Below are 144,179 nucleotides of genomic sequence, written 5' to 3'. Positions count from 1 at the left end.
GACACCTATTTTGTTCCAAAGGAAAGCATGATATATGAATGGGACAAGAGAGTACAGCAGCCTACAGAAATAGTGGATTCATTCCTCACAGCATTGTATGCTCTGTCAGAGAAGCTTGATTATTGAGATCTGCATAATGAACTTTTGAGAGACAAATTAGTAGTGGGCCTTAGAGATTCATCATTGTCAGAGAGGATGCAACTCGATAAAGACCTCACCCTCACAAAAGCTATCACGATGGCTAGACAGTCAGAGGAAATAAATCGGCAACTGACTGACTTGAGAGGAGAAATGAGTGCTAGTAAAGTAACAATGGATACAGTACCTTTGAAGAGTGGGAAACAGCAAATTTGTGGAATAATTTGTGGCATGCTGGGAGCCCTGAAAAAGAACAAAGAGGACATCTGCATTTGTGTGGACTTGACATCCTTAAATGGATCAATGCGGTAGACCAAACCTTAGGCATGCTCACAGGTGCAAAGCCAAGGAACAGACGTGGACAACTAAATTTTAAGATAACAGTGCAGAGCAGGGTGGACCACTAAGCATGTCCCAAATGTGGTAAATCACCTTTCCACTCAGCATTTCAGTGGCCTGCCAAGAATGCAGAATGCCACAACTGAGGTAAACGATGACATTATGGAAAAGTCTGTAGGTCAATCAGCACAGTGAATGAGGTTGAGGAGGATGTGGGTGGACTGTTTCTAGGAGAGGTAGCTTCCAACTGGCTTCAACATAGGAGGCAGTAAGGTTAACTTCAAAATCGACACTGGGTCCATTTCCGAGCAGGTATTTAAAAGAGTCCTATATGGAGAGGGTAAGCTAGATAAAGCTCAGATTGGTTCGGGTGGAATGAAACTGATGATCCTGGGGTCAAACAGAGAGAGGAGCACCACAGAGGAAGTCTTTGTGGTGAGAGATCTACAGGTGGTGATATTGAGCAGACCAGCCTCAGTGAGACTCAATCTAGTAGCCAGAGTTGACGCCATAGACCAAGAGACAGTCAGAAATACATATCCTAAACTCTGTGAGAGACTCGGGCTGGTTCAGAAGCCTTACATCATTAAACTCAAGCCTGACGCAAAGTAATTTTCTCTTAAAGTTTCACAATGGGTCCCATTGCCACTGTGGGCAAAGTGAAGAAGGAGCTAGAGAGAATGGAAAATCTAGGGGTAATCAGCTGCGTGGAGGAACCAACAGATTAGTGTTGTGGCATGCTGGGAGCCCTGAAAAAGAACAAAGAGGACATTTGCATTTGTGTGGACTTGACATCCTTAAATGGATCAATGCGGTAGACCAAACCTTAGGCATGCTCACAGGTGCACAATATTTCACTAAGCAGGATGCGAACATGGGGTTTTGGCAGATTCCCCTGTCTAAAGAATCACCTCTTTATTCTACCTTTATCATGCCATTCGCCTGCCTTTCTGTATCTCCTCTGCCCCAGAACACTTCCAGAACAGGATTGTGACTGAGGTTACTGCAGATTTGGAAGGGGTTGTCTGCCACATGGACAATATCATCATTTTGGGGACCACAAAGGACGAGTATGAGCCTAGGGTCCATGCTGTCCTGGAGTGAGCAGAAAAAGCAGGGGTCACTCTCAACATGTCCAAATGTCAGATTGGGAAAAGAGAGGTTAAGTTTCTTGGATACATCATCTCAGCTGATTGCATGAGGCCAGACCCAGATAAAACAAACGCTGTGCAGGACATGAAAGAGCCAACGAACATAAGTGAGCTCAGGAGCTTCCTTGGTATGGTGAATCAGTTAGGGAAGTTCATACCAAATCTGCCTGAAAAGGACAAACCACTGAAAGGCCTGCTGTCCGAAAATAACATCCTAACAAGCAACTGAGAACATCAGCTAACACCTTATCATATGAGCTCGGACCAGTGATGCTACAAAAGAATGGAAACATTTGGTCACCAGTTGCTTATGCTTCTAGGTCACTGACAGATACAGAGCAGTAATAAGCTCTGGAAAAGGAAGCACTAGCACTGACCTGGGCCTGTGAGAAATTTAGTAATTTCATCATTAGACTATATTTCCATCTGGAAACAGACCACAACCTCTTGTGGGTCTACTAGGTGGACAGGCTTTGGACTCGCTGCCACCTTGGATACAAAGGTTCAGGATGCGCTTGATGAGGTATTCTTACACGATCTCACACATACCTGGAAAAAGCCTCACGACAGCTGACACACTCAAAGAAAGATGGTGCTACATATGCTGACAGTGACCTCACGGAAGATACTAATATCTACATTGAGTTTGTGCTGGACAGTATCTCTCCAGAGAGAGGTACCTGACTGAGGTTCACGAGCAATTGTGTGCCAACAGTGTTTGCACTCAAGTCATAAGATTCTGTGTTGACAGTTGGCCAGAGAGAAACCAGCTACAAGGACCAGTCAAACACTACTGGCATGAGAGGACAGTTCTAAGCATGCATTATGGACTTCTCCTGCGTGGCACAAGGTTAATTATTCCTGCTAAAATGGGAAATGATGTACTTGAGAAAATACACGAGGGCCACCAGGAGGTAATAAAATTCAGGGAACACACCAGACAGACAGTGTGGTGGCCTAGACTAAGCAGTCAGATGAGTGAGATTGTCTTTAAATGCAGAAAATATATTAAGGAAAGGGAAAATTCAAAAGAACCTCAGATGCCAACCAAACTTCCAGACAGGCCCTGGCAAAAACTAGGTGCAGACCTATTCACTCTCAGAGACAGTACCCATTTGCTAGTGGTGGACTATTTCTCCAGATATATAGAAATAGCGCAGCGTAGTCCAACAAGATCCACAGATGTAATTGTTCTTCTGAGATCTATCTTCGCACGACATGGCATTCTAGAGACAATAGCAAATGACAATGACAACTGACAATGGGCCACAATTCTCTGGACACGAAATGAAGGACTTTGCAGCTGATTATGACTTTGAGCATGTAACCAGTAGCCCTAAATATCTCCAGAGTAATGGCGAGGCAGAACGCTCTGCTCAAACTGTTAAAAACTTGCTTAAAAAGGCCAGAGATCCCTATCTTGCCTTATTAGTCCACAGAGCCACACCTCTGAGCAATGTCTACAGCCCTGCCCAATTACTCATGGGTCGTTGCCTTTGCACCACATTACCTACGCTTCCAGAGAGGTTGCAGTTGGCTCACCCAGACTTTCTACAACTCCATCACAAGGAGAGGGAGAAAAGATGGATGGATGCAAAACATTTCAATAAGAGGCACAGAACAAGCAACCTTGCAAAGCTCTCATCTGGAGACCATGTTTGGATCTCAGATGCAAGAGCACAAGGCACAGTGACATCCATGCCCCACAGCCCACGGTCGTACCTGGTCAGCGGACCACAAAGAATGTTGAGGAGGAATCATCACCATCTCATGTCTATACCAGCACCAGAGTCACAGGGCGAGAATATGCAGGAGTTCCTGCCAGAAGGGGACACTCCTGCAGAAGCAGATTCAGGGATTCTGTCATCAGCAACAAAATGCCAGAGTACCCCTGGCATCAAGAGAACGAGGTCAGGTAGAAAAGTTATAAAACCACAGAGATTTAACCTGTGAGAGACAGGGAAAAAAAAGAGTTCAAAGGAAACGTGTATTGCGAATTTCTTTTGTATTAATTGAAGTGAGTAGACCATAGCGAGGATTAACTTTGAACTTAAAGTAAGGGGGATGTAGTGTAATGTTACTAATTTGATATTTGACCTGTTGATGTCACTGGGGCAGGCTTCAGTATTGTGTTTTGCTGGGTCAGATGGGGGCAACGGAGCTGAAGGAGGGACCCTATATGAAAAATGTATTGTGGGGTTGTTCTCAGTAAAGGTTCTGAACACTAAGCTCAAAGTGTATATATATGCGAATGCAACACAACACTGAACAGGCCCCTTCAGCCAGTTGCAGTATAAAGCCCACCACACAGCTCTCTCTCTCTTTTGTTCCTTGAGACATTTCTGAGCCGCACTCCAGTTGGTGGACCATGAATAATGCCGGAAGACTGACTGAGAAGGGTTTGATCCAGGTTGTGGGTGGTGCTAGAGAACCAGTCGTGAAGTGTTTGCCAGTACAGGGTGGGGTTTATTTTTGGCACGCACCTGGGGGAGACTGTAGTGTCTCACCCTTTGTAGATTGTAACCAGATTTGTACCTTTTAGTTACTAGATGTACCATACCAGCTAGTTAGCGAGGGGTGGCGGGTAGTTTCTTTCGTCCTTGCGTTTAGCTGTGGGACCACAATTAGCAGCAATATGCATATTTTACCATGGGAACCACAATAATTAATACTCTCTCAGGAGTAGTGGGAATTGGCGTGTGTGTGTGTGTGTGTGTGTGTGCATGTGCGTATTTCTGCTGCAAATTCCCCTGCGTGTAAATAAAAATAACTGTTCGTTAATAAACCGAGTTCAGGGACTTGTTACTTCTTGAACTCTCCACACTTGTTCTCACCATCACACAGACACTTAATTTAAAAAAAAATTCTATGCCATTTCCTTTATCCTGGATGAAATTTCTCAGTTTCCAATTACCTGTCACTTTATTTCTCCATCCCATTAATATTCTCTCTTTAATTTCCCACACAGATTCAAGAAAGCCAAATGTATGTTCTTAAACAGCACCTCATCCCTTGTTGAAGCATATTGAACCCTTTGAGAATCAATATCAAATCCATCAATTTCAGATTGCTATTTGTGTCCTATCTGATGTAAGATCATCTATCTTTACTGTGTCTTCCTTTCTGCAGAAGCTGTTTCACCTGCTGAGTGATTCCAGCAGTTTCTTTTGCTTCAGATGTCCAATGGCGAGTGGCCTCAACCAGCTCTTCATCCTGAGCGATGCCATATTTAAACAGCTGCTATGAGCAAACCACGACCAAGGCACTCCACTGGCTGAATATTTGCTCCCATCTTCTCCAAAAGTTTATGTGTTACTTCAGAGAACATTTACTTTTATAATTTTAAAATTATGTATTTTACCTTTATTTTATTCTTTTTTAATTTATTTACTTGATTTTTTTTTTGCCAGTTGCTTGAGGCTGCTAGTTGCTTGAATTCTGAATACCAGGGGTTTTACTGTACTTAGTGATTATAAAGAATGGGGGCGTGACAAGATGGTGTAGAGGGAAGACGTGCAGTTCCACCTTGCCCCAGTTAGACTTATAAATACCCGATTTTAAAACCTGGAAAAGCGGTTAAAAATAGTTTTTACAGACTTTGGAATAGTGGAGGATTGAAATGGCTACAAACGTGAAGAAATCAAAAACTCAGTTACAAAAGAAATTACCTTATAAAAATGTTGAAGAATTGAGGCCTACCTACCAAGTTGAAGCCATGGAGTAATTGACTGGAGTTCCCAAGCCTCAAAGGACCACTGCTCGCCTGAGTATTACACCGGCACCAATTGCGCATCCGCAAGATGGCACCAGTTCTGTGATGAGCTCGGCCGGCCCTGACTCGCGCCCCCAAGACCAGGAACAGACTCGCGAACCCGCAGTAATGCCTGGTGGTCTAGGGGTGCGCAGTGTAGCGTCAGAAGACGCAGCTGCATGGTCGGTGACTCTTCCGGGCATGTGCGGTACGTCGTGAGTTCAAGAATTACTAGAGAAGATGTGGGCTGTGGGGGAGCCCGAAAGATGGCGGCTGATGAGGTCGGTGCGCTGTCGACGGGTATCCAGACCCACAGTCGCACTGGAAGAATTGTGCCAGAAGAGGAAGAGAGCCCAGTGCTATTGGAATCAACACAGGAAGAATATATGGGGACTGCGACCAGAGAAGGTAGGCTTCAAGGGGAAGTGATGGAACCTGGACTGGATTCTGTGTTTACCATATTGGAAGGGATTGCTCATCAAATGGAAAACATGTCAATGCAGATGTCTACTCAGATAAATCAAGGATTTATGGAAGTGAAAAATAAAATGAATAATATGTGTGATGAGATTACTTCTATGAAGAAAGATATGACAGTAGTTAAAAGTGATATTTGTAGATGTATAAAAACAGTGAACACTGTACAGGATAATTTTTTAAAAATTGAAGAAGCTTTTTTTGACTGTAAGAATCAAGTGGACCATAATAGAGAAAAAATGGAAAAGGTAGAGGATTCTTTCGTGGACTGGGGGATTCAGAAGAAGGAATTACTGAAAAAGATTGATTCATTAGAGAATCAAGGTTGATGAAATAATGTAAAAATAGTAGGTCTTCCAGAAGATATGGAAAGTTCAGATCCGGTAAAGTTTTTTAAGAAATGGATTCCTGAGGTACTGGGCAATGAATTTTTTTCTGGATGGTTTGGAGCTAGACTGAGAACATAGAGTGTTGAGGAAAAAATCGTTTCCATGTCAACCACCGCAAGCAGTTTTGATTCGTTGTTTGAAATATCAAGATAGAGAAATTATATTATGATTTGCAGTGCAGAAGGCGCGGCAAAATCAGACTCCAATGATGGTTCAAAATAACAGAGTGTTCTTCTATGCTGATTTGAGTCAAGAAATTATTAGAAGATGCTGAGAATTTAATTCAGCTAAAGAAGTATTGTGGCGAAAGAGTTAAAAATTCACTTTTTATTACCCAGATGTATTGAAAGTTTTTTTATGGGAATTTTCAATCTCAATTTTTTGAAAATGTCCATGATGCGTTAATTTTTGCTCATTCGTTGCCAGATATGCGAGGAAGTGGATGGTCACCATTATTGTCGCCTAAAAGGAGGGTAAATGGAAATGGGAATGAGAAGAATGGGAAACACGGGAAGAATGGAAAGAAAGTTGAATTGACATTGATATTGAAGACCCAGAACAATCATTGGGACTGGAATCATTCGGTTGAATATATTTGATTGAATAATTTGTGCAAGTCTGACTGGGGGAGTGGATGACTCGGAGACCTTATACTCATCTGCCACTAGTGGGTTTTACCACATCCAGATTTTTAGGGAGTTACTACATTCTAGTAGTTTATTTGGGGTAGTATATATATTTTTTTTTACTTTGTGGAATTTTTATATAGGGGAAGGTTTAGAATATTAAGGGAATTAGAAAGGGGAGCAATTTTATAGTAGTGTGAAGTTTACTATTAACAAAATGTCTAATTTGAGCTTTGCAACTTTTAATGTTCAGGGATTGAATAATCCAATTAAGCGTAAATGAGTATTGGCTTACATAAAGAAAATGAAAGTTGATATTGCTTTTTTGCAAGAGACACATTTGACTGAAAAAGAACACTTGAAATTGAAGAGGGAGTGGGTTGGTCATGTGTTTTCTTCTTTCTTTAACTTTAAGGCAAGAGGTGTAGCGATTTTAATTCATAAGAAATTACCGTTTGAATTGGAATTATTTGAAGGAAATGCAGGGAGGGTTTTGATGGTGAACTGTGTGGTGATATGTAATTACACCACTAGGTCACCAGGGGTCATTCTGGTGACCTTGTATATAAAGCAGTCCAGAGCTACAGTCTAGCCTTCCAGGTTTGTCTTGCAGAGAGACAAGACCTCTCAGTGTACATATTAGTTTATTAAAGCTGTCTTATACTCGCACTGCTGCTGCGGTTATTGTCAGTACAAACTGTAAAATCTTTGCTGAATCACACACCTAATATAGATGATGAACGGTTCATATCGGAGGCTTTTTTACTGTTAAATCAGGCCAATGAAAATATTTTGATTGGGGGAGATTTTAATTGTGCTTTAGATCCTTTATTAGATAGATCCTTGAAAAGTATAAGGAAATCAAAGATGGCAATACAAATCAGAGCTCTGATGAAAGATTTGAATTTAGTTGATGTTTGGAGGAGAGTAAATCCTACAGAGAAAGATTTTTCTTTTCATTCATCTAGACATGATTCATTTTCTAGAATAGAATTTTTTTTGGTAGCGGCACATTTGCAAGGTAGAATGTGCATTGCAGGCTGAATATAAAAGTCGGGTTGTATCAGATCACTCTATATTGTTTTTTTCCTGTGCAAGTCCAGAAGTGGTGCAATTGTCTTGTAGATGGACATTTAATACAATGCTACTGAGGAAACCAGAGTTTATTACTTTTGTGAAGGAACAGATTGCTTTATTCTTGGCAGAGAATATTCATTCAGTAAGTAGTAATTTTGTATTGTGGAACGCTTTGAAAGCATATTTGCATGGGCAAAGTTACACTACAAAAGTTAAAAAATCATAGGTGGTGGAAAGTTTAACATTGGAGAAACAAATTACTGAATTGGAAAAGGAATTTCAGAAAGATGTTACAGAAGATTAAAAAAAAGCTGCTTTAACAAAGTTGAAACTACATTTTTAATACATTCAAACTTGCCAGTATGAGCGTTTAATTTATTGATCTAAGCAACGTTGTTATGAATTGGGTGAGAGAGCTCATAAGGTATTAGCATGGCAATTAAAAATGGAACAGACATCACAAATTATTAGTGCTGTTAAAAAGAATTCAATAGTTACCTATAAACCTCAGGAAATTAATTATCAGTTTTATTCATTTTATCAAATATTATATACTTCTGAGGGAATGCAGGACGTTGGTTTTATTGAATCTTATTTATCTAAATTAAAATTACCTGTTTTGGGGGAGGAGGAGATTAAGGAATTGAAAGCTCCATTTACAGATTTTGAGATTAAAGAAGCTATACAGGAGATGCCGAATGGAAAGTCACCAAAGGATGACGGATTTTCAGCTGAATTTTATAAAGTATTTTATGAAGATTTATCCTCTGTATTTGGAGATGTATTGCAGCAAATAACTGAGGAACAGTTGTTACCAGAATCTTGTTCAAGTGCTATAATTACTGTGATTCCAAAGAAAAATAGGGATTCACTGAAAATATCTTCATATAGGCCTATTTCTTTATTAAATGTAGATTATAAAATTATAGCAGAAGTGTTAGCGAATAGACTTGCTAAATATTACCTCAGTTGATACATATAGATCAAACAGGCTTTATTAAGAATAGAAACGCATCTGACAATATCCTTAGATTGATAACATTGGTCAATGCATCTGGAAAGCAACCCAACCCAACCAGTAGTTGCACTGGGTGTGGAAAAAGCTTTTCATAGGGTTGAATGGAATTTTTATTTAAGGTGTTAGAGAAGTTTAATTTTGGCCCTTATTTTATTCATTAGATTAAGGCTCTATATTCAAATCCAATTGCTAGGGTGGTGACAAATGGTCAAATTTTTTTACCATTTAAATTAACATGATCGGTCCAGCAAGGTTGTCCATTATCACCAGCCTTGTTTGCATTGACTATTGAACTGTTAGCTCAGACAATACGACAGAATGATGAGATTAAATGGATGAGAATTGCGGATGATAAATATAAGATTAATTTATTTGCAGACTATGTGTTGGTGTATTTGATGGAACCGGAGCAGTCTTTGAAATATTTGCAAGATTGTTTGTTGAAATTTGAAGAGTTACCTGGATATAAGGTAAACTAGGATGAGTGAAATATTGCTAGTCGGGGAAGGAGATTATTCAGAATATGATAATATTATAAAATTAAAATGGTCAGATAGAATTAAATATCTAGGAGTAATAGTAATTGGAGATTATCAATCTTTATATAAATTAAACTATGTTCCTTTATTAAAAAGGATTAAAATGGATTGTTTAAATGGAAAGATTTTCCATTAACATTAATTGGTTGAGTAAATTGTATTAAAATGAATATTTAGAGCAGTGCAGGAATTTTTATGGAAAGGAAAATTAACACAAGTAGCCTTGCACAAACTTACATGGAAATATGCATTAGGTGGACTTCAGTTACCTTATTTTCAAAATTATTATGAAGCAGCTCAGTTGAAATTTGTTAGATTGATGGATGTGGACCAACCCCTGAGTTGGGTGAAGGTGGAAATGGCTTGTATTTCTGAAGTTGAGGTACACCAGTTTATATTTAAGTGGAATATGAATTGATTGAGGGAATGTAATATGCCAGAATTAAAACATTTGTTAAAGATATGGGTTAAAAGAAATATGGTTTTAGGATCGAAGGGTAAATTATCAATTCAAACCCCATTATATCATAATCAGCTTATTTCTTTTTCAATGTTTAATAATCATTTAAAGAGATGGAATTCTCAGGGTATAAAGATAGTTCAGGACTGTTTTGAAAAAGGTCAAATTCTTTCTTTTAATCAATTGAGGGAGAAATTTGATATATCTGTAAATTATTTGTGTATTATCAACTTAGAGATTTGATAAAAGATAATTATGGTAAAGAGATGAATTTACCTATGTTGACGAAATTTGAATCTTTGATTTCCTCTATACCAAAGAAAGGCTATATTTTGGATATGTATCAATTGTTACAAGAAAGTATGGATAAACCGGAATGGGAGAAATCTAGGACTAAATGGGAAAGTGATTTAACTTATATATCCCTCAAGAGAATTGGGAAGTTATGTGTCATGAAACTGTAATTAAACTGACGAATGTAAGATATGGAATGGTTAATTATAATTTTTTTCATCAGTTATATTTTACTCCAGAAAAATTGAAAAAAATATGGGTTTAGACATTTGGACTCTTATTTTCAATGTGGATCATGTATTGGAACTTTTTTACATGCCGTTTTGTCTTGTGTTAAAGTACAACCATCTTGGGAAGGAATTAGGTTGGTTCTGGAAAAATTGTTCAAAATTAAATTACCCATTAGACCCATTGATTTTTTTTGTTGGGCTATATGGTCTCTTTGAAGGGATTGGGGTTGGATAAATTTCAGATTGCATTTGTAGGTTTAGTGTTGTCTGTAGCACGGATGGCAGTCTATTCAATCTGAGGCGCCTGCAAGCTCACACCAAGACACAAGAGAAATTTGTCCGTGAACTACTCTTTGCAGACGATGCCGCTTTAGTTGCCCATTCAGAGCCAGTTCTTCAGCGCTTGACGTCCTGTTTTGCGGAAACTGCCAAAATGTTTGGCCTGGAAGTCAGCCTGAAGAAAACTGAGGTCCTCCATCAGCCAGCTCCCCACCATGACTCCCCCCCCCCCCCACCCCCCACATCTCCATCGGGCACACAAAACTCAAAACGGTCAACCAGTTTACCTATCTCGGCTGCACCATTTCATTGGATGCAAGGATCAACAACGAGATAGACAACAGATTCGCCAAGGCAAATAGCGCCTTTGGAAGACTACACAAAAGAGTCTGGAAAAACAACCAACTGAAAAACCTCACAAAGATTAGCGCATACAGAGCCGTTGTCATACCCACACTCCTGTTCGGCTCTGAATCATGGGTCCTCTACCGGCATCACCTACGGCTCCTAGAACGCTTCCACCAGCATTGTCTCTGCTCCATCCTCAACATTCATTTGAGCGACTTCATCCCTAACGTCGAAGTACTCGAGATGGCAGAGGCCGACAGCATCGAATCCACGCTGCTGAAGATCCAACTGCGCTAGGTAGGTCATGTCTCCAGAATGGAGGACCATCGCCTTCCCAAGATCGTGTTATATGGCGAGCTCTCCACTGGCCACCGTGACAGAGGTGCACCAAAGAAGAGGTACAAGGACTGCCTAAAGAAATCTCTTGGTGCCTGCCACATTGACCACCGCCAGTGGGCTGATATCGCCTCAAACCGTGCATCTTGACGCCTCACAGTTCGGCGGGCAGCATCCTCCTTTGAAGAAGACCGCAGAGCCCACCTCACTGACAAAAGACAAAGGAGGAAAAACCCAACACCCAACCCCAACCAACCAATTTTCCCCTGCAACCGCTGCAACCGTGTCTGCCTGTCCCGCATCGGACTTGTCAGCCACAAATGAGCCTGCAGCTTACGTGGACATTTACCCCTCCATAAATCTTCGTCTGCGAAGCCAAGCCAAAGAAGAGAGTAGCATGAAAATGTGTAGCTAGTATTTGGAAAGATAACATGGAGATGATCACAGCATGTTGGCATAATGAATTGAGAACTTGTATCACTATGGAAAAAAATTACATGTAACTTGAATGATAATTATTCTTTTTTTGTTAAAATGTGGTCTTGTTATACTTTGAAATATTGTATATATTTTGTTTTGTTTTTATATTTGGCTCCCCTTAAGGAAGCTGGCTGAAGAGTTGGGAGGGTGGGGAGGGTTTTTTTATATATATATAAAAATTGATTTTTTTTGTAATTTGATTGTATGCTGTTCAAAAATCTTTTAAATAAAGTTTTTTTTAAAAAATGATTACAAAGTATGTGTTTTAGTGACATTTTATAATAGTGGTGTGTTGATTCAGTCCAGTGATCGCTCAGTTCTAAATCCATTCATGGAATATATACAGATATAACTCAGTTATCATTTGTATTACAAAAAGGATAAAGGATTAACTGAGAAAATGTAGGTAGAGAGCACTCAGAAATATTACTTGTTTAACTGGAGATTCTAAAGTACAAAACAGAACATTCATTGTGCTCTTGTAAAAATGCTGCACAACCTTTAATTTAGAAGTTTGAGGCTAAAGAACAAAGCTCATGTCTGAATCATACTGTTAAAGCCAGTGGTATACAAAGCTGAGATCATGATGTTCTAGTTAAAGCTCATTAACAATGCAGAAAATGATAAAACCATTATGATTTTGATGAAACAACTAACATTTTTTAATTTGATGTTTTCTGTATCTTCAGAACAAATAGCTTGGAGGAACTATGATGAACTGAAGTTGGAATGTCATTTCTGGATAAGTTCTCTTGCACTGCTGTACGTGAATAGAATGTGAAATAAACTTTACGCGGTTAATCTGCAGAACATCTTATTTAATACTGGCCAGTGCAATGCATATGCAACTTGAAATTCTCAAAGCCTCAGCGATGTCAATGTTATATGACGCAGGTAACATGATGGACAGGGTTTGAGTCGTAAATAGGAGACAGAGGTAAAGGTTGTGTGAGCCCAGGCTGATGGTGGCATCCAATACATGACTCTAAAGACCATTTCTCTCTTTCTACTGGGTGCCTCAAAATTAACCTGACTTTTCATGTGAGATCTGAGCCCCACCCACAGGCTCCTGAATAAAGGTGACTGTCCCTCAGCCCCCTTCTCAGTACGGGATAGTTGACCAGCAGGGATGTGTCTTCATTTTATTGTGAATAAAAGCCTACCAGTTTTGCTCAATTTCAGTCTTTTGAGTCATTAATGGTTTGGACGCTAGCAGACATTGAATAAAATGTAGAGTTCTTCAACGTCATTTAAAGATAGGCAATGATTATCAAGCAAAGCTGCCTCAGAGGCCGAACCAGCTGCTAGATCGAGTATCTATTGACAATGGAGTTAAAACTGAAAAGTAAGCTTGTGCAAGGAGGAAATTATTTAAATAAGAAGTACCGGCATTAGAAATGGAGGATGTGAATCTTAATGTGAATCCTCTGGGATTTGAATGTCAATGGTTTATTTGTGGATAGCTGGGTAATGAGATTCAGGGTTGGGCAAGGCCCAGTAATGTAGTCAGCAGCATTCTAAATGGCCTTCACATTATGAGTCAACAAAAGAGAGCCCACAAGGAGAAGATATTGAATCAGAGCACGAAGGTTCAAATCTGAAGGACCTAAAAGAAAAGAATTTGTGTAATGGTCTATTTCTATCCTTTCCAGAAGCTTTTAGATCAGTGGTAATGACAGTTAAGAAATGTGCTTGCATTTTGCAAGTTGGTCATGATTATTAAATGCTGTGATTTTTTTAAAGGGATAGCAATTAATACAATTTACATTCATTATTTTAATTAGCCAGCATGTGCTGACTTTCCATAGGTGAACATTACATAAATGATATTGATGGAGATAATGAAATAACATATCAATGTACCCAGAAAGGGGGAATATTTTCATCAACATAAAGACCATATAGGATTTCTGAGAAATGGGATATATAGATACCTGGACTGTCATCCGCTGATTAAGGACAGTCAGAATAGATTTGTGCTTGGAAGGTTGTGCTTAACAAATCTTGTAGAGTTTTTTGAGGAAGTTATCAAGAAGATTGATGATGGAAAGGCTGATGGAATGTTGTCTATATGAACTTTAGTAAGATCTTTAACAAGGTTCCACATGAGAGGTTGGTTCAGAAGGTTAGGACACTAGGTTTACATAGAGTGGTTGGAAACTAGATTCAAAATTGGTTTGGTGGAAGAAAACAGAGAGTGGTGGTGGATGGTTGCTACTCAGACTGGAGCTCTGTGTTGAGTGGAGTGCCTCAGGAATCTGTGTTGGGACCATTTTTGTTTGTCATCTATATGAATTACCTAGATGATAACGTGATGAATTGGATCAGCAAGTTTATTGATGTCACAAAATTATGAGGTGTTGTGGACTGTGAGGAAGATTAATGGTAGATGGAATTTAATGCCGATAAGTGTGAAGTCTTGCAGTTTGGAAGAGCAAATCGGGGTAGGACATACGCAGTAAATGGTAGGCCATGGAGGAGTGCGGAGGAACAAAGAGATCTGGGAATACATATACATTGTTTCCTGTAGGTGGTGTCTCATGTGGACAGAAAACATTTGGCATCTTTCTCTTTATAAATCAAATTGAGTATAGAAGTTGGAATGTGTTAGGTCTGCTTTGTTCATGAATGAGTGAGTCAGACACCAGACTGAGTCGAAATCAAGGTTCTTTGTTCTTTATTGCCGGATTGTAACACTTGCAACTAACAGTGTTAGTTGGAGAAGGCGCATTCTGCCGTTATCAGCAAGTGGTGTTTTTTTTATACCTCAGGATACGTACTTAGTAAATTATCATACCATGACATTGTCCAATGAATAAACTGTTGCTATCCTTCTCTGTTAATCTGCTGCACGTCATTCTTGTTAGTGCAAAGCTTATCTTGAGTGTACAAGGTCACATCTGCATTCTGTTACTCCTTAGTACTGGGTGACTCCTTCTCCGGTCCCATCTCATGATGTTTTTACCTTACAAATGTTATGTTGAAGTTATTCAAGTCATTGGTGAGACCACACTTAGAACATTTGTGTGCAGTTCTGGTCACCCAGCAGCAGGAAAGATATCAATAAGATTGAAAGAGTACAGAGAAGATTTAGTAAGATGCTGTGTCTTCAGGAGTTGAGTTACCAGGAAAGATTAAACAGGTTAGGACTAAACTCCTTGGAAAGAAGGATGAGAGGAGACTTGATAGAAGTTTATAAGATTATGAGGCGTATAGACAGAGTAGATGTGAGTAGGATGTTTCCACTTAGATTGGGGGAGATAAACACGAGAGGTCATAGATTTAGGCTGAAAGGGGAAAGGTATTGGGGAAAGCTTTTCCCTCAGAGAGTGGTAGGAGTGTGGAATGAACTGCCATCTGATGTAGCGAATGCAGATTCAATCTTGAGTTTTAAAAATAAATTGGATAATACATGGATAGAAGAGGTCTGGAGGGTTATGGAATAAGAGCAAGTCACTGGGACTAATAGTTTTATTGATCGGCACAGACGAGAAGGGTTGAATGGCCTGTTTTTCTGTGATGTAATGTTCTATGGTTCTAAATGTCCAATTTGCCCATAAAGACTACTCGATGGTATCTTAATGTAACTAAGGTGAACCATAACACACAGTTCAGTGGTCACATTCCAACATCCTTCCATCTCCATTCTCCTATAGCCACCTCCAATTAGCTATGCAATTCCTGGAAAGAGCCTAAGAAATTCATGTTCATCTTGGAACTAAGTCTGGAAAAATCCTCTCTTACTCACCAAAGTGTGCAAGCACTTTTCCAGACCATTGAGGCTTAGAATCAAATTCCTCAATAATTGTAAAGACAACAATGTTAATAAATGGGAAAAATGTACACTTCCTTTCCATGGATTTGTACACTGCATGTCAAAAGAAGTACCTGATGATATTGCTATTTTGTAATTTATAAAATGAACACACTTCTAAAAAATATATCCATAAGTGATATTCTAAAAATCAAAAGATTGGGTCCATTGCATTATTGGCATTTTGAGTTAGTTTATTCCTACGTGTGGAGAGGAACACAATATTCATTATAGCAATAGATAGGTTTGGAAATCAAAGATAAAGAACTCAAATAGTCAACGACATTATAACAAGCAAACCCAGAAATTTAGGGTTTATAAATGAAGCAATTTATTTATGTATGCTAACATAAGATTTACTTATGCCTGTCCAATGATAGTAACTAACCTTTTTCACTTAGATCATCTATTTTATGGATGACATTGTCATCTTTCATTATTTTAAAGATTACAATTGAATTATTAGTCTGTGCAGATTCTAAGTTTTGAATCCTTCAATGTAAATGAATATAGCATCCCAAACTGTAAGGAATCACCAGGAGTCAATAAAGAATGTATCTTTGTCTTTACTCCATGCAGATGGTAGCACATATTCAGGAAGTGCATATGCATTTTCTGCCTTTCCTTCAAGAGCACAGTAATCTGTTCTATGCACTGTAACCTCTTTTTATTTGGCTTTTCTCTCCAATCAGCCCTCTGATTTTAGTGTGATTATACCCTGTATTCAGTTTAGAACTTGTGTGAGTAATTGAGGTATGTGCTCAAATCCTGCCATCTATTCCTCCCTATATAGACGAGAAACAATACATTAAAGGATGTTAAAACAGAATTTAAAGCTTAAATATATTGCATAGTATGCCAGAGTTTGTCTAACAATGTTTACACGTGTGTGTATATACACAGTACAGTAAAATCCCCGGCATCTGAATTCAATCAGCCAACAATCCAACCGACCAGCAAAAAAATTCCGAGGAAATAAATAAATAAATAAGATTTAATTAAAATGTAAATAAAAGTTTAAAATTGTAAAAGTAAATGTTTTCCAAAGCAACACGCAACCCCTTGGTGAAGATTGGAGCAAACATTCAGCCAGCGAGTGCACGAGTTGTGCCTTGCCCCCAGCAGCTGTTTGAATAAAGTTGTGCTTGAATAAAATGGTGCACCCAAGATGAAGAACCGGCTGATGCTGCTCACTGCTGAGGTGACTCGCCCAAAGTGTGTCCCTACTCCAGCTTAGTAAGAGTCTTTATCTTTATTAGCATTAAGTATATTAGTAAGGCTTTATCTATAAACTTTGGGGAGGGGGTTTAATTATTGATGCTGGTGCAGTTAGTGCAGCAATTAGTGCAACACTGTTACAATGCCAGTGACAGGGATTCAAATATAAATTTAAATTATGTAAGTTAAAGGAATTACCTGATTACATAAATGAAGGACAACAATGCTGATTTTTTTTTGCAAATCACTTTACATTTTACACTGTCTTTTGTCTTTTAAAATATTTATTCCTTATGCAGATGTATAAGTTAGGCATTGTAAGAGTGAGTCTCAGTCAACTGGAAAATTTGCATAGCTGGTATCCATAATTCTGTTGGTGCCAGGTACTGGGGATTTTACTGAATCTTGCAAATATATTTTGGATTACAACGACTTTTGAGCCCTGCAAATATCACTGACTATTCAATGACTTCACAGTGGCTCCAAATGACTTTATTGTATGTCCTGGGAATATTTGTAAAGGTTACATGAGAAGATAGTTTATAGGCTGTCCCAAAGTGCTCACATTCCCTTGTGTTTCCATGAATGCTTTATAAACACTGCATTGTTAAAAGACATAAGATTCATTTGTTAATTATTTCTGACCTGACCCATTTACTTGTCCCTGAGAACATCTGATTCTACTGTCCATGAAATGATCAAAAATAATATAGATAACTGTCTGTATATTTTAAGACCAAAAGGAGATTGCAAATGTACTGGGTCGCTATGGCAATACTCCTAAATGTGAAAACAATATTTCATCCTGTAATGTTTTTATAGAACATAATTGTGGTATCTTGTGTAAACAAGAAAACTTAGACTTGATGTGTTTATCTTTGACGTGGAAGATAAAAATAGTATTTAGAAATTAAGTTAAGTCATCATATTTTTAAATCAAATGTGTATAAGTTTATCATTTATTTCAAAAAAGCGTAAAGATTTGAACTATTCACATACCAAATTGTTCATAGAGTGTTAGCACACAATATCTTTAGGATCAACTTACTTATATGATCAGATTGCCTGCATGAGATCTCCAAAAGCAAAAGATTGCAGATGCTGAAATTTTGAAATAATTAGTGAAAATGCTGTAAATGGTCAACATCTCTGAAGAGAGAAAAAAAGTTCGCGTCAGCAGTTCCTATTTTTATTTCTGAGATCATAAGTTAAACATATACTCAAATGGAAACCAATCAATTATTGTTCTTTGAAAGCAACCTTGTAGAGTGTACTTAAACCCAATTTATTTCAATTGCATATATTGAATAAGTGGGTAGTTGATGCGGTCTTCAGAAGAATAGTGGTATGCTATCAGATATGCCCCAAAACATTTATGTTGGGATAGTTTAAGGGGTGAAAGTCATAAAAGAAGATATCACACTTGTCTACATTCACACCATATTGGGAGCAATCACATGTTTGTGTCAGTAGATCATGACCGACTCATATTTCTTACCATGTCCTCAAAACAGCAGAATTTCTCATGACTATCTTTTTCTTCCCCTACATAAAATCTGCTGAGCAGTTAACATGGGTGTGATATCCTTTCTATATTTGATTGTTTTCCTCTTTAGATCTTTGCTGTTCAACTCCACGGATTCAATTTTCAGCATGGGAATGAATACACCTCTTTTTTTTTGGATATGGCCCTTTTGTCATGCGATAGGTCTGGGGATATTTTGTTTTTGCAGGATTGCATTGTAGTGGAATATGGTAGTGCAGGTGTGTCGTCGCTAGACTGTATAGGCTGGCCTGCTTCCAACCCTGTAACTCCTCCCCGTAGATTCCCAATAAAGGCTGATAGCCCCAATCTCCTCCCTCCATACCAGCCTTGGATCTGGGCCAGCAGGATGTAGAGACATTCCTGATGTTTCTGGATGTTAAAGCCTATAACCATTTACTTCATGCCTGCTTGTAATTATTGATCATGCCATATATATTATCTCCAGAAGCTCAGAAATATATCATGGGCTAGAATTCCTAGTCAGCAGTGAACAATCCTCTCTTGCCATGACTTCCAAAATAAAGCAAAACTTACTGAAATACTACAGAATTCTTTCCAGTAGAAAGTTAATGGGGAAAGGAGGCTAATTTACTGGATTTAAATTTCTGACATACAAGAAGCATTCATAAACCATTAAAAGATTAGAAACTATAAACTAAAGTAATTAAAAACATCCATAAAAATTTTTTGAAATAAAATAAATTGATATGCACAAGTGCCCTGCCACCAGCTTCACCTGACTACCACTAGTAAATTCCAATGAAATTAATACATCTTGGCATCAGATCCAACCTAGTGCATGATATTATTGCAGTTTCCCACCCTATGTGATGGGAAATCTTCAGAACTTCCCACACTAAGGCCAAACACCAGGAGTGAAGGCAAAACTGCAGGCAACCACTTTGACACTTCATGTTTATGTGCAAAAAATGTGGAAGGTCCAAATTTACAAATATTACCTCCAGGAATTGTGGTTTCACTAATAGTTATTTGCAAAATCCAAGCCAGTTATATATTCCTAAATCAAGCTGTTAAGATATTACACCAATTCAGCATTTTTTTAGATTAATGTGATTTTATGAATAATCTTTTCCAAGAATATGCCATGCGTTTTTTTTTAACTTCTTTGTCATAGGCAATCCCTTGAGATTGAGGATAGCTATTTTTCTCTCTAATTTTGTAAGTTTTGAAGTTGCTAATCAGGCCAATGTGATCACCGCAGTCTCTTCCACTGATTCACAGGAAGTGCCTGAGCTGTGAAGTTAATGAGGTGGTGCTCTGCTTTCTGCTTATGCAAGTGCTCTTGATGCTTAGTTTTGAAGTCTCAATACCATATATATTCTCCTTCTCCACTTTAAGCAGTCATGGGCCACAGTTTCCCAGGAGTCAATAAGGATTTTATATTTCTTCAAGGAAACTTTGAGCATTTTTTTTCTTTCCTAAACCCCTGATTAACTCTTCCCATGAGGATAAAATGTCTCCTTTAGAGTCTGGAGTCAAACAATGAGGTCTGCCAAAAATAAGTAGGACCACACCATGAAGACATTGGCTTGGGAGAATATACTGGCATTGGTTCATTTATCATTTCACTAAATGTGGAGTATTTTATTGAGCACTGCTGGTACCTTTGAGGAGGTCTTTCAAGTGCTTCTTCCAGAGGGCATAAAATACCTCTCTGACCTGGTGCGCTCACCTCCATTCTCGGCTCTCACTGAGGTGGGGCCTTGGGTGTTTGCACCACATATGGCTTTTGGTGGCATTTAAGAGCTTGTGCTGTCACAGCAAATATCATGCTTCCTGCACTCTCTCTCTACAAATCAATCTTTAATCCATGGTATTACTGAGTACACACTATTCCTTTCAGAATTATAAAGATATTATTTTCGTGGCAACATCGCCACAAAATAAAAGTGTGGATTTTTAAAATTTGAATTTATCAACATCCGTTAAAATTGTATCACAATGGCTTGTCATGTAAAAGGTAAGCAGAATCCTCAATCTTCATTTCTCCACTCATCCAATCTGGCTAAATTGTTTGGTTGGAAACCCAAGAAACTGCAGATGCTGGTATCTGGAGAAAAAGAGCAATCTGCTGGTTGAACTCTGCCGGTCAGGCAGCATCAGTTGTGCAGAGGAGAGGGAAGGAATAGTTTATATATAAGGTTAAACCTTTCATAAAAATTAAGTTCCTCCAGAAGAATGTAAATTGTTTGGCCATTGCTCCCTCTTCTGTAGAATAAGGGCACTGATAATGTCATCACTCATATTTTTGCAATGGGCTTTCCAGAATTTGTTTGATCATCTCAATTTCCAGACTACATTGTTGAGCAATTACTGTGGCTGATGATTACAGCATTAGTAGGATGCAAAAATGTGCATTAAGTATGTCAGTACTTTCCCAGACTTTTCCCCAAAATAAACTTTATTCACAACTTTTCTTTAATATCATATTCATACATTTGCATCAGTGTAGATTGTTACCTTCATTCTCTATTTACCATCTTTTCCACCCTGCAGCACTTTGTTCTTACTCCCACCTCTGTTGTTAGAGGGTCTTCCCCTTGGTCTCACATCCTCAAAGCCTGATAATAGTCCTTCCCCACTGCACCCTTCCATTGGCTGCGCCAATGAAGATCCTCAACACATCTTCAGCAGCCTGGAATGTGCCATTTAGCAGCATTCCCTCACTGATGTACTTTCCCAGTTACTCCAGATAACAGTAGCATCTTCATAGGTCATTTTAGCTCTTACTCCTACATCCTAGCTACTTATGACATTCATTAATATATAATGACTTAAATGACAAGAAATGGTAAATTGTTATACTTTTAGCAATTTATGGAAATTATAATCTGTAATAGGAAATATTAGGGAGAAACACGAGAGATGTTCACATTGAGGTAGAAGTTTTTGGACATTTACTTTCATATTGGAAAAATAAAAATATACATTATCATCCAAGATTTACATTGCATGAAATAGTTCCAGAAATACTTGAATAAACCAATTTGTACTCATGTTTGTTTTTGGAAAAATTTGAAGGCATTGAAAAACTTAGATATTCACTCAGAAACAAACACATGCCTCAGATCAAGAAACTGCAGGGGCTGGCAGTTTGGGATAAAATCTAAATATTCTGGATTCATTTTTGATTCATTCTGCAGGTAAGGAAGCGTCTGTGGAAAGGTAAGAAGAATTATTTTTATCGGACTGATGACCTTATCAGATGGCTACTTAAAGACTATTCCATTAAAAAAGTCCTTAAATTTCCTAAAATATAAATCTTCAATAAAAACCTACTTTGGGTTTAAGGCACAGTTCTATTAGTGGCATTCTGACCCCGACATCAGAGGTTGTGAATTTATAAATTCCTTTTCAGACTCCTGAGTACAAAATCAAGCATTCTAGTGGTTGTGCTATTTATTCTTCTGATGTGTTTTTATTCAAAGTTTTTTTTGCTTTTAATTTATTATTGGCAGGAAATATCTTTAAAATGGATAAGGATAATGTATTTGGACTATACAATGAGAGGGACAGTGGAATTCTAAAACAAAACAAAGTGGAGGTATTCAATGTCTTTATAGGTTTGAAGGTGGATTAATCCACAGGATCCGATGAGATTACTACTGTGGGAGGCAAGGGAGGAGATGGTTGGGTCTGAGAAGAATTTTCAAATTTTAATCTAGTCACAGAGAAGGTACCAGATACTGTAAAATTGTAAATGTTGTACCTGTATTCAAGAACGACAGCAGGGATAATTCAGGTAATATTAAGGGGAGTGAGTCCAACATCAGTATTAGGGAAAGTATTCAAAAGAAAACCTGAGGAACAAGACTATCCTGTATTTGGAGAGACAGTGATTAACCAGGATGGATTTGTTAAGGGAAGATCCTGTCTTACTAATTTGATTTAGTTGCACAAAGAGATGTTTGAAGGTGCTGATGAGGCCTGTTGCTGTTGAAGTAATCTACATGGATGGTTCACAAGGTCCTACATGACAGAGACCAAAAGGTAACCCCCACCCCCCCCCCCCCCCATGGAGTCCAAGGCAATTTGGAAATTCAGTCTGATATTGGTTTGGTGATAAGAGACAGAGGGAGATGATCAGGTGTACCATAAGACTTATTGCTCAGACCTTTGCTATACATAATAACAAACAGATTGTGAATGGTTGTTAAATTTGCAAAGGAAAAAAGATTGGTGGTACTAGTAAGGGGGTAGTCTTTGAATATTTTTGGAACTTAACACTCTTTTTATTCACTGTTATCAAGGAAAGCATTTATTGACCGTCCCTTATTGTCCTTGAATTGACTGGCTGGCTGGTCCTTTTCAATATACAGTTAGAAATCAACAAATGTTCTGTGCCAAGACATAAAGATCTGTTCATATAATGGCTAGAGTTTCAAATTTCTGTTTAAAATTAATATTTTGTGTAATTTTCCTTCAGATGTTGATAATTTTTGAGTGATTTTTAGTATTTACTTTATTTTACTTTCTGAACACCATTGTTAGATAAAAGAAGTCCATAAACACCCTAATTATTCACAAGGGTACTGACTATTTGGAGAAAGAGCAGTAAATCATGGATTAAATTTAACTTTATCTACTCCTTAATAAACATAACAATTGTTATTATTGCAATATAGATCAATGAGTTTTCTAATTTGAATTTAGAGTCAAATCTCTGTGAAGTATAGCAATGCTGCCATCAAGTGGTGTTCTTTTGCTTTCTCATTACAATTTTAAATTTAAATTCAATTTGCCAGAACATTTCAACAATAACAATAACTTAAATTTTTATAGCATCTTTAAAGTTACAAAACTTCCCTTGACATCTAAATCACTGAACAAGTAAGCTATGGTTTGGTCAGAGATAGATTCTATTTCCTTATGTACTTATATCTGAATTACTTGAATCAAAACAATCCAAATCCCAGTGATCTGGATGTCATGTTTGGTTTGACAAATTCCAGTATAGCACCATGAAAAGCTTTACTACTTTAAAGAAGCCCAGGAATATATCCACATTTGAAGGCTTTATACAGTCTTGACTGTGGCTAAATACTGCGTTAACTCCATTTACACATTTGCAGATGACACCACTGTTGTAAGCCAGGTTTTGAAAAATGATGAGATGGAAAAAGGAAGGAGATAGAGAGTACAGTAGCCTGGCGTCAGGAAAACAACTTATCCTTCAATGTCAGCAAAATAAAGGAGCAAGCCATTGACTTTAGGAATTTTTGTGGGGGGCGGCGGGTGGTGATCACAACAATTTGTAAGTATCATCAACAATCTGTTCTGGCCAGAGGAGTCACGTGATGGAGTAGTGGCCGGTAGGGGAATACCTGCCCTCTCCAGAAAAGAAGAAATAAAGTGAAGAAAATACAAAGTTCAAGAAATACAAAACATAACAAATAAAAGATAAAGTTGTAGAGAAAAGAAAGAAAATGACACCCAAGAAGGAAAAAGTAAAAACAACGGGAAAAAAGGAAGAAGAAAAGATGCCGGAAGAGAAAGGAGAAGGCCTTACCTGCATGAAGAAACAGGTGGAGAAGAGAGCCCATTCTCCAATGTTGATGACGACCATGCAGAGTTGCGACCCCATGACGACTGAACAGAAAAAATGACTCTTTGAGCCAAACAAAAGTGCACAGTGCGCTTACTAAGGAAAAGGAGAACACCGACGGGAGGGGGGCCCAGCTGAGGAGTGGGAAAACACAACGTGACCAGCTGAGGGATGCCCGACACCAGGGCTCTCAGCTGGAAGAAGAGGAAAGCGACAGGAAAGGGAGTGAAAGGAAAGAAGAGCAGCAGCAGGAGGCCCAACAGATGAGTAGCCCAGAAGAAGAGGACCAACAGCAAGAAGCCAAGCAAGAAGCCCAGCAAAGTGAGACAAGCAACTCATCTGGAAAGTCAGAAGAGACACAGATACAAGGAAGAGAAGAATACACAAATACAGGTGCAGACACAGAAGAAGAGGAAGAAGACCAAGATCTGAACAGAGAAATAGAAGATAAAATAGATGGATAGAATATAGATTTTTAAAAATTTCAAGAACAAATGAGAGCATTAAAAGAATGGTTGACATTAGAATTTAGTGAAATGAAAAAAAAAGAAAAGTACAGAAGGAAAAGTGAATAGAATAGAGCTGGTCATGACAGAAATAGGGAAAAGATTAGAAAATGTGGAAGAACAAGAAATGGCTGTAGAAATGGAAGTGAACGACTTAAGAAGAAAATTGGAAGAAAGTGATAAAAAAGTTAAAGAGTCACAAGAGTTGTTAGCTCAGAAAATTGATATAATGGAAAACTATAGTAGGCGAAACAATATAAAGATAATGGGCCTAAAGGAAGATGAAGAAGGCAAAGATATGAAAAAATTTATAAAAGAATGGATCCCAAAGGTCCTAAGAATGAAAGAAATAAAGGAAATAATGGAAATAGAAAGGGCACACAGAACACTAGCTCCGAAACTACAGACACATCAAAAACCAAGATCCATTTTAGTAAAATTTTTGAGATATGCAACAAGAGAAAATATACTGGAGTGGGCAAGGAATAAAATTAGAGAATACAAAAAACCATTGGAATACAAGGGTGAAAAAATATTTTTTTACCCAAACATAAGCTTAGAACTCTTAAAGAAGAGGAAGGAGTTTAATACAGCAAAATCGATCCTATGGAAAAAAGGTTATAAATTTATGTTAAGATATCCAGCTATGCTTAAAATATTTATCCCTGGGGAGCAAAACAAACTGTTCTTGGATCTGGAGGAAGCATGAGAATTTGCAGAACGCCTGCAGGACAGAAGGAGAGATGAAGAGATGTAACAAGAATGAAGAATGGCGATAAAATATATATAAAGATGTAAAAATAATGTATATGTAAGAACTAAAGAAGGGAAAGAAAAGGGAAGAAAGGAAGTAAGGAAAAAAAAAGAGGGTAAGCTTTGTTATATGTGAAGATAAAAGTCTTTTCTGGAGGGGGTTGGGTGGGAGAGAATAACCGTCACTGCGAAATCAGTTGATGCTTGCGAGCGGGTTCGCAATCCAAATGGAGAGGGGAGTTGTGGTTACCTTGCAAGGGATAAGGGGAAACTCAGAGAAGGGGGGGGGGGACATTTGAGCAGGGAATATTAGATGTGGGAGTTGTTGAAGTATTTTATATTTTAAATGTGTTGTCATACATTGAGTACAAAAAGGGAAAACTGAGAGATGAAAATGGGGAAAAGGGGGATGGTGGTGGTGAGGAAGCAGAAATGAGGTGTAAACAGGATATGAGATGGCCATGTTGAAGTATATGACTATAAATAAATTTAAGAAAGGTCTTAAATGGTAAATGGTATGGCACTAAGGAGTGTGGAGGAACAGAGGGATCTGAGAATACAGAGACATAATTCCCTGAAAGTGATGTCAAAAGGTAGATAGGGTTGTAAAAGAACTTTTGGCATATTGACCTTCATAAATCAAAGTATTGAGCATAAGAGTTAGGATGTTATGGTAAAGTTGTATAACACATTGGTGAGGGCAAATTTGGAATATTGTGTGCAGCTTTGGCCACCTAACAAGAGGAAAGATATCAATAAGATTGAAAGAGTGCAGAGAAGATTTACTAGGATGTTGCCCGGACTTGAGGAACTGAGTTACAAGAAAAGGTTAAACAGACTAGGATTTTTTTTCCTGGAGTGTGGAAAAATGGAGGGACGGGAGGGGGGAGAGATTTGATAGAGGTATTTAAAATTATGAGGGGTATAGATGAAGTAAATGTAGGTAGTTTTTTTTTCCACTGAGGTTAGGTGAGATATGAACTAGAATACAAGATAAAAGGGTAAAAATTTAAGAGGAAGATTGAGGGAAACTTCTTCACACAGAGAGTGGTGGGAGTGTGGAATGATCTGCCAGCTGAAGTGGTAAATGTGGGCTCAATTTAATAATCTAAGAAGAATTTTTACAGGTACATGGATGAGAGAGGTATGGAGAGCTATGGACTAGGCAGAAAAATGGTTTAGCACAGACTAGAAGGGCAGAAGGGATCTGTTTCTGTGCTGTAATATTTTATGGCTCTATGGTTCTAAAAACAGCTTTGGCATTTAACAATCATTGTTGCTTTCTTGTGAGTCATGTGTAAACAATGCATTTTACCTGTCAACCAATTAGCTAAGAAAAGTTTATGATACCCTAGGGGCTTGAGAGCAGCATTTCATCAAAATCTTTTCAAGTTAGATCTTCGGCATCTGCGGATTTTGCCTTCAACTGAGCATCTTCATTCTTTTCACTAATTTAATGAACACTGAGAAATTGATACCACCAACCAACAAAACTGAATTAAAAGTAGCAATGTTACAGCACATTCAAAGTAAATTCATGTACTCTCAGACTCAAACCTTATTGTGGTGATACACCACTAGCCCACTGCAGGGGGTGACCACTGTACAGACAATACCCGGCCAGCTGCCAATCATCCACCCGGGATATAAGCCATATCTGGCCCCTCTCAAGGCCAGTCACTCGGGAGCAGAGCACAGCTAGTGACAGCAAAGACTTTAAGTTGAATAAAGCCTGTTGTTCAGTCTTTGAATCTTGTGTCTGCTTTCTGTCACAACAATGCATCACAATATAAGCTGGAGGCTTTTTGGCCCACTCTGCCTATGCTAACTCTTTGAAAAAGCAGTCTCTTTCCATACAGCCCTGTGATTTTTTTTTTGGTTCTGCTTTTAGTTTAAATTTTAATCTTCATTCAGTCTTCCTGTATGCTCAATCCATATTGTAATGAGTTACTATGTATTCTTGTTAATAATTACATTTCATAATCTCCCAGATAAGGCTTTGTTATAAGAATCAAAAATAGTGATGTTGGAAATCAGAAATAAAAACAGAGAATTCTAGAAACGTTCAGCAGGTTAGGCAGGATCTGTAGAAAAGGATTTAGTAAAAAGTGCCATTTGAGGTGTTGCTGAAAGGACAAAACTGTTGGCTGGAGCTCAAATTTTAGTTCCTGCTTCAGAGCAAGAATATCTGGTGGCTGATTTCTCAGTTTGTTTTCACATTGTGTTCCTCAGATTCCATTGCCTAGAAATACATACATGCAAAGTTTGTTTCCATTTCCGGTGCACGGATATTACATTGTTTTTTATTGTCAGAATAAAGTACACATACCATTTTTTTTAGTCTGAAAAATGTTGACCAGTGACCCTCACATCCACAGTGATGAAGCACATCAGCTCCTCTCTGAGCGGAGACATGGATCTGTTCCAATTTGCCTGCCGCAGCAACTGCTCTGCAGCAGATTCCATCTCGCTGGCTCTATGCAAAACCCTGGAACACCTAGAAAATAAAGATTCACAAAACAGGATTCTCTTCATTGACTACTTTCAGCATTCAATATCATCATCTCCTCAAAACTAATCAGCAAACTAGGCCTCAATATCCCACTGTCCAATTGGATTCTCCAAACCCCAATCAATACAGATGGGCAAGAACATCTACTCCACAATCTCCATCAGTACAAGAGCACTACAGGATTGTGTACTTAGCTCCTTGCTCTACTCAATCACTCTACACCTATAACTAATTGAGTCTCTATCTGCTGCATTTCGCTTGTTACAGCACCACTGGGACTTTGCAACATACATTCATCTGTTTCTGTTCCACTAACCTTTAAGTCAGCTAATGAGGCCTGCAGTGCCGTGATTGTGTACTCTTCTTGCTTGCTAGTTGAAGCTGCTTCTTCTCTGGTGGTTGGCTCCAATCTCCTACCAAGCCTTGTCGGTCCGTCTTGCTGGCTCAACTCACAACCAAACAGTTCTTTGAGAGGAGCTGTTTACCCGAGGTCTTTAGCCTGACAACAACACAATATAGAAATCTGCTGACAATACCACCATAGTTGTCTGTGTAAAATGTTTGTACGAGTCAGCATACAAGGGAAGATTGAAAACTTGGCTGAAAAGTGTACTAAAAACAACCTCACACTCCAAGACCAAGGAGCTGTTTGTAGACTTTAGGAAGGGAAAACCAGAGGTATACGATCCAGTGATGATGGGAGGATTAGATGTGGAGAAGGTGAGCAAATTCACCTATCTCAGAAGATCTTTCCTGGACCAATCATAGTAATGCTATCCTGAAGAAAGGTCGTCAGCACCTCTACTTCCTCGGGTCTGCAGAGGTTTGGTATGTTACCAGAAATCTTGGCAAACTTCGACAGATGTTTAGTGGAAAGTGTGCTGACCAACTGCATCACAGCCTGGTATGGGAGCACCAATACCCCTGAGTGGAATGCCCTGCAAAAGATAGTAGACCCAGCCCAGTACATCATAGGCAAACTCTCCTCATCATTGAGGATATCTACATGGAGCACTGCTGTCGGAGAGCAGCAGCAATCATCAAAGATCCACACTACCCAAGACATGCTCTGTTTTCGCTGCTGCCATGAGGAAAGAGGTGCTACAAGACTTGAACTTCCAGGTTCAGGAATAGCTATTACCCCTCAACCATCAAACTTCTGAACAATAGACTCATTCAGAAACTCAATTAAGTACTCTAAAGTTACTCATCATTTATTACTGAATATTTATTTCTGTATTTGCAGTCAGTTTGTTTACATTAATTTTTGTTTACATTTCTTTCTCCTCGAGTTCAGTTTAGTTACCGGTAATAAGAAAACCTGCCTGGTCTGAAGGAAAAAGAATTTCAGGGCTGCACAGATCCAGATCAGCAAGGACAAGTTCCACTGAAAGTTTGTACTGGCCTCTGTGGGCACAGCACTGCTGGGAGCCAATTTCCTCTAGGCACACAGCCTGTTGATGGACATCAAAGGCAAGTAGTTGGTAAATGCCCGCACGTTCCAATCCATCCACCTCGACGCCACAGACCTGTGCGGCCCAGGGATAGCTTCCATCAGTGCCCCCATGGACAAGAATTCTCACATGCTCGACGAGTTCTCCTCCATCCTGCAGCCGCTATTTACTTCTGCCATGCCCCAACATGGGTTCTGCCACCGCATTTCAACCCAGGGCCCCCCCTCCACGCCAAAGTCAGGCAGTTGCTCGCCAAAAAGCTGCAACTGGCAAAGGAGGAGTTCTCCTGACTGCAGGAGCTGGGGATCATCCACAGATCGGATAGCCCTTGGGCCTCCCCCCTTTACATGGTCCCCAGGGCTTCCAGGGGTTGGCACCCATGCGGGGACTACCATCACCTCAACGATGCGACCACGCTGGACCGATATCCCAACCTGCATGTACAGGACTTTACAGCCAACCTGCACGGTGCCTGGGTTTTCTCAAAGGTCAACCTGGTACCATGATATCACCAAATCCCGGTCCACCCCGACGACATCGGCAAGACTGCAATGGTCACCCCGTTCGGCCTATGCAGATGCCCTTTGGCCTTAAAAACGCAGCCCAGACATTCCAACGCCTGATGGACACAGTGGACAGAGACTTAGACTTTGTGTTTATCTATCTCGACGACATCCTCATCGCCAGTCGGGACCACGACAAACACAAGATCCATCTCCGTCCGCTATTCACCCATTTGGCAGAGTTCAGCGTCATAGTCAACATGGCCAAGTGCCAGTTCGGCAAGCAGTCCCCACAGTTCCTGGGCCATACCATCTTCGCGGGTGGAGCCGCCCCGGCACCTGAGTAGGTCGTAACCTTATGCCAGTTTCTGATGCCCGACAACCTCAAAGGTCTATAGGAATTTGCCAGCATGGTCAACTTTTACCACTGGTTCATCCCAGGGGCAGCTTGCATAATACGACCTTTGTTCACACTGATTGCTGCTAAGAACAAAACCCTGGAATGGGCAGAAGAGGCTGAGAATGCTTTCGTTGTGATGAAAGGTACCCTGGCGAGCACCACCCTACTATCCCACCTGCAGCTGGACACCACACCGCGCTCTCTGTGGTCGTGTCAGCCACAGCTGTCGGGGGCGTCCTGGAGCAATCAGTGTTGGAATATAGGGGTTAATTAATCATAGAAAATATGTAGAATATATGCTTATGTACTATTCATTTTGTATACATGAATCCATTACTATGTAACAATTTAATATTTATCTCATGGTGAAGGGAAAGAATAATGTAAGTAAGGGGCAGCCACAGTATGTAGCAAAGTTGGCTGATTACAGTAGGTTTAGAATTGCCTGCTCCCAAAATACAAAAGAGAGAATATGTCTAAAACAATTTAGTAGGAATGTTAAAGCAAAAGGAGGTGTTGATTAATACAGGAGCCGATGGCCAGACAAGAACAAAAAGAGAATCCTGACAGAGACTGTCAGAAACAAAGAGAATGGAAACTAACTCAGTAAGAAGGCTAAGACAGAAAGAAGTGTTGAGTAGAACAGAAGAATATGGCCAGATGAGAACAAAGAAATAATTAGAAATATCTGGGAATTGATTTCTGATCAACACAACAGGATATTCTGGCCTTGAGGATTAAGATGGGAGCTCTACACCCCAGATATCTGCAGAGCAGGAAATTACTTGTGATAAATCTTGTGCAAGAAATCTAGCAAAGAAAGCCAACTTTTGTTCTGTATGATAATGAGATCTAGCAAAGGAAGCCAACTTTTGTTCTGTATGATAAGGTTGAGCTATATAAACTGTAGAGACTGGACAGTAGAGGTCAGTCTTGGGGAATAGCTCACTGTGCAGGTGACCTATGAACTAACGACTGAACCAGAGCTCTGTTAAGCTTTATTCTTGTGCTATGTAATAAACTGATTGTTGAACAGAATACCTTCTCCTATCACTTCATTCTAAAGAACACGCTGGACTCAGACGACACATAGACTAAATTAAGGGTAGGGTAAAGCCAGAGTCCGACATCAGTCAATGGCCAGTGGTGCCCGCTTGCCTTCTTCAGCAGATACCTCTGCCCCCTGGAACTGAAATACTGTGCCTTTGACAGGGAACTCCTGGCCCTGTACCTGGCCATCAGACAATTCCGGTACTTCCTGGAGGGCAGGCCATCCACTGTGTTCACCATCCACAAACCGCTCACCCAGGCCCTCACAATGTCAAAGGACCCCTGGTCAGCACGCCAGCAGTGGCATCTGTCTTACATATCGGAGTTCACCACTGACATCCGACACCGAGCAGGCAAGGACAATGTCGTGGCAGATGCGCTCTCAAGGCCCACCATCCACAGCCTCGCCCCCGGCCTGGACTACGCCCAGCTAGAGCAGGCACAGAAGGAGGATGAAGACCCACAAACTTTCCACACCGCCATTACGGGTCTCCAGCTCCAGGAACTCAAACTGCCGGACAGCCCCGACACACTGCTCTGTGACGTCTCCATTGGCTCACTGCACCCAGTAGTCCCACGGCAATGGAGGCTGCAGGCCTTCAGCATGGTTCACAATTTGGCCCACCCTTCAGTTTGCATGGAGGTGGAGGGTTTCGTGTGGTATGGCCTCAATAAACAGGTAGCCTAGATGGCGAGAAACTGCATGCAGTGTCTGACCTCCAAGGTCCAGTGCCATGTAAAGGCCTCGGTACAGCAGTTTGACTCCACGGCCAAGAGGTTCAAGCACATACACATTGACATCGTGGGCCCCTGCCGATGTCCAGGGATGCCCGCTATTTGTTGACCATGGTTGACCATTTGACGAGGTGGCCAGGAGCCATCCCACTGAGGGACACTTCCACCAAGACCTGTGCCAGGAACCTACTTGCCCACTGGATCGTTAGGTTCAGGGTCCCGGTGCTCATGACAAGCGACAGGGGTGCCCTGTTCACATCCGCCCTCTGGTCATAGCTGGCAAACCTCTTGGGAATCAAACTCCATCACACCATTGGATACCATCCCCAAGTCAACAGTCTAGTGGAGCTCTTCCACCGGCACCTAAAGTCGGCCCTCATGACTTGCCACACCCGGTCCCAGCTGGATGGACGAATTGCCCTGGGTCCTGCTCAACATCAGAACTGCTCCAAAAGAAGACCTACAGGTATTATCTGCGGAGTTGGTCTACGGCGTGCCACTGTCACTACTTGGGGAGTTCTTCGGCCCGAGCATTGGCTCTGTGACTGAAAGTCGGACCTTGCTGGCAGACTTGTGGGGTAAGCTCGTCTCACTAGTACCCCCACCACTGACCCACCATGGCAGCCACCCGTCCTGCGTCCCCAAGGATCTGGCCACGACCGATTTCATTTTCGTCCAGCGAGGTCCACACACCGCACCCCTGCAGCGCCCCTACGAAAGCCCCTACAAAGTCTTGCAAGGCTCAGGCAAGATGTTCACCCTGGACATCGGGGGCAAGGGGAAGTTATTCACAGTCGACCAACTCAAGGTGGCATACCTGGTCCTTAACCAGCGGTAGTGATGGCCCAGCCGAAACGACAAGGTCAGCCACCCAGATGGCGAGATGCATAAGCCGGTTCTGGGAGGGGTTGTGTGGTGGCGCACATCCTTGTGGCGAACTGGCCCCACTTGAGGAAGGCATGCACCTCGGGCGAGTGTGGTGACATCACCGCCGACACGGGGGCAGAGCTCACGCAGTCCTTAAAGGGATGCGCACGAAGTTTAAATAAACAGTTCATTTGAAACCTCCAACGTGGTCGTGGTGTGTTTCAATCTGTAGTAGTTGTTACAGTATCATAAATGTGCTTTCTACATAAGATGTTCAAAAATTAAAACTTGAGAGATACAGTAATCTACAAAAGTTATACAATGTTATAATTCTGGGAATATTAACATTAAAATTATATCAAATTTGACATTGAATATATCAGAAATTACTTTGACAAGAGCAGGTTTAACAACTTCCAATCAGTTCTCTTCCTGATCAATATCTGGAACAGAACTGTAAGTTACAGATAATTGTTGATGCTAAATGTAAATTGATTTTTTTGTCAATTATTCTGTGGAGAATAACCAGTGATATCTTCCTCAGAGTTCAGCTTCTGTCTGACTTCTATTAAAAACACACTGAAATGCGGGAGGAACTCAGCCAGTCTTGCAGTGTAAGGGATATTGCCAACTTCAACTTTTCGGGCCTGAGCCCCTCACCAAGGAATAAACAAAGAAATTCATTTTGGTGTGATTTTATGAACAACACAGCATCTAAAGACTTTTGTGTTTCACTCTATCTGACTTCTATGTCTGCGACAGAGAAGACTGAGATGAGAATTAAACTGTTGTGGACTCTGCATTTGCAGAGTACTTCTCCAAAAGGATGCACATTCTTAATGAGATTTGTTCCAAGCAGCTGCCTAACAAAGGACTATGCAATCTATCAGCAGTTCCCAGGGACACACACCAACAAATATCAAGTGCTTCTGGAAGAACATAAACTCGAAAGACACACTTTGATCTTGTTAGTTTTCCAAATACAATGAGATATCTAAGTGAATGCTTCTGCCTCCACATTCCAGTCTGCAGAAAGAACTCTGAAAAGAATGAGGTTTTTGCTAAACAAGAAGACTGCAGATGCTGGGGAATGAGTGCGATTCACAAAAGTGATGGAGAAACTCAGCATGTCATGTAGCATCATTGGAAAGCAAGAAGCAGTTGACATTTCAGGCCCTAGCCCTTCTTTAGTTAGGCCAAAAATCAGACAGGAACACCAATAATGAGAATGAGTATATTGTCATACACATTGTTCAATGTACATTTGCTGCAAATGAATGGGTGTTTGTAAATAAATCTATAATAGTGAACTGATTGAATTAAATTAAAAGAGACAATAAATATATGATAGATAATAAATATTTACAGTAATCCTAGTGCAAAAAAAGTGACTTGCAATAGTACAGACAATCCATGATGTTAGGAATTAAAGTACCTTTAAAGAAATTGCTCGAGACAAAAACTGAGAACAAAGAACATTTATTACTACAACAATGCAAAGTTGGGTGCTTCCCCTTACCCTGGGAATACACACACATACTGGGGCTCACCCAACTTTTATACAGTCAATTTCAGTATCAGAATGCCCTCCCCCTTACATTCTTCTGCCCCCTGGATGGGTTTGGCATAGGTAATTCTTCCTGCCTACGTGCAGTTTCAGTACACTTGGAGGACCAGGGGGTATCCTGTGGGTGCCCCATCATGTCATTGTCCTTATTCACACCTTCCTGATTCTCTGGGCTACAGTCTCTTAATATGCAGAGTTGACTCATTCTATCTAGGGTTGGCTAATTTCATATGTATAAATCTGTGTATGGTTAGCTAATTAGAAATGTATGACTTGGTACTTCTGTCCAGGGCTAGGAGACCCTTATCTGATCCAGACTACCTCAACTTCCTACATTCTATTGTACCTTACCATTCCTTATCTTAGTCCTATGGTCTTGTCACAAAGGATAGAAGATTCTTATGTTAATCGTGCTGACTCTGCTTTCCTGCATCCTAAGCCCCAAACTTATCCTGTTTGAACTGGTTTCAGCCATTTTACTGATGAACTTTAGTTTCTTCCATGTTCATAATTTTAGATCAATTTTCCCATCTCTCACAATCCTCACTTTTCTTTTAGATCAGTAATACTGATCTTTCACCATGATCAGTGTTACTGATCTTTGGTTACTAGTGTCAGTGTGACTGATCCCCCCCCCCCCCCTCTCCTCACTTTTCTTTTAGATCAGTAACACTGATCTTTCAAGTGTAAGGTGTAGTTTTACCCAGCTGGTCAATAACCGAATTGTAATGTCTGTGTAAAGTCTTTAGGTAGGGGAGCACCATGAAGGTCAGGGGAGTGAGTCCAGCTGCTTATTAGGGTTTGGAGTATCAGGCTCCAGTTCTCAGTAAAGAGTCTAGTCCATCCCATACGTTGAAATATTGAAGCAGTGTCTTTGAAGCACACGACCTTTGTAAGTGTTGTCCCGACGAAGTCTGTGAGAGGCGCTGCCTTCAGCAGCGAACAAGTAGCAGTCTATGAGAAGCGCTGCCTTCAGCAGCGAACGAGTAGCAGTCTATGAGAAGCGCTGCCTTCAGCAGCGAACGAGTAGCAGTCTATGAGAAGCGCTGCCTTCAGCAGCGAACGAGTAGCAGTCTATGAGAAGCGCTGCCTTCAGCAGCGAACGAGTAGCAGTAGTCAGGCGGTTCCGTTTGATTGTGGCTCATATCTGATGTCCTCTTCAGCCCCGAACCCTAGGGCCACCGATCTCCGAAGGCTGTTTGGAGCCTGATATTAAAGTGTCAAGCAGCTCACGTTGTTGGAAACTGGTGCTCCCTTTCATGGGGTGATGAAAAGTGACCAAGCAGGGGGGGGATTGTTTCTTGTGATTTAACTGTGTGTTGCAGCTTGTCTGCTAACATTAGCATATATATCATTGAACTTGTGAGTTGCAGCCTGTCTGTGTACATTAGCATATGTATTAACTCTCTCTCTCTCTGTTACATGTACAATGCTGACTACCATTCTGTCTGTCTTTGTCCCACCATGTCCTTTGTGCTATCGCTTCAAAACTCCTGTCTTTAATACCTGTGTAGGCTATGATACAAATTAGATGTACTCCACTAAAGCTGTTTAATTCCCCTGGTCCGTATTGGGATCCCTTATATCCCATTATGATTATACATTAAATCTATGCCCTGTCTACATTCTAAAGGAGCTGAATTGTAACCTCTGCTGCCCCTATTCCAGGGGGGCTTAAAACATTAACGAACAATATTCCAAAGAAATTAGTAAACAACAATGAACAATACATGTAAAGCTCATTAAAAACAGCATTAAAATACAATAAGAACTGAATAAAGCACAATAAATGTAAAGCTCATTGAAAACTGCAATAAAATACAATAAGAACTGAATAAAACACAATAAATGTAAAGCTCATTGAAAACTGCAATAAAATACAATAAGAACTGAATAAAACACAATAAATGTAAAGCTCATTGAAAACTGCAATAAAATACAATAAGAACTGAATAAAACCACAATAAATGTCAAGCTCATTGAAAACTGCAATAAAATACAACAATAACTGAATAATCAAAAGACAAGTAAAATACAACAATAACTGAATAAACCATTAAAGAAACGAAAAAAAATGTTAAATTACGGCACTTTGTAACAATCTGACTTTCCTTTGTGTTAGTGTAAAAATTGTAAAATGAAACACAAACCATATTTGCATGGGTTTTGAATATGTTAGACCTTATTAAAATGCAGTTGGAGCTGCTTGTCTGTATGGAGCACAACCCTCCAATTTGTTAGAGTGAGTACATAACAGACATTGCAGCACAAGAGCCCCTGCAAGAGAACTTGAAACATATTCAACCTTTAGTTCTGCCTTAAGTAAAATGCCTTGTGCCACAGCTCACAGGAGCTGGCCTTATTTAAAACAGTCTGTAAAACAGGCACCAAAAAAAAGTTAAAAGATGTTCTTATGAAGATTGCACACACAATAATTTAAGTACAGGCTAGTTTCTATTATATTCCACTTAAAAGTTCTGCTGCATGAATCCTGGAGCTTGTGGAGTCATTATTGAATCAAGAAATATTGGTACCATGCCAATCTCATTCTAACATGCCAATTTCTCCAGTCCTTAAGTCAAGATGTACTGAATAGCATCCGGTACAAGATCTGTGAGTTCTTAATGATATTATTATTCTTATGCACCCAATTGTTCTGAACTATGCCACCAATTTAAATCATATTCCACCTATTGCAGTACTCACACAGCACCATAGACCAGTTCGCAGGTTTATTTTTCCATTAAGCTGAATCCAGTTGCCCAGGGTTTACCTCCGTGATTATTTACAATGTAACTTCCGCACTACCGGATTTAAATATAAACCTGATGAATGGGGGAAAGTTATCATGAATTAAATAACAGCGGCAATACAGAGAAATTGTGCTGAGGCATTAATTTCACTCCAGAGGAAAATGCACCAGAGAAATGAATGATTAAACTTATAGGAATCCCCATAGGAATCCCCAGAGGTATCTTTATTCTCCAGAGGTGGGTGATCTTTAAACTCACGGACCTTGACTGCTGAATGTGTAGAAGAAATGTATTAAATGTGTTGATAGGGCTCCATACCTCTAACTGCAAGACAAGAGCCTGAAGCCTCAATTTCAAGTGCCACAGTGCACTTAAAGGGACATGCACACTCCCCCTTCAACTGGCTGATCCAGCCACTTTACACATCAGATCCTTTCTTTATCTCACATACACTTAAAGTTAAGATGTATAGAACTCACCCTATTTGCGCAAACATTTCTCCCTGCAAATGTTATAACATCACTCAACTCTCAGGTACTCCCTGTGCAAAATCACATTTAAATACAATTTATTTCATAAATTGGAATTAACTGGTAGTTAAATTCGCTAATTCTACAGTATTGAAAAACGATCATTTATGACATTTAATTTTTAGCATGAATTTTAATCAATATTGGTCAGTGACTGAAGTGGGAAGTCGTGATTTATGAAATTATCTCTGGTCTCTACTCTCCCACTCCCTGCACTTCTCCCAACATTCAGGAGCTGGCACACAGTCCCTGCCTTTTTTTTTCATGTTACTCATCTACTATTCCTTTAACTGCTTGCATCAAAATGTTAGCCTTTGCTTTCTGCTTATCCTCAGATGTCTGGACAAATGCTTTTTGTGTGATCTGTAGAAGCTGGGTTATTCCCTGCTCATGCCAATTTTCTGTCTTTTGTAATTTTCTCTTAATGTCTGGGGCTGAGTTGGTAACAAAACCTGTTAGTACCAATTGTTCCCCTGCTGGGGATTCTATGTCGAGACCCCCATATTGTATATATATTTGGTCCCAAAAATTGGTCTAACTGTTCGGCACATCCCTGGGGATCTTCTATCAGGGAGGTCAGTTCTTTCTTAAAGTTACACACTTCAGTACTGGTCAGGGGCACATTTACGAAACCGAGACCCTCTCTCATGGGAACTTCCCGCAGTGGTCTCATCCAATTGGTTTCTGGCTTATTAGGTCTGGGTTCCTGCTCCCTGGGAAATGAATCAAAGGGTTCTGCCCTTTCTTCCTGAAGAGTCTCACGCTGTTCTGAATTAAAGTTACCTCTCTCTCCTGCCAACAGAGGTGGTAATCGAGTGCTTTGTGAGCAAGTTATCATACCACTCCTGCTCTCTTCTCTCTTCTCTAGTGGTGGGGGAGGTGGGGAAGGTGCAGAAGGGTAGGTCATAGGAGGGGAAGGAAAGATAGGAGCTGGCATAGGAGGAACATAGGGTGGAGGGAGGGAATGTAACACATCCCAACCCTGTGATTCAGGGACAAGAGGTTCCTCCTCTCTCTTATCCCTGGATTCTTTCTCATTCAAAACCAGCTGTTCAATGGATCCCTTGAGCCAGCAGGCTGCATATTCCCTGCTCTCAACATTGTCTTTCTGGTTTTGATAGAGCCATAAGTTCAAAGCTTCACACATCCATTCATCCTCGGATCCGAATTTTGGCCAGTACACGGAGCTCCCTTTAACCGGGTATCTCACCCATTCATTACAACAATACCTGACCGTCGTCAGTTTGTCTTTACCGCGGGTCTTTCCTGTGCCCCACTCAGATAACATCATCCCAAGCGGGCTGTACGTAGCTATCTGGTGGTCACGTCCTGTGTCAGGACTCTCATCTCTACTGCCCGCTATTCCCATACTTAGGAACAAGTAAAATACTCTTACCGAGTTCTGGCAGTACTGCTCTAGCGCGCGTCCTTCCGCCGTTTGTTCTCAATGCCTCTTCTCGGATATCACTCGCTTCTTCCACTGACCAGCCACCCGTCGCCCGTGAGTCCAGCTGAATCAGCCGGGGTGCACCTACTCTCGTCGTCGGGGTACTCTGTCAGTGGAGGGAGTGTGATCCCGGACGAGCCCCCATTTGTTAGGAATTAAAGTACCTTTAAAGAAATTGCTCGAGACAAAAACTGAGAACAAAGAACATTTATTACTACAACAATGCAAAGTTGGGTGCTTCCCCTTACCCTGGGAATACACACACATACTGGGGCTCACCCAACTTTTATACAGTCAATTTCAGTATCAGAATGCCCTCCCCCTTACATTCTTCTGCCCCCTGGATGGGTTTGGCATAGGTAATTCTTCCTGCCTACGTGCAGTTTCAGTACACTTGGAGGACCAGGGGGTATCCTGTGGGTGCCCCATCATGTCATTGTCCTTATTCACACCTTCCTGATTCTCTGGGCTACAGTCTCTTAATATGCAGAGTTGACTCATTCTATCTAGGGTTGGCTAATTTCATATGTATAAATCTGTGTATGGTTAGCTAATTAGAAATGTATGACTTGGTACTTCTGTCCAGGGCTAGGAGACCCTTATCTGATCCAGACTACCTCAACTTCCTACATTCTATTGTACCTTACCATTCCTTATCTTAGTCCTATGGTCTTGTCACAAAGGATAGAAGATTCTTATGTTAATCGTGCTGACTCTGCTTTCCTGCATCCTAAGCCCCAAACTTATCCTGTTTGAACTGGTTTCAGCCATTTTACTGATGAACTTTAGTTTCTTCCATGTTCATAATTTTAGATCAATTTTCCCATCTCTCACAATGATTATTGTGCTGGGAGAGGTGCAAAAGACTGATGGCTGTTAGAAAGAAACTCATCTTGAATCAAGATGTGTTAGCTTTCAGGCTTCCACACCTTTTGCCTGAAGGTAGCAGTAGACAGTTTCAGGTGGCTAATTGCCCCGCTTGTAAAGCTGCATATTTTGGCAATATGTGGCTGTTAGGAGGCCACGTGAATGTGCAAGAGGCACTTGCAAGGCGAACTTTGTAACCCTCCTCCAAGAGGGATAATTGCCGCAGCCATCTGAATGCAGCTGCCTAAAAGTGGCTGCATTCAGGATGACAGTCAGCTGGCGAGCACCTGACAGCTCCTCTCCCAGGTGCCCCTTCCCTCAGTGGAGGACGTTGGGGCAGGGGCAGCTGGCTGGGCTGTCAGTACAGGGACTGCGGGGCTGGAGAGGCCGGAGGGGGAGAAGGGGACTGGAGTGGCCGGTGGGGGAAGAAGGTGGCTGGACGAAACAATGCCGGTACCCGACTTGAGTGCCGTACTCACCCACCGGCCGCTCCAGCCCCCTTCTCCCCCGCCGGGGGGGCAGAGCAATCAGTGTGAGGATATTCCACGGGGGATGTCTCTGCGCTGCCCCAGCTGACAGCCAGCCATCCTAACTTGACAGCTCAAGGGACAGGAGCTGGAGTGCGCTCAGATGTGCATCCCAGTGCAGCTGTCCCTTCAGGTGGCCAGTGTTGAGCTTTTAGCACTGCCACCTGAACGGCAAATCAAAGGGCCGCTTTCTCTTCTTTAGGCACATTCTTAGTGGAGAATACACCTGAATAAGCCTAGTGAAAAGAGGTTGTGACCAGGATGATCAGGGTCCTTTACAATGTTGGCTGCCTTCTTGAGGCAATGCCTCACATAGATATCTGTAATGGATGAGAGATCAGAGCCAGTGATAGATCTGGCTATAGGCCATTTCATGTCGGGCCTCTGCCTTGAGACCGGCTACAGGAGCGGATAGAAAAATAGGAACTTACCTTTCTGACAGCAACCCTAAAAGGCTGCTCCGGCGTCCCATTCATATCCAGAGGCGCCTAGTAGTGCCCTCCGGATCCGACGGAGGTGGGGGTGACTGGTGCTGTAGCGCCACCGTCATCAATACATGACAGAACTATGGCCGTCTTCCCTACCCATAATCCCCATGCAGCTGAAACTGCTCTATGGTTCCCAGAACAGTTCCAGCTGTGTCGGGGATTACGGGTAGGGAGGACAGCCATTGCTCTGCCGCATTTTGAGCCGCAGAGAGCAGCCCGGAAGGCTGAAGCAGCCCGGTGTGGCTGTTCCAGCCCCCACTGGCCACCCCTTGATGACTCCGCTGACAGCCCCCACTGTCCCGAGGGCTCCCCGCCACCCCTTACTTGGAGGGAGAGGGGTGAATGAGGAGATGGGACGCGGGCTAACGGCATCATCTGCCCACCCCTAAATAGCTGTACATTCAAATTGATAGGCGGAGGGCTATGCTGCAGAGATTATCCCTCCCGGAGAGGGGTTGGAATATATGGCTCGGAGACTGCCTCCACACATTCAGAAAGGTAGGTGACTATGCATTTTGGCAGAGTTTCTCTACCTTTACATCTCAACTTTTGGGCTATCTGAAATGGCCTTATATTAACTACCTTCTGCATCCCTGGGCACATTATTTTTCTAAACAGGTTGTAATGCAACCAGTTAGTATACCAGTGGAGCATTCTATAGAAGTTTGTTAGAGTATATGATGACATGCCAAATCTGCTCAGACTTCTTTGAAACCAGAGGCACTGATGTGCCTTCTTCACAAATGTATTAAGGGGCTGACTCCAGGAAAGGTCAATGTTCCCTCTGCTTCTCCTTTCTAAAATCAACAAAAGGTTTTGGTGACATAGGGAACATTCTAACCAGGATCTTGATCTCCATCCTGCATTCTGACTCATCATTTCCAGTTATTCTGGTGGTGTCATCAGTGAAATTGTAGATTAGTTGGAGCTGATCTTGGCTAGGAGTCATGGGTATTCAAGGAATTGAGTAGAGAATAAGGTAGGAGGGAGGAAGGGGAAGGAGTATAGCCTAGCAGGTGTTAGGTTGTAGTGTGGATTGTGGAGGGTCATGTAGTTGCTCCATCTAGAACCTGATGAGATTGTGGAGGGGCATGTGACCTCTCCATCTGGCACTTGGTGGTAGTATGGATTGTGGAGGGTCATGTGGCCTCTCTGTCAGGAACCTGGTGGGAATGTGGATTGCAGAGGAGCATGTGACCTCTCCATCTGGAACTTGATCAGAAGTCACCTCATCTGCCAATCAAGGTCAAGCCTTTCCCACAGGTTAGCTGGTCATTAGCCCTTTTAATACCTGGGCTGGACCCTCCAATTGATGACACTATATGGCTTTAGCCCAGCACATGTGAGCCATCTTCCTCTTTCTCTTAAGGGATGAACCCAAGCTCCACTCTAGGTTGGGGACTGTGGGCAACACTGGAGGATTATTGGTAAGGTGTGCACAAAGGGTTGGGAGCTGTAGTATTGTGAGTTTAGTTATCCTAGTTTAGTTAGATGAGAGCTGTGCCTGCCAGGGATATCAAGGAGTGGGGGGTATCATATGTGATAACTTGACTGTCAAGCCTTCTACTCTCTCATGATTGTGAGTGCATTGTTTAATCTGATGATTGTGCATGTTTGTGTGTCTTTTATCCCTGTTGTGACTCCCCTACATGGGTAAATAAAACACCACTCTTCAATCAACTGTGTTCAGACTTGTTACCTTTGGGATCATTGAACCGGTTTCATTCACATAACAATTGACGCTGTGAGCAGGGTCCTTAGAGTTCTGAATGAACACAGCTGCAGGGAGATGTTTTGGAATCTGGGCAGGAGAGCTAATTCAGGCAGCAATGATAGGATCCACGAATGGACCAACGATAGTGCAGGGTGGACCACAACAAGCCAGAAGACTGGTTCAAGCACCTGGGCTCACGTGGTTGGAAAATGGGTCACCACATGATGTCCCTACTCAAGAAGTCGGGGATTCCCAAAAACTAAGGGGAGTCAGAGGGGTGCTTTTTGGCTGACCCTGCCTCTCCTGAGAAACCAATGTGAAATCATAGGAAGGAAAGATTTGGAAAGTGCCCAGAAAAATAAGGAGATAAAGGCAGTCCAGCAATGCTGCTCAACACATAGTTGGGGGAGGGGTGTGTGTGTATGGGCAGTGACAAGAGTGAGGATGATGAAACCTGCCCCACGCCTCCTCCCCCACTTCACACCCAAACACTTGGAGGCTAGGCCAGTGACCACGCTTTCACAGATCTGACACGAGGGCACCCCAGTGACCCTACAGAATGGGGAAACAGCAGAGAACAGGGGATCCTCTGGTGGACATACCTGTGGCCATTGCGAAACCACAGTGACACAGAAATATTCAGCGAAAAAGCTGACCACTCTAGGATTCAGATATCACCACTACCGGGCCAACACCTGGCCGCACGTCACCCAAACGAACACCTGGCCACATGGCTGCTCAGGAACTCCTCTCTTCAGGAAGCAAGCACTTGGGTAGCTTATTGGACCAGCAGACAACTAATAATGCCTTGCGGGCAAGGCCTGAAGGGATCTACGACAGCACCACCCTGTGAGATCGGGTGGTGATACCAGTGCAAGCCTGATGGCCAACTCTGCTAGAATGGGACCTATTATTAAGAAGAGGACTAGGGTCATCAGTGAATGGGCTTTAATTGCAGACATATATGGGGAACTGGCAATTGCCATTTCCTTGAGAGCGCGAGGGTGACTGATGCCCTAGTATCACCACAGCGTGCCCTGGCATAATATCAGTGATCTGCCCTCCGGGATACTGGCAACCGGGAAGACTCTCCGGGAAGCCATCACTCATCTGGCTGAGCATATCTGAGAGTTGGTGGATAAAACTGAAAAATCTAAGGACCATTTCCTTTATCATGACTTCTCTTGGGGAAGCTGGTGGCCCTTTGGAGCGCTGGGGAATTAGTCAGCTATTGGTTCACTCTCGTAGTGTTTGTATTTTGGTTTTTATGTTATCTTTGTAAATTTATCTAGAAGTCTCCTAGTCTGTTTTAATGTATGTAATGATTGTCGAGTGTCATGACTTCCGAGGTGTAGAATGTATTGTGGATTGTGGAGGGTCATGTAACCCCTCTCTTTGGAATCTGGTCGGAACGTGGATTGTGGAGGGGCATGTGACCTCTCCATCTGGAACCTGATCGGAAGTCACCTCACCTGCCAATCAATTTTTTTTAGATATACAGTAACAGGCCATTTCAGCCCATGAGTCCATGCCGCCCAATTTACATCAAATTAACCTACACCCTTAGCATATTTTGAACAGTGGGAGCCCTCAGGGAAAACCCATGCAGAAACAGGGAGAATGTACAAACTCCTCACAGAAAGCTCAGGATTTGAACCCTGGTCCCAATCACTGGTGCTGTAAAGGCGTTGTGAAAACCACTATACCAACTAAGCCATCCAATGCCAACTGTGCCACCCCAAATTTTAAATTTAGACGTACAGCATAGTAACAGGCCACTTCAGTCATAAGTCTGTACCATCCAATTTACACCCAATTAATCCACACCCCAGGTATGTTTCAAATGGTGGGAGGAAAATGGAGCCTCCAGGAAAGCCCATGCTTGGGTGGGGAGAATGTACAAACTGCTTATGTATAGTGTGGGATTCAAATTCCGGTCCCGACTGCTGGCATTGTAAATGTGTTGCGCTAACCACTATGCCAAACATTCCCACACCTGGTCAATGGTCCTTTTAATTGGCTTATCAATACCTGGGATGGACCCTCCAACTGATGACACTATAAAACCCATTGTAGCCATCTTCCTCTTTCTCTTTTAAGATGAACCTGAGCTCTACTCTAGGTTGAGAATCGAGCTCTCCACCTACAACTATGACATCCTATATTGGCCAGGCAAGCTCAATGACCCCCCCCCCCCGACGCCCTATCCCGCGGGACATGTGCCAGCACCCATCTCAGCCATCTTCAGTCCCTCCATGATGACCTTTGCCATCCCGGAATCATGAGATGATTCCACGTTGTGAAAGCCCGGAACCTTCCCTACTCGTTGACCAGACACTGTCAGTTCTGTGTGGAATGCAAACAACAATTCTTCAAGCCCGACAAGTCGCACCTCATAAAGGCCACATACCCCGTTGAATGACTCAACATTGATTTCAAGGGGTCCCTGCCCTTCTCCAACAGGAATGTTTATTTCCTGAACGCCATTGACAAGTACTCCTTTTGTCCCCTGTTCCGACATGATCTCAGCCATTGTCATAAAGCACTCTGCAGCATATTTACCCTCTTTGGGTACCCAAATTATATCCACAGTGATTGGGGGTCCTCTTATGAATGACGAACTGCGGCAGTACCTGTTGCCTAGAGGCATTGCCACTAGTAGAACAACCAGTTACAACCCCCAGGGAGAACGGCCAGGAAGAGAGAGAAAACACCACTGTTTAGAAAACTGTCCTCCTGGCTCTTAAATCAAAAGGCCTGACAATGTCCCATTGGCAGGAAGTCCTTCCGGAAGCACTCCATGCCATCCGATCTCTGTTATGCACCGCTACCAACGTAACCCCACATGAACGCATGTTTTCCTTCCCCAGGAAGTCGGCGACTGGAACCACACTGCCACACTGGCTCTCATCACCAGGATCCATGTGAAGTGATGGGTTGCAAGTTCGATCCATTGGTCGAAGGGTTGTAATTCCTGCATCCCAATCCTCAGTATGTCTACGTGGTGTACCCAGACGACCATGACGACACGGTCCCCGTCCAGGACCTGGCACGTGCCGGAGACCCCTGCCCACTCCCCACCCCCTTCAACCCAGGTCCTACCTAAACCCATACCGCCCACCTCAGGGACTCGATGCAGGTCAGCGACCTGCCCCCACCCACCATGCCATACACCCCAGACCCTGCTCCAGCTGCTCCGATGACCACAACTGCCCCCACATACAATGAAGCCCTACCTCCAAAGGAGCCAGCCCTCCCTTCCCAGCCTTAAGACATGTGACTGACAATGGAGCTGGCCATTATACCACCGGTGGAACTGCGCCGGTCACAGAAGCAAAGGAGACCACCCGACCGGCTGAGCATCTGGCGGGGTTTTTGTTTTAAAAGAGGGAGTGAATGTGCTGGCTGTCAGTGGGTAGCTGGCCAGTCCCCCACTGGTGGCTCACTGCCTGGTAACTCCTCCCCTTGTGACCCTGGAATAAAGGTCAACCTCCCTCTCCCTGTCCTCAGTTAAGCACATGGAATCGTGCCAGCTACAAGTCTAAAGTATAATAAAGCTTCACTCTATGGCTATGGAGTTATTGATAGAGCCTATCAGAGGGTAACTTGGATGTCTCCAGCAGGAGCTCATTGTTGAACTGGAAAGGAGGCTGTGCAACTGCACAGCAGCAGGATTGGAGGAGGCAGTAGCATCAGAGAAGGCAGAGGGATCCACAGACACTCAATAGGCCAAAAGTTGAAATGTAAAGCGGCTGTTTAGGGGTGGGATGATGATGCCATCAGCCCACGACCCATCTCCCCACTTACCTCTCTACCTCCAAGTCAGGAGCGGCGGGGAGCACTCGGGGCAACGGGAGCTGTCAGCAGGGACCTTCGGGGCAGCGGGGACCGGTGGAGCAGCAGGGGCCATCAGGGGGTGGCCGGTGTGGTCTGGGACAGCCACACCAGGCCGCTTCATTTTTCGAGGCTGCTCTCTGCAGCTCAAAACACGGCAGAGCAATGGCCGTCTTCCCTACCCATTATCCCCCATGCAGCTGGAACTGTTCTGCGTGGATAGGAAAAATGACCATTGCTCTGCTGTGTATTGATGATGGGTAGTGCTATGGCACCAGTCACCCCACCTCCGTTGGATCCAGAGGGCGCTACTAGATATGAATGGATGCTGGAGCAGCCTTTTAAGGCTGCTGTCTGAAAGGTATGTTCCCATTTTTCTATCCGCTCCATAACTGGTCTCAAGGTGGAGGCCTGACATGAAATGGCCTAATGATTGTGAAGGGACTAACTTTTGCTTCTATTTCTTGTCTCGATAGTGGCACTGTATTGATAGCACCTGTTTGTGGGGAACCAAACAAAACCCTTTTTAGAGTTAAGAAAATCAGCAGATTCTGGGATTTAGAATCTATGGATGCTGAGTTTCTCCAGCACGTGTATTGCAGAAAACTTTGTCATGTAGTTTGTGTGCACCATAATTAATGGAGTTTTTTTGCACAATCATCCATTTTGCGACCTAATCTCTCGTCTTCTATTCTATCACAAACAACTGTTTATTCCTCTTTCCTTTCTGTCTTTGCAAATTAAAACTTGTTTTACCTGCAGCATTTTCAAGCTCTGTTGAAAGGTCTTTGAAATGTTAATTATTTTACACTCCTCTGAAACTACCCAAACTGCTAAATATTTATTTCAGAAAATAAACTGAACCCAAGCAGGGCTGGCTCTACCATTATGCCAACGGGGCATCTGCCTAGGGTGCACACTTCGGAGAGATGCTGTTGAAGAGAGATTCCAACAGCTGTGGCACCTCTGCATCAGTGGCATAACTTGGGGGGATGCAAGAGGAGCAATTGCTACCCCAAGCCCATTTGTTCAAAACTGGCACCTGTTTTTGAACTGTGAGACTACAGTATCTGCAGCAGATGCCGTTATCTCACAGTTCAAAAACAGGTGGCACTGATCTGCCCTGCCATCTCCTTGCATGTGCTCCATGCTGAATGGGCTATTAACTGGCGTGGACTACATGCCGCACATGTGTGAATTGCTGTGAACACAAGCGTGAATAGAATTTGAGATTTATAGGATTTATCAAGATAAACTGGAGAGGGAGAGCCCAAGAGGTGAGAGCTGTGAGTAAAATGTTTGTTTTATTTAAAAATTGAATTGATTTGCAAATTGTGCCCCCATAGTTCAGGTAGGCCAAGGGAAGGGTTCACAGTTGGCGTCAGGAGCTCCAGTCACTGGAGACACCTGACTCCAAACCCTCCCCTTAGCCTACACTGGAGCTCCCAATGCCTTTCTCAAATCTGAACCCTTCCCTGTTGCCCCAGCCTACCATACATGCACATCAAAGTCCAGTGTGCATATGCAGTAGTAGGCCGAGGGGAGGGTTCAGAGTTAGTGTCAGGAGCTCCGGCACGTGCCTGTAAGCCAACAGCCAAGGGTTCAGTCTTCGGCGTCAGGGGTCGGGAACTCTAATCACTGGAGCCGGGAGTTCCCGACACCTGACTCCAAACCCTCCCTTTGGCCTACACCGGAGCTCCCGTCCAGCCCTGTATCGAGGCAAATCATGGCAGAAGCCATAGGCCAGGTGCTCTGCTCATGCGGAAGCAGGCAGTCCACCGGTCAACCCTCCTGTGCTGCCCAAACAGTGAAGTTAACAGTGCTCCAGCCAGTCGAGAACTGCTAGGAGGATGGGGGCAACAATAAATATAATTTCCAAAGTCGCGATGGGAGGAGAAGAGAACTGAAACCAATACAATCCAAGGGGAGAGATGAGGAGAATGAAGGGAGGGACGTTGTTGAACAATATCCCCAACCATAGACCCTCTCTGAGTCTGGGGATCGATACAGGATGTTCCCATCCAAATTTTAAAAATGGTGCGATCAAATTTCTGAGATGTATTATCCTTAACAAGGGATAGAATCATTTACAAGGGATGTTCAAATGTTATTGGAGATGGTATAAGGTGTACCGTGAAAGAGAGCTGGGGTGCAAGAAGAATGGCGGGAGATTGGGCACACAGTGATAATGGTCAAAGCAATGTGTGAAGATAAATTTGACTCAAGGCGTGGCCCATCAAAATCATGACTTCGTTGAGCACAAAGCACTGAATTCAGGAGAATTTATAACTATGTTTATTTTCAGGTTCCACGATACTCGGGAGTCGTCTGCCAGTATTGATGGTGTTCCCTCAGCAGTACAGACCCTCCTAAACTGCCTGGGCTCATGGGTCGCTCAGGCTACTTTAGCATGGCAACAGCAGGGATTCACTGAAGTGGTTGCTTCCTTTGTTGACAGGGGTTGCTCAACAAAAGATGATTTAGCCATCAGGGGCAGTTTATGTTGCAACAAGATGGTTCCACAAGGCAGGGATGGCCCAGGCCAGGATGAAACATCATGCCAACAATTAAAGCTGCCCCCTTTAATTTAATAACGCATTCCCATCTGTGAGAAGCAGAGGTGACTTCACAGATTTCACTCGAGACAAAAATTGAGAACAAAGAACATTTATTATACTATTACAACAATGCGAAGTTGGGTGGTTCCCCTTACCCTGGGAATACACACAGATACTGAGGCTGACCCAACTTTTATACATTTCATTTCAGTACAGAGATACCTTCCCCCTAACATTCTTCTGCCTCCTGGATTGGTTTAGCATTAGGTAATTCTGCCCACGTGGATTCTAACTTATCAGTTTATGTGCCTTCCTGCAAACTTGTTAGCCAGGAAATATCATGTCTTTGTTCTTTACTCATTAATCAATCCCCGAGACTTGCTAAAGCTATCGACTTGCTCTCCTGTTTTGAAGATCCTTATTTTATTATACTTTTATAACCCTTCCTCCCATTCCAGCATCCCTTCACCCTGATTTAACCCATAATACTTCATTTCTAATGAGCACTTGCTTGACTCCTCACATTCCAGTATCCCTTCACCTTAAGTTGACCCATAATACTTTATTCTTAATTAGCACTTGCTTGACTCCTCACATTCCAGTATCCCTTACAATCCACCCTTTTTCTTTAGCTACGCTTAGTAAATCCCCATTCGGTAGTGTTCTGTTAAGCTTGGTCCTTTTCCCAGCGAGTGAGTAAACGAACTGCAGCCTCAGCATCAACAGACGGAGTTTGGGAAGCATACATCATTTGGGTTGTAGTGACCTGCCGAAGGGCCCGTTGAATTAAACACTGCACACAAGGCATTAGGCAGGGAATTATTATGAGGGCTAAAACAAAAAGCCCAGCTGCTATAAGGGCCGTGTGTATCCAACTCCAGTCACCAGTAAGAAGTTTAGTCCACCACATACCGGACCAAGGATGTCAAGTCTGGACCGGGACATGGGAAAGTTTTCGAATTCCTGTAGAAATATTTTTTACTGCCTGGCCATTGTCATCAATTTTCAAACAACAATTGGTAAGGTTCAATTTTCCACAGACACCGCCTTCAGCAGCCAACAAGTAATCGAGGACCAGTCGATTTTGATAAACTGTAGCACGTATCTGTTGCTGCTCATCAGCCAATAAATCTAAGGCTGTCGCTGTCTGATTAGTAATAATTTCCAAAACTGCCTGGAGTCTGATCAAACGATTTAGCATATAAATGGAGGTTCGATATCCCCATGATCCATCCTGAGCCCAAGTAGCAGGGCCATAATATGAAATAATACATTCCGGGGGCCAGTCATCACCCCAATCTCCAATTCTGAGCTCTCTCTTTGTGCGAGTATCCTGAGGAGATTGTGGAATCAGGCGCATGTATAATTTGGTGGAAAGGTGATGGTCGGCCTGCAAAGGCAGTAAGACAAATTGAGGTTGAATGATTCCAATACAACAAGTGGCGCTCCAATCAGGTTCTAAAAAAGTATAAGCTATATTCCCACAAATTCAATATAAACCCTCTGGTGCATATCCATGTGGGATAGTCTGGCTCCAGATCTGCCGAAGTGAGGGTATGCCCCAGTAAGGATTGTTACCTGAACAGTTCCATATGTCAGTGGTGTCATTCATACTCTCATAAAGCACATAATCTGAATCTCTTCCATAGAGAAATACCAGGTAGGTGTTGCGGGATGCCAAACAGCTGTAGTATTCTTGAGAAGCTTAAGCCATTTACAACTGGAATCCCCCTTATAGTGATGGCCTTTAGGCTTCCGAATGTATTCGTCAGCCAATGGATGATTTGCAAGATGCCAAGTTTGGGGTGGGGGGGGGGGGGGTGGCGTTCAATTTTATTCATTGTACCATTAAAGCTTAGAAGTTCCCATATATCCAAAGGCTCACCTTGCCAGGGCCAGGTACCATCTCTAGTTGGGCCTCCGCAAATCCAACAATTCTTCAACCACAGCAAGTCAGCTGTTTGTTGACTCAAATCTACCCACTTATTGTCACCTAACCTGTGAGTAGCAGCTTGTCTGCAAGCATTAGCATATATATCCCCTTTATTCCTACTCCTGGTATAGCCCTGACTAATATTCTGCTTATAATTCTCCCACCATCTCCTTTGGACCATATTCTTGGTACTTGTCTTTTTAATACCCGTAGAGGCTGGGACGCAAACCCAGTCCACTCCCCTAGGGAAGTTCTGTTTCCCTGGTCCATGTTGGGATCCTAAATTAAACCATACTAAATAAGGTACCCCACTATAAATACACTCTATAACTGTGCCCTGTCTGCATTCTAAAGGTAAACTTGTCAATTTCTCAAAGTAATTATCACCTCTGCTGCCCTATTCCAGGAGGACTTAATACATTGTGTACAATTGGGTGGTTTCCCAAAAATTGGGAACCAGCAGGAAAACAATACCGCAAATAGTAAAAGTAACATTATAACAATTTTTGTCGGCGGAGCGTGACTTTCAGACCAGAAGGATGCGAGACTGCATGCCAGGTGGAGAGGATATTATCAACGTCTTTAGTCTGTGGATTAGCGCGCTTAACGCGTTGCACATGAGTCCATCCCTTTTCTTTTGTTCGTACTGCAGTGTCTGTAATCAAAAGTACACAATAAGGGCCGTCCCATATAGGTTCTAGTTTATGGTCTTGCCACGCTTTTACATATACTCAATCACCAGCTTTAATGGAATGAATGGGATAGTCCAAGGGTGGGGTTTGAGCAAATAATCCCATCTGTTTTAAGTCATACAAAGAAGTGGAAAGCCCCTCTAAATATTTAGATATATATTGGTCATTAGCCTCAGGGGTAGGGGAATCGGTGTGGAAGCCCATGTAGGGAAGACTGAACATCATCTCATATGGTGAGACAGCAGGTCCTTACGATGAGCTGTGCGAATCTTGATTAAAGCTAGGGGTAAGCATTTAATCCAGGAGAGGCCAGTTTCCTCATGAAGTCGAGTGAGTTGATTTTTCAGGGTCTGATTCATCCGCTCGACACGGCCTGAACTCTGGAGGTGCCATGGGGTGTGTAACTGCCAATCTATTCCCACGATTTTACACACCCCCTGGAGTACCTGAGAGGTAAAATGTGTACCTCGATCTGAGTCAATGGTTTGAACAATGCCATAACGCGGAATAATAACCTCTAGTAATATCCAGATAACGGTGCTAGCATGATCATTAGGGGTCAGGAAAGCCTCAACCCATCGAGTAAAATGATCCACCATCACCAGGAGATATTTATAAACCCCTATCTTAGGTAATTCCGTGAAGTCAATCTTTATGCGTTGAAACGGGCGTACGGCTATATCGCGACACCCAGGCATTACTTGGCGCATTACTTTCTTATTTACTCGCTGACAAATTGGACACCCCCGAGTACTTTGTTTGGCTATGGTGTATATCCCAGAACAATTAAAGGACCATACAAAGGCATCAACCAGTGCCTGCGTTCCCCAGTGTGTCTGCTGGTGGAGCTGATCAATAATTTGACGAGCCAAGGCCTTATTCAGGACTTGGCGTCCCTCTGCCGTGTCCACCATAACCCATCTGCAGTTTGACGCATTCCCTGTTCTTTCATATAAACCTCCTCTTCCTGTGAAAAGATGGGAGTCTTTTGAATCTCATGTGGGGTGGGGAGTAACAGTTGCATGTTTATTATTTCTGTGAGTGCAGCCTGTTTAGCAACTTCATCTGCCCGTCTGTTCCCCTGTGCTTCAGGACTGTCAATAATTTGATGGCCCTGTACATGAACTACAGCTATCTCCTCATAAGAGCATCTAAGGATTGAACAATTAAGTTCTCATGGATCAATTTTTGTCCTTTCCCAGTTATCATTCCCCGCTCTTTCCAAATCTTTCCGAAGGTGTATACTACACCAAAAGCATACTTGGAGTCGGTATAGATTGTGCCCACCTTTCCCTCTAGACCCTGAAGAGCTCTACAGAGAGCATACAATTCACAGGATTGGGCTGACCAAGTACCGGGGAGACGACCGGCCACAATCACAACTCCTTCATTCCCGTCCACTACACTATACCCGCTATAACGAATGCCGTCAAGGCAACGGGAAGATCCATCAATAAACCATCTTTCACCCTCTTGTTCATCGCTTAAATCAGCTCTAGTTTTAGTCTGTAAATCTATCACTTCTAAGCTCTAAATTATTGGGGACAGTATCAGAATCTGGAGAAACCAAAAAGACGGCTGGATTCTGATCTTTATTTGTAACCAATGTCAAATCATCCCTATCCATAAGGATTGCTTCATACTTCAAAATCCTGGAATCAGTAACCCACCTTCCGGCACATTGTAAGTGAATGGTGCGGACTGTGTGAGGGGTGTGAACTATCATCGGGGCCCCAAACGTAATTTTTCGTCCTTCCTCTACTAAAATAGCAGTGGCTGCAATTGCTTGCATGCATTCTGGCCAACCACGACAAACAGGATCTAAAACCTTTAATAGAAAAGCAACTGGTTGTCTAAAGCCTGCCCGCTCTTGTGTTAATACTCCCATGGCCACACCGCCTTTCACATTGGTATATAGGTCAAATGGTTTGTTTAAGTCAGGTAAGGCCAAAACTGGGGCACTAACAAGGCGCTGTTTCACTGTAGAAATTAAAGTACTTTTAAAGAAATTGCTCGAGACAAAAATTGAGAACAAAGAACATTTATTACAACAACAATGCAAAGTTGGGTGCTTCCCCTTACCCTGGGAATACACACATACATTGGGGCTCACCCAACTTTTATACAGTAAATTTCAGTATCAGAATACCCTCCCCCTTACATTCTTCTGCCCCCTGGATGGGTTTGGCATAGGTAATCCTTCCTGCCTACGTGCAGTTTCAGTACACTTGGAGGACCAGGGGGTATCCTGTGGGTGTCCCATCATGTCATTGTCCTTATTCACACCTTCCTGATTCTCGGGGCTACAATCTCTTGGTATGTAGAGTTGGCTCATCCTGTCTAGGGTTGGCTAATTTAATATGTATAAATCTGTGTAAGGTTAGCTAATTAGATATGTAGGACTTGGTACTTCTGTCCAGGGCTAGGAGACCCTTATCTGATCCAGACTACCTCAACTTCCTACATTCAATTGTTCCTTACCACTCCTTATCTTATGGTGTTGGCTCTTGTCACAAAGACTAGAAGATTCTTATGTTAATCCTGCTGACTCTGCTTTCCTGCATCCTAACCCCCAAGCTTATCCTGTTTGTACTGGTTACAGCCATTAACTGATGAATTTTAGTTTCTTCCATGTTCATAATTTTAGATCAATTTTCCCATCTCTCACAATCCTCACTTTTCTTTTAGATCAGTAATACTGATCTTTCACCATGATCAGTGTTACTGATCTTTGGTTACTAGTGTCAGTGTGACTGATCCCCCCCCCCCCCACCCTCCTCACTTTTCTTTTAGATCAGTAATACTGATCTTTCAAGTGTAAGATGTTTTACCCAGCTGGTCAATAACCGAATTGTAATACCTGCGTAAAGTCTTTAGGTAGGGGAGCACCATGAAGGTCAGAGTAGCGAGTCCAGCTGCTTATTAGGGTTGCGAGTATCAGGCTCCAGTTCTCAGTAAAGAGTCTAGTCCATCCCACATCAGTCCGAAGTTGCCATGTCTGAATATGGGCATGGGCAGATTCACGTTGAAACATTGAAGCAGTGTCTTTTAACCACCCGACTTTTGTAAGCATTGTCCTGACGAAGTCTGTGAGAGACGCTGCCTTCAGCAGCGAACAAGTAGCAGTCTGTGAGAAACGCTGCCTTCAGCAGCGAACGAGTAGCAGCCTGTGAGAAACGCTGCCTTCAGCAGCGAACGAGTAGCGAGAGTCAGGCAGTTCTGTTGAATTGTGGCTAGTATCTGATGTCCTCTTCAGCCCCGAACCCTAGGGCCACCGATCTCCGAAGGCTGTCTGGAGCCTGATATTAAAGTGTCAAGCAGCTCACGTTGTTGGTAACTGGTCCTCCCCTTCACGGGGTGATGAAAAGAGACCAAGCTGGGGGGGGATTGTTTCTCGTGAATTTCAGCTTGCCTGTGAGTCTCTCCCTGTGTGTGGAATGTACATTGATTAATCACTATGTAGGCTGTTAACTGACTATCGCTACTGTGTTCCCCTGGTCCGTATTAAAATTGTCCTAAATCTATGCCCTGTCTACACTGTAAAGTATCACAATTGTAACCTCTGCTGCCCCTATTCCAGGAGGACTTAAAACATAGCGAGTACTGAAGTGACATATCCATTTAACGAACAATACTCCAATAAATGAATAAACTGTTAAAATACAACAATAAATGTATAAACCATTAAAATACGACAATAAAAAATACAACAATAAATGTATAAACCATTAAAATACGACAATAAAAAATACAACAATAAATGTATAAACCGTTAAAATACGACAATAAAAAATACAACAATAAATGTAACATTACGGCACTCTGTCACGGCGCAGTGTAAGTTTCAGGTCTGAAGGATGAGGAACTGCATGCCAGGTTGAGGGTTGAATCTGTGTGTCGTGATGTTGTGGTTCAGAAGCTGGTTTAATTCTTTGAATGTGGGTCCAGCCTTTCTCTCTTGTTCTTACTGCGGTGCCTGTAATTAAAAGTACACAGAAGGGACCATCCCAGGCAGGTTTTAGTTGATCCTCTTGCCATGCTTTTACATAAACCCAATCACCAGGTTTAATAGAATGTATAGGAAAGTCTAAGGGTGGTGTTTGGGCTAATAGTTCCTTTTGTTTCAAATCTTGGATGGAAGTAGAAAGCCCTCGTAAAAATTTGGAAATGTATTGGTCATTAGCCTCAGGAATGGGAGAATCAGTGTGGAACCCCATAAATGGGAGCCCAAACATCATCTCGTACGGTGAGACTGCAAGATCTTTACGAGGTGCTGTCCGAATTCTAATCAGGGCTAATGGTAACGATTTAATCCAGGAAAGACCAGTCTCTTCATTAAGTCGGGTGAGTTGGAGTTTCAATGTTTGATTCATACGTTCGACTCGACCCGAACTTTGGGGATGCCATGGGGTATGTAGTTGCCAGTCTATTCCTAGGTTCTTGCAGACACCCTGGAGAATCTGAGAGGTGAAATGCGTACCTCTATCTGAATCAATGGTCTGCATCATCCCGTATCGTGGAATGACACATTCAATGAGTATTCTGATAACAGTGCTGGCACGATCATTCGGGGTAGGAAAAGCTTCAACCCATCTTGTAAAATGATCGACCATGACAAGGAGAAATTTGTAAATACCGATCTTAGGAAGTTCAGTAAAGTCTATTTGTATGCGCTGGAACGGGCGAACGGCAATGTCGCGACCGCCAGGTATTACTTGGCGCATTGATTTCTTATTAACCCTCTGACAAATGGGACAAGATCTAGTAGCAAGTTTAGTAATATTGTATATGCCAGGGCAGTGAAGGAAACGTCCAAAGGTATCAACAAGGGACTGGGTTCCCCAATGCGTTTGTTGATGTAACTGATCTATGACTTGGCGGGCTATGGCTTTGTTAAGGACTTGCCGTCCGTCTACTGTCCACCACAATCCGTCGGCAGTCTGGCAAAATCCATTATCTCTCATTGAGACCTCCTCTTCCCGTGAAAAGATGGGGTTCTTTTTAATCTCTATCGGCGTGGGCAGTAGCTGATACATGTGAATCTTTTCTGCTAATGCTGCCTGTTTGGCAGCTGCATGAGCCTGCCTGTTTCCTCTAGCTTCAGGACTGTTACCAGTCTGGTGTCCCCGCACATGTACAATGGCAATTTCGGACGGGAGTGTTAAAGCCTCTAGGGATTGGGTAATTAACTGTTCATGGGCTAACTTTTGTCCTTTGCCAGTTATCATCCCTCTTTCTTTCCATATCTTACCGAAGGTATGGACTACACCAAAAGCATATTTAGAATCAGTGTAGATCGTTCCTACCTTGTTCTCTAGTTCGTGGAGTGCTCTACAGAGGGCATATAGCTCACAGGATTATGCTGACCAATGACCAGGGAGGCGACCAGCTTCGATCACCAGTTCCTGTTTACCGTCCACTATACTATACCCACTATAGCGGGTTCCTGCAATACAACGTGAAGAACCGTCAATAAACAATCTTTCTCCTTCAGTTAAAGGGACATCGGTTAGGTCTTCCCTAATTTTTGTTTGTAAGTCGATAACCTCTGAGCACACATGTTCTAAATCGTTTGAGGGCTGGTCATTAGTTGGAGAGATGAGGAAGCTGCTGGGTTGAGAGTTTTGGTCGTGAGTAAGGTCAAATCATTGCTGTCCATTAGTATCGTTTCATATTTTAAGATTCTCGAATCTGTGAGCCACCTTCCAGCCCGCTGCAATAGAATATTGCGGACTGTATGAGGGGTATGAACTATCATAGGGGCGCCGAAAGTAATCTTTCGTCCTTCTTCAACCAAAATTGCAGTGGCTACTATGGCTTGTATACACTCTGGCCAGCCGCGACAAACGGGGTCTAAAAGCTTTGACAGGAAAGCCACTGATTGTGTATAGCCAGCCCTGCTTTGGGTGAGCACTCCGGTGGCTGCCCCAGCTTTGGTATTAGTGTATAAATCAAAAGGTTTGTTTAGGTCAGGTAGCGCTAAAACTGGGGCACGCGTAAGGCACTGTTTAACAAAGTTAAAATTTTCAATCTCTTCATCCGTCCAGTCAAGGGTTTCGGTTCCTATACTGGGAATCTTATCATAAAGGAATTTGACCAGGTTCGAATAATTTTCTATCCAGATTCTACAGAATCCCACTAACCCAAGGAATTTCCTGAGTTCCTGGGCATTTTTGGGAGGGGGGATCTGTATAATACCAGTTATTCTCTCTGGGCTAATTTTCCTGGTTCCTTGACTAACTAGATGTCCTAAGTATTTGACCTCGGATTGCACAAATTGTAGTTTGGACTCGCTGACTCTCAGACCTTTCTTCTCCAAAAAATTTAAAAGTGCTACCGTAAAATCTTTAGCTAATTCATAAGTTCTTGCTGTAATTTGCAAGTCATCCACGTACTGTATGAGTTGGCAATTTTCTCTCCGAGGAGCTTCATCTAATACCCGCTCTAGGACTTGACCAAATAAATTGGGCGATTTTGTAAAGCCTTGTGGAAGGACAGTCCACCGGTATTGGTTTTTACGGCCAGTAAAGGGGTTCTCCCATTCAAAGGCGAACATGTCTCTGCTCTCTGTGGCTAATGGACAAGTCCAAAATGCATCCTTGAGATCAATGACACTAAACCATTGATTATGGGGGTCAATTTTACTCATGATGGTATAGGGGTTGGGTACAACCGGGTGATGGGCAAGAATGAATTTGTTAAGCTCCCTCAAGTCCTGTACTAGGCGGTAGGTGCCGTCTGGTTTTTGAACAGGTAAAATCGGGGTATTAAAGGGAGACATACAGGGTTCGAGTATACCGTCCTGAATCAACTGGTCAATTACGGGCTGTAAACCTTTTCGGCCAGCCATCGGAATCGGGTACTGTTTTTGTTTAACAATTCGTTGAGTATCTTTTAAAGTGACTTGTAGCGGAGGAATATCGATAATTCCTCTATTTCCCTTTCCTGCCCATACTCTTGGATTTATTAGTTTGCGATCTTCCTCGTTTAAAACATAGAATTGTACTCCAATGCCTGATTGTAGAGGTCGAGTACTGATAGCCAATTGGTCCTGTAAATCCCTTCCTAGCAAGCATACTCCGGCTTGGGGAAGTAATAGAGGATCCTCAATTATGATCTTATCTCCCATTTGAATTCTGACTTCTCGCAATACCGGGACTGGAAAGTCTCGTCCTCCCACCCCAGAAACTGTAACTGTCCCTTCTATTTTCACCCCCTGGGGTTGGTGTAGAACGCTAGATCGGGCGGCTCCAGAATCGACCAAAAATGTCATCTTATCACTGTGGGGTCCTATGCATAAATTAACTAACGGTTCTCCTTGCAGCCCCACGGTGTGAATTAATTGAGAACCGTGACCCCCCTATTCGTGATCAGCTTCCATCAGGGCATAGGAACGTGTGTCCATTGCTCGCAGTGGGCATTCCTTTTTAAAGTGCCCTTCCTTTCAACAATGAAAACAAATAAGGGGTCCTGTTTCCCAATCTTTCCCAAAATTTCTAGGGGGCATACGTCGTCCCCGGAATCCTCCTCTACTCCTCCACCTGCTGGGGTCTCCACCTCCCCACCCGTGGCTCCCCTCACCTCGTACAGAAGTTGGCCAGTAATCCTTATCTTTTTCATGATGGTCAGCTACTATTCCTTTGACTGTTTGTAATAAAATTTTAGCTTTCCCTTTTTGTTTATCCTCTGCCCTCTGGACAAACGCTCTCTGAGCAATCTGCAGTAGCTGGGTAATTCCTTGCTCGTGCCAATTTTCTGTCTTTTGTAGCTTTCTTCTGATGTCTGGGGCTAAGTTGGTAACAAAACCCGTTAGAACCAATTGTTCCCCTGCTGGGGATTCTATGTCGAGACCCCCATATTGTTGAATTGCCGTGCGCAATCTATTGAGAAATGCAGAGGGGGTCTCCTCGGGACCTTGGGGAACCTCAAAGGCTTTTTTGAAGTTCTGTCCTTTGGGGACAGATTCCCTGATTCCTTTGATCAAATTAATCCTGTATTCCTCCATCAGTGTGCAGCCACCACTGGTATTTTTGTCCCAATTAGGTTTGGTGAGGGGGAATTTGACTTCTCCAGGGGTCGCCTCGTGTCCCCCTTGGTGTTCCTTATCCCATACTCTAATGCCTGCCTGTCGGATCATTCCCCGCTCATCTAAGGTAAACAGAGTCTTAAAGATGGATGTTAATTCCTCCCAAGTATACAGATTTGGTCCCAAAAATTGGTCTAACTGTTCGGCACATCCCTGGGGATCTTCTATCAGGGAGATTAATTCTTTCTTAAAATTACGTACTTCAGTGCTGGTCAGGGGCACATTTACGAACCCAAGACCTTCTCCCACAGGAACCTCCCGCAGGGGTCGCATCCAGCTGATTTCTGGTTTCTTAGATTTGTGTTCCTGTTCCCTGAGAAGTGAATCGCAGGGTTCTGCCACTTCTTCCTGAGGGATCTCACGCTGTTCTGAATTACAATGTTCTACCTCTACTGTCAACGGAGGTGGTAATCGAGCGCTTTGTGAGCGAGTCGCCATACCACTCCGGTTCTCCTCTTTCTTCTCTAGTGGTGGGGGAGGAGGGGGAGGTGCAGAAGGGTAGGTCATAGGAGGGGAAGGAAAGATAGGAGCCGGCATAGGAGGAACATAAGGTGGAGGGAGGGAATGTAACACATCCCACCCCTGTGATTCAGGGACAAAAGGTTCCTCCTCTCTCTTATCCCTGAATTCTTTCTTATTCAAAACCAGTTGTTCAATGGGTCCCTTGAGCCAGCAGGCTGCATATTCCCTGCTCTCAACATTGTCTCTCTGGTTTTGATAGAGCCAGATGTTCAAAGCTTGACACATCCATTCATCCTCGGATCCGAACTTTGGCCAGTACACGGAGCTCCCTTTAACCGGGTATTTAACCCATTCAATACAACAATACCTGACCATTGTCAGTTTGTCTTTCCCACAGGTCTTTCCCGTGCCCCACTCAGATAAAATCAACCCAAGCGGGCTGTACGTAGCTATCTGGTGTTCACATCCTGAACCAGTACTCTCTTCCTTGCTACTCATTATTCCCATACTTATAAACAAGTAAAATTACTCTTACCGAGTTCCAGTAGCAATGCTCTAGCACGCTTCCTTCCGTCGTTTGTTCTCAATGCCTCTTCTCGGATATCACTCGCTTCTTCCATTGACCAGCCACCCGTCGCCCGTGAGTCCAGCTGAATCAGCCGGGGTGCACCTACTCTCGTCGTCGGGGCACTCTGTCAGTGGAGGGAGTGTGATCCCGGACGAGCCCCCATTTGTTAGAAATTAAAGTACCTTTAAAGAAATTGCTCGAGACAAAAATTGAGAACAAAGAACATTACAACAACAATGCAAAGTTGGGTGCTTCCCCTTACCCTGGAAATACACACATACACTGGGGCTCACCCAACTTTTATACAGTAAATTTCAGTATCAGAATACCCTCCCCCTTACATTCTTCTGCCCCCTGGATGGGTTTGGCATAGGTAATCCTTCCTGCCTACGTGCAGTTTCAGTACACTTGGAGGACCAGGGGGTATCCTGTGGGTGTCCCATCATGTCATTGTCCTTATTCACACCTTCCTGATTCTCGGGGCTACAATCTCTTGGTATGTAGAGTTGGCTCATCCTGTCTAGGGTTGGCTAATTTAATATGTATAAATCTGTGTAAGGTTAGCTAATTAGATATGTAGGACTTGGTACTTCTGTCCAGGGCTAGGAGACCCTTATCTGATCCAGACTACCTCAACTTCCTACATTCAATTGTTCCTTACCACTCCTTATCTTATGGTGTTGGCTCTTGTCACAAAGACTAGAAGATTCTTATGTTAATCCTGCTGACTCTGCTTTCCTGCATCCTAACCCCCAAGCTTATCCTGTTTGTACTGGTTACAGCCATTAACTGATGAATTTTAGTTTCTTCCATGTTCATAATTTTAGATCAATTTTCCCATCTCTCACATCACCAAGGTAAAATCTTTAATCTCCTCCTCTGCCCAGACAAGTTTCACCCCCTAGAGTCACAAGTTTATCATAAAGAAATTTGACCAGGCTAGAATAATTCTCAATCCAAATTCTACAGTATCCCACCAAACCAAGGAATTTCCTAAGTTCTTGAGCATTCTTTGGAAGCGGGACCTGCAAAATACCGCGTATTCTCTCTGGACTTATTTTCCTAATTCTTTGACTAACCAGATGGCCTAAGTATTTAACTTCACATTGAACAAATTGCAACTTCGATTCACTCACTCTAAGACCCTTATTCTCTAGAAAATTCAATAAATCAACAGTGTATTGTTTAACCGAATCATACATTTCACCCGTGATTAATAAATCATCAACATATTGTAATAATTGACAATCCTCTCTTCAAGGGGCCTCATCTAGTACCTGTTCCAAAACTTGGCCAAACAATTTGGTGATTCCGTAAAACCCTGGGGAAGGATCATCCAGCGGTATTGATTTTTCCGTCCTGTAAAAGGATTTTCCCACTCAAATGCAAACATGTCCCTACTGCCTATTGCCAAAGGGCAGGTCCAGAAGGCATCTTTGAGATCAATTACACTGAACCACTTACTATGGGGATCAATCTTACCCATCAACGTATAAGGGTTAGGTACAACTGGGTAACGGGTGAGAATAATTTTGTTTAACTCTCTCAAATCTTGTACTTATCAGTATGTACCGTCTGGTTTTTGGATAGGTAAAATTGGAGTATTAAAAGGTGACATACAGGGTTCGAGTATACCTTCTTTCACTAATTGGTCAATTACTGGCTGCAGCCCCTTTCGGCCAGCCATAGGAATCGGATACTGTTTTCGTCGAACTACCTGGTCGGGGTCCTTTAGAGTAACTTGCAGGGGAGGAACATCTAACCCTCCTCTATTTCCTTTTTTCACCCATACTCTAGGATTTATTATTTTCCGATCCTCCTCTGTCAGCACATAAAATTGAACCCCGATACCTGATCCCTGTGGTCTGGTACCGATAGCCAATTGGTCCTGTAAATCATGTCCCATCAAGCAAACCCCAGCTTGGGGAATTAATAAAATATCCTCGGTTACAATTTTTCCTCCCATTTGTATCTTTACATTCTTTAATTTAGGGACCGCAAAATCTCTCCCCCCCATCCCCGAAATCATCACCGTCCCTTCTGTAGTAACACCCTCTGGCCATCGTACAATGTTAGACCGGGCTGCCCCGGTGTCTACTAGGAAAGTCATTTTGTCACCGTGGGGTCCTACACTTAAATTTACCAATGGTTCTCTGTGCAGCCCCACAGTGTGCATTGACTGAGAACCGTGACCCCCCTATTCATGATCTGCCTCCATCAATACGTAAGATCGCGTCTCCCTGACCCGCATCGGGCATTCCCTCTTAAAGTGTCCCTCCTTTTTACAATAATAGCAAACTAATGCTCCTCTCTCCCAATTCCTGCCAGGGTCTCCATGGGGTCCCGGGAACGGTCGCCGTCCCCGGAATTCTCCTCTACCTCTACCTCTGCCCTGGTCTCTACTTCCCCACTCCCGGCGCTCCTCCCAACATCCAGGAGCTGACACACGGCTCCTAACACTTCCTTGCTTTCCATCCACAACTTGCTTTACTGCCTGCATCAAAATCTTAGCCTTTCCTTTCTGTTTTTCTTCAGACCTCTGGACGTATGCCTTTTGTGCAATCTGCAAAAGCTCTGATATTCCCTGTTCATGCCAATCCTCTATCTTTTGTAATTTCTTCCTGATATCTGGGGCTGAATTAGTAACAAAACCTGTCAATACCAACTGTTCACCTGCTGGGGATTCTATATCCAGCCCCGCATATTGCTGTATGGCCGCACGTAATCTAGTCAGAAATGCAGAGGGGGTCTCCTCGGGACCTTGGGGAACCTCAAATACCTTCTTAAAGTTCTGTCCTCTTGGAACAGACTCCTTCATCCCTTTTATTAGATTAACCCTGAACTCATCAATTCGCGTGCGACCATCATTAGTAGTCTTATCCCAATTTGGGTTTACCAGGGGAAATTTAGCTTCTCCAGGTATCGCCCCTGGCCCCCCTTGGTGTTCCCTATCCCAGACTCTGATCCCTGCCTGGCGGATCATTCCATGCTCATCCAAAGTAAATAGAATTTTAAAGATAGTCATTAATTCATCCCAGGTATATATATTAGGCCCCAAAAATTGATCTAATTGTTCTGCACATCCCTGAGGGTCTTCTACCAGAGAGGTCATTTCCTTTTTAAAATTGTGCACCTCAGTACTAGTCAAAGGCACGTTTACAAATCCGATACCCCCTCCATCCCCTCCCAAGGGAACCTCTCGTAGAGGTCTCTTCCAATTAGTTTCTGGCTTATATCCTCCTCTATGATGTTTAGGTTCCTGCTCTCTGGGAGACAAATCAAAGAGTCCTGCCCCTTCCTCCCGAAGGGCCTCACACTGTTCTTCTGAATGACCCTCACAATCAAAGTCTCCTCCCTCTCGTGTCAGTTGAGGTGGTAATCTTGCACTCTGTGAGCGAGTCATCATACCACTCCTACTTTCTCCTTCTTTCTTTAACTGGGGAGGAGAAGGGGAAGGTAAAGAAGGGTAAAGTGTAGGGGAGGGGGAAGGAATGGGAGCCGGCACAGGGGAAACATAAGGTGGAGGAAGGGAATGTAACACATCCCATCCCTTTATTTTGGGGGCAGAAGGCTCCTCATCCTTCTTATGTTTAAATTCCTTCTCGTTCAAAATAATCTGATCAGACGATCCACTAAGCCAACAGGCGGCATATTCTCTACTTTCGGTATTATCCCCTTGATTTTGGTAGAGCCAGATGTTCAATGCCTGACACATCCAGTCCTCATCGGATCCGAACTTTGGCCAATATACCGAACTCCCCTTTATCGGATTCTTAACCCATTCCTGAGAACAATACCTGACCATGGTCTGCTTATCCTTCTCACAGGTTTTCCCCGCATCCCAACTGGACAACATTAATCCTAACGGATTATGTTTTGGTATCTTATCCCCCTTTCTTTCTTCAGGACTTTTTCCCTTGCTACTTCCTCCTCCCATATTGGCAGGAAAATAAAATTCCTCTTACCAGAGTCCAGTAGCTATTCCTAGTGCGCTTCCTCAACGTCCTCCCGTCGTTTGTTCTCAATGCCTCTTCTCGGATATCACTCACTTCGTCCACTGACCAGCTACCCGTCTTCCGGGAGTCCAGCTGAATCAGCCGGGGTGCACCTACCCCCGTAGCCAGGCGCTCTGTCAGTGGAGGGAGTGCGATCCCGGACGAGCTCCCAAGTTGTGAGAAGCAGAGGTGCCTTCACAGATTTCACTCGAGACAAAAATTGAGAACAAAGAACATTTATTATACTATTACAACAATGCAAAGTTGGGTGCTTCCCCTTACCCTGGGAATACACACAGATACTGAGGCTGACCCAACTTTTTATACATTTAATTTCAGTACAGAGATACCTTCCCCCTAACATTCTTCTGCTTCCTGTAATTCTGCCCACATGGATTCTAACTTCTTATCAGTTTATGTGCCTTCCTGCAAACTTGTTAGCCAGGAAATATCATGTCTTTGTTCTTTACTCATTAATCAATCCCTGAGACTTGCTAAAGCTATCTACTTGCTATCTTGTTTTGAAGATCCTTATTTTATTATACTTTTATAACCCTTCCTCCCATTCCAGCATCCCTTCACCCTGATTTAACCCATAATACTTCATTTCTAATGAGCACTTGCTTGACTCCTCACATTCCAGTATCCCTTCACCTTAAGTTAACCCATAATACTTCATTTTTAATTAGCACTTGCTTGACTCCTCACATTCGAGTTTCCCTTCACCTTAAGTTGACCCATAATACTTCATTCTTAATTAGCACTTGCTTGACTCCTCACATTCCAGCATCCCTTCACCTTAAGTTAACCCATAATACTTCATTCTTAATTAGCACTTGGTGTGTGTGTGTGTGTGTGTGTGTGTGTGTGTCTGTGTGTGTGTGTGTGTGTGTGTGTGTGTGTGTGTGTGTGTGTGTGTGTAGCAAAGCATGTGTGTGCCCGCATAAGTGCACAGCCATGGTTGTGGCGCCTTTTTGATGTGCTCTCACTCCCCCAACGTTAAAACCTGGCTGCGCCCCTATAAGCACATGCGTTAATCTGGTCAGGCGGAGGGAGGAAGTGGTACGGTGCACAGCTAACATCACATCAGGTATTGCACCCATCACTCAGCCTGGTCAACACCCCCAAAATAATCTGGCACCAGCCCTGAATCCAGGGCAATCTAACTCCAATCCCAGTCAGTCACTGTAACTGCTATTTCAAACTACTGTTTTCATTTGTAAATTGCATTTGAGGAATAATTTGGAATGGTGATAGAAATTTGAAAATATTGCAATCCTGAAAGATATTCTGTATCCAACAAATGTAAAAAATAATGTCGCTTCAGAGTTTGGGAGGCTCAAACCATATACATTGAATTTGTGCTACATAGTACACTTGAATATTTCACGGCATTTTCCAAGCCCATATATTATCAAAAATAGAATTCAATCCACACACATGAGGAAAACTAAAAGGTATCCGAAAGAGGAATGCAGATATCAAGTTTATTATCATCTGACTGCAAATCGATATATTTTTATGAGAAAAATACTGTTTTGTCTTGTTGTATATGTTCATTCAGATGATAATAAACTTCAACTTGATATTTGCTTTTCATTAAAGTATTTCATGAAGATGCTGAAACTCCAAGGGCAGAGTTTTACCCTAATAACTGTTGGCGAACATATTAATGAATTTCTGTAATATTGTGAAGTCCCTTTACATACTACAATCTCACAACTATATGGGCTTAATTTTAGCTTCCACTGCAGCAAACTCATTTTGCACAATGGTTAAGTGCAATGCATCAATGTGATAGAGAAACTCAACAGGTCATGCAGAATCCTTGACAAAGGGCTCAGGTCTGAACCATTAGTTTACCTGTTGCATCCTATGTGGTTGTTGTGTGAACTGCTGAACTTCTCCAGCACTTTTGTGTATTGCCTTCAGTTTGTACAACAACCATCTAATCTTGCATTGCATTATTCATAAAAAGTGCATATGTTGAAAAGAAACGTGCAACATTAACGATCAGATATTGCATTATGCTTGATTCCACAAGTGTGTACCTATAAATAAAAATTCCCAGAAACTGTCTGCAGGCCAATCAGCAACTGTGGAAAGAGAAACAAAGTTAATGGTTAAGTGAAAAAACACACAAATGCCAGAGAAATTCAGCAGGTCAAACATTGCCTTTATGTAGCAAAGATACATCACCAACTTTTCAGGCTTGAGCCCTTCATCAAGGTGTGGGGGAAGCATGAGTAATGTCCGAACAAAATTCATTGAACCACTCGTCAGAACACTATAACCCAAAGGATGTATGTTTCCCAACTTCTGTCTGATGATACTGAGACTGCAGTTCGTTTACTGACCAGCTGGGAAAAAGACCAAGTTTGCAAGTAATACATTTCAGTTGAGAGATCAGTAATACTGATCTAAAAGAAAAGTGAGGATTGTAAGAGATCAGTAACACTGATCATTGTGAGAGATCAGTATCATTGATCTAAAAGAAAAGTGAGGATTATGAGAGATGAGTAAAACTGATATAAAAATATGAAGATGAGGAAACTAATATAGATATATGGGTAAATGAATAAAGCCAGTATGAACAGGATAAGAAATGGATATTAGAATGCAGGAAGTAGAGTTTAGTCTGAATAAGATAAGGGTCTTCTAGCCCTAGAGAGAATTAGCAGGTTTTGCATATGTAATTAGACAGTATGACAGTATTAGCAAGTTCTACATATGAAGAGGTTGTAGCGAGTTGGGAAAGTGTAAATTAGAACAAAGACAGGTTTGGAATAAGGACAATGAGGATAATGACATGATGAGACATCCACAGGATACCCTGGTCCTCCAAGTTCACAGAAACAGCACGTAGGCAGGCAGGATTGCCTAATGCCAAACATATCCAGGAGGCAGAAGAATGTAAGGGGGAGGGTATTCCTATACTGAAATAATCTGTATAAAAGTTGGGTGAGCCCCAGTGTATGTGTGTATTCCCAGGATAAGGGGAAGCATCCTACTTTGCATTGTTGTATAATAAATGTTCTTTGTTCTCAATATTTGTCTCGAGCAATTTCTGTGAAGGTACTTCTGTTTCTAACAAATGGGGGCACATCCGGGATCCCACTCCCTCCACTGACAGAGTGCCCGACGACGGGGGTAGGTGCACCCCAGCTGATTCAGCTGGACTCACGGACGAAGGGTGACTGGTCAGTGGATGAAGCGAGTGATATCCGAGAAGAGCCATTGAGAACAAACAACGAGAGGACGTTAAGGAAGCGTGCTAGAACTAGCTACTGGACCTCGGTAAGAGAAATTTTATTTACCTGTTAGTATGGGAGGTGTGAGTAGTAAGGTAGAGAGTCCTAGTGAAGGATGAGGATCAGATAACCAAGCAAAGTCCGTTAGGATTAATGTTATCTGATTGGGGTGCGGGGAGAACCCGTGGGAAGGACAAACTGACCATGGTCAGGTATTGTTGTTTGGAATGGGTTAAAAGCCCGATTAAGGGGAGCTCTGTATATTGACCAAAGCTCGGATCCGAGGATGACTAGATGTGTCAAGCATTGAACATCTGACTCTATCAAAACCAAAGAGATAATCTTGAGAGCAGGGAATATGCAGCCTGCTGGCTCAGGGGATCGTTTGATCAACTGGTTTTGAATGAAAAGGAATGCAAGGACGCCGGCTCCTATCTTCCCCCCCCCCCCTCCTATGCTCTACCCTTCTGCACCTTCCCCTCCTCCCCCACAGCTAGAGAAAAGAGAAGAAAGAAGGAGTGGTATGATGACCCTTCACAAAGTACTCGATTATCACCTCTATTGACAAGAGAGAGAGGCGACTTTAATTCAGAGCAGTGTGAGACCCTCCAGGAAGAAAGGGCAGAACCCTTTGATTCATTTCCCAGAGAGCAGGAACCTAGACATAATAAGCCAGAAACTAACTGGATGAGTCCTTTACGGGAAGTTCCCATGGGAGGGTGTCTCGGTTTTGTAAATGTGCCCCTGACTAGTCCGGAGGTGTGTAATTTTAAGAGAGAATGCCCAATGCAAGCCAGGGAGATGCGACCTTACGCAGTGATGTGTTGGAATATAGGGGTTAATTAATCATAGAAAATATGTAGAATATATGCTTATGTACTATTCAGTTTGTATACATGAATTCAGTAGTATGTAACAATTTAATATTTACCTCATGGTGAAGGGAAAGGGTAATGTAAGTAAGGGGCTGCCACAGTATGTAGCAAAGTTGGCTGATTACAGGTTTAGAATTGCCTGCTCCCAAAATACAAAAGAGAGGATATGTATGAAACAATTTAGTAGGAATGTTAAGGGTTAAGGCAAAAGGAGGTGTTGATTAGCACAAACAAAAAGAATCCTAACAGAGACTGTCAGAAACTAAGAGAATGGAATCAGTAAGAAGCTAAGACAGAAGGAGGTGTTTAGTAGAACAGATGAGAACAAAGAAATAATTAAATATCTGGGATATGAATTGATTTCTGATCAAAACAACAGGATATTCTGACCTTGAGAAAAAAAAAGGATGGGAGCTCTACACCCCAGATAACTGCAGAGCAGGACATTACTTGTGATAAATCTTATGCAAGAAATCTAGCAAAGGAAGCCAACTTTTGTTCTGTATGATAAGGTTGAGCTATATAAACTGTAGAGACTGGACAGTAGAGGTCAGTCTTGGGGAATAGCTCACTGTGCAGGTGACCTATGAACTAATGACTGAACCAGAGCTCTGTTAAGCTTTATTCTTATGCTGTGTAATAAACTGATTCTCCTATCACTTCATTTAACAAACACACTGGACTCAGGCGACACATAGACTAAATTAAAGGTAGGGTAAAGCCGACAGATGGAAGCAGATTATGAATAGGGGGATCACGGTTCTCAGTCAATACACACCGTGGGGCTGCACGGAGAACCATTGGTAAATTTAAGCATAGAACCCCACAGTGACAAGATGGCCTTTTTAGTAGATTCTGGGGCAGCCTGGCCTAGTATTTTACAACCACCCGAGGGTGTTAAGATAGAGGGGACAGTGATGATTTCGGGAGTAGGAGGAAGAGACTTTACAGTCCCTGTATTAAGAGATGTAAGAATACAAATGGGAGAAAAGGTAATAACAGAGGATATTTTACTAGTTCCCCAAGCTGGGGTTTGTTTGTTAGGACGAGATTTACAGGACCAATTGGCTATCGGCACCAGACCACAGGAATCAGGTATCAGGGTTCAATTGTATGTATTAAGCGAGGAAGATCGAGAACTAATAAATTCTGGAGTATGGGCAGAAAGAGGCAATAGAGGAGTGTTAGATATTCCTCCCCTGCAAGTTACTCTAAAAGATCCTGAGCAAGTAATTAGACGAAAGCAGTATCCAATTCCTATGGCTGGCCGAAAAGGGCTGCAGCCAGTAAATGACCAGTTGGTGAAAGATGGTATACTCGAACTTTGTATGTCACCTTTTAATACCCCAATTCTACCTGTCCAAAAACCACATGGTACTGTCGGACTCTGGCTTTACCTTACTCTTAATTTAGTCTATGTGTAGTCTGAGTCCAGCGTGTTCTTTGAATGAAGTGATAGGAGAAGGTATTCGGTTCAACAGTCAATTTATTACACAGCACAAGAATAAAACTTAACAGAGCTCTGGGTCAATCGTTAGTTCATAGGTCACCTGCAAAGTGAGCTACTCCCCAAGACTGACCCCTATTGTCCAGTTGGCTCAGTTTATATAGGTCAACCTTATCATACAGAACAAAAGTTGGCTTCCTTTGCTAGATCTTTTTGCATAAGGGTTATCACAAGTCATCTCCTGTTTTGCAGATATCTGGGGTGTAGCGCTCCCATCTTAATCCTCCAGGCCAAACTATCCTGTTGTTTTGATCAGAAATTAATTCATCCCCAGATATTTCTAATCACCATTCTGTTCCTGTCTGGCCAATTTCTGCTGTTCTCTTTAACACCTCCTCATGCCTTAATCTTCCTCCTCGACTGGTTTTCCATTCCCTTTGTTTCTTGCAGGCCATTCTTTGTTCTGGTCTGCCCTGTGTCTCCTGTGCTACTCACCACCTCCTTCAGTTTGAGCATTCCTCCTAAATCGTTTTCTGCATTTCCTCTCCCTGTATTTGGAGGCAGACAATTTTGCTCAGCCAACTTTGCTCCATGCTGTGATTGCCACCTAATCACATTCCTCTCTTTCCCTGACCCATGCAGTACATATAAACTTATTAATTAATAATTTCTTTCATAATGTTTTAACCCCTAGATTCCAACAGTACCTATCGATTAGTGCAGGACTTGAGGGAGCTGAACAAAATTATTTTCACCCGTCACCCGGTTGTACCTAATCCCTATACAATAATGGGTAAAATCGATCCCCATAGTAAATAGTTTAGTATGATTGACCTCAAAGATGCTTTCTGAACCTGTCTGTTAGCAACAGAGAGCAGAGACATGTTTGCCTTTGAATGGGAAAATCCTTTTACTGGATGTAAGAATCAATACCAGTGGACGATCCTTCCCCAGGGCTTTACAGAATCACCAACTTTATTCAGCCAGGTCTTAGAACAAATACTAGATGAGGCTCCTTGGAGAGTGAATTGTCAGTTGATACAATATGTTGATGATTTGTTAATTACGAGAAAGACTTACGAATTAGTTAAACAGTATACTATTGAACTTTTGAATTTTCTGGAGATTAAGGGTCTCAGGGTGAGCGAATCCAAATTACAATTTGTTCAATCAGAAGTTAAATACTTAAGTCATCTGGTAAGTCAGGGAACTAGGAAAATAAGTCCAGAGAGGATATGTGGTATTCTACAGATCCCCCCTCCCAAGAATGCCCAAGAACTTAGGAAATTCCTTGGTTTAGTGGGATACTGTAGAATCTGGATTGAAAATTATTCTAGCCTGGTCAGATTTCTCTATGATAAACTCACGATTCTAGGGGGTGAAGCTGTTGTCTGGACAGAGGAAGAGATTAAAGATTTTAACTTGGTGAAACAGTGCCTTATTAGTGCCCCAGTGTTGGCTTTACCCAACCTAAATAACCCATTTGACTTATATACCAATGCGAAAGGAGGTGTAGTAACACAAGAGAGGGCAGGCTGTAGACAGCCAGTTGCTTTTCTGTCAAAAGTTTTAGACCCTGTTTGTCGTGGTTGGCCAGAGTGTGTGCAAGCCATCGCAGCCACTGCTATTTTAGTTGAGGAAGGACTAAAGATTATGTTTGGTGCCCCGATGATAGTTCACACCCCTCACACAGTCCGCAATACTCTCTTACAAAGTGCTGGAAGGTGGCTCACAGACTCTAGAATTTTAAAATATGAAGTGATCCTAATGGATAGGGATGATTTGACCCTGATTACGAATAAAGAACACAATCCAGCAGCTTTCTTGGTTTCTCCAAATTCTGACAATACCATAAATGAGTTAGAGCATGTATGTTTAGAGGTAATAGATTTACAGACCAAAATTAGAGAGGATTTAAGTGATGAGCCTTTACAGGAGGGTGAAAGGTGGTTTATTGATGGATCTTCCCATTGCATTGATGGCACTCGCTATAGCGGGTATAGTGTAGTGGATGGGAAAGAAGGAGTGGTGATTGAAGCTGGTCACTTTCCCGGTCATTGGTCAGCACAATCTTGTGAATTGTATGCCCTCTGTAGAGCTCTCCAGGGTCTAGAGAACAAGGTGGGCACGATCTACACAGACTCAGAGTATGCTTTTGGTGTAGTGCACACCTTTGGGAAGATCTGGAAAGAGCGGGGAATGATAACTGGAAAAGGACAAAAGTTGATCCATGAAAACTTAATTGTCCAATCTCTAGATGCTCTTACATTACCTGAGGAAATAGCTGTAGTTCATGTACGGAGCCATCAAAGTGGTGTCAGTCCTGAAGCACAGGGGAACAGACAGGCAGATGCAGCTGCCAAACAGGCTGCGCTCACAGAGAAAATAGACATGCAGCTGTTACTGCCCACCCCTGGAGTATCCTATTCATTCTATTAAACCTGGTGATTGGATATATGTAAAAGCATGGCAAGATCACCAACTAAAACCTGTCTGGGATGGCCCCTATTGTGTACTTTTGATTACAGACACTGCCGTGCGAACGAAAGAAAAGGGATGGAGCCACATCCAACAAATTAAACAAGCTGCTGAACCACGGACTAAAGACATTGATAATCTACCCTCCACCGGGCGTGCTGTCCTTCATCCTTCTGATCTGAAAGTTACACTACGCCAGGAAAAAGTGCTGTAATGTTGTTTTTACTATTTACTGTATTGTTTCCCCGTTTTTGGGACATCCCTAAATTACTCACAATGTATTAAGTCCTCCTGGAATAGGGGCAGCAGAGGTGACAATTATTTCACAGATATAAAGTATAGACATAGTGGGGTATGGGTTAATATAGGATCCCAACATGGACCAGGGGAACAGAACGGCTTTAGAGGAATACATTTGATTTGTATTTTGGCCTCTACAGGTATTAAAGAGAGGAGTTTTAAAGGGATAGCACAAAGAAGATGGTGGGACAAAGACAGACAGAATGGTAGTCAGGATTGTACATGTGGCAGAGATAGAGTTAATACATATGCTAATGTTCACAGACAGGCTGCAACTCACAGGCTCAGTGATACTTATGCTAATGTTCGCAGACAAGCTGCAACTCACAGGTTAAGTGACAAGAAACACCCCTCCCCAACTTGGTCTCCTGTAAATCATCCTTTGGGTCACACAGACATTCAGAATGTTAAAAAAAACCATCACTGTAAGGGGAGTTCCAGCTGTAAACGAAGTAAGCTGCTCCAGAATACTATAGCTGCTTGGCATTTAAATCGTTTAATCAGACTCCAGGCAGCCTTGGAGATCATCACCGAACAGATAGCAATGGCCCTGAATTTATGAGCTGAAGAAAGACGACAGATACGAGCCACAGTTCAACAAAACCGCCTGGCTCTCGACTACTCATTAGCTGCTGAAGGCAGCGTTTGTGAAAGACTGGTTAATTACAATGCTCACAACGGTCAGGCGGTTAAAGACACTTCTTCAGGAGTTCGAAAATCTTTCCATGCCCAGGTTCAGACATGGCAACGTTGGTCCGGTGTGGGATGAACTAGACTTTTTATTGGTAACTGGAGTCTGATACCCACAGCCCTTATAGCAGCTGGACTCACTATTCTGGCCATTATGGTGCTCCCCTGGCTAAAGACTTGTGTGCAGTATTTAATTCATCGAACTACTCGTCAGAACACTATAACCCAAAGGATGTATGTTTCCCAACTTCTGTCTGATGATACTGAGACTGCAGTTCGTTTACTGACCAGCTGGGAAAAAGACCAAGTTTGCAAGTAACACATTTCAGTTGAGAGATCAGTATCACTGATCTAAAAGAAAAGTGAGGATTGTGAGAGATGAGTAAAACTGATGTAAAAATATGAAGATGAGGAAACTAATATAGATATATGGGTAAATGAATAAAGCCAGTATGAACAGGATAAGAAATGGATATTAGAATGTAGGAAGTAGAGTTAGTCTGAATAAGATAAGGGTCTTCTAGCCCTAGATAGAATTAGCAGGTTTTGCATAGTAATTAGTAAGCCCTAGACAGTTAGCAAGTTCTATATATGAAGAGGTTGTAGCCCCGAGAGTTGGGAAGGTGTAATTTAGAACAAAGACAGGTTTGTGAATAAGAACAATGAGGATAATGACATGATGAGACACTGACAGGATACCCCCTGGTCCTCCAAGTTCACAGAAACAGCATGTAGGCAGGCAGGATTGCCTAATGCCTATCCAGGAGGCAGAAGAATGTAAGGGGGAGGGTATTCTTATACTGAAATAGACTGTATAAAAGTTGGGTGAGCCCCAGTGTATGTGTGTATTCCCAGGGTAAGGGGAAGCACCCAACTTTGCATTGTTGTATAATAAATGTTCTTTGTTCTCAATTTTTGTCTCGAGCAATTTCTGTGAAGGTATTTCTGTTTCTAACTTCTGCCTCCTGGATGAGTTTGGCATTAGGCAATCCTGTCTGCCTACATGCTGTTTCTGTGAACTTGGAAGACCAGGGGGTATCCTGTCGGTGTCCCATCATGTCATTGTCCTTATTCACACCTTCCTGACTCTCAGGGCTTACTTAACTTCTTATATGCATCTTATCTCTCATGTGATTATCCTTATTGTCCTTATTCACAAACCTGCCTTTGTTCTAATTCACACCTTCCCGACTCTCAGGGCTACAACCTCTTCTTATATGCAGAACTTGCTAATTCTGTCTAAGGCTAGAAGACCCTTATCATATTCAAACTAACTTTACTTCCTACATTCTATTATCTATTATCTATTCTTATCTTATTCATACTGGCTTTATTCATTACACATATATCCATACCAGTTTCCTCATCTTTCATATTTTTATATCAGTTTTATTTATCTCTCACAATCAGAACTACAAAATGGACAAACAAGTTTGTTATAATTAACAGAGATGATAGAGAAGGGATGATGAGAATAAAGGTGCATCTCCAATGGAGTTAAACAATAAAACCAACAAATGTGCCGAGAAACTCAGCAGATCACACCACATTCATAGGAAATAAAAGTAACCAACATTTCAGGCCTTAATCCTTTGTAACTGATCAGGAAACACCTGTGTGCAGCCTGAACAGGTTATTCTACATTCCTGACGAAGGGCTAAGGCCCAAAATGTTGGTTTCCCTTTACTACTAAGCGTCTCCTGCAGTTTCATATATTGTATCTCAGAAAGGGTAGGGCCAGGGTTGACATGGTGATAAGCTACTGGGGAAACCATCTGCTTCATGGGTTCATGAGAAAGAGAGAGAAAACGAATAAAACGAACAAAAGGTCACAGCTATGCCTGGGTTTTGTGGAGCAAAACATGCTCCAAGCCTATGCAGGCAAGACCCCAAAACTCTTCCTCTGGTACATCGATGACTACATCGGGGCGGCCTCATTCACCCATGATGAGCTCATCAATTTCATCAATTTTTCAGCCAATTTCCACCCTGACCTCAAACTCACCTGGTTCATCTCGGATGATCCTCTCCCTTTTCTGGATCTCTCTGTCTCCATCTCAGGAGACAGACTCTCCAGTGACATTTATTATAAACCCTCTAACTCCCACAACTACCCTTCCTCACACCCTGTCCCCTGCAAGGATTCCATCCCCTTCTCTCAATTTCTCTGTCTCCACCACATCTGCTCCCAAGATGAGGTCTTCCAGTCCAAAGCCTCTGAAATGTCTGCCTTCTTCTACAAACATGACATCCCCCCCTCCACTATTAACTCAGCCCTCACCCGCATCTCCTCAGTTCTCCGCTCATCTGCCCTAGTGCCCCATCCCTAGAATCAATAAACACAGAATCCCCCTCATCCTCACCTACCACCCCATCAACCTCCGCATCCAACACATTATCCGCCGGAACTTCCGGCATTTACTACAGGACCCCACCACCAAACACATTTTTCCTTCTCCTCCCCTCTCAGCCTTCTGAAGGGACCACTCCCTCTGTGACTCCCTTGTGCACTCTTCCTACCCCACCCATTGCCTCCCTGGCACCTTCCACTGTGGTCATAGGAGGTGTAATACCTGTACCCACATCTCCTCTCTCACCACGGTCCAATGTCCCAAACAGACCTTTCAGGTGAAGCAACACTTCACCTGTACCTCCAAAGAACTCATTTACTGCATCCAGTGCATCCTCTGTGGCCTTCTCTATATCGGAGAGACCGGTCACGGATTAAATCGCTTCACACAGCACCTCCTCTCCATCCACAACAAAAGCGACCTCCCCGTAGCCAATCATTTCAATTCTGAGTCACACTCTTAAGCTCGCATGTCTGTCCTTGGCTTTTCACATTACCCCACCCTGAACACCTGCAGATTAGAGGAACAACACCTAATTTTCTCTCTCCAACCCCAGGTCATGAATATTGAGTTCACTGCATTCCACTAATCAGTTTGCCTTTTCCCCCCTCTCCCCCTTAATAAGTCATTCCAGTTCCTTCCTTCTTTTTCTCTCCACCTAAAAAAAACATAACATAACAATTACAGCACGGAAACAGGCCATTAGGCCCTTCTAGTCCGCACCGAACCAAACACCCCTTTCTAGTCCCACCTCCCTGCACAATGCCCATAACCCTCCATCTTCTTCTCATCCATATACCTGTCCAACCTTTTCTTAAATAATACAATTGACTCCGCCGCCACTATTTCTCCCGGAAGATCATTCCACACGGCTACCAATCTCTGAGTAAAGAAGTTCCCCCTCATGTTACCTCTAAACCTCTGCTCCTTAATTCTTAACTCATGTCCTCTTGTTTTAATCTTTCCTCCTCTTAACGGAAATAGTCTATCCACATCCACTCTGTCTATCCCTTTCATAATCTTAAATACTTCTATCAAATCCCCTCTCAACCTTCTACGCTCCAAAGAATAAAGACCTAATCTGTCCAATCTCTCCCTATACTTTAGATGCTTAAACCCAGGTAACATTCTGGTAAACCTTCTCTGCACTCTCTCCACTCTGTTTATATCCTTCCTATAATTAGGCGACCAGAACTGCACACAGAACTCCAAATTAGGCCGCACCAACGTCTTATACAATCTCAACATCACCTCCCAACTCCTATATTCCATGCAATGATTGATAAAGGCCAGCATACTAAAAGCCTTCTTCACCACCCTATTCACGTGAGTTTCTACCTTCAGGGAACGATGTACCGTCACTCCTTAATCTTTCTGCTCTTCTGTATTCCTCAATGCTCTCCCATTTACCACGTATGTCCTATTCTGATTCTTCTTACCAAAATGAAGCACCTCACACTTATCAGCATTAAATTCCATCTGCCATTTTTCAGCCCACTTTTCTAAGCAGCCCAAATCCCTCTGCAATCCTTGAAAACCTTCTTCATTATCCACTATTCCACCTATCTTAGTATCATCTGCATATTTACTAAATCCAATTCACCACCCCATCATCTAGATCATTAATGTATATAACGAACAACAATGGGCCAAATACAGATCCTTGAGGCACACCACTGGTCACCGGCCTCCAACCTGACAGACAATTATCCACTACCACTCTCTGGCCTAGACTCCTCCCCCTTTTCTGCAGTCCTTCCCCCCCCCTCCACCTATCATCTCCCACCCTCACCACCCCTTCTCTCCTCCCATCTTTTGTTCAGACATCTCTCATGTTCCCCCTTACCTTGATAAAGGCCTCAAGCCTGAAATGTTGATGGTGTATCTTCACCTTTGCTACATAAAGGAACTATTTGACATGGTGAGTTTCACCAGTGTTTGTGTGCTTTTCCACTTAACCACGGTGTAAATAAAATCCTGTGATTTACCCCCAAAAGATCATGTACAATCTATGGAATGAAGGACTGCAGGAAATAGAAACACTAAACCGGCATGGTTAGTAGAGTCATTAGCAGGGCCGGTGCCAGCCTATTTTGCACCCTAGGCAAGGCCAACTACTTGCACCTCTCAAAAAAAAATTGCCAACTTCGATTTTCAGAAACATACATTTTGTAGAAAAAAAAGGCACAAAATTTGAAACTGCTACATTTACTTTAAATTGCAAGATAGAATAAGGCAAAATTATTTTTTCATATAAAAATGTTATTTAATACGTCACAATATAACCAATCTCTAACAATATTTACACAAGCTTTGTACGTATATATACATAGTGACTTTTTCCATTTTTCCCCAAACCGCCGTCCCTACCACATTCCCCCCCCCCTCCTCAAAACGCGCGCCTTTGGCATTTAAATATTGTGTGATTCATTTTTTCCTTACATTTTCATCATCTCATGATGAACCAGCCCTGCTTGTATCGCTGTGCTGACAGGGAAACCACGGGAAGATGGCGCCATCAGGGGACCTCAGTTACTTGTGGCTTAAAGCAAAGTGCGCGCCTTGGGCAAATGTGATGATGTCACCATCAGCATGGGGGCGGAGCTTACGCCACCCTTAAAGGGCGCGTGTGAAGCTTGAATAAATCAATTCAACTGAAACCCCTCAGTGTCTTGTGGTGTGTTTCAGAGTTAGTAGCTGCCGCTACATTGGTGTCTCCAGCGAGTCCAGATGGTTTTCTGGCCCCCCAATATGGATGCAACAGCAGTCAATGCGGTCGCAGTGAAATTCTGCCCCTTCTGGCCACATCGCCCATGCACTTGGTTTGGGCAGGCGGAGGCACAGTTTCTCCTCAGACACAACACCTCAGATGCCATGATGTTCTACCATGTCGTGACCGCGCTTGATGAAGAAACCGCGGCCAGGGTGGATGACCTGATCCACATCCCACCGGAGGAAGGTAAATACCTCGCTCTCAAAAGCCTCCTTCTTGGGACATTCGGCCTCTCCCGTCGGCAGTGCGCCACCAGGCTCCTGCACCTGGACAGCCTGGGCGACAGAACCCAATCTGCCCTCATGGACGAGTTGCTTGCACTGGCAGAGGGCCACAGACCCTACCTGATGTTTGAACATGCTTTCCTTGAGCAAATGCCGGAGGACATCCAACTCCTGCTGGTAGATGAGGATTTTTCAGATCCACAGAGAGTTGCAGCCCGCGCGGACATGCTCTGGTGGATCAAGCGAGAAAACGAGGCTGCCATCAGCCAGGTCACCCACCCTGGATCCAGCCGGCTGCAGGCACCCCCCAAGCATAAACTGGAAGAGCTCACTCCATCTGGTGTTTCTATCATCAATACTGGGGGGCCCAAGCCCACAAGTGCAAGCAGCCCCGTTTGATTCAGGGAAACCACCTGGCAAGCCACAGTTGATGGCTGCGATGACTGTGACAACTGGCTGCACTAACAGCCTCCTGCACATGGTCAATAAGACCAGTGGCCGACATTTCCTGGTCGACACCAAAGCAGAGCTGAATGTGCCTCCCCCGGCCGCCTTTGAGACCTGCATCTGAGCACGAGGCCCAATACTATGGGCAGCCAACGGATCCTCCATCAAGACTTTCAGCACACACAGCGCCCAGATCCAAATTGGCAAGGACAGGTTTCACTGGAAGTTCGTACTGACCACAGTGGGTACAGCGCTGCTGGAAGCCGATTTCCTCCAGGCGCATAGCCTGTTGGTGGACATCAAAGGCAAGCGATTGGTGCATATCCACCTCGATTCCACAAACATGTGCAACCCAAGAATAGCTTCCATTAGCACCCTCAAGGATGAGTACTCAATGAATTTGCATATTCAATGAATTCTCCACCATCGGGGGGGGGGGGGGGTTATTTTGTGTAGTTTTCTGATGTAATATTGTAATCATACCTTTTTTAATTTTTTTTTCTATTTTTCTTCAAATGTAATTCTCTATTGTATTCATGTTATAAAATTTTAAATAAAGTCTTAAAAAAAAAATCCCCACCATCCTGCGGCCACAGTTAACTTAAACCATGCCCCCAAATGGCATCTGCCACCACATTTCGACCCAGGGCCCCCCTCCCACACCAAAGCCAGACGTTTGTCCCCCGAGAAGCTACAACTGGCAAAGGAGGTGTTCTTCCGACTACAGGAGCTGGGGATCATCCCAGGCCTCTAAAGTGCAGTGCCATGTTAAGACTCCAGTGCAGCAGTATGACCCCCCAACCAAGAGGTTTGAGCATATCCACATTGACATTGTGGGCCCCCTACTGGTGTCCAGGGACACGTGCTACTTGTTGATTGTGGTCGACCACACGACAAGATGTCTGGAAGCCATATCGCTGAAAGACAGTTCTGCCGAGCCCTGCGCCAGGAACCTACTCGCCCACTGGGTCGCCAGATTCGGAGTCCCATCACATATGATGAATGACAGGGGCGCCCAGTTCACATCCACCCTCTGCTCACAGCTGGCGAACTTCTTGGGGATCAAGCTCCACCATACCACCATATACCATCCCCAGGCCAACGGTCTGGTGGAGCATTTTCACTGGCTCCTCAAGTTGGCTCTTACTGGCCCCAACTGGACAGACAAATTACCCTGGGTCCTGCTCAGCATCAGAATGGCCCCGAAGGAAGACTTACAGGTATCGTCCACAGAGCTGGTGTTTGGCGCACCGTTGACGCTACCTGGGGAGTTCTTCAGCCCAAGCATTGGTTCCGCGACCAAGAATTGGACCGTACTGGCAGAATTGCGGGACAAGCTTGCCTCACTTGCACCCCACCACTGACCCACCACGGCAGCCGCCCGTCTTGCATCCCCAAGGAACAGGCCACGACAGATTTTGTTTTCATCCAGTGAGCCCCACATCCCATGACCCTGCAGCGCCCCTATGAGGGCCCCTACAAAGTCCTGAAATGCCCAGGCAAGACATTCACTTTGGACATTGGGGGCAGGGAGGAGATATTCACAGTTGAGAGACTCAAGGCGGCACACTTGGACCTTAGCCAGCCAGTACTGATAGCCCAACCAAAACGATGAGGTCGGCCACCCAAGAGGCGAGACGCGTAAGCCGGTTCTGGGAGGGGGGGATTGTGTGGCGGCACACATCTCTCGTGGTAACCAGCCCCGCTTGTATCACCGCGCTGGCGGGGCAACCATGGGAAGATGATGCTGCTGGGGGACCGATCTCAGTGCCTCATGGTTTAGGCCAAAGCGAGCACTTTGGGCAAACGTCACTGACAGAACAGGGGTGAAGGTCACACTGCCCTTAAAAGGCGGACGTGAAGCTTGAATAAATCAGTTTAACTGAAACCCCTCAGCGACCTGTGGTGTGTTTCAGAGTTAGTAACTGCCGTTACAACGTATACTTTCTTTTGTTAAGAGTTAAGAGCTGCAGGCCTGAGGTTGCAGTTACCAATAAAGTTTATATATGGGTCCCAAATTTGGTCATATTGTGCATAATTGTCTCTTAAATTATGTGATTTTTTTGTATTGGAATACAATTGTTCATTTCTGTGAGCCACCGCAGTATCATTATGCATTTTTTAGCTTCTGCTAATGCAATATTGATAAATCATTTTTGGAAACTGTTTAAATTTAATTTTAACTCTTTGTCTTTTATATTGCTTAACAGAAATTTTTTGGGGCTTTTTTTGTATCTTGTTTTTTGTAATTTGATCTAGTATTTTATTTAAATCCTCTAAAAGGTTTCACTTTTGCACATGCCCAAATTGAATGTAACATTGTACCAATTTCTTGTTTACAGCGTAAGCATTTATCGGATAATGTCGGGTTCCATTTTTTTTAATTTTTGAGGTGTAACATATAGTCTGTGAAGCCAATTATATTGTATCATTCGATACTGAGCATTTTTTATTTGTCATGGTGCCCGCACATAATTCCTTCCAAATTATTTATTTGTATGTTTAAATCATTTTCCCAATGGCATTTGGGTCTGTATATTGTCTCATCTTTTTTTCTTTGTCGTAATTTAATATACATATTTGTAATAAACTTTTTAATTATCATAGTGTCCGTGATTATAAATTCAAAGATACTACCTTCCGGTAACCTTAGATCATTTCCCAGCTTTTAAAAAAAAAGTTTTTAATTGCTAGTATGAAAATATTGAGCCATGCGATATTCCATATTTATCTTTTAGCAGTTCAAATGCCAGTAAGTTATTTCCCAGAAAATAGGCCTCCCAAAACTTTCTGTTCTCTATCATGGAGGTCCTAGACAATAGAAAGCAGGAGAGTTTGGACCAGCCAATTACCCTGGGGAGATGAGAGACTCCATCAGTCCCTTCAGGTAGAGTAAAACTCCCAGAAGTCATGACAAACAGAACTATTAAATTGTATACCATTAGAGAAAATAATGTGTGTGATAGTACAAATTCTATCACCAATGTGTATATGTACAAATTGTAGTGTAAGATGACTCTGATTGGCTGAGAGCATAGCCACACCTACTGGCAGGTCTTAAAGGATTGCTCCTAGCCAGACCAGGTCATTCTGGACTGGTCAACCTACATGTGATATGCTCCATTCTTTTAGTTAATAAAAGCCTTGGTTTGGATCCACAAGTCTTTGGTTCTTTCGATGCGCTCTACAATGTGTAATTTACGGAATCAACCAGAAAAATTTGATAAGATTTGAAATCTTATGTGGATTTTATTGCTAGGACTCCATAAACAGTGTCTGCCACTCCCGCTCCAAATCACCTTAGTTAATTTAAGGTTCAAGATCATGATGTACATTTGAAATGTAATTAATCAAGAAATTATATGATTATCAGGCAGGCTTTATTTTCTTATATCTTTCCTACTTTTTTGGGGAGGGAGGGGGGAGGGTAGGGGGGATAAAGTATTAAAATATGTATTCCTTTTGTATCTTTTTTTATTATTCTTTATGATATGAATAAATACTGTTCTTGTATTGATGCAAATGAAAAATAAAATTAACTCTGAGGCTTGTAAAAAAAAAAGTACTGTATCTTTCCAGTATAGAGTATTGGGACATTACTTCAAACATTTCAGGCCAGACGTAGGGTTAGGGTACCAAAGGCCCAATAAAATCTTGCCACTGTTAAATGTTGCCTAAGAGCATTGGGAAGGAGAGTGATGCAGCAGGCAGTGCTGTTCTCAGTCAACTTCCATAACCCAATTTGTTCCCGACCTCTGATCCTATCCATGTGACATTTGTAAATTCACACTGTCACTGCTTGAGTTTCCTCCCACAACCAAATATATGCTGTTTGGCAATTTAAATAAATAATTTGTTGGGTGGTGGAAAGCTCAGAGGGAAGTTAATAGGCATACAAGAGAGAATAAAATGCGAAGAAATGTGGGGTAAATGGATCAGTGGAAAGGCTCTGGATTGGCTTGATGGGGTAAATGGTTTCTTTTAGGAAAATGTGAATAAAATACTTATGTATTTTATTGTATAATGCTGTGGTATCATATAGCACAGTATTTTTTTTGTGCTATCCAATATTAGAGTAGATCCTATTATGCAATCTTTATCAGAATCACAGAACTGTGGATCAGGCACATTAGCACACAATCCATTTTCACTGCATCAGAACAGCTATGAATATAATCAAGTTTACACCTGCATCAATATAAGTTGGAGCTCAAACATAAAGAGAAGCTCAACATTCTGCATATCAACTATCATGGAGCAATATCAGCAGAATTAGAAGCAGAACACTCAATATCTTTTCTTTTCCTTGGGTAGATCCTACTGAGATCAGAGATCCTGCTACATCAAAGGAGCGAGCTGAGAAGCTTCATAATGACTAAAGAGTGCAGAAGCATCTTCAAAAATCCTTAGAAACTAACATGGAGTACTACTCAGAGATGGCACTGCTGGCAGTACATCATAACTGGTCCTTCAGGATAGTTGTATCAGGTATTTCAGGGAGTGTTGGATGGTCTTTGGGCAGATGGCAAAGATATTCTCCTTTTTAGGAGGTTTCTCAAGGTTAAGGATTTCATATCTTCACATTTGTTTTGTAGTTTTGAGGTAGGTTCATGAGGTAAAACACCCTAAGTTCATTGGAAGGTCAAGGGAACCAATGCTGATTGCATGTTTGTCACCAGAGCCCTGAAGCAAACATTCTTCTGAGCTCTATCTCTTGAAGAGGTATTCAGGCTGACAAAGGAAAAGATTCAAGAAAATTGTCAAAGCATCTTTGAAGAAATGCAATAACTGTAAAATGGAATTACTCATCTTTGCACCAGTGGGATGGCCTCAGCAAAAGAATACCTTTGCTAATTAAGGTCCCTTACACACCCATCCAGAAACCTGAAGTAATGCTGTGTTTACATTACCTCTTAGGAATGCATTAAATGAGTGCTCAATAACTGCTGGAAAAGAATCTGTTAGCTGTTGCTAATGAGGCTAATGTGGGAACTGCAACCCCTTATGCAGATGGAGTGGCAAATGGCCAACAGAAGGGTGAGCTGTAGTGGACATGGTTTCCGTTGGGCACTAGAAGGCCCTTTCATGCCAAGCCTCTGCCTGGAGGCTGGCTATAAGCACGGAGGGAAAAATATAAACTTACCTTTAATGGAGTAGCTCAAATGGCTGCTCTTGCATTGCAGTCATGTCAAGTGGCGCCTTGTAGAGCCCTCCGATGCCGATGGAGGTGGGGTGACTGGTACTATATCATCGCCCACCAAATCGACGACATGGAAAGAGCCCTGTAGTGGCCCCAGAGCAAGCAAGACAGATGAATTGCGATGTTTGCAGCCAGTCTTAGAATTCAGGCAGAAATTCTGTCCGCCGTCATTAAGGACATTAATACTCTTGATGTCCATAAGGTCTGAGAATCATATCTGTGAAATCAGGAAATGATTCCTGCAGAAGTTGTGAAGGAGGGGAAAATTTGAGGTGGAAAGATAAACAGAGATTAGGCACCGCAGACAGAAGTGCATGCTGCTTGTTAGCCAAATAACTCTGGTAACAAATAGGTCCCTCTGCAGGTTAGACTGATCCCTGCCAGCTGAGTTTTGGAGTTATATCCTCACCAAATTTGATGATGATGAGTGGAGGAGACATTTTTGTATGTTGCAATGGAGCTCACTGCACCTCACCCGAGGCTTCAAGCAACAAACTGACGGTGGTCATTGAAACCTGGACTTCAATACACTGTTGTCTTGTGGTGGTATGCCACTCCATGTGATTATCGATCTATCAATACCATATTTGGTATAGGTGTCAGCACTGTGTGCATGGTGGTGCGGCAGGTGACTGGAGCTTTGAAGAAGGTCCTCTGTAAATATTTCATCTCCTTGCCAAGTAAATTGCATCTCTAGGAAACAATTGATAGCTTTGCAGAAAGGGGCTACCCAATGTGTGCTGGTGCCATTTATAGGTCACATATTCCCATTATTGCCCCCATCATGGACACTGAAGCCTACTACAATCGCAAAGGGTGGCACTTGGTTGATGTGCAAGTTGTTGACCACAAGTTCTAGTAAGTTAAAGCCATAGATGTTTGTCCCCTGGCATATCTTGATGCACATCATTGCACTCTGTGTTCCATTTTACAGCTTCACAAATATGTTTGTGGGGTGTGTGACAGAATATTTAGGAATACTTTTGGGAGATAAATTGGGAAAAATTATAGTAGGTTACATACACAAACTTTAAAGCAGATCTTATTGGAAATGCTGGAGAATTCATATCCACAATGACTTTGCGGAAATAGTTAAGAGTGCTATGGAAACTTCACAAGGAAGTGATAATTGAAAGAATGGACTATTGTCTTTAAAGCAACAGCAAGAGACATACTGTCACCTCATACCTTTTTGCAAGGCTTTTGACAAAAGTGCTCAGAGGTCACTGATGGGTTCTTGTTTTCATAAAAGCAACAGATGAACCAGAAGACTGACTTCTATTGTTTGATGGAGAAGGTCAGGTTTTTTTTTGCAAGCAGTCTGGGTGGGTCAGAGTGAGAGAGAAGGGAGAGAAGGAGTGAAACAAGTTGTCTCAGTCAGTGTGGGTGATACAGAGAAGCTTGCTGAAACTGAAGCAGGAAGCATGTTGGAACTGAAACAGAAGCTCCAGAGTGGAGGATGGCTGAAAGTACTGGCTGTCTGGTGGTTCTCTTGGAATAAAAGAAACAGAAAGGAACTCTGTGGTAACCTGAAAGAAAGAGGTTACCATCTGGAGAACCCTGATGGGGCAAGTTTCATCAGCAGGACATTGAGGTGACTAATGGTGGTACCTCAGTTGTGGAAGTCCTGGAACAACAAATCTCTCTCTACAAAACCTACAAGAACCTTCCTGAACAGTAACCATTGACCTTTCGAGCACCAAGGCCTGGTGAACTTTATACATTAAATTCTGTGCACAGGATAAGAATTGCCTGCAACCAGTGAACTTGGAAGAATGAGAAGTGAGATTGAACTGTGAACCAAAGAACTTTTCTAAATTTATATCCACATTACATACATGTGTACTTATGGGTTAAGTTAGGTTAAATTAAAAAGAGAGCTAAGTTAAAGTTTGATTATGCTTTCATGTTTAAAGTTAATTAAAAGCAACTTTTGTTTAAGTAACCATTTGTTGTGGTGAATATCTATTGCTGTTGGGTTTTGGGGTCCTTTGGGCTCATAACAGGTGGCCTGGCCACATGCATGATGCACGAGTGCTTGCCAATCATTCCATCTACAGAAAGGCAGAAGACCAGGGCAGATACCTTTTCCCACGTGATGTGAGTGTGCACTCTTCCAAGCCCATTGAGCTGGAACCAACCCCAAAACTTTGGTTACGTATCTTTATATTTGCTCTATAAAGTACACTGTTTGACCAGCATTGTGTTTTTACTTTAAATGAGGAGACATAATTTCAAGATAAGGGGTCTGTCATTTAAAACTAGAAAACTCTTCTCACAGAAGGTAGTGAATCTCTGGAATGGTCTACTTCAATTTTAAAGGATATTTTAAAGAACATTATAGGTATTTAAAGTGGATGCATAAAACCTTGTGAAAGATTGGAAGACTGATGGCCATGGCAATCTGGCAGAGTAGGAATTGATTTTATCCATTAATATATTAAATAACAAGGCAGGCTTGAGGAGCCAGGAGTCAGGTGGCCTACTCTTCTGAAGTTAAACAAGAAAATCTGCAGATACTGGGTCTAGTGCAATACACAAAGGTACTGGAGAAACTCAGCAGGTCAAACACCATTCATAGAAAGTAAAAGGCAATTAACGTTAAGGACATTGATATGCTCCTACACCTATTTTATCTGAATTTTCTATTGAATGTTGCTAGCTCTTGTGCTATATTTGATTCATGGCTCTTTCCTCATCATATCTACTCCAGCAACAATGTAGAAGCCAGACCTCTGGCTTAGTCTGGCCGAGACTATTTAGAAGCTGAAAATTTGTGTGGTCTTCATGCCAGATATCTCTTGGAACTATAAATAAATGGTGAAATCGTCAGTAAGGTCATGCAAAGAAACATAATTTCTCCAGGGAACATTCACCAACTCCTAAATCTACCAAATCCCCAGAGTGCTTCTGAGAGACATCTGAGAGAGTACTCCCTATGCTCCTTATCATCTTTCACATTTTGCCAGGTTGGTCTGGCATCTAACTAACCATTTCACTGTGTGACTGAATCAGTCTTGACATGACAGCATTCCATTCATGCTCTTAAACTGAGCCTGACAGCACCCTCCCAACTGCCTCTGCCCCAAAGTCCTGTGCCGGCTGCCCCTGCCCTGATAGGAGCCGGAGTATGCTCCGAGGAGCCTCTCCTGCAGCTGTCCCTTTCAGGTGGCTACCACCTGAAAGACTATTCCACAGGGCTGTATCCGTTTCTGCAGGCAGATTCTTGGCGGAGAATTCACCTGAAAGTGGCTATAGAGAGAGAGAAAACTGATTTCTGTAGTGATGGCAAGCTGGCAGTTTGTTGAAACCTCATTTTGAAGACGGGTGGTGAGTTCTGAGTTCAGCCTGTTGAAACAACTCATATGGTCCATACAAGAGGAAGTGGCTGGCTGGAGTGTTTCACCTGAAATAAGGGAAACAAAAAGAACTCTACTGAAGTGGCTGATCGAAGCTCTCTCTGAAACCAACAAGAACCTTCCTGAGCAGTAACCCTTTAAGCACCAGAGCTTGGTGAAAATTCATAAATGTTAAATTCTGTGCACAGTCTAAGAATTGCCTAATACCAGTGAACTTGGAGAAGTGAGAAGTGAGTTTGGACTGTGAATCAACAAACTTTTCTGAACTTACACGTATTGCATACACAGAATTAGAAGGGGATTAATAGTAATAAGTTAAAGTTTGATCCTATTTTTTATGCTTAAAGAACATTAAAAACGACTTTTATTTAAGTAAATATTTGTCTTGGTGAATTTCTATGGCTGCTGGGTTTTGGGGTCCTCTGGGCCCGTAACAACTGTTTCCTGATAAACGATACTGCAGTTCACTTTGCCCCGATGCAAATTTGATCCCATCTAGCCTCCAGTCCAGCCTACAATACACGTCTTTCAGTAAGTTTTTAGGGCAAGTGACCTCACACAACACGTTCCAGCACTCCCACCAGCTGGCGAATCCTACGAGTCCACTCTTCCAAAAGTCTCATTGAGGGAACCACGTCAGCGGTTCTTCTTGTGCTCGATCGACCAAGAGCAACATTTGAAACATATCTGCATAAAACCAATTTATCGTCAAATTCCGGACCTTTATTGGACAAACAATAATATGGAAAATTATGTACATATTGAATATTAAGAGTATATAAACAGATCATTCTCAATTACAATGTTTAATTGCGTACATAATGAAGTAGCTATTTATTTGGGTACTTGATAAAGGGTAGCCCTCTTTAGAATTTACCGCGACTCCATACAACTATAGTGCGGGCAGATGAACTAAATTATTCATTATATTTTACGTCTTTGAACATTTTGATCTGATTAATCTTTAACTCGACCTCAGTCTTTGTTTATCGTAACTCATTCGGACTATGGTTCCGAAGCCTGCGCTTTGAATTCGGCAGTGTTTCCATCCAAAGCGTGTCGCATACACTCCAATAACAGCAGTACATATCCATAGCGTATTTTATCATTGCCCACAAGTAATTTACAAAGGGAAAACTGAAATTGTGGGCCATTGAGAATAGAATGAATTATTGACGTGCTCCGCTAAAACGGTCAAAATGTAAATAATTATCCATGTTATTTCTTAAGGACTATGATTTTCAATCCTGCAACTCTTCGTCTACGGTTGGAATCGGTACGAATTCAGCTCCAATGTTCTTTCCCCGATTTGTTTTAACTTCATCAACCGCCTGACTGATAATCACATTCAAAAACCTCGGTGCATCAAAATAACTTGACAAAACCAGGATCGGTGATGATGGCAGATCGCGACCGCCGCTGCGAAGGCAGAGACCCTTCACGCCGCAAGAAGGGTCGGCGAACAGGCGCTCCTGTGAATTGCCCTTCTGAATGGAAACAATCCGGGAAGGTGCAGCTGCCTAACAGAGATACAAATTATTTCAATGTTTCTATAAAGGTTGTACGGGTTCCTTTCACATTCTGCATTTGTTTGCGAATTAACCTCATAATTAACTTCTCCATCACTTTATTGTTGATCCTAAAATATCCCAATGATCAGATTTCCTAAACTTGCTGGCGGCATTGTGCTTTTTAATGAGGTGCTGTGTCTTTGACCATCAGTGAGGGAGGCGTGAATGACCTGCGGACATTGGCTTGAATTTCTTCGTTAAGGATCTTGAAACATTTATTCAAATGTTTTCCAGTTCTACTCCAACCCTCGCAGCATTTTAGCATCTGACGGGCTGAACCCGTTGGGGTCGACGCTCCCAACACGGTAGAGACCCCATGGATCGAATCCTTGTCACTGGAAGGAGCCAAAGCCTGGCGGCTGATCACCAGCAATGATGAATGGGTTGAATGGGTCTGGTCATTGACAGGGCAGGGATACATTGCCTTCTGTCACAGGTCATGTGATCCCTGTACACGTGGCAATAATAAATAACATGAGGAGAGAGGTTTGATTTCTTCTCCCCCGAGAAGAGGAGAGGAACGGGACGGCGAGGCGATCCCGACCTGAAACGCCCACTCTCCCTCCGGACGCCGACCGACCCAGGCGGCGGAGCAAGCGCCAGGGCTGGGCGCGGGAGGGGGAGCAGAGGCGGCCCGACGCCGAGCAAGAGCGGGGCGGGGCGGAAACGGTGCGGGCCATCGCAGCTCTCACTGGCTCACGGCACCTTTGATGCTATGACTTTAAATATCCTGCCCCGGCCGCCGAGCGGCGAGATCGGCGCGGCTGACCCGTCTGCGCGGGTTTGCTGCCACCGGGCCCGTTCACTTCAGCCTCCAGGCCTGCCGGAGGGCGACCGTTTCGGCAGCAGACGCCGGCGTCCTCTCGCTGGCTAAAACGGACGTACTTCTCCTCGCGGGAATTATCGCGCTCTCCTCCTCCGAGGCTCTGTTCGAAGCGACTGGACCCCCCGCCAGCCCCCCCTCCTCGACTCCTCCTCCTCCTCCTCCTCCCACCCCGCGCGCAGGCGATGGACGCGAGCGGGCTGCGCGAGCGGCTGGCCCGGTGCGGCCAGGCTCACTTGCTGCGTTTCTGGGACGAGCTGGGCGAGGCCGAGCGAGGCGAGCTGCTGGCCGACCTGCGCGACTGCCGCTTCGCCGAGATCGCGCGCTGCTTCCGCCAGGCCGTGCGGGGCTCGGCGGCGCTGCGGAGCCAGCAGAAGGTGGACGAGCACATGGAGCCGGTGCCCAAGGAAGTGCAGGGCAGCGTCACCAGGGATGGGGCGCAGTTGCCGGCTTGGGAAGCAGAAGGTGAGTGCGGAGGAGAGGGGAGGGGAGGTCAGCTCGTGGGGCTGGGGCAGGACGCGAGCTCTTACTCTTCCTGGAGTAAAACGTGTCTCTAAAATACATCCGGCTCACACGAGTGGCTCCACCGCCAACGCATTAAGGCCGCCCCGCCCCCCTTGGGACCTGCCAAATACACTGGGTACGTTTCGGTGGGAGGAGGGTGCACAGATGCAGAGGGCCGAGCGGTCCTTCCACCAACGCTCTGTCCTGCCCTGGGCTGATCGGACTTGCTGGGAGCCCTGAGTGATGCAGAAGGAGATCAATCATAGGCTTTTCCCTTCGCCATTATCCAAAGGAAGAAAATGCTATAATGCAAAACAAAAAGAAGACCGGTAAAGTAAAGGTTCCTCCGCTGACTGAATTGAATCGTTCGCACATTAGGGTTTAATGAAAAACTGTGTTGTGTGCTTTCCAAGCGAGTCAGCTCATGCACAAGTTCAAACCTGGGAAAAAAGATTCTGACTGCCTACCCTCTCGATGCCTCAAGCTTTCCATTAGGTCGCAATTCAGCCCCTAGCATTCCAAAACAAAGAACGAAATTTGTCCAACCTCTCCCAATAGCCACACCCTTTAAGCAATATCCTGGTGAAGCTCATTCTTTTCCTTCTCCAAAGCCTTCCTGAATTGGGACGACCAGAATTGGCTTCATACACCTTCCCACCCCACCCTTTTTGTTCAGGAACCCTTTTCTGGTTCTCCTCCCTCTATTGACCGAGCCACCCCCCCCCCCCCCCACTCCTTGATTGCTGCTGTCCCTTCCCTCCCTTTTCCACATATCACCTCTTGCCTTTTTGACCACACCTCCCCCTACTCTTGTTCAGACACCTGCCAACATTTTTCCATACCTTGATGAAGCCCAAAATGTCGGTTATGTATTTTTACTGTTGCTATATGAAAGGCACTTCTTGACCTGCTGAGTTTCTCCAACTTTGTGTTTTTACTTCAACCATGATGACTACAGATTTTTGTGTTTTACTTCCAACAAGAAGCCTTTCACTCCCTTCAGGTGCTTCCTGATGATGTAACCATGAGGCTGCCTGACTCTCATAATTAATAAAAAATTATTTTTGTGGGATAAATAAGCTCTTTGTCTTAATATTGCTAGCCATTATTAAATCGTCATTGAAAAATATTTATTTTACTGATTCAAAGAAATGTTGATTCCTTCATCACCATTATACTTTAAATGTTCCAGAGTGCTACAGACAGATGTTAGCAAATGAAGAGTGAAGCCAAGTTCCCTGAGGAGGAAATGGGACCTGACCAAATGTTACTAATGGGCTATATTTTGGGGAGAAACTGAAGGGATAAGGAAGGCAATGCCAATTGTCATGGAAGTAGTTAACTTGTTTACTCCATTCAGGCACCCACATTGAAATTAACACTCCAAGCATATTTAATATTTAAAAATGAGCTTAGTTAAATATAATTTCTGCAGGGTTTACGAAGCATCAACATTCACGCTTCGTACTTGACTCTTGACATTATTGCAAGTAGGCATTTCAAGATTCCTTTATTGTCATATAGACAAAATTAGTTTTCATTCGTTTAAAGACACAGAAAGGGGCACCACTGGCCCAGCATCCTTGTAAAGAGAAGCAAGAGTCCTTCAGAGGCATTCGACGTCAGCTGTGACCTTCTTGCAAAGCCATAACCTCCATTATCATGTGGTCTCCTGTCCATTCTAGTAAAGCACCCTCCTTGGCCCATGGTTCCCCAAAGTGATGATGTCCATGACAAGTTTAGATTGGCTGGTAACCTTAAAACAAGCAGTCCATGAGTACAGGGTTTGGTAAATACTCAGTAGATCAGGCAATAGCTGGGAGAAAGAAATGGTAACAATTTCAGCTCAACAACCTTGCCATCAGGAAGTATAACCACAGATCTTTCATTGGAACTGGCTGAAATATTATCACTGTTTCTCCTTTCACATAAGTTAGTCTGACTCTGAGCCTTTTCTGGTTTTCTTTCTCCCCCAATTTTCTCGCATGTACACTTTTGCTTTTGTTCATGTAATACAATAAAAATGTAATATACATGATACACTTCAATTCTTGTCTGCCAAGTCACCATGAGCATTACCCAGTGCCCCTAATGATAGGAGAAAGGCAAACAAAAGAGAGTCCCTTTAGAGTCACTGTGTGTCCATGGATTCACTTCCAGTGCTCCTGCAGCCACACAGACTCTAATCCAAACCATCAGCAACCCAACTCCAGATCCAAACCTCCTAAACCATTTAGAAGCCTTCACTGGCTAAGGACTCTTTGGGGTCCTTCTTGCCCTCAGCACTCTCGAGTCCTGGTTCCAATACCTAGTTCCTATGAGTTGGTCTCTAGCAGCCCACGGCCTGCGTGAGTCATTTGGCCACAAGTTGCCAACTGCTCACAGCCTGTGTAGCTCTTCAGCCGCTGAGCCCTCAAAGGGTGTGTTCTCCCTGTTTCTGGTGGTCTGCACTGGTCTACTGCTCTCCCTCATGGTACGCTGCCCAGCACAGTTCCTGCCATCTAGGACTTAGGACTCTAAAGTTGCAAGATTCAACAAAAACACCATTTGCTCCTTTAACAAGCCATTTGGGTATATATAGAACTTGATAAAATAGGAGAAACTGATCCACAACACTTTATTTATAAATGGAATGCAAGATTGTTAATAGCAAATAAAGAAACACCCAGGATGAAACATTTAATTGAACTTTGGAATAAAATTAATAAAGAGATTGGAGGAAGAGGTTTAATGTCTATAGACAAACACCTTTATTTCAAATAAACTTAATCCATTTTCTATGGAAATTACATTTTTTAAAATTGGCAAAATTGTGGTATTAAGAAAATTAAAGATTGTTTTGAAGCTGGGAAATTTATTACTTTTAGTAGAATGAAGGAAATGTTTAAGATATTGGAAAATGCAAAATTTTGTTATCAAGTTAAGAGATATCTTTGTGACATTTTTGATGCTGGAATCTTGAGCAAACAATAATCTGCTGGAGGCGCAGTTAACATTTGGGGTCAGGTCCTTTTACTGAGACTTTTTATTGCTAAGAGGTCTCAAGATGCAATAATAACTGAACATTTCTGCTCACGAGTGCTACCTATCCTGATGCATTCGTCCAGCAGCTCATTGTTTACACAGGAGTAATAGTCAATGCTCATGTTCTTTCCTTTTCATTTATGTTCCTGTTAGACAATTAACAAACTTAAGTAAACAACAAGAAGATGAAGGGACTCAGCAGGTCTGATAACAGATTAACAATCCTATCTACTTTTAAAAAGATTCTTTGGGGTGACAAGTAGTTCTTTTAAATTGAATGTCTTGATGAGCCTTGATCTTTGACAATCTTTCAGTGTGTTTGTGATAGTAAGACATGAACATCTTTCTAACTTCCTTTTCCAGCCAGGTGCACAATAAATGTTTGACAGTGAATAGATATACAGCACCTAAAGCCTGAATTATGCCTGGGATTGTTTAATCTCAGAAGCTAAGCAGTCACAGGACTAGTCAGAACTTGGAGGGAAGACCGTTTAGGAACACTAGGTGCTGTAGGTTTCTGTGAGGGGCGCTGGACAAAGTGCTGATTCTGTCTTCCTTATGGTAGATAAAGAATTTTATGTATGTTACATTCTAAATGTAGTATTACATGACATTAATAGAACCATACTGCCCTACACTAACCATGGTACCCCTATGAACTGGCAACTATTGATTAGACTTCGTTACCGTGCCTGTCTGTCCCGCATCGGACTTGTCAGTCACCAACGAGCCTGCAGCAGACGTGGACATACCCCTCCATAAATCTTCGTCTGCGAAGCCAAGCCAAAGAATAGAACCTTTTTAATCTTTTTAAAAAAAGATTGAGCTGCTGGTCAATGTGTATTCTCTTTATTTTGCCAATATTACTGTAAATTATAAATTTTAACAGACAAACAAAATTAACAAAAAAAGTCCAGTAGGTCAATAATTTAAATTTTTCCTGTTCACCAACCATATTCCTCTCCGACGTGTGCTATTCCCTTCTTGTCCCCTTCCAAAGGCATAACAATCATCATTAGGAAGGTTTACTGTGATGTTGGGCTTATTTCAGGTTAGGTTGGCCTGATGGAGTTTTAAAAATTTCAACATACATTATATTTGCAATAGAAAATATGCAGTGCAGGTATTTTCAAATTAATAGTGTCATATTTGTAGATGCACAAAGGAAAAACAAAGCAAAGTTTTTTAATCATTCGTAATGTCATATTGTAATTTAAGGATGGGCACCTCCTGTTTCTGTTATGTCTATTTTATAATTTAAAAATATTTTTTTCCTCACATGATTGGCCTAAAAGCCTTGAATGTTTTAAAAACAAAAGTATACTCCTTGTTTTGAGGTAGTAACCATATCCAGGTCCATCACAGGCTCTGACTTCCCATTCAATGCAGACATCGAAATGCTGCCTCAAGAAAGCAGCCAACATCATAGCAGATCCCCATCACCCTGGTCACAATCTCTTCTCACTGCTATTTTTGTGGAGAGGGTACAAAAGCCTGAAAAACAGCAAATCTAGTTCAAGAACAGCTTCCTTCTAACAGCTGTCAGGCTCTTAAACTTCCCTCTGGTACACTAATGATAGACTACTCTGGTAGCACAAAAAACTGTCCACACCATTGCAAGTCTTTTTTTGGTCTATTTATTATTTATATAGTGTATTTGCATATCTTAATTTAATTCAATGAGTTTACTATTGTAGTTTTTTTTTCTTTGAGTACCGATTTGGCTGCAGCGGTAAGAATTTTGGTGCACATCTACATTGAACAATGCATGTGACTGATAGTAGTCGGAGACTTGTTCGGACCACAAACACGCTTTTATTAGCTTGCAACAAACAGCCAATATTTACAGTGGTCTTCAGGTGAATCTGAGGTAAGGCAGGAAAACAGGGTTTATATCGGGACCGATGTGGGCGGGGCCAAGAGGAGGGGTCAGCTGTCTAATCTACACGTACAGACGGTGAATTCCAGTTCACTGCATTCACCCCTTCCTTCAGAAAAGAACCTGTGGGTGAAAACAGATCACATTCAGCAAAAGAAAATTACAATTATTTACAAGATGAGTCTCTCCGGGGGCCTGGTTATTCTGGTTCAGTGCCTTAGAACTGGTGGAATTTGCTCTTTCAGAACTTCCTGTGGTTCTTAGTATTGGGACTCTGGGGTTCTGGATCCAACGGTACCTCAGTTGGAATAACGTTATCTGGAACCCTGCGCCGAGTGTTTGGAGGTTCTAAGCCTATTGCGGGTGTCAGGACCTCAGTTCCCGAAGGTGCTAGATCTCTGATCAAGAACGTGTCCTCCCTGCCATCCGGTTATGCCACCTAGACATACATTGGATTTGCATGCAGTAGGTGCACTTTATCAACCAGCGGGTCCGTTTTGCTTCTCCCCTCGCATGCTTTTTTTCAGCAGGACTGTTCCAGGTGTTGTTAGCCATCCTGGAAGAGTGATCCTGATGTGGAGTTCCTTGGGAATGCAGCCATTAATTTGTGAGGTGTTGCATTAGTCATGGTGCAGAGAGGTGACCTTATGGAGTGGAGCATGGTGGGCAGAACCTCTTGCCAGTGTGAGTCCGGAAGGCCTTTAGACCAGAGGGCCATTTTTATAACCTTCCAAACTGTTGTGTTCTCCTTTTAAACTTGTCTGTTCCCCTGGGTGTTGATGCTAGTCGGCCTGCTTGAGGCAATGCCTCTTGCAAGTAGGTACTGGTGTAGCCCCAGTCACTATGAATATAGCTGGGATACCCGAACATGGTGAAAATGGAGTGCGAGTAGGTACTGGTGTGGCCCCAGTCGCTATGAAAATAGCTGGGATACCCGAATATGGTGAAAATGGAGTGCAGAGCTCTGTGATGGTGTCTGGACAGGATATAGTGAACAGAAAATGCAAGTACTCATTCATAATGTTAAGAAAGTACACGTTTCCATTGGTGGAAGGGAAAGGCTCTTTGAAATTGACTCTGAGTTGATCAAAGGGGCAGGAAACCTTTATCAGGTGTGGTTTGTCAGGGCGGCAGAAGTGTGGTTTGCACTCAGTGCAGACCTGGCATGACCCGATCATCTCCCTGATGCCTTCAATAGAGAAAGGCAGGTTGCGTGCCTTGACGAAATGGGCCATGCAGGAGATTCCCGGGTGGCAGGGCTCGTCATGAAGTGACTGGAACTGGCTGGTGTGTGCAGCAGCACAGTTTCCTCGGGATAGGGCATCAGGAGGCTCACTGAGTGGACCTGGCCTACACACCATCTCCTAGTTATAGGTGGAGAGTTCGATCCTCTACCTCGCGATCTTGTCATTCTTTTGCCCCTGTTTGTATTATTGATCAGTGAGCAGAATTAATTTCCTGCCAGCCAGGTAGTGCCTCCAGTGCCTCATGGCCTCCACAATAGCTTGAGCCTCCTTCTCCACAGATGGGTTTCAGAGCTCATGGCCTTGCAGGGTACGGGAAAAGAAAGCTACCGGCCTGCCCACCTGGTTAAGGTTCGAGCTAGAGCTATGTCTGAGGCATCGCTCTCCACCTGGAATGATGGCTTTCACGATGTAGCTGCTGACGTAGTTAGTCTAGGCTTTTCTCCCCCTCGTGTGACTACCACCTGGGCTCTCCACAGACTGTTGCTGGGTTCAATGATTTTTCCTTAAGCAGCTGCTGTGTTTTGGCTCTAATAAATTTTGGTCCCCTGCACTGTATTGTCTGCTCTTTGTGGCTATTGGTTGGCTTATAGTCAGGAGTTAGGTTCTTGTTGGGGGGGGGGGGGGGTTCGATATTCAGCGTGGAGAGACCACATGTAGTCTCTGGGATTTGGGACCTTCTATTCTGTGATGGGGGGACATGGGTCTGAGTACTCATGGTCATGCTTTTAAGGTGACACAGGACGTCTAGACCCAGCAGCACAGAAGCACACAAACCTTTCAATATATTCAGTCGGAACTTGCAAAATTCCCTCCCCCCCCCCCCACCCTTTTACAGTTTAGTGCACAATACAGTACCCCTGAATAGTCACTGAATATGAGTGTGACACTAGATAGATACGGTAGTCCGTGGGGTAAACCTTTAATTTGTACCGGCGAGTGGTCATAGCGTTTATAAAGCTCTCTGTTGAGCCAGTGTCAGATATCTGTTCACCCTCACCTCCATCGTTCAGTTCCTCAGCTGGTGAGGTTTTGCTTGGTCGAGGACAACTGATGCTAGCGCTCTGGAGGCTGCATCACTCCAACTGCCACTGTTGTCTTGATCGGAAGGCTAGAGAGATGACATTGTCCTCTATTGCTTCTCTTCCAATAGCGGTTCCCGTCACAAGGCTTAGCAAGGCGGCGGCGGCAAGCAGCATGGAGAGGCTTGGGCATGGGGTGTTAGACTGTTTGGGGGTCGTGTATGCAGTAACCTTCCTGGGGTTCCCCTTTGCCTGACAGACATTCGCCAAGTGTCCCCTCTTACCACTTCCTGAGCACACGGAGACTCTCGCGGGTCATCTGGTGCTGGGGTGTTTGGCCTGTCCTCAGAAGTAGAACTCCTGATCTTGTGTGGCCATTGGAGTCGGTACCTGGAACAGCTGTGCACTGCAGGCCTGCCTTTCTGAGAAGGTGCAGCTTTCGTTAGCGAGGTGGTCTGCTCCCATTTGGGCCTGTTCGAGGGATTTCACTAGATCGAGGGTACTGGCAAGGTCCTTCTTCCCCAACTCCAATTGTCGCTGCCTCACGCACCTCAAACTCACTCCAGGCACGAGAGTATCCTGGACTTGTTTTTCTTCTCTCACCTGGCTGAGACCACCTCGTAGTGGCACTTTCTCGTCACCGTCCATAGTTCCAGGGTGTGGTTGTCTAGCGATTCACCTAGTTGTTGCCAACATTGTGAGAGTTGGTGCCTCGCCAGCACGTCATTCTGGGGTCTCGTAGAAGGCCTTCGATGGCCGTCTCATATGTCGCGCAGTCCCTGATGATCATGTATCCCTTGGGGCTGACTCGAGAGAGGAGGGCCGATCTCTGGAGGCCGTCGGAGTGGAAGACTTCTTGGGTGACTGCTCTGTAGGACTGGAAGCACTCTAACCAGTGGGTGAATTACTCTGGGGACAGAAGGTTGACCTGGAGCATGCCAGGCTTCATGAGGGCTTCCATCCCATCTTCAAAAGGAATCTAATAAAATTGTAACGTGATTGATAGTACTCAAGAGACTTGAGGAGCATGAACAAGCTTTATTAGCTTGTAACCAACAGCCAGTATTTACAGAGGTCTTCAGGTAAATCTGAGGTAAGACAGGAAAACAGGGTTTGTATCTGGACCGACGGGGGCGGAGCCAAGAGGAGGGGTCGGCCGTCTAATCTACACAGACAGTGAATTCCAGTTCACTGCACAGTGAACTCTATCAGTATCATGTACATATCCTTAAATGTAGATGGGATGGGGGGGGGGGGGGAGAAAAAATCCAGACTAACTGTCAATTTACACTCATGGTCCATTAGAATTGCTCATTTTCTTTCTGTAGTTTGAAAGCCACAATTTTCCTCAATTTCTACACTCTGGCCCCTTTACATCTTTCTGCTTATAGTGGTGCTATATGGGGGGGAAAAAATTGGCAGAGGTGGTGGTTGAGGCAGATACATTCACATCATTTAAAATGTGTTTGGACTGATAGATGGATAGGAACGGTTTAGAAGGAGGGACCAATCACAGGGAAATGTGGACATGTGCCAAAGGGTTGTTTTCATTGCTGTGTAACTGAAATAATATTTGAACAGTTCCTTAAAGATTCAAGCCACATTATTAGATTTTCAAAATGAAACAGTAGCTGATGTCAATTAATCGTCCTGTTTTATGGAGTAGGGTTACTTGATTCTCTTACCTGCATGCTGTTTTTTTCCCCTACTTTAAATTTTCAAAAGCAGAATATGAATATCCTTTTAAACATTCCCTATCACATATCACCAATTTTCATACTACAGTAAAGTCTAGTTTGCTTTATAGTTATTCCAGTTCAAGCTTATTGTCATCTGACTGTGCATCTACAACCAGATTAAACCGCGTTTCTCCGGACTACAGTACATGCGTAATCGATTACTCAAACGGCACATAGTAATCATGTATGTACATTAAAAATATACTGTAATATAAAATAAAGATATGAAAATATCTTGGAATAATTAATTTTCATTAATAAGAAACCTAAGGTTAGAGGACACTTCATAATTTTCACAGCCTTCTTTTAGTTATTTTAAGTTAAAGTTCTCTTGAAAGAGTGGGCTTTGGGAAATTTGACGACAAGCTGGCAGTGAAATATATATTTCATTCATCAAGTCAGTCTTGTTTAATAATCAAAACCAAACAGAACCTGTTCATTTTTTTTTCATGAAATGTTAACATTTCTAGTGGAGACAAGCTTAGAGAATAGGCTTGGCAACCTATTGTTCATTGTTTGCTAATGTACAGCAGCAAATATAAATATTTTTTTAAAGATCCAACTATGCATTTCTTTTGCAGTAAAGAGATGGTAGCTTCACGAAATGGGTCATTTGGATTTTTTGCTACACTTCAGTCTGAAAATAAGATTGCACGTGGAATGCTTGTAGGCTGGCGATTTTATTTTTTTGTGTGAACCTCACTGTGGAAATGCTAAAAATCTTTGATTGCTGGAAGTGCATTAAGTTGTCGAAGAGGGTAGAGGTGGAAATTAAATTTAATTAAATTATTGTTTTGTGGGTGGGGACAGCATTATTCATGAAGACAAACTAATGAGTCACTGGAAAAAGTCTTGAGCATTCAACCTCACACTCAACGATATTCAATGGGAAAGCATTGACTGACAATAAATAATGCTAGAGTTTGCAGTTAATATTTTTAATTAAATATTTCACCATTAATCATATCCAATAGCATTGATTATGGCTTATTGAAGGTGGCCACAGCCTTAGTGAAAACTGGAACCAATGGTCTTGAATACAAAAAATGCAGATACTAGAATTTTGAGTGAACAGCGAGTAACTGGAGGAACTCGGTGTGTCTTTCCAGCAATATCCTTGGATAGAAGTGCTCAGTCTACATTTCCGGTTGGGACCTTTATCAAGATTGAGTGGCTGAATCCCTGCAGCTGGTCTTTATTCATTCCTATGTTATTAACCAGTGAGATTTAAGGTGTGAAAAAGAAACAAAAGAGTGGCTTTAAAGATTAAAGTAAATTTTGCCATTGTATGTGAAATAGAAAATAACCATGCAATTAGAAACATCAATCACATTTATTTTCCCTTCACCACCATGGGGAAAAAAAACCATGAGAAATTTAGCCATTGCTGAGAAACATTAGAGTGCTAACCAAATGAAGCTTAATAGTATTTTCAAACCTGTTTGTAAATAAAGTCACTTCCATATTAACAAACCTTTCAAGCTATAGGTACAACTTAAACAATCTTTCCCTCTAAACTGAAATCCCGCAACCATTTGTATTTTTAAATATATTGAGAATACTTTCGAATGATGAATAAATTCAGATTTAGATTTATTTTCGGTACATACATGGACATCACATATGACCCTGAGATTCTTTTTGCCTGCAGGTGAGGCAGAATTACCACTAATTGAGAGTGCAAAGAATAAACTGTACACAGCATATGCATGTAAGCAAAGAACTCTAAACAGAAAACTAATGTAAACAAACTGCAATACAGAGAGAACACAAAGAAAATCAATAAAGTGCAAAAGTAAGAGTCCTTAAATGAGTCTCTGAGTTTGTCATTGAAGAGTTTGATGGTGGAGGGGTAGCAGCTGTTCCTGAACCAGGTGGTGTGAGTCTTGTGGCACACAAAATAGTGAAATACCTCTTTCCTGATGGCAGCAGCGAGAACAGAGCAAGTGTTGGGTGGTCTGAGTCTTTGATGATTGCTGCTGCTGCTCTCCAATGGCAGTGCTCCCTGTAGATGTAATCAATAATGGGGCTTTACAGGGGTATTGGTGTTCCCAATCCAGACCGTGAGGCAGCTGGTCAACACACTTTCCACCACACCTCCTGTAGAAATTTGCCAGTGTTTCTGATGTAACATCAAAACTTCTGCAAACTCCTGAGAAAGTAGAGCCGCTGACGTGCTTGGTGTGTTGGGTCCAGGAAAGATCCTCCAAGATAGTGACTTTAAATTTGCTCACCCTTTCCACCTCTGATCCCCAATGATCACTGATTGTACACCTCTGGATTTCCTGAAGTCAACGATCAGCTCCTTTTTTCTAAAAGAATACAACTTTGAATCTCTGTATGCCATCTTCCTAATGTTAATGAAACATCTGATTTACATATAATTTAAGAGGTAAATATTCTATATTTTTATGTTTGGAGCCTGTACACTAGAATAATGAGATTAAAATTATAATTTTTTTCTCTTTGCTTTGAATCCTCTAAACCAGTGAAGTTTTCTCTAAATGAGTAATAGTCTTTGGGGAAAAAAATGTTCTTTTTGGGATCCTTGAGTGCCCTGAAGCAATCTAAATTAATATATAGTTACGTTATCATGTATGTAGATTTTAGTTATTAAGGTTAGGGGGGAGGTTTTAAGGTTTTTGTAGTTTTTTTTTCCTTTTTTATTTTCTTTACTATATATTAACATATATTTGTAAACACTGTAGCATTGTGAATTGATTCTAACATAATTATCATATATGTGTTGATTTAAATAAAAATATTCAAACAAAACCTCCTTGGTTTTGATGGCATTGAGTGCAAGGTTGTTGTTGGTGCACCATTCTGCCAAGTTTTCAATCTCTGTCCCGTATGCTGAGTCATCTTACTTTATACAACCCACTACTGTGGTATTGTCGGCAAATTTGTGGATGGTGCTATTGGTGTACCAGGCTGCACAGTCATAGGTGTAAAGTGAATAGAGCAGGGGGCTAAGAACACAGTCCTATGGTCCTCCTGCTCTGAAGGATATTGTGGAGGAGATGTTCTTACCAATCCTCTCTGATTGTGGTCTGGAGGTGAGCAAATCCATGATCCAGTTAAACAGTGGGGTGTTAACTCCCAGGTCTTGGAGTTTGCTGATCATTTTTGAGGGGATGATGGTGTTAAATGCTGAACTGTAGCCGATAAAGAGCATCCTGATGAATGTATCTTTACTGAACGTGTTCAGAACTTTTGTAGTAAGTAGCAGATTTGTTCTTGGTGAAACTCTGCTGGGAAATCCAGCTAAAGTTAAATGAAACCATGTTTGGAACAAGTTTTTTCTTGTTATAAGTTGGGTGAACATTGCCAGATTTGTTAAGAATGACGGTTCTGTTTAAATAGTGTAGCAGTTAATGAAATGTTCCTTTTGAAAATAGAAAAAATACTTGATATACACTCTATTTCTTAAAAAAAATCTTACCATGTTCTGATTGCTGTTACACTCAGTAGTAATGCAACATGACAAGCTTTGGATTGTCAACTAATATCCATGGTGCTCTTTTCTCTTGGCCACAGTTTCTGTTTTGGTTTTGTTGATATCTGTAATTTGGAGGGACAAAAGGAAGCAATTAAACATTACAATAAAGCAGAAGAAAATGGAGTTTTAATGCCATGGTTAACCCTAAAGTCTCTCTATCTGCAAGGAGTTTTCTACTGGGGAAGAAATGCTTCAAACAACTTAAACAACAGTACTTCAGCAACAATGCATGCTACATAAAATATTTGATTCTACCTTTTTGTGCCCTTTTAAATTAAAGATACCTCTAGATATGCATACTGGTATTGCAAACAATTTGACTTTTATTCTGAGCATTAAATTTTTAACTTTAAAAATTTTTTAGACATACAGTACGATAACAGTCCATTATGACCCATGAGTCCATGCTGACCAATTTACACCCAATTAACCTACAACCCCTGGTACATTTCGAATGATGGAGGAGACTGTAGTCCCTGGGGAAAACACATGCAGACGCGTGAAGAACATACAAACTCCTTATGGACAGCACAGGATTCGAACCCAAATCCTGATCACTGGCACTGTAAAGCTGTTGTGCTAACCCCCTCACTAACCCTAGTGGGTTTTTTTGCTGAATAGTTTTGTTATACATAGATTTAATTTCATTCTGAAATAGCACTGATATTGAACCCAGCAATCCCTCTTAACTTCTCATTCAAGCAACTTTTAAATTATCCTTAACCACCTGTAATTCCACATTCTTTGAAAATTCAAGAAAATATCCTTGAACTGTTGACTCTCTTTATAGTTCAAATGTCTTACCTGTCATGGGCTTGAATACCTTCAATGACTGTTCTTCAGCAGCTCCATGGGGAAAGAAAAAGAATCACCTTGTCTGTCTTAAATGGTGACTCCCTTATTCTGAAACTCTGTCCCCTGGTTCTAGATGATTCCCATTAATACAAACCCTCTCTTGGTTTCCAACTTTCCAGTTCCCATCAAAATCTTGTATTTCAATAAGTTCATCCTTAATTCTTCTCAAGTCCAATTATTATACATCCAACCTGTTTAATTTCTGTTCACTTATCAACAGATTTATTTCAAGAAATGACCTAGAAAGTCCTTTCTGCTCTATCTCTAATGAAACTCTATCCTTTTTAAATAGGGGCAACAAGCTGAACACTCTATAGTTTTACCAACACCATTGAACTTTACAACTTGTCTAATCCATATTTCTTGCAAATCGTCCAACATTCCATTGGCTTTCCAATTACCTGCTGTTGTACCTTTATGCCAATTCTTTGATTCAGACAGTAGAACCCACAGTCCCTTCACTACCACTTAGAAGTATCTTTCATAATTTAAAGACCTGGCTGGCTATCTTAATTTTCCTGGAGAAAAGGGTGCTGACCTGTCTTCAATTCTCCAATAGTTTATGATCAAAAAGATTAAAAAATCTAAGAGGAATAGGTTAGTTCAATCTAAAAATCTTTCACAGAGAGAGTGATTTTAAAAAAATAGTTGCACACAAGAACAGTTTGGAGTGGGATTCTATAGAGATCCTTTGTTTTTGTTGCCAGTTATGTATATCAATGATTTTTACTCCAAGAGTGAGATCATGATGATGAATAATTTTTTGGATGAGATGGAAATGTGGTTGGATGATGAGGATAAAATCTGCCACCATCTGCAGTTCTTTGAATCTCAAGCCATACTGCCTTGAAAATATATTGTTCTCCTGGGTCTAAATTTTGGAACTTTATACCGAGTAGTTTTGTATGAATCCCTTCACGAGAAGCGTTCCAATTACTCAAAAAAAACCTCTTCTTTATGTCCTCCACAGCAATTAGGAACATGCAATAAATGCTGGCTTTGCCAGGAGTGGCCACATTCCAGAAATGGAAAAGGGAAGAGGCATGAATTTATTATTTGATATGATTCAAGTCATTATCATCCAATTGTACAAGTACAACTCAGTGAAACTGTGTTCTCTGGACTTCAGGGATAAAACATGCTCGCGCACAGCCAGGCAAGCAATGCACATGCAGTATATACATATATAGGTACACTATCCTTTATCCGGAACCCTCAGTGTGTTCCAAATTTCGGATTTTTCCGGATTTCGGAAAGCCCACCCGAATTGTGCTTCAGTATCCACCCCCACCCCTTTCCTGTCGCCCGGCCCCCCCTCCCCCAACCGCAGTCCCTCGGCCGTCTCTCCCAAATGCTAGTCCCTCGGTCACCCGGCTGTCTCCCCTGACTGTCGATCCCCCGGTTGCGGTCCCTCAGATGACTCCACCCGGACGACTCCCCCCGGCCGCCGGTCCCCACTTGCCGCACTTTGGAGCTTTCCGTATTTTAGATGTCCGGATAAAGGATCGTGTACCTGTATAAAAATAAATATTGTTAAATAAATAGCAGAGCTTCGAATAGTTAATATGAGCAGTTCATTTAGTTGTTCAGCAGCCTCGCTGCATGTGGGGGGACCCTCTTAGCCTGGTGGGTTCTGGCTTTGTCACTCGTGCATTTCATTCCCAGTGGGAGTAGCTGAAAGATGCTGTGTGCAGGATGTTAGGGGTCCACAATGATTTAGCATTCCCTCTTCAAACAACAATTCCAGTAGATCACATCAAGGGGGTGGTTGGGGGGAGGGGAGGGAGACTCCAGTGATTGTTTTTGGTGGTCCTGTGGATTAACTTTCAATCCAATGCTCTATAGCAGTGGTTTTCAAACTGGCCCCCTAAACTCACATTCTTCCTTAAGTAATCCTTATGCCATAAGTGCTCTGTGATTGGTAAGGGATTATTTAAGGTGGGATGTGAGTGGGAAGGGAAGGTTGAGAATCATTGCTCTAGACCTAATTGTTACTGAAATATTTTGCTTGAGAGAAATTGTCATTGGCCCATTTCCTTTGGAGTTATGAAATTGCACATAACGAGTCAATTAGGTACAATTAAAACTTTTTCTTTCCACTTACGTACCACCTTAAGCAATCTTTTACTAATCACAGACCACTTATGGCATAGGGATTGCCTAAGGTGAAATGTGAGTTTAGGGGGGCAGTTTGAAAACTACTGCTCTACAGCAACTGTACCACACAGTGATGCAGCTGGCCAGGATGCTCTTGATAGAACTCCTGAAGAAAGTTGACAGGATGGTGGCCGATAGCCTCTCTTCTAAGGATGTGCAGTTGCTATTGCGCCTGCCTGACAACCGAGGAGATGTGTGTCCAGGGTAGATCCTGGACTCCAACTTGTAAAATGAACAGCGAAATGCTCAATGGAACATTCCAATAAACAGTTAACTTAGGAGGGCTAAGAAAGAAAGGATATAGGTTATGGTCCTCCATTTTCCTCTGTGCAAAGAAATTTGGCATTTTCGTGCACAGCTGATCAAACTCTGATCAGCTGATCAAACTTAACATTCCAAGAACACCTTCCATATTCTTATTGTACCCTATCACAATTTTGTTTTGCACTCTGAGGCTTCGTTAAGGAGTAAACTTATATTTCTGAAGTTTATAGAAAACACAAAGTTCTTCACTAAAACTATTGTGTATACAAACCAACTACTAATTAAATATTTTCTTGCATCTTACTTTCTCAGGTCTCCTTCAAATCTCACAAAGTAAAGTAGCTGTGTTGCTTTTAGCTGGTGGACAAGGTACCCGTCTTGGAGTAACCTTTCCTAAAGGAATGTACAATGTTGGTTTATTGTCGCAAAAATCTCTCTTTCAAATTCAAGCTGAGCGCATTTTGAAACTTCAGCAAATGGCTTCAGAGCAATTTGGATGTCAATGCACAATTCCATGGTCAGTATCACAATCCCACTTTAGTACTTATACCTGTATAAGTATATCTATCAGAATGACATGAAGTAAAGTGTATTCTTTTTGGTTGAATAATTGTATTGACTAAATTTAGTTTGCTATGGTCTAAGTCAGGGGTCGGCAAACTTTTTAAACTATGGAATCTTTTATCTCGCATTGACAAACCCCCCCCCCGGCCAGAATGTAAAATAAATAAATATTATCAATAATACATTTCTCTACACCCTAGACTTTCTCGACCCCTTGGATAGTCCCATCGAGTCCCAGGGGTCAATATTGACCACTTTGCTGACCCCTAGTCTAAGTTGATGTAACAGTTACCTTTTGATGTAAGGCTGCTTTACTTCAAAAGTATCTGAACTATTATGCTTGTAGAGGCCAAAGTGCTTTACTTCTGTGTGAATGAAATCTGAGGACATGAACACCGATGCCTTAGAGTGATCAATATTCATCACTGGCAAAATTATGCAGAGGGCAGACTCAGCACAAGATTTTTAAAAATCTGGTCTTTTATTACCACAGCTAGAATTCAAAGAGGGTGATTCTTTAACCTTTGAATTTAAGATAATTTATCATCCCTCAACCATTCGTTCTCAATGTTGATGTTATTGGGGCCTTAAACCTCATCTCTTCCTCAGTTCTCTGCAGACTTTACATTGCACTCCTCAACTTTCTTCCTCCATGGTCTGTACCTCCACAGTAGTGGGAGATTAAAGAGGAAAGACTTGTTGCATGATGAATGAAGCCTAATGCATGTCAAACATAAGAGAACTTTCCTGGGTCAAAATTTGGCCTCTGCTTCCTAGATTGGGTGTTCCTATTTTATCTGATAAAATTATTTTAAGATATACATTGTCAGCATAAAAATGCTAAATGTGGAACAGTTATGTATCTCTAAGAAGGGCAATAAAATGAAACACTAGCAATGCTCAACATGTCAGGCAGTATCTAACCAGGTGTATATTTACAGTATTTGCAATTTATTATTTTTGAAGGAAAATAAAGAAAATGGGTATCCCTTGCAAAGGTTTTATATTTACAAGAAAGGGCACATACACTGTACACTTTAAAAAAAAACAGTATAAATTAAGAATGGCCATCATTTGACATTTATTTATAAAATTAAATAGCAAACCTTATTGTTATTCATTGATCAGCCCACCTTGTGTCACAGAGTGAACTTTCACTCTCTCAGTAACGTAGCTTACATAGTAGGAGCACAGACGTGGGCCGAAATCGCCTGTTACCGTGCTGTATGTCTACATTAAAAATTAAAAGGTTGGCCACTCCTGCTTTAAATATTAGCCTGTATGGTCCCAGTATCATTGAAATTTATTTCTCAAGAGAGGGTCATTGGGCTCGTAATATCGATGCTAGCCAATAGAATTGGGGGCAATTCTTGAACTGTTCGTTGTGGCAATTTCTGCCTCTATCATCCTTTTGAGGTAGTGGGTTCCAGCCCATACCTTTTACTAAATTAAATATTTTTCTTCTCAGCTCCATCTCATCCTACCAATTAGTGAATCTTTGTCCCTAGTTACTGATTTAGGAACATTGGACACTCCACACCTTAATTTCCCTGTTCCAAAGAAAACAGCTCCAGCATAGACTATCTCTATACAGAATTCTAATTCTGCCACCCTGGCAACACCTAGCATGCTTTCATGTCATTCCTATAGTGACCAGAGCTGTGCATGTAGTACTTCAGCTGTGGCCTGATTAATGTTTATTAAGTAGTCACCTCCCTCTCTGTTTTATTATGCTATCGAATACAAGTCTTTTATCAGAACTTTTGTATTTTTCAATCTTTTCATTTCTTTGTTACTCAGTACTTGATATTATACCTTTTAATGTGTATCTTATTTGCCTCTCCAATAATTGCCCTGTACCTCTTTTTATCAATTCCATATGCTACTTTTATTTTCACCTAAGCAGTCTGCTAACGTCTTCCTGTTTCCTAGAGCTGTGTTTCCTCACCATCAGCTACAATTTGTGACAAAGAATTTTAATAAACTGTTAATAAAAATTCATTTGTATTACATTTCATGCTCTATCCTTGTTAGCTCTTAAAACTTTTGTTAATCGGACATGATCTCATTTTAACCATCCTCACAGAACATCCTTTATCAAGCCAATGCTTTCTCTAAAAGCTGATTTATGCCATCGATTTTAAATTTTTTACAGCTGTTTGCTTGCAGCAACATCCATGTTTTTGGCTTGTAGTTATTTGTCCTTCCTTTTCACTCTTTTCCAGCATCAATACCCTGCATGTAGCCAAAGTACATTAGGAAATTGTGGGTAGAGCCTGTATTAATTCCACCCTGGATCCCACGAGATCTAACCTTCCGGACCAGCCTATATGGGGTACCCAGTCAAAAGCTTGCTAAAGTCCATGTACAGAATATCAACCACCAGCCCCCATCAATATTCTGGTCACCTCTTTTTAAGAAACCTCGATCAAATTCATGAGGCATGATATCCTCACACACAAGGCATGCTAACAATCCTTATTTCTTGCTTTTTTTTTCTCTCTCTCACATAATTTGCACACCACTGATGTTAGATTCAACAGTCTGTAGTTCCAAGACTTTTCCGTGCAGTCTTTCTTAAATAAAGCCCAACATTAGCTACCCTCTAGTCTTCATTCACTGGTGGGTTAATGATAATGCAAATAAATCTGCCAGGGTCCTGCAATTTTTTATTCTCTACATTCCCATAATGTCTTGGGATATACTTGATCAGGTCCACTTGATCAGGTCCATGGAGTTATCTGCCTTTATACATTTTAAAATCTCCAATATGTCTTCTCTGTAATGTGGACTTTCTTCAAGACATCACTGTCAATTGCCCCAAGTTCCCAAGCATCCATTTCTTTCTCCAGAGTAGGTACAGATGAGAAATGCTCATATATGACCTTGCCCATCACGTGTTGCTCTGCAAGTAGATGATTCCTTCCCCTTGACTTTTAAGAGGCTATTTTTTCCCTAGTTACTCTTTTGCCCTTCATATAGTTACAGAACCCTTGGCATTCTCCTTTTTCTTTATCTGCTAGAGCTATTTAATGTCCCCTCTTTGTCCTCTCGTTTCCCTCTTTGCCCTTCTGATGTCCCTCTTAAATGTACTACATCATGTATAAGTAAAGCATTTGTGAATGATTCTGGGTGAAAAATTCACCAGTGGTTTTTCATTTGCATTTTTCACAAATTTTCCATTTTTTAATTTTGTTTTCTTCCTTGTTTGGTTATTGAACTAGGCCCACAGCACTTATTTAGTGAATCAGTGATTTTTTTTTTCTTATTGGCTGTTTGTCGACACTGGATTATTTAACCACGGGGTGGCAGTCTGTTCGTGATTTTTTTTTAAAAATTGCTCTATCTCTTGTACTTTAACTGATGTTATAATGTAAATAAAATTACATTCCAGCATTTTTTTTAGTGGTTTCCATGCAAGTAATATTTTTCATCGAATTTTCATTTCTTCCTCAAATACAGTACAATTACTGTATAAAGAGCAGATGTGCTTTTCTCCCAAAATAGTATTTAATTTGATCCATTGATTTCTTTCTTGACTTCTTAAAATTTCTTGGTTACATCATGACTAGTGGTTGGACAATGGATTAAATTACAGTTAGTGTATAATGTAAAAATGCTTTTCTGCCAAAATCATTTTTAACTTGATCCAAAGTTTAGATTCTTATTTGTTGCTTTTGTTTGTTTTTTAATCTTTTTTTTAATCTCTTAGGTATATCATGACTAGTGGTCGGACAATGGATTCTACAAAGGAGTTTTTTTTAAAAAACAATTACTTTGGTCTTCAGAAGGAAAATATCATCCTTTTCCAACAGGGAATGTTGCCAGCTATGACTTTTGATGGGAAGGCCATTCTTGAAGGGAAAAGTAAAATTGCAATGGCACCAGGTTGGTTTTAAAACAAAAACAAGTAATATGCAGGCTGACTTTGAGTCCACATTACTGCTAGTTAGCTGGTGCTTTGTAATCAGACCATGAACACATGGTTAATTTGGTTTGCCTATCTCCTTGCCCAGTTGTTTCTTTTCTCGGATGCAGGTCATCCATTTCTAAATTTGGTGCTCGATGCAACTCATGATAGCTTTTAGTTTTTAAAGTAAAGAAAATAACTGGTGACAGCATTTGTCCTGTCAAGCCTGGGGAGGTCTTTACAAGAGCAACCCTGCTCATTTGAAACTGGAGAGACTCAGCAAAATCAGGCAGCATCCATGGAAAGAAACATTCAATGTTTCAGGTTGGGATCTTTTTTTCAAGGTAACATTAACTATCGATTCCTTTCCAATGATATGCCTGATCCCAGCTTCTCATTGTTTGCTCACGCTTCCCTGCAGCAGCATTTCTTGTGTTTCTTTAATCAAACTTGTGTATCTGTCCATTGCCTTGCAAATGTTTCCTTTTCAAGTTCTCATCTAGTTCCCTTTTGACATCATGATTGAACTGCCTCTGTTATTCCTCCTGGTAGTGCATTCTTTCGTATAAACATTTGCTGTACTTTGTGGGGGGGGGGGGGGGGAACCATGTCTCACTTTAGGTTCTTTTGCGAATTGCTTTCCTTCTATATCCTTTTCAACTGGAACAGTTTCTATTCATTTGCTCTATCATGACCCGCCGATAGTTTTAAATTCTTTGAAGTTCCACTTTCAACTTTTTGCAGTCTATCAATTTTACTAAAATTTTTCATTTCTGCACATCTTATTTCAGTTAGCTGAGCCATGTCTGGTTTGTTCTTCATGACTTTCTTGCATTAACTATTTATGCTTTATATAAAAAAAATCTTTTTCATCCTGCTCTGATATTTCCAACTATTTTTGCATTTCTACCTTTTATATTGCTCTTTTTCTGTGCACCTTTACACACTGTGCTCCTTTATTCTTATTACCTCTCATTCTTGCAACAGAAGTGTGATGGTTGTATTTTACTGTTAAATTTTATCTACAATATGCTCATGCTCTTGTTTCAGTTCACCAAGCTTGCTTTCTATTCATGTCACTAGTCATGATAACTATTATTCAATACTTCATTAAAGTTATTTTAAAAGTCCGTATATACTATCTTAACTGCAATTTGTTCATTTACCCTCCATTTTAACTTGGTCCTGAATACAAGGTCAAGGCCAAAATTATGAAAGATTGCTATGTGATATATAACTGGGTATTCAGGACTAGAATCAAGCTAATTCTGCTATTTAATTAGATCTTGGATGATTAGTGTCTCAACTATGTTTAACTGCTTTAACTTTGTATCTCTTGAAAATATTGTATGGTGAAAGCTGCTTTATTTTGGTACAGTATCCTCTAAAGGATTTGTCTATTTAAAAAAATTATTTGCGACACCTGTAAGAAAGTAAAGTAACAATATAGAGTGATAATTTTGAAGAGATGAGAGCACAGACTTGTGCTGATTTTTAAAAATTCTGCAAATAAAATTTAGTTTACAAACTGTGTAACTAGATGCTTGTAGATAAGGCTGCAACACTATGCTTACACCACCACAAGCAATAATCTAATGGCATTGCAAAATAACTGACAAAAAATTCTATAATTTGTCTTTTTCTTTTGGATTAATTTAGGATAATATTGTTATCTTCACTTTTCCAAAGCTTAAACAAATTGGGTTCAAACCGAGACAATTTGAAGCTTGCAGTTTAAATGCTTTATGATCTGCTGATACATATAAGTAATCTGATTTCACAGATGGAAATGGGGGTCTTTACCATGCTCTCGGAAATCAGAAAATTGTGGAGGACATGGAAGATCGAGGCATTGCTTATGTTCATGTGTATTGTGTGGACAATATTCTTGTTAAAGTTGCAGATCCAACCTTCATAGGTTTTTGTGTGAAACAGCAAGCTGACTGTGGAGCCAAGGTATGCGTTCATTTTTTAAAAAATCATTAATAGTTTTTGTTACTGAGAACTTGAGAATCCAGTTTGTTCTTTTCTTCAGATGACTCGTTACACATCGTGGCTGGATATGAAACATTTCACAGAAAGGCCTTTTTGTGTTGTAAACTACATTTAAACATTAAAAGTAATTGATCAGTCAATTTGTGTCAGTGGAATTGTGAAACTTTGCTGTGGCAAAATTGGAGATTGTATTTCAATGCTTCGGTGCGGCCTTTGCGTGCTGCCGCTCAAGTTTTTTTATAATGTGCTTTACGATGTTCCCAGGCCATGAACTGCATGAGTACAAGGCTCTACAAGTTATGGTTGCCATTTGTCTGCAGATGATATTGTGTAGGTCACAGCCCATATGACGAGCATGATAATTGAGGAATACAGGATGCTTGTTTTATGAAAGTAAACAATTTTTTCAAATCAGCAATTAGGCATCAGTTCTCCTTTTTTTAGTCTGTTTCTGGATGACTTTTGCAGCCAGCATTAAAAGAACAAAGAACCAATCATGATGGCAGACATCACATGAATAAATGTCTAAACCAGATTGTACTGTAAATTGTCAGGATGAATGTTCGGGCATCCCAAGGTAGCAGATTTGCTGAATTGTACAAGAAGTGACTGATTTCAACTGTGACCAGAGACTTTAGAGCTAATTTGATCTCTTCCAACAAATGATTAAAGAAATGGTTTCCACTGGTAGGCAGGTCAGTAGTATAGGATTCAAGTTTAAGATAATTGAAAGAAACCAAAATATGTCTTTATATTTAACACATCAAATCCAAAGAATTTTGTATGTCTTGTTAATCGTCACCACATTGGGATGATTGGGCCCTGCAAGAGCCGATTTTGTCTAATGCTTGCTTCTCAAGGGCAGTTTACCTGGGAAACCTTGGATATGTTTCATGGTTGTATCCTTTTTCTGGCTTTCCACACAAGTTGAGACACAGCTAAGAGCCATCACCAAAGGTTTCCACGTCAATCATCTGAGAGGATGCAAGTATTTTAAAAACAACAAAAATCAAGTTTATTTATATATTCTAAAATGCATGATGTTCATCCCCATTTCTCCTCCCCTTCTTCCCACATTACTCTCCAGGCTCTCAACTCCCAGATGGGCCAGAGACCTACCCCTTCTCAGGGTCACATTTAATCAGAAGCCCTTCACTTTTCAAAGATCCAAATTTTTACCGAAGGTGGACTGACCATCAAGATATGATCCAGTTTTAAGTAGTGCAGGGTAGCATTAACTGGATTCAGCCATTCATGAAATCCTCCTCTGCTCTGCTTATTCTCTTCTTCCCACTCCAGCCCATGTGTTGATTGAAACAGCTGACGAGTACTACAATTAATGCTTGGTGTGGCCTGAATTCATAAGCAGGCTTCATTATATTGATATCAAGCTTGGAATGTAGTCAAGTGCCAAGCACAGGGTAATTGCACATCATGATAGCTGTGTCAGGTTTTAGGAGTTTTCCAATTTAGCTCCTGATATTTGTCTCTGTTTGTTTTCAAGAGAGGATTATTTCCCAGTAAGATTTTTAATCGAGTTGTGATGGTGCACATCACAGACGGCAAGGGAACTAGCTCTGTGTGTTACGGTCGTGGCAGCTGAGCAGCTGCGTCAAGGTGGCGCCACCAGCCGGCTTGGTCGGGTCTGCATGCGCGCAGAGCAATGTCATGATGTGGTTTACAGTGCGAGGGCGAGACTTACCCGTAGCCTTGTAAGGTGTAGCGCGGGAAGTTTCAATAAACAACTTGAGTACAAGTGAGCCCACCGATTGCTAGTCTTGTTCTTCTCGACTCCATTTAGCTGCCGCTACAATGTATTTTTAAAAATTAATAAAAGTAATTCTTTTAAAAGTAATAATGAAAGAACATCCTGGGGAGGATGGAATTGCCTCTGAATTTTCTAAGGAATTCAAGGACCTCCTGGTACCTCTTTTTAAGGAGATGATGGATCAGGCAGCTGAAACTTGTACCCTCCCAGAATCTTTTTCAACAGCAATAATTGTGATTATCCCTGAAAAAAAGATAGGGATACATCGAAATCGTCATCTTATGGACTGATATCATTATTGAACACAGACTATAAGATCATTGCCAAAGCCTTGGCAAATAGATTGACAAAGTTTTTGTCATAATTAACAAATAAGGATCAAACTGGCTTTGTGCAAAAAAAGATAGTCTATGGGCAATGTATGTAGAATGCTTAGTATAATGCATCTGGCTTAATCAATAGGTAATTCAAGTGTGGCTGTGGTCTTTGATGCGGGGAAAAGTATTTTGATAGACTAGAATGGGATTTCTTGTTTAAAGTGTTGGAAAGATTTGAATTAGGACATACTTTTATAAATTGGATTAAGGCATTATATTATGGGCCCAAAACAAAAGTTGTGACTAATGGGCAGATCTCTCCTGCATTTCCATTAACTAGATCTAATGGGCAAGGTTGTCCATTATCTCTGGCACTTTTCATTTTGGCTATTAAACCATTGGCAGAAGCTATTCGCTGTGATCCAGACATTAAAGGATTCGGGGTAAACCAGGATGAACATAAGATCAATCTTTTTACAGGCGATGTGCTGATATATTTGACAGAACCAGCAAAACCATTCGAAAAACTGCACTCTAAATTGGAAGATTATGGGAAGGTATCAGGATACAAGATAAACTGAGACAAGAGTGACATGATTCCACATATTGAAGGGGATTACAGTTTTTAATCAAAGAATTAGTACATTTAAAGGCTACTCAATGGATAAAGTAATTAGAGATTAAAATAAATAATAATGTGTAAGAGTAAATAAATTATATCTCCCTTTTGAGGAAAATCGAAGAGGGCTTAAACAGATGGATGGCTCTGCTAATTATATTAGTTGATAGAATCAACTGTATTAAAATGAAAATTCTTTTCTTTCTTTCTTTGGCTTGGCTTCGCGGACGAAGATTTATGGAGGGGTATGTCCACGTCTGCTGCAGGCTCGTTGGTGACTGAAAAGTCCGATGCGGGACAGGCAGGCACGGTTGCAGCGGTTGCAGGGGAAAATTGGTTGGTTGGGGTTGGGTGTTGGGTTTTGCCTCCTTCGTCTTTTGTCAGTGAGGTGGGCTCTGCGGTCTTCTTCAAAGGAGGTTGCTGCCCGCCGAACTGTGAGGCTATATATTGAAGAAATTAACATGGGATTATGCCCTGGGAGGATTACGGCTCCCAGACTTTAAAAAAAAAAGCATTTTTGGGCAGCAAGTCAAAGTTTATTGGCTCTCTCTTTGAGGGGGAAGATAGACCATCCTGGCCACAAATTGAGCACCACAAGGTGAGTAAGAGGAGAGCAGGAGATTTTATTTATAAATGGGATGCTAAATTGGTTTCGGGAATAAGAGAAACTCCACTATTAAAACATGTAAATTATTGTTCTATTTAAAATAAATCAGCAGATTGGAATTAAAGTGGGGTTATCAGCAAAAGCACCCCTGTCTCAAAATAGATTAATGCCATCGATATTGGATAACAATTCTTGTTTATCTAAGACAACAGCTTGACTAAGGAGAAGAACTCCTGATGTTTGCTGAAGAAGGTGGGGGTTTTTGCAAGAGAGAGTCACATGGCTTTCTGGCAGTTGGCAGTTGGAGAGAGGGAGAGAAGACAAGCCCTCTCAGCTAGTATGTGTGACACTGGAAAGAGACTGAACAGTCATGGCTGAAACCAGCCAGGAAGAGCTGGTTGGAAACAGAAAGTTCCAGAGCAGTGGATGGCTGGAAGTGCTATCTGTCTGCTGTTTCTCTTGGAATAAGTGGAACAGAAAGGAACTCTGTGGTAGCCTGAAGAAAGAGGTTACCATCTGGGGTAACCAGATGTGCCCGATGGGGCACATTTCATCAGCGAGACCTTGAGGTGACTAATGGTGGTACCTCAGTTGTGGAAATCCTGGAACAACAAATCTCTCTCTGCAAACCCTACAAGAACCTTCCTGAGTGGTAAACATTTACCTTTCGAGCACCAAAGCCTGGTGAACTTTATACATGTTAAATTCTGTGCACAGTATAAGAATTGCCTGCATTCAGAGAACTTGGAAGAAGTAGTGAGATTGATCTGTGAACCAAAGAACTTTTCTTAAATTTACACACACATTACATACATGTGCACTTAGAATTAGAAGGGGGTTAATTTGGGTTAGTTAAGTATAAAGATAAGTTAAAGTTTGATTCTGTTTTCATGTTTAAAGTTGATCTAAAAACAACTTTTGTTTTAAAAACTACTTGTCTTGGTGAATGTCTATTGCTGCTAGGTTTTGGGGTCCATTGGGCTCGTAACAATCGTCTGATTTAATGTGTGTGTGTGTACATATATTAGGCTAAAGTCAATTTTCATTCTGTGCTTTCCAAAATTCTTGATGTTTGGGAAATAATCACCAATTTTAAAATTAACTTGAAAATTCAATCATGAAACACAAAAGTGTTTATTGAACAGCTTAGGCCTTAAACATCGGTTATATATCTTTACCTCCTGTGGATGCTGTGAGACTTGCTGAGTTCCTACAGCATTTCTGTGTTTTTATTTGAAAACTTATTAATGTAATTTTGCACTGTTCATTCATTTGAGGATTGTTCAACTTGTACAGTTTTGTCTGAGTTGCTATAGTTTATTGACTGTTTCTCTTTTTAAAAATGCCGGATATCTTTTTGTTATCAAGTAAGTCTGTAGAAATTGACTGCTGGTTGATTCAGATATTTTATTTTTGTTTTATTTCAGGTCGTAGAGAAGATGCACCCAACTGAAGCTGTTGGTGTTGTGTGTAAAGTAAATGGCCTATATCAAGTTGTAGAGTACAGTGAGATCACCCTAGTTACTGCACAGAAAAGAAATGCTGATGGACGTTTAATGTTCAACGCAGGAAACATATGTAACCACTTTTTTACACTGCATTTCTTAAAGGACGTTGTGAAGTAAGTTAAAATACACGTTTCATTCTGTAAAGTAAATAATTGACTGTTTCATGATTGCTAAATAAATGTACTTTTTGTTCTTCTAGTATCCATGAACCAAAGCTGCAGCATCACATTGCCCAGAAGAAAATACCTTATATTAACGAGCAGGGTCAACAAATTAAACCAGACAAACCAAATGGAATTAAGATGGAAAAATTTGTGTTTGACATCTTTCAATTTTCAAAGTAAGCTTTCTTTTTAGGGGTCTGATGCATTTTTGTCCTCCTATTTCCTGTAAAGAGGGCCTTAGTTCATATGACCAAGAAGTTTGTAAATTGAGGCTGGTTAATAACAGGATTATTAGAACTTGACAAAAACATACCGAAGATTAGCACTGCAGCTGAAAAAGCAGGCTCCAAGCTTTCTGGAACTGCAAGATTTTTTTTATTTCCTATTTTGCAAAAGTAAGGACCTGTGAGCAGTAGAGATGATAACTGTGGAGGAATCCTGGAGTTGTGTTATGCACTTGGATGCTTTGCCCCAAGAAGTTCAAAGTTTTAATCAGATATTTCACTGCATGTGCAAATGCATTTACATCCACTGAGCTATTAGAAGAATGTACCAGATAAATATCCATTAATTTAAACAATTCTTGTTCTAGTATTAAGTTTGATTCAGGAGATGGTAAAGGGCATTTTTTTTTTTAAAAAAGTCTGGTGTCCCTTCTTACCAGGATCAGGCTAGCCATTTTTGTCTCATTCTTGCTCATGTTAAACTTTATGCTGAACATTGAATCAGTTTGAATTGTGTCGTTGAGTTACATTTAGTTTGCAGTTTTATTTTAACAGTAAACTTGCAACATTTTAGCCTGTACGATTTTCTTTTAAATTATAATACTGGGTAAGAAGTAAAACATGAAATTCTGCAGACACTGTGGTTGAAGTTAAAACACAAAGCTTGAGAAACTCAGCAGGTTCCTTTTAAAGTCTTGTACTCTTTAAAGTGTCCTTTACATAGCAGAGGTGAAAATATATAATTGACATTTTGGGCTTGAGCCCTTCATCAATGTATAATATTGGGTACACAGGAGCTGTGTACTCCTTGTGAGGTCAACCTTTGCTACCAACAAAGCTGTTATAGGAAGAGGGTGGGTGCAGGAAGATATGATGTAATCACTTTGCTGAGATCAGAAGTAAGATGGACTGCTCGTTAAGTTTCTTGAAGTAGAATCCTTTGTGATGTAGCTGTAAAATTCAGCTCATCAACACTATGTTAAATTTGTGTAAATGATAATGGTCAATGCGATCATTGAGTTTTATGTTGCAGTTTGCACCGTCTGTTACTTGGTAGGTGCACTAGTTTGACAGAAGTACACAGAGTAGGCAGGCAAACTCCATTTGAATGCAACATTAAGGTGGCATGGTTGGCATTAGCAGTTATCCCCATGGCTGCATTGATTTCCCCCAGGAGCTCCGGTTTCCTCCCACCATTTGAAACGTAGCGGGGTTGGGGGGGGCGGGTAGGTTAATTGGGTGTAAATTGGACAGCATGGACTTGTGGCTGAAATGGCCTGTATGTCTAAATTTAAATTAAGGAAAGTAGTATGGTGCCACAAGACTCACACAACCAGGTTCAGGAACAGCTGCTACCCCTCCACCATCAGAGACATCAACAACAAACTCAATCAGGGATTCATTTATGGACTCTTGGGCACATTATTGATTTTTTTTTAATTGTCTCTGTATTGCACAGTTTGTTTACATTCATTATCTGTTTACAGTCCTCTATTTGTTTACATTTATATGCTGTGTACAGTTTTTTTTGCACTACCAATAAGTGGCAACTCTGCTTTGCCCGCAGGAAAAAGAATCTCGGGTTTGTATGTGATGTCGTGTATATACTCTGACAATAAATCTGAAAAATAAAATAAAATCTTGAAAAAAAGCATTGATTTAAAATGTGCACTGGTAAATGAGAGCTCTATTCTCTGGACCTTATTCAGCAAAACCAAAAAACAGCATGGTTCCAAGACTTGTTTGTTGCTGGAGGAAGTTCCAAGGATATTTTAAGATGCATTTTTCCCCATGTAATTATTAACTTTTGCTTCCAGATGGGGAAAATGTGGATAACTTTGAATGAGAAGAGAGAAACACCCTCTTTCAGGATTCCCTGATTAGTGACTCCATTAGGATTTCTTTTTATGACTCTAATCACTGGGAGATAAAGGTTTACTTTTGGGGCCAATGTTGTTATTCACTTTTAAAGGATCTGTGTTCCTCAGTTTTTGTTACTGTTTAGAATTTTTTACCTCTAAGATGTGAATGTGAATCTGAAAATAGCAGCACTGCCGCTGGTGCAAGCCTGTGGAGAGAAGGGAGTGGAGACACAGCACTCCTGTGGGATCAAGACACCCAGTCCAATTACCATTAGCTCCGTACAGGCTTTAAATGGCTTGTTAAAGGAGCTGATGATAGTTTTATTTCAAATCCTGTGACTGGGGTCTGTGACCAAGATGGTGGTGCCTATGATCAGCAGTAGACTCCCAGGGAAGCAGAGAACTGGCACAGGGCACCAGAAAACAGGGAGACCACCATCTCTTCCCCCCTCCCCCCCCGACCCCTGTCTGAGAAGGAAAAGTAGAGGAGATGACCCAACGGATGATGACCACGGCAGCGGACTTGTGAAGGGCTATGAGGCTGATGAACACACAGTTGACAGACTGTTGGTGACTTTAGGTGAGGGACCCACACAGGCTGCTGGAGAATGCAGACAAGAGACTCTCAGCAGGCTGTTGGAGATTGACTGAAGGGGTACCATGTATCAGAAACGGGATGCTAGTTGGCTGAAGTGGGGGGTGGGGGGGGGGGTTCTTTTATTTCAGACATCTCCAAGAAAAGTGCAGAGAACAAAACAAAGGACTCTACATCACCTTTGTTGACCTCACCAAAGCCTTCGACAACGTGAGCAGGAAAGGGCTTTGGCAAATACTAGAGCGCCTCGGATGCCCCCCAAAGTTCCTCAAAATGGTTATCCAACTGCACGAAAACCAACAAGGTCGGGTCAGATACAGCAATGAGCTCTCTGAACCCTTCTCCATTAACAATGGCGTGAAGCAAGGCTGTGTTCTCGCATCAACCCTCTTTTCAATCTTCTTCAGCATGATGCTGAACCAAGCCATGAAAGACCTCAACAATGAAGACGCTGTTTACATCCGGTACCGCACGGATGGCAGTCTCTTCAATCTGAGGTGCCTGCAAGCTCACACCAAGATACAAGAGAAACTTGTCCGTGAACTACTCTTTGCAGACGATGCCGCTTTAGTTGCCCATTCAGAGCCAGCTCTTCAGCGCTTGACATCCTGTTTTGCGGAAACTGCCAAAATGTTTGGCCTGGAAGTCAGCCTGAAGAAAACGGAGGTCCTCCATCAGCCAGCTCCCCACCATGACTACCAGCCCCCCCACATCTCCATCGGGCACACAAAACTCAAAACGGTCAACCAGTTTACCTATCTCAGCTGGACCATTTCATCAGATGCAAGGATCGACAACGAGATAGACAACAGACTCTCCAAGGCAAATAGCGCCTTTGGAAAAACGACCAACTGAAAAACCTCACAAAGATAAGCGTATACAGAGCCGTTGTCATAGTCCACAGTCTATCCAGGCCGGTAGCGGAATATTGAGCACCATGTATTGAGTATCATGCTGAAAACTGGCGCACCTCATGGCTGTGTGGTCAGCCCTCTTCTGTTCATGCTATTGACCCACGACTGCATCACCAGACCCAGCTCCAACAGTGTCCTCAAGCTTGCAAATGTCACAACAGTAGTTGGCCACATCATCAACAATGACGAGTCGCACTACAGAGAAGAGATGTAAAAATCTTGTGAAAGGGTACGAGAGCAACAACCTGAGTCTCAACATGGGCAATACGAAGGAGATGATTGTAGACTTCAGGAGGACCAGGAACGACCACCCTCCACTGCACATCAACAACTCTAGTAGAGAGAGAGAGTTGAGAGTACCAGATTTCTTCGAGTTCACTTAACTAGTGACCTATTGTGGACATTCAACATCTCCTCACTTGTCAGGAAGTTGTAACAGTGACTGCACTTCCTAAGAATTGGGTTACCGGCCATCATTATGTCACCCTTCTATTCTATAGGGGCTCTATCAAGAGTGTCCTGTGCATCATAGTGTGGGACAGTTGCTGCAGAGAAGTGGAGAAGAGGTCAATCCACTGGACCTTGAGAGTGGTAGAGAAGATCACTCCACCACCCCCGCCCACTACTGTTGATGTGATTGTCAGAATTGTTGGCTGTAGAGGGCATGCAAAATCATTGAGGACTCCTACCCTGGACACAGCATCTTTCAGCCAACACCACCAGGCTGATAAACAGCTTCTTCCCAAGGGCAGTGAGAATGCTAAACAACAAAAGAAACTGCTCCTACTATCCGAGACTCTCATTTGTACAAACTATTTACTTATTTTTATAGATAAAATGCTTGTCCTGCATATGTATTATTTGTCTGTGTGATATGTCTGGACTGGAGAACTGTTTTGGTTTGTACTTATACAATCAAATGACACTAAACTTGACTGGACTCTGTGTGGCTGCGGAGGCAGCCGAAACACTGGAGGTGAACCCACAGACACAGTCACCTTTTTTTTTTGTGGAGTGTCACTGCGCTGCAGCTGACTGAATGAAGAAAAAAAGCAGACTTACCATTTATGGAGAAGGCCTATAAGGCTGCTCCAGCATTGCTTTTATGGAGTATGGCGTCAGAAGCCGTCCTCCAGAGCTAAGGGAGGTGGGGCAAGTTGTGCAGTAGTGCCACCCGTCGCCATGAGGTCAGACCTGCGCACCAAGTAATGGCCATCTTCGTTACCCATAATCCCCGAAGCAGCTGGAACCGATCTGGGAAACAACTATTCCAGCTGCATGGGGAAATTATGGGGAATGAAGACTGCCATTGATTCTTCTTCTGTATGCTGAGAGACTCTTACCTCCAGCACTTATGTGGTATTACTGCTACTACTTGTACAGCTACTGATACTTATGCAGTTATTGCTACTCCTGGGTCGTGGACTGACAGCATCATGGAGACGTTATAAACCTGACCCTAGCTAACTGCTTTTAGTGGCAGTACATTTATGGAGCGAGGCAGAGGATTCCGCTCGACCTCTGCAATCTTTGGCGTTTTGGAGCTGCACGCAGAGCATTTATGGAAGTAGGTTCAGTGACATGAGGATGGAGAATAACTGCCTTTATAGTCACATTTTTTTTCCTCTATAAAAGGGCCTAGTGACACTCGGATTGGGGGGTAGAGGAACTCTCCTTTGCTTCACTTTTTCAGTCTGTAAGAGGTGCTTCAGGCAATTTCTATCAATAGCAAATCTGGCTGCCTTAAAGCAGAGAAAAGGCAATTTTGTGTAAATTCACACGGTTTTCATTACATGACATAAATTGTATAATGAATTTAAATTTAGTGTTCATATTGGATTCTGTAGTGACTGCCAATATTCTTGTGCTGCATTGGTCTTTAAAATGATAAATTTTTCAATGCACATTATTGGATGATGCTTTTCCGTGCTCATGTTCCATTCAAATCAAGGAATACAGATTTTTTTTTAAAGCATGGTAGCAGGCCCATCTGGCCCACAAGCCCTTGCCACCCAAATGCACCCATGTGACCAATAAACCTAATAACCTCATACGTCTTTGGATTGTGGGAGGGAACACAAGGGGATGAACATATGAAAGACAACTCTTTTGGTTACTCATTGAAACTTTTGAGCATTGTTTCTCATCAAATCAAATCATTTGATTTTAAAAGTTGTAAATGTGATCAGTCTCTTGTAAAGGGAAACATAACTTGAATTCCTGTGAAGACAGAAGAAACAACATCACCTTTCACTATTGTGTTATTTTGCCTTTTTGTAAATTTTCTTGGGGAATTAAATATTAAAATGACAAGAAATGCATGTAGTTTTACTGTATGGATATTTTTATCCCTATATTTTCTAAGTGAGTTTGGTGTTCAGTGACTGTCATAGTCATTAATGCGTATTTTCATAGGAAATTTGTAATATTTGAAGTTTTGCGAGAGGATGAGTTTTCTCCACTGAAGAATGCAGATAGTCAGGGTGGGAAAGACACACCTACAACAGCTCGCCATGCATTGCTGTCCCTCCACCATCGTTGGGTGCTAAATGCAGGTGGGCACTTTGTTGATGAAAATGGAACAAGAATTCCTGCAATTCCCAGGTATGTGATTAAATCATTTTTCAACTTGGCTTTCTTTGGCTGCACTTCCTTAAGCTAGAAGTCCCCATCTCCCTGGAGGACAAAGGCAAAGTATATGCAAAGTCATTCACATTTGGGTTTCTTTCCAAATATATACCAGGCTGCTGTAGGTGTAAATCAGAGTTCATACAGTTTGTGGCAAAGTCAAAGTTCTTGAACAGCCACTTTAAGTGTATTCCAGTTGGGTTGGAGTAATTTGGGAATGTTTTGAGTGGATGTCCAGAGATAATCAATGAATGTTAGCCTTGTTAATGTAAAACCATCAGTTTTAAATTGACAGATTTGCCTTTTAAAATTCTGATGAATGTTTCTGGATTTTTAAATTATTCCTTATCCGTTGATCAAAAATTGAAAATAAGCACCACAAATTTTCTTGGAGGTTCTCCTCTGATTCCCAAATGCAACTGTGCCATGAGGAGATATCTTGCATAATTTGTCAAACTGTAATTAATGTAGTGTGATATCAGAGGAATTTAAACATCCTAAATAGAAATGGTTATATAATGTGGAAAGCTACCATTTTGAGTGAATTGGTGGCAAGTCACACAGCATCTGTAGGAAGTTGCCAGGGATGGACTAAATTAATTTGAGGACGGGGTGAAAGTTAGCTGCAAAGTGGATAATTCTGCACACTATTACCCATTGACATATCTATTCATGGCCTCATGGACTGCCAAACTGAGGCTACCCGCAGATTGGAGGAACAACACCCTGTATTCCGTCTGAGCTGTCTCCAACCATAAGGCATTAACGTCAACTTCTCCAATTACTGTTAACCCTCTCCCCTGAGTCTCTCTTTCCCTATCCTTCTGTCTCCTTTCCTCCAGTTCCCCACCCCTTCCCTCCTATCAGAGAGCTTCCCTATCATTTTTTCATTTTTTTAATCTACCCTACCATCTACATCCATCTAGGATCTCTTACCTGTTAGCCTATGCTCCTACACCTGCCCCTTCCTCCCTTATTTAGGCACCTACCTATTTTATGCTCTTACCTTGACCAGGGGCTCAGGCCCGAAACATTAGTTAGCCTTTACTTCCTGTAAGATCCTGTGTGACCTGCTGAGTTTCTTCAGCACATTTGTGTATTGCACTCAAATCCAGCGCATGCACACTTTCCTGTTTAATTGAGTGATTTAGTTGTAGCTATTATCAAACACTGAAATTGGTTTGCTGCTTTCCATTTGGCCTCAGTGCCACAAATAATTTGAATGAATAGTAACCCAAATTTCCTGATTGACTTTGTTTTCAGTTGTTAAGAGGCAATAAAAATTATTCACCTTTTAAAATATCATGAATGGGAAATCTAAGATTGGTTGTCTTCAAAAATTCACACAAACATGCAGAATAGGAGAAGGAGATTGTGGCTAATCTAATAGTAAACTTAACTTCACCACCATGCTTATCAAATACCTCTGCTTCATCACCCTGGAATAATTTTCAAATACTCATGACCCTTTCCGAAAAAAGATTTGGCTCTTTATAAACAATGATCTCTAGAAACATCTCTGGGGATTCATTTTTAAGCATCTTGTTTATTTTTCTAATGTGTGGATATATACCTAGCCTCACAAGGTAATCCATCATTCCAGTACTTGTCTATTAAACCATTTATTTTTAAAATATTTTTGAGTTTAGCATATCAGTCCTACATACAGACTACTAATGTAGCAAAAAACGCATGTCATTATCATATACATATCACAGATTAATATAAATGTAATTCAAATCCATCCATATTTGTTGATTTAACATTATTTCTTTAAAAAAATTCTGGATGGAAACCAATTGAGTTACATTATACCAAACCTTGAATAAAACACAGAGCAATATCTGTCTAATGTGGTAATGTGATCTAGGGCAACCATAATTAAACCCGTATATAATCAGTTTATCTAAAAAAAGAAACAAAAACTAATCTAATTACCCCCCACCCCTTTTTGTTTGTTACAATTTAAGATGGTACTGTTATGAGCCCAGAGGACCCCAAAACCAAGCAGCAATAGATATTCACCAAGACAAATGATTACTTAAACAAAAGTTGCTTTTAATTATCTTTGAACATGAAAGTAGAATCAAACTTTGACTTATCTCTATTACCTAACTTAACCCCCTTCTAATTCTAAGCGCATGTGTATGTAACGTGTGTAAGTTCAGAAAAGTTCTTTGGTTTACAGTCCAATCTCACTTCTCATTCCTCCAAGTTCACTGGTTTCAGGCAATTCTTATACTGTGCACAGAATTTAACATTTATAAAGTTCACCTGACTTTGGTGCTCGAAAGATAAATGCTTACGCTCAGGAAGGTTGTTGTCAATTTTGAGAGAGAGATTTGTTGTTCCAGGACATCCACAGCCACTCCAGTGTCTTGCTGATGAAACTTGCCCCTTCATGGTTCTCCAGATGATAACCTTTCTTTCAGGTCACCAAAGAGTTCCTTTTTGGTTCTCATATTCCAAGTGAAACACTAGATAGCCAGTCCTCTCCTCTTGCATGAACCACAAAGGCTTTGACCAGGCCATCTTCCAAACGGGCTTGCCAGCTTGTCCTGTTCCAGTCCCAGCTACTGCTGGCTGCAACATTGCACGTGATCGATCTCTCACACTCTCTCTCTCTCTCTCTCTCTCTCTCTCGCTCTCCCTCTCTCTCTGCAAAATCACATGACCCTCTTACACCAGCAAGCTCTCCTCCAGACAGCAGCGACTCCAACATGCTTTTTCATCTGCTGCCTTTTTGCAAACAATGATCCATTAGTGAGGTCTCTTGAGCCCTCTTCAAAGCTCTTGCAAAAGCTGTTGAGGCCCCGATATGTCTAGCAAGGGGCAGAGCTCCAGTATTTCAAATAAGATCTTTTTTAAAGTGTTTTTGTGTGACCTACTCTAACAAACTTTTTCCAATTTATCTCACAAAAACATATCTATATACTTATCACAGTACATTGAATACATATGTGCAAAGTTAAATTATCTCGTTTTTATGCAGATATTGATCCATTATGTGAGAAGTGCAAAATTTTTAAATGTCCCAATTTAGGAAGATTTGGGGAAAACATTTTTCTATCTTTAGCAACAATTTTTAAAATCAAAATAGAACCATGCCCTTTAATTGACTTGTTTGGATTTTCTTGTGAACCAGATATACTTTTGTCAATATCTCAAGAGCAAGTTTTAGTTTTTAGCATGTTGATAGCCAGATGAGCAGTTTTAATGAAATGGAAAGATAAATCTTCGCCTACTTATTCCCAGTGGTTACATGATGTAATATCATATTTAAGCTTGGAGAAAATTAGATTTAACATTATAGATAGAAAGTTTCAATTTCAAAAGATGTGGGGCCCATTCATAGACTATAGGTACCTAACCTTTTATCCATGATTGTTGGGACCGGACACCTACAGTTGTTTGGAATCTTTCAGATTTTGGAATAATTTTAAGCTCATCTGAGTTGTGCTGCCATCTCTTCCCTGACCCCCCGCCCCAACTGCCTATCCGCTCCAGTTGTGCTGCTGCTTTCCCGTCTGAGTCGTGGTGCAGTCTGTCTCTTCTCCCCCCCACCCCGCCCCCCCCACTACTGTTCCAGCACCAGGGGAATGGCTCCCTTCTAGGTTCCCCTGCACTGGTACAGCAGTTTCAGCTGCGAGGGGGATTATGGGAGGCGACGATGGTCATTGATCCCGCATTGACTGACAGAACATAGCATCAGGATATGGCGATTCTGGGGTGCTTATAAAATAGCAGAATGACATGGGATATTCCATCGTGAGTTGAGCAAGGGTCTTGCTTGATGGGTAGGGTACTTATAAAGTAATTATACCACTAATTAGCGATGCGGGATATGCGGGAGTTGAGTCATGTTTGGCACCAAACTCCATCTTTGATGAGCAGATATCATCTACTGAAAAAAATGCCTGTTTTTGGAGGATAAAAGGTTAAGTACCTGTACTATCATGATGGCAGATTTGGATGCTCCGGCGATTTTCTGAAGGTTGCTATTTGATCCATATCTTTGCTTTTTTTTCTACATGGTAACTGTTGAACCATTTCTAACTTCTTTCAATGCATTAAAATCCTTTTTTAAATAATTAAACCAAAAACCGTATATTCTATGCTAGATGTAATTTCGACAAAGACCTATAAAAATCTGAGGTAATAAAAAAAAATTTGTTTAAATTTAGATTTTTTAAAATTTTGACATACTGCATGGTAACAGGCCATTATGGCCCATGAGTCCGTGCCACCCAATTTACACCCCGGTACATTTTTTGAACGGTGGGAGGAAACGGGAGCCCCTCGGGGAAATTTCACGCAGACCCAGGGAGAATGACCAAACTTCTTACAGCATGGGATTCAAACTCTGGTCCCAATCGCTGGTGCTGTAAAGGCATTCTATTAGCTTTCTGATCAATTCATGATCTGCGTTTCTAACATTTAATGCCAAGACACCCAGACCCCTCTACGTTGACGAGCTCTGAAATTGTTCACCATTTAAGTGATAGGGTTTCAATTTTAATAATTTTTTCTTGCAAATTGGACATTTTCACATTTTCTCAGGTACTCCATTTGGCAAATCTTTGCTCAGTCAATCTATCAATTTACCTTTCACAAAACCATGTTGAGTTTGCTAGATTGATTGTTTTTCTTTCCTTAGTGCATGCTGCTGGATCTTTAATAACATTATTAGGGTCAGGGATGTCTCTGATCGAGTTCACAGCATTCTGAAGTGGGAGGGTGAGCAGCCTGATGTTGTGGTCCACCTTGGTACCATTGACATAGATAGGAGTAGAGATGAGTAGGGAGTTAAAAAGGAAACTAAAAAGCAGGACTTAAAGGGTGGTAATCTCAGGATTGCTGAATCTGCCACATTCCAGTGAGAGTAAGAAAAGGAGTTGTGGCAGATGAATTGGTGGCTTAAGAGTTTGGGCAGGCATTCAGATTTGTGAATCATTGGGATCTCTTCTGACCTATACAAAAAGGATGGGCTGCACCTGAACTGGAGAGGGGCCAATATCCTGGTGAGAAGGTTTGCTTGAGCTCTTGGGGAGAGTTTAAGGGGATAGGAATTAAAGGATGCAGAGGACAGGGTAGAAAGTGAAAGGATGATACAATATGTTGTGGGTATGTAAGGAAGGACCAGCAGGGGAGGAAAGATAATTGCAATCAATTGAAGGGTTTGAAATGTGTCTATTTGAATCTATTTCAATGCAAGGAGCATTAGGAATAAAGGAGATTAACTTAGAATATGGATCAGGATGTGGAATTGTGATATTGTGATTGTCACAGAGGCTTGGCTGACCAAAGGACAGGGTTGGCTGATGCTGGTACTTGGGTTTAGGTGTTCTAAAAGTGATAGGATGGGAGTTAATAAAGTGGGGGTAGGGGTAACATTACTGATCAGGGATAGTATCATGGCTATTGAAAGAGTGGATGTTACAGACGGAGTGCCTACTGAGTCATTGGGAGTAGTGTATAGGCCCCCAAATAGCCCTCGGCTACAGAAAGGGAGATGCTGGACGTGTAGCTGCAGGTGTGCGTCCACTGAGTCTGTGTGTGTGCGTCAAAGAGGAAAGGAGCAATTACTGTACTGGAAGAAGTTTATTGGCTTCCAAATAGCTCTCAGGATACTGATGAACAGATAAATAGGCAGATTTTGGAATGGTACAGAAATTACAGAATTGCTGTTATGGGAGACTTCAACTTCCCAAATATTGTCTGGAACCTCCTGACTGCAAGAGGGAGAGCTGGGGCAGAATTTGTCAGCTATGTTCCAACAACGATTCCTGATGCAGTACATGTGCCAGCCAACTAGAGGAATGGCCATACACAATCTAGTGTTGGGTAATGAACCTGGTCAGATGACGAGACTTCTCAGTGGTGAAGCATTTTGGTGATAATGACCACAACCCCCTGAGCTTTAGCATTGTTATGGACAACGATAAAAGCAGACCGTGAGGGAAAGTGTTTAATTGGGGAATGGCTAATTACGATGGGATGAGGCAGAATCTCGGGAGAGTAAATTTGGAACAGTTATTCACAGGAGAAAACGTTGAAGTAATGGGGAAGATGTTTCGGGACCAATTGCATGACGTCTGGATAGGTTTGTGCCACTGAGACAAGGAAAATGTGGTAGGAAAAGGGAATTGCAGTTGACAAAGCAGGTGAGGCAGCCAGTTAAAAGGAAGAAAGAAGCATATATTAGATTTAGGATGGCAAAAAAAAAACAGGAAGGGCTCATGAGAATTATATGGTAACCAGGAAGGAACTTGAGGAAGGACGGGAGACCTCAAGAAGACCTTGGCAAGTAGGATTAAGGACTCTGACAGATCAGAAACACTCTTCAGGAGGCAGGTGTAGACGTGTCAATAACTACTGACTGCAGAAGACCTCATGAACAGAAATACAGAGGCTACACTGCAAGATTCAATTCACTAGTTAGCCAGAAACAGGATGACCAGATTCTAGTTTGCCAAGTATTTCAGAGCCTGCAGAATTTTGGAAAAGTGTCTTGTGGACAGATGAGACTAAGATTAATCTGTATCAGAGGAATGGCAAGTGTGGAGCTGTAAAGGAACTGCCCAAGATCCAAAGCATACCACTTCATCTGTGAAACATGGTGGTGGGGGTGTTATGGCCTGAGCACATATGGCTGCCACAGTTACTGGCGCACTTTATGATGACGGTATTGCTGATGACAGTAGCTAAATGAATTCTGAGGTGTATAGCAACATCCTCTTTGCTCAAATTGGAGCAAATTCCTTCAAACCCTTTGGACGGTGCTTCATCCTACAGCAAGATAATGATCCCAAACGTACTGCTAAAGCCACAAAGAGTTTTTCAAAGCTAAAAATGAAAATTCTTGAATGGCCATGTCAGTCACCCGATCAAAATCCAATTGAGCATGCCTTCCACATGTGAAAGAGAAAACCTAAGGCAGCGGTGGCTTTTAATTTTTAATTTAGACATAGAGCACAGTAACACCATTTCAACCCATGAGCCACCCAATTGACTTACACACCCGGTATACACTTGTGGGCCAAAATGACCTGTTACCGTGCTGTATGTCTAAATTAAAAGGTTGGCCACCCCTGATTAAAGGGAAAGCCCTGAAACCAGCAGGAGCTGAAGATGGCTGCGGAAGACTTCTGGCAGAGCATCACCAGAGAAGATTCTTAGCTCCGGGTAATGTTTATGAATCACAGACTTCAAACAGTCATTGCATGCAAGGATATGCAGCTAAGAAATAAACCATTTTCATTTATGTACCATTGCTATGTCCCAAAGGTTGTGGTGCTCATAAATGAAGGGCCTATGTATAAAAAGTGCTATAATTTCTATATGGGCAACCCAAAATGTACACAAATAACCTTGAATAAAATCACATGTGAATTGATTGATTACAAATTTAAAACTGAAGGAAATAAAATAAAAGAAGTGTATAGTTCCCAAACATTATGGAGGGCACTGTAGATGAAGAAGCCGAAGAATGGGTCAGTGTTTGTAGATACAAAGGTTGGAGGAATTGTGGATGGAGCTGAAGATTGTCAAAGGTTATAAAAGATTTTGACAGGATGCAGAGTTGGGTAGAAAAGTAACAGAAGGAGTTCAATCTGGACAAGTGTGAGGTGATGCATTTTGGAAGGTTAAACCTGAAGGCTGAGTACAGGGTTAATGGAAGGATACGTAACTGTGGAAGAACAGAGGGAACTTGGGTTCCAAATTCATACATCTCTCAAGGTTGCTGTGCAGATTGATAGGATAGTTAAGAAGGCCTGTGGGGTACTAGGCTTCATTAGTCAGGAGCTTGACATTCAAGAGTTGAGAGGTCAAGTTGCAAATCGATAAATCTCTGGTGAGACCAAACAGAATATTGTGTTCAGTTCTGGTCACCTCATTGTAGGAAAGATGTGGAAGCTATGGAAAGGGTGCAGAGGAGATTTGCAAGGATGCTAATAATGTCTTATGAGACAAAGTTATCAGAGCTAGGGCTTTTCTTTTTGGAGCGTAGAAGGATCAGAGGTGATTTGATAGAGGTCTACAAGATTTTGGGAGGCATAGATAAGTTGGACAGCTAGCACTTTTTTTTTCCTGGGGCGGGAATGGCAAAAACTACAGGGCATCTGTACAAAGTGAAGGGAGGAAAGTTTGTGGGAGACATCAGAGATGTTTTTTTTTTAATCTACAGAGTGTTGTGGGGTTGGTGGTGGAGTCTGGAGGTTTCCCTTAACCTTTGATGCCCTGGCTAATCAAGAAGTTGTCAATCTCACCCACTGACATATGGCAACAAATTCCACAGATTTACAACCCTCTGGCTAAAGAAATTCCTTCACATCTCTGTTTTAAGTGGATGCCCTTCAATGCTGAAGTTATGCCCTCTTGTCCTGGACTCTCCCACCATGGAAAACCTCTGTACATCTACTCTGTCCATGCCTTTCAACATTCAAAATATTTCAATGAGATCCCCTCCCCTGCCCTCCCATTCTGTTTTGTAAATTGATGGATCCTTTCCTGAAACCAGAGAATCTTGGAAATTTAAATGAATACGTCATCTATCTCACTGGCCACTTACTGAGATATGATCCTAAGATAATGTCCATCAGCACTCAGAGACTTGTCAGCCTGCAGCTCCAACAATGTTCTGAGCAACACTTCCCTACTATTAGTAATATTCCTCAATTCTTCGTTCCCTTCCACTCTCAACTTTCTTAAGGAACTCTGAACATTGTTGACAGTATTGAAATAAATAAAATCTGTATATCATTCTTTTGATATTGTTTACCATTGAGATTACTTTTGTTAATGTATAAAATGCTTCCCACACACTGTCTAGTTATTTTGTTCTTCATTTTAAGTTAGCTGAGTATGTCCTAGATTTTCCTGACTTTTCCAAATTTCCAAAATACCAATGAAAGGATGCATTTGTTGCGAGTAATATTTTCTTTAATAGTTTCCATTATTTTATTTTGTAGAAATTTAATTTCACATGTCCATTTTGTTGAAATTATGCTAGTCGAGAATACTACTGAACATTTTTTAGTTGAATTTCCCCAAAAGCATGTTTTGCTACTGATTTAATTGACAGTATATTATTTGGAAAATTTGATTTTGAGCTAATAGAAATTTCAGAGCATTCTTGGGAAACTGAAAGTTCCCTTTAGTTATTTACAACCATTTTAATGATAGCTGATAACGCCTCAAACCGTTTGGCGGGCGGCAACCTCCTTTGAAGAAGACCGCAGAGCCCACCTCACTGACAAAAGGCAAAGGAGGAAAAATCCAACACCCAACCCCAACCAACCAATTTTCCCCTGCAACCGTGTCTGCCTGTCCCGCATCGGACTTGTCAGCCACAAACGAGCCTGCAGCTGACGTGGATTTTTTACCCCCTCCATAAATCTTCGTCCGCGAAGCCAAGCCAAAGAAAGAAGAAATGATAGCTACACGATGTTCGAGGTCTCTGTTGTGAAGTGTGCAGTTTGAGTCTGCTGGGTTTTTTCTATGCTCAGAAATAGACTAGCGAGTTTATCTTGTACCCCTGTTTTGGTTTCATTGAAAGAATAAAGAGAAAATTGTAGAACATAAGAAATCATTGTTATTTGTCCTGATCACCATCTTCCCAAATCTATTCAATTTAACATCTGCATTTTCATTTTGTATCTAGTAGTTTTTGTTAATTCATTTTTGTTTTGATTTCAGATTAGTTTGTAACATTTGTGGCTTTGTTGCTTTTTGTTTTCCCTTTAACTCACTTTTTCTTCCCATGTGGCAGTTCGGAACCCGGAATGTCAGAGGCAGTCACTGCTGTTATCAATGACAAGTAAATATTTTGGGTTCAGTTTAAATGCATGGTGATGGGTCTTGGCTGCTTCACTGCTGACAAAAGGCAAGAGACTGTAGATAGAAGGAAAATACTTGCCTCTCTATACTGCCAGTGTGTAAAAGCTCAAGGGAAATCACAAGTTTTCTTGGGATTTTATATATCTGATTGAGGTGTTTTCGCTTCCTAGAATGATCGGTAGTTTTATGCTTTGCAGACACATCAAGGTTAGAAGGGTTAATATCCAGTCCAAACTTGTTCTCGCTCCAATGTGAGTGAGTTTTGTCAGGCAATTTTAAAAGAATTAATTTAAATGCAGGAGTTCTTCTTGTGGCAACATTATAAATGAGTTACACTGTGAGGGGTAGTCACCATCTCATCTGATTTTGTTCTTGTTGTTTTTGCAAAAATTGTATTTGCTTCATAGGTCATTATATCTCTTGTAAACAAAATGAAAGTAATGTGAAGTTAGCCATACTAACTTTCAAAAAATATTAGGATACCAAAACAAAGTTGTTTCTTTTTACATTTTCCTCTTAGCTTGGGAATCCTTTCAATTTCATTTTTCTTTTAATTTACTGTCGACCAATTTGAGGATGTACAATTTCACCTAAAACTACTGAAATATTTGATATGATCTATAATTTTAAGGATAGCATTTTCATGTCATTGATTCTTAGTTTTTTAAAATCTGATATGTTAATTGACTGCATAATGTCATTGAGCCTAAGAAATGGTTCCTGGTTTAATATATCATCTGGGTTTTGACATTGGCAGTTGCAGGTAAATGCTGAGTAATGAAAAGGCACATACTAACACAGAATAAGGTTTGCATGCATGAATACTTTTAGCATGTTAACTTACATGTTGGTGGTTGGTTTTGGGCAATTAATTCAGTTATGTCTTCTAAAGAATCTATCCACAAATACATAGATGTCATATTTTAAAAGAATTTTGATCAATTTATTCCAATATTATTGAATTGAAAAGTGAATTGGAGCACATTGACTACAAAATTAACTGAAAATGAAATTTCTCTCGAATTTTCTTCTGAGTTTCTTTTCAATTTAGTGTTTCTTCCAAATCAAATCTTTCTGATGTGGGAATTAGCTTGAGTACCTTTAGCCGAGAAGATAACGTATTTCTTGTAACTGAATATTTAGATGAAAGGATACTGTTATCAAAACAAGGGTTTAATTTGCCACTTTCAACTGATTTAATATTTTGAATGTCTTCTATATTCCTTCCATTTACTATTGCAAAATTTTATTCCACCTATGGATGATCTCAGTAGATCTATGACATGAATTTGAACTTTGTTGTCAGGTCATTTTGCAACAATTGATCCACAGTGAATGAGATTAAATTACACCATTCACGGTAAGCCTCATTGTCATTTCACAGGATACTGGCGATACTCTGAGATTATAAAATCAGTAACCAAAAATTGAATACAGCATAGATTTTGAATTTGAAGAGCAAATGTCAAGTCAAATTTGTTTTCTCTCCAATATTAACCTTAAAGGCAGGAGAGTAGAAGACTTCTTGTGGCTACCTTATAAATAAGTTGTAATGTGAGGGGTAGTCACTATCTAAATTACTTTTGGGGAGTGGTTTGGCATAAACTTTATTATATCTCTTATAAACAAAATGAAAGCAATTCCCTGTACTTAGCTAGACTGATTTTCAAAATATTAGGATACCAAGACAAACTTGTTCCTTTACACATCACAGGAAATGAGTGCTGCTCTATGAATATAAAATCAGTAACCAAAAATGGAATACGTTATACATTTCCCTAATTATAACTCTTTCAAATACCATTAAAATTCAATTTGAATTATTGAAAGTTGTTTACTGTATGGTGGTGAATAGATTCTAAAGAGACTTGCATTTGTCAAGTGAATTTTTTAAAAGTTGTTAAAAATTATATTCTACTTTTCAGTCTGAAGGAGCTGACTGATCTTCCAGTCAAATGTGAGATTTCTGCACTTGTATCTTATGCTGGAGAGGTGAGTCTGTTTTAAAGGATGGAAGAATGCATACCTCAAATAGATCCTGCAATAATATTGTTGGTCAGTTAGTAGAAAGTGCAGAAGTCCTTACAGTATTTAGTCTAGAAACGTTCATAGGTCAAGAAGTCCCAGCTTTAAAACCTCACTGATCAAAGTTTTTTGGTACAATAGCCCATTTAGCAAATATATTGGTGCTAGTGAATGGCACATTTTAAAGATGCAATGACAGGTACCTGCTACATACATTAGGAGTTTTTCTTCTGCTGCTTGATTCACACATTAGAGGCCAATTTTATTATTAATTTTGCAATTACAGCCTCAAGTTTACTAATTTCAAGTTTATTTATTGGTGATGGGTATTATTGGAAAAGCCAGTATTTTCAATTGCCCTTGAAGATGGTGATCTCAATTTCTTTTCATCTATGTAGTAAAGATATGTTACAGTGCTACCATGGGGAATGGGGGAGGGGGGAGTGGATTTCATTAGAGAGCCTTCACAATAAATGGTCACTCCCATGGCCCTTCAGCCCACCTTTCTGGGTAATAAAGTTTGAGTGCCTTTGAAGAAGCCAAGGTAAGTTGCTATGGTGCACCCTCCATATGATGTATCAACAGGGCGAGCAGTGAATGATTCAGGTGGTGAAAGGGGTGCCAATCAAGTGGATCTGGATGCTGTTGAATTCTATTCCTTGGTTATTTTAATATTCCATCACAGTAATGCTTTTTAGAGCTTATAGCCAAAGAATGCCCATTAATTCATTGCTTCCTTGGCACCAGCTCCCAGTGACAATCCCCAGGGATCACACCAACTGACTTCTGTGTTATTATTATTGTATAATCAAAATGCTGAACTTCCTACTTACTGGCATTAGAAGAGGAATTTTACTACATGACTGTGCCTACACAATCAAAATCATCGCACCTTCTTCAAGGCAGCTGGGATGAAAATAAATCCCACAATGGACAATAGTACCTGTAACCTGAAAATATTTTTTAACAAGTAAAATGCAAAATAAGAACCCAATCCACGATAATAGTTAGATCTTGCTGATGTGGTTTTTCTCTGGTCATGGATAGCACAAAAACTAACCTCTACACTGAAAATGAAGCAGCATGGCCTTGGTGGGTGACAGAGCAGTTTGGTAATGCAGTGAGGAGTTCCCACCTTAAACCAGGTCTGATAGCCTTTCACTGCCAGCAAAATTGGGATAAGGCTTTAACTGTAAAAAGAAATCTGCAGTTGCTATAAATAATAATAAAAAAGCATTAATACTCTAAATATTTAAAGCAAAATAATTATTAAAAAACGTTTCCTGATCATCGGGGTATTAATCCTAAGCATTGTAAAATCTGGTGTATAATTTAGAAGGCAATGCTGGAAAATTCTAGCAGGACTGCCTTGCTACTGGAACAAAATGTCTGATTTGTCCCTCTGACAATCCAACCCAGTAATGATGCATATAATTTGATTCTACATCCAGACATGCAAGAAATATATAGTTATGTATCCCTTTTGATACCACCGAGGCAATAATGCTGCATAATGGGTAAATCAATTTTGGGAACTCTGATTGGAAAGGTTCTCCTAATGTTTTTGAAACACCCCAGATTTACCCTATTTTAAAAAAAATAAAAAACCTTGTATTCCTTCATTTGCTGCAATATTCTTGAAAATTCTGTTGGCTTGGCAATTGGATCCAAATACACAGGATAAAGTTTACATAAGGTGGCATCATTTTGGGAATTGCCAATGACCAGAAATTTAAGAACCACTTAGACTCTGCATAGCTTGCAGTGAGTGCCTTTTTATCCTGAGTACCCACAGGCTTTCCACTATCAATGAGCTATAAGTAAGGACACTTCGATTACGCTACAATTTTCTGGAAGAGTGAAAATCCCAACGATGCTAATTTTGAATAAAGCAACTTTATTGGCAACTTGTCCCTTTCCTATTTTTTTTTACTTCCTCTATCACCAATGGTACAATCTACAAAATACACATGTTCTAAACCCCCATCATTATGAAGGGCAAAATCATAGATGGATTTACATTCAAGTTCCCTGAATTTTTCTCACCGTCCTGTGCTGGAAACGTGTTGTCATCCCTTTTACAGCTTTCCACTACCTTCAATTCTGTCTTTTCCAGTAAAATCTTCCTACTCTAAATGGATTATCTCAGAACATGTGCTGGAAGGTTTCTGCTGCCTGAAGCACAACTGAGGCTTCAACATTTTCTCTGAGGGACTGGGGGTATTTTAGATAGCATGTCTAAAAAATGTATTTTTCAGTAGGAGGTTTAATTTCAGATCAAAAGTAACTGATGTTAATTGTTTAGTTCAATAAGATTGGAAATATTTTCTTATTTTTCATATGACACACAATTGGTGAGAGTTAAAATTGAGATTTGTGTTTTTAGGGTCTGGAAAAATATGTGGCAAGACGTGAGTTCCATACTCCCCTGATTATTGATGAAAATGGAATCCAAGAATTGATCAAGAATGGACTCTAAAATAACTACACTTTCAGCAGACTGTGAAGATCCAACTGAAGTACGGGAATTAAACTTTGGAATAAAGTACACTGAGCACCATTTATACATTGTTCAGCATTTTAAGTCATAGTTTTATCTGAATTTCTTAAATTATTTGAAATTAATTATTTTCTTTGAAAAAATTTTAGTAAACTATTTTTTTGTATTTAAATCATTACCTGCATTATTACAAAATAGTATTTTTTTTCCAATAGAATAAGATTTCTCTGGGTACGGTTTTTGTAGGTCTAAAATTATTTCACATATTAAAATAAATTACATTAATTATGCAAAGTGTAGAAACAAAACATTGTCAGGAGTCAATGTATTATTTAAGAAAAGGTTGGACAGGTCTATGGATGAGAAGAAGATGGAGGGTTATGGGCATTGTGCAGGGAGGTGGGACTAGAGAGGGGTGTTTGGTTCGGTGCGGACTAGAAGGGCCTAATGGCCTGTTTCCGTGCTGTAATTGTTATGTTATGTTATGTGTTATTAGAATCCTGAAAATTTGTAATTTGTAACAGAATAATCAAAATTGTTAGATTCCTTCCAAGTTAGTAATTGAAATATTATGATGAGTGAAGGAACAACCTAATTCACGGGACTTGTGCTCATGTTCATGATTGAACATTGATGATATGGTGCAACAATATGATATTCTTTATGAAGTTGTAATTCATACTAAAAATATTTGAGCTGTGTTTTTTCATGCATAATTTCCATGAATGAATGTTATATTTTACGCTAATTCTTATCTGCTGAACATGCAATATGTTTTGCAGCTAATTATATTTATGTCCTCCTTGCCCTTCAAGTTGGCCATTGCTGATGAGTGTTGTCACAAATAAAACCTGTATTTCAGTGATTTCCACTTGCACTAAGAAAATGAAAGTGGCACAGCTGGTAAAGCCACGGTCTCAGCAGCAGAGATTTGAGTTCAATCCTGACCTTGAGTGCTGTCTTTCTCCTTTTTGACCATGTGGGTTTCCTCTCATATCCCAAAGAGATGCTGATTGGTAGGTGAGTTGGCCACTGTGAACTGGCGAGTGGTGCCATCTGCTAAGAGTTGGTGTGAATGTGAAAGAATTGCAATTGGGTCTAGTGTAACATTAGTGTAAATGGGTGATTTGTGCATGGACTTGGTGGGCCAAAAGGTCTGTTTCCATGCTGTATGCATCTGAGAACTTACAAAAGGGGGAAAAAAACAGGAATCCTTGAAAACTTAGAATAAGTAGATTTAATTGTTTGAAAAACTCATTTTAATTTATCTTTTGTTTCTGTAAAAAAATTGTTAAATATTTTATTATTATTGATGTGATTGAGTCATGATAGGCTTACATCCACAGACCTTTACATAATAAGGAAAATGTATTGTCAGAGACATTCAGAACATGTGATTTTTGCAATTAGCAAATTATCCACATGACTTTGTCAGATGATTTTTAGTGAAAATTTTACATGGTCAAATAAAATCAGATATAATTTTTGTTTGCTTATTGGTTTTAATTTTAGATATTTGCTTATTGGTTTTAATTATGGATGTTCATCCCCGTCCTAAATCTACTACCCTCGATCTTGAGGTTATTTCCCTCGTTCTAGTCTCCCCCACCAATGGGAGCAACTTCCCTACCTCTATCTTATGCCTTTCATAATTTTGAGTGTGTTTTCAAGATCCCCTCTCATTCTTCTAAATTCAAGCGAGCACAGCACCAGATGACTCAACCTTGTGATCCTCTTCACTGCCTCCAAATCCAGTGCATCCTTCCTCAAGTAAAGAGACGAGAACTACACGAGATGCAGCCTCATCTTGTACCTTGTGTAGTGGCAGCATAACTTCCCTGCTCCTAAATTGGATCCCTCAGGTAATGAAGGCCAACATTCCATTTGTCTCCTTGAGAGCCTGTTGCATTTGCAAACCAATCTTTTATGATTCATGCATAAGCACTCCCAAGTCCTTCTGCATGGCAGCATGCTTCAATCGCTTCCATTTAAATAATAATATGATCTTCCATTTTTCCTTTTGAAGTGGCTAACCTCACATTGTACTCCATCTACCAGACCTTTTCCCACTCACTTACCCTATCTGTATCTCTCCATATCCCCTGCACAATTTGCTTCTCCATTCAAATTGTGGAATCTTTTTGTAAAATAGTGTAATTTTTCATTTCCCAGCTTTTATATCTTCATGTTACAGGATCTTGCAGTGAACAAAGAAAAGCTGAAGAGATGCAGCAGGCCAGGCAATATAAATGATCAGACAACGATTCAAGTTGGGGGGCCTTTGTGGGTCTCAGTCTTGTCAAGAATAAATCAGTGGTGTGGTTCTTGGTATTTCAGTTCTGTTGGCAGTTGGGATGAATCCTCTTATTTAGCCGTGGTTAGAATCTCTTGCCTCTTGAGGATTTTAATTTCCTCTAAATGACTTTCTATTTTAGTTAATCAGAGAAACATCTTATTGGGTCCTTTACCTTACTGTGAGTTGTTTAGTAGTAGGTTGACCAAATCCTGTTATTTACTGTAGTTTTTAATTTGATTTTACTTTGTTTTATGATTATTTTTGAATCTTATCTAAAATAACCTCTAATTTCATCCACTTTACCCTGGTTTAAAAAAAACCCCAAGTATCTCTGTAGTGCGACTCATTGTTGTTCCTGATGAGACTGACTACCTGAGGTGAGATCATCAGAAGTATTTAAAGTGTATGTGGATACATTTTTAAAAGACTGGAGGATTGAGATCAATGTTGATCTGGCACAGAGAACTGAGGCAAATCAGTCATGATTATATTGATCGGTGGCACAGGCTTGAAGTGCCAGATGACTTACTCCTGCACCTAATTTCTTGTACTCTAGAGTATAAAGGTCAGTTGATCTGACATTTTTAGTTTTACCAAGTTTCTTTATTTTTAAAAAATCTTGTAATGATAGAAGGGCTATTGCTCTTAAAGCATATTATTGGCAAAGAGCTTACACTGGCTGCAAGATGTGGGTGAAATGAATTGGGCTGTGTGAAACTTTTCCGAGAGAACAGAGGTGGCATACAAGTACTTGTGCTTTTTAGAGAGAGGACCCATGAACAATTTCCAACAATATGTGGAAACTAAAATGTACTAAGTTGTTTTAGGAGCCTCAGAGAGATTTCTGAATGACCGAACCAGAGTTGAATAACTATCACACTGAGCTGCTTTGTAGTGCAGTAACGTAGCATTTGCTGCCTCTCACAGAACCCTGACCCCAGTTTTTAAAAAATTATACGTACTGTTGTTCCCGTTTTCTTCTTACAGCGAAAACATCTGTCTGATACTGTTGGGTCTGATTTATTTAACTTTTGGGGCATGGTGTATAGCTTGTGTAACCAATTATACTGTATCATGCATAACCTCGTGTTTATTGCATTTCTCATAGTTCTGGAGCATAACCTTTCCCATCGTAATTGAATGAAGATCTACCGGGACCGATGCCTGAAGAGGGCGCACAAAATCTATGAACCAGTGCGGACTCGAAAGGCCAACATGGCCTGTTTCCGCTCCGTAAATGGTTATATGGTTATTCCACAGCTTAACATCTTGTTTAAAGTTCCACTTCCCAAGTAATTCATCACCAATTCCACCTGCTTCATTTTTTTTCATTCTGACCTCTGCAGTTAAGAAAAGCTTTTGAGCTTTTCCCAGGCAGCGTGACCCAGATTAGACTCCTCAAGCATTAATATTATCACCTTTATTCCTATTCTGTCTTTCTTGGCTTGGGCACTGGCTCTGTATCCTTCTTTCTCTCCCTCCCCCCCCCCACCTACCTCCCTTCCTATCCTTCTTTCAACCATACTATATAAAGCGTTGAGGAAAAGCTACCTCTCCTTCTGCAATATTTTACGTACAATGTTTTGAGTGTTTGGGGATTTGATTTAACTTTGGAACTTCAATATATTTTCATTTTTATTCCTTTTTTCATTCATTTTTGAGCTTCACTGTTCTTGCACAAAATTACCTGTATCTATCTTTTAGGAATCTTATTTGCTGGTAACTTATCTAAGGTCTTGTAAATTCGCTGTTGTACATCCTTCAGTGTTTGTTAGCTAAGTGCTCTACCTCAGATATTTTTGCTTCAGTATTCCCTTCAACAATAAGAACACCATTTTGCCGGGGGGAGGGGTGTTGAGGGGGGGGAGAAAGATCTACTAGGGACTAGTCATGTCTCTGCCACAGAGTTTGGCCCTTTGGCTCAGAAGGGAAGGGGATGAAAAGGAGAGCTATAGTAACTGGGGATTTGTTAGGGGAACTGAAAGGAGCTTTTGTGAATGAGATGGGCACTCCTAGATGATATGTTACCTCCCAGGTGCCAGGGTCTGGGATGTCTCTGATCGACCCCACAGCCTTCTTGGGTGGGAGAGAGGATGAGCAGCCAGATGTTGTAGCCCAATGACGTGGAGTATGGATAAATTCCTGAGGAGAGAATGTAAGGAGTTAGGAAGGAAGCTGAAAAGCAGGACCTCAAGGGTGGTCATCTCTGGATTGCTGCCTATGCCATGTGCCAATGAGGGTAGGAACAGGAAGTTGTTGGATGCATATGTGGCTGAAGATTTGGACTAAGGGGAAGGGGTTCAGATTTGTGGATCATTGGGATCTCTTCTGGGGAAGGTCTGACCTGTACAAAAATGATGGAATGCATCTGAACTGGAGTGGGATCAACCTGCTGGTGGACAGGTTAGCAAGGGCTGTTAGGAGGGTTTAAACTAGTTTGGCAGGGGGGTGGGAACAGAATGTGAATGCAGAGAATAGGGCAGAAGATCAAAAGCATGATGCTATGTGCTTGAGTTGGTGAGGAAGGACAGGTAGGGAACAAAGCGTAAATGTAGTCAGAGAGCTGAAATGTGTCTATTTCAATGCTAGGAGTATTGGGAATAAAGGAGATGAACAGAGCATGGATCAGTATGTGGAACTATGCTGTTGTGGCCATTACAGAGACATGACTGGTGGAAGGAGAGGATTGGATGATGCAGGTACTGGGGTTTGGGTGTTTTAAAAGGAATAGGATGGGAGGTAAGATGTGGGGTGGGGTGGGAAGTTACATTACTGGGCAGGGATAGTATCACAGCTGTAGAAAGGGATGACACTGCACAGGGAGTTTGTTGGTGTGGTTGGAAGTCCGAAATAGGAAAGAGCAATCACTGTGTTGGGAGTATCTAAAGGCCCCCAATAACCCTCAGGACACCGAGGAGCAGATAAGCAGGCAGATTTTGGAATGGTGCAGAAATTAGAGTTGTTGTTATGGGAGACTTCAACTTCCT

At 41.7% G+C, this 144,179-nt stretch overlaps 1 protein-coding gene and 1 long non-coding RNA gene across 4 annotated transcripts; one reads left to right on the top strand and one right to left on the bottom strand.

Moving 5' to 3' along the window:
* Positions 1–88,973: 88,973 nt before the first annotated feature.
* Positions 88,974–91,273, bottom strand: LOC138763513 (uncharacterized). The gene is made up of 2 exons (XR_011357621.1): positions 91,197–91,273; positions 88,974–90,291 (listed from the first exon to the last, which is right to left on the bottom strand). It is a non-coding gene; the product is annotated as an uncharacterized lncRNA (long non-coding RNA).
* uap1 (UDP-N-acetylglucosamine pyrophosphorylase 1) lies at positions 90,343–140,382 on the top strand. 3 transcript variants are annotated; one of them, XM_069937800.1, is made up of 10 exons: positions 90,343–91,131; positions 107,169–107,373; positions 111,133–111,308; positions 113,114–113,286; positions 118,064–118,257; positions 118,344–118,484; positions 124,319–124,507; positions 134,304–134,351; positions 136,297–136,363; positions 138,783–140,382. In XM_069937800.1, the coding sequence occupies exons 1-10, from the start codon at positions 90,852–90,854 to the stop codon at positions 138,873–138,875; spliced, it is 1,566 nt and encodes a 521-aa protein (XP_069793901.1). In that variant the 5' UTR covers positions 90,343–90,851; the 3' UTR covers positions 138,876–140,382. The 3 variants fall into 3 exon arrangements, with proteins under 3 accessions (XP_069793901.1, XP_069793902.1, XP_069793903.1); XM_069937802.1 differs by lacking the exon at positions 90,343–91,131 and adding an exon at positions 91,319–91,499; XM_069937801.1 differs by lacking the exon at positions 134,304–134,351 and having other exon boundaries at positions 90,344–91,131.
* The last annotated feature ends 3,797 nt before the right edge of the window (positions 140,383–144,179 follow it).

This window comes from Narcine bancroftii, chromosome 5, assembly GCF_036971445.1.
Source record: "Narcine bancroftii isolate sNarBan1 chromosome 5, sNarBan1.hap1, whole genome shotgun sequence".
Lineage (NCBI taxonomy): Eukaryota > Metazoa > Chordata > Chondrichthyes > Torpediniformes > Narcinidae > Narcine > Narcine bancroftii.
Note: the sequence above shows the minus strand (reverse complement) of the source record. Positions and strands in the feature narration are given on the sequence as shown.

Coding starts and splice junctions, on each gene's coding strand:
- uap1 (XM_069937800.1), top strand. CDS start 90,852: ATGGACGCGAGCGGGCTGCGCGAGCGGCTGGCCCGGTGCGGCCAGGCT. Junction 118,258..118,343: donor TTCTTAAAGGACGTTGTGAA/GTAAGTTAAAAT, acceptor TTGTTCTTCTAG/TATCCATGAACCAAAGCTGC. Junction 124,508..134,303: donor AGAATTCCTGCAATTCCCAG/GTATGTGATTAA, acceptor CCCATGTGGCAG/TTCGGAACCCGGAATGTCAG.